At 40.6% G+C, this 103,186-nt stretch overlaps 6 protein-coding genes across 10 annotated transcripts; 2 read left to right on the forward strand and 4 right to left on the reverse strand.

The window, feature by feature from the left end:
- Window positions 1–742: 742 nt before the first annotated feature.
- On the reverse strand, window positions 743–40,260 carry sos2 (son of sevenless homolog 2 (Drosophila)). The gene is made up of 23 exons (XM_085342565.1): window positions 39,373–40,260; window positions 23,236–23,361; window positions 22,854–22,985; window positions 22,561–22,725; window positions 22,269–22,472; window positions 19,191–19,334; window positions 17,839–17,949; window positions 12,909–13,007; window positions 10,385–10,512; window positions 9,599–10,254; window positions 9,435–9,516; window positions 9,211–9,333; window positions 7,705–7,817; window positions 6,597–6,819; window positions 6,379–6,498; window positions 6,124–6,286; window positions 5,198–5,315; window positions 4,778–4,950; window positions 4,574–4,690; window positions 4,137–4,398; window positions 3,897–3,941; window positions 3,674–3,774; window positions 743–2,648 (listed from the first exon to the last, which is right to left on the reverse strand). Exons 1-23 carry the CDS (start codon window positions 39,454–39,456, stop codon window positions 2,142–2,144), a joined length of 3,996 nt encoding a protein of 1,331 aa, XP_085198691.1. The 5' UTR covers window positions 39,457–40,260; the 3' UTR covers window positions 743–2,141.
- A 1,460-nt stretch (window positions 40,261–41,720) lies between these two features.
- On the reverse strand, window positions 41,721–48,158 carry l2hgdh (L-2-hydroxyglutarate dehydrogenase). The gene is made up of 10 exons (XM_085343135.1): window positions 47,953–48,158; window positions 46,727–46,842; window positions 45,187–45,338; window positions 44,064–44,195; window positions 43,818–43,980; window positions 43,686–43,720; window positions 43,436–43,603; window positions 42,946–43,103; window positions 42,711–42,842; window positions 41,721–42,621 (listed from the first exon to the last, which is right to left on the reverse strand). The coding sequence occupies exons 1-10, from the start codon at window positions 48,030–48,032 to the stop codon at window positions 42,426–42,428; spliced, it is 1,332 nt and encodes a 443-aa protein (XP_085199261.1). The 5' UTR covers window positions 48,033–48,158; the 3' UTR covers window positions 41,721–42,425.
- Window positions 48,159–48,236: 78 nt separating this feature from the next.
- dmac2l (distal membrane arm assembly component 2 like) lies at window positions 48,237–52,889 on the forward strand. Its single transcript, XM_085343635.1, has 4 exons — window positions 48,237–48,502; window positions 50,255–50,463; window positions 52,059–52,230; window positions 52,351–52,889. Exons 1-4 carry the CDS (start codon window positions 48,408–48,410, stop codon window positions 52,463–52,465), a joined length of 591 nt encoding a protein of 196 aa, XP_085199761.1. The 5' UTR covers window positions 48,237–48,407; the 3' UTR covers window positions 52,466–52,889.
- A 165-nt stretch (window positions 52,890–53,054) lies between these two features.
- On the reverse strand, window positions 53,055–61,000 carry cdkl1 (cyclin dependent kinase like 1 (CDC2 related kinase)). The gene is made up of 10 exons (XM_085343634.1): window positions 60,966–61,000; window positions 59,205–59,395; window positions 58,159–58,280; window positions 56,333–56,405; window positions 55,906–55,996; window positions 55,245–55,445; window positions 55,038–55,120; window positions 54,838–54,894; window positions 54,581–54,742; window positions 53,055–53,403 (listed from the first exon to the last, which is right to left on the reverse strand). Exons 2-10 carry the CDS (start codon window positions 59,370–59,372, stop codon window positions 53,302–53,304), a joined length of 1,059 nt encoding a protein of 352 aa, XP_085199760.1. The 5' UTR covers window positions 59,373–59,395; window positions 60,966–61,000; the 3' UTR covers window positions 53,055–53,301.
- A 1,018-nt stretch (window positions 61,001–62,018) lies between these two features.
- map4k5 (mitogen-activated protein kinase kinase kinase kinase 5) lies at window positions 62,019–90,294 on the reverse strand. 3 transcript variants are annotated; one of them, XM_085343463.1, is made up of 34 exons: window positions 89,896–90,294; window positions 89,343–89,573; window positions 85,664–85,721; window positions 81,520–81,610; window positions 80,382–80,446; window positions 80,207–80,262; window positions 80,071–80,118; window positions 79,030–79,072; window positions 78,850–78,922; window positions 78,452–78,583; window positions 78,279–78,341; window positions 78,076–78,157; window positions 77,017–77,133; window positions 76,156–76,240; window positions 75,357–75,428; window positions 74,288–74,346; window positions 74,029–74,090; window positions 72,972–73,016; window positions 72,835–72,877; window positions 72,530–72,740; window positions 72,181–72,266; window positions 71,756–71,797; window positions 71,461–71,545; window positions 71,293–71,372; window positions 69,349–69,409; window positions 68,534–68,639; window positions 68,185–68,243; window positions 67,951–68,054; window positions 67,537–67,714; window positions 67,274–67,342; window positions 67,010–67,102; window positions 66,284–66,354; window positions 64,802–64,857; window positions 62,019–62,936 (listed from the first exon to the last, which is right to left on the reverse strand). In XM_085343463.1, exons 2-34 carry the CDS (start codon window positions 89,448–89,450, stop codon window positions 62,849–62,851), a joined length of 2,691 nt encoding a protein of 896 aa, XP_085199589.1. In that variant the 5' UTR covers window positions 89,451–89,573; window positions 89,896–90,294; the 3' UTR covers window positions 62,019–62,848. The 3 variants fall into 3 exon arrangements, with proteins under 3 accessions (XP_085199589.1, XP_085199591.1, XP_085199590.1); XM_085343465.1 differs by lacking the exon at window positions 75,357–75,428; XM_085343464.1 differs by lacking the exon at window positions 75,357–75,428 and having other exon boundaries at window positions 72,530–72,758.
- A 1,222-nt stretch (window positions 90,295–91,516) lies between these two features.
- atl1 (atlastin GTPase 1) lies at window positions 91,517–102,883 on the forward strand. 3 transcript variants are annotated; one of them, XM_085342533.1, is made up of 14 exons: window positions 91,517–91,556; window positions 93,099–93,349; window positions 93,740–93,874; window positions 94,334–94,438; window positions 95,028–95,078; window positions 96,263–96,319; window positions 96,437–96,529; window positions 96,697–96,835; window positions 97,372–97,499; window positions 97,626–97,682; window positions 98,929–99,000; window positions 99,081–99,512; window positions 101,213–101,227; window positions 102,770–102,883. In XM_085342533.1, exons 1-14 carry the CDS (start codon window positions 91,517–91,519, stop codon window positions 102,881–102,883), a joined length of 1,689 nt encoding a protein of 562 aa, XP_085198659.1. The 3 variants fall into 3 exon arrangements, with proteins under 3 accessions (XP_085198659.1, XP_085198660.1, XP_085198661.1); XM_085342534.1 differs by having other exon boundaries at window positions 91,517–91,550; XM_085342535.1 differs by lacking the exon at window positions 101,213–101,227 and having other exon boundaries at window positions 91,517–91,550.
- The last annotated feature ends 303 nt before the right edge of the window (window positions 102,884–103,186 follow it).

Here is a 103,186-nt window from a genome sequence, read left to right on the forward strand (position 1 = left end):
TTTTTAAGCAATTCTGCTCACGGCGGTCGAACATGTCAGACCCAGCATGGGGGATAAAAGCGAGGCGGTAGACGTGTGTTTGTTCTGCCCTGATCCACGTAGAAAGCAGGTTTAACAGTTGCATAGGACCACTGTGTTTACAAACATGACCTATAACAACTGTGGCTCTTCAACAGTACAGCCTAAAGTGCACAAAGTGTGTTTCTCAGGAGAAAAAACAAGGAAAAAAGGAAATAAAAATTCTAATTATTCACTATGCTCCAATACTTGCAGTTGAATTTACGTCTGCATGTATTCAACTGGAACTTTAAAACAATTCCAACCTCTGTTTAATGAATGTAACTATTAAAAAGTCTTGGAGGGAAAAAAAAAAAAGGCAATTAGTAGGATGTACAAAGTGAAGGTCGCGTTAAGTGCTTGGCATACTGAACTGTAATTTCATTGCTTTGAAACACCTAAGGGGCAGGGAAGAAATAATGGCTTTCCTTAGTTAATAAACTGGAGATTGTCTGTGAGTAAGTTAGTGACGTTGACCTGCGTCTGAGTTTTTTCTTTTTTATCCGACTGTGGCAGCAGTGGATTATTAGGCAATATATGACTGAACAGATGTGGATGAGCGTACAATACAACAGAAAAAACCCCTTGTCACTTTATACAAATTATTTAGTTAGTGTATACATGTTATATATACACACACAGTATCCACAAACATGTACAATTTCATAGTGTATAGCTTTGTTCTAAACATTACATAGGCAACTTTATTTTTATTTATTTTTTTTAGCATTTTAGACACCGTTTACTTATTTCCGTGAAGTAGAAAACAAAATAAAAGGCACATTTTGAGCATGATGCGAGGATTATTTCAGTCTTTCAAAGGGAAACAAAATGTTTCAAGCAAATTAAAGAAAAAAAAATAAAGAGAAAGAAGAAGAAGAAGCTGGGTTAAAAAGTTCCTTTTTCATGGATTGGTGGTTGTTTTTAGGTCTTTGGAGCAGCCACCGGCAGACCCAGCTTTGGTGGGAGGATGCGTGCTTCCAGTGCTAAGTTTTAATACCAAAGAAGAAGAGTTGGCCATGAGGGTGGCTTCTGGAGAGGAGCACAGTGTCAGACAGCAGCGCGCATCCTTAAGGGATTCGGTTAAGACATCGGCTTTTGAAGAGCAGGAGGACATGTCGGAGTCCTCGACTTCGACCTGGAGGTGCTGTTTGATATCGTGGCAGACTTCCCTCCGTCGTGCAGCGCAGACGGATGTTTTATTTATTTAGTAAGTCCAATCAAAACCTGCTGACTTTGCCCAAAACTGATGTGCAAATGGAGTGTTCTCAGCTCTCGTTTTCAAGACTGCGCTGAGAGAACTGGAGCCTGGGGTCAGAGGTCAACGCTGTTTGATTTATTTATTTTTAAAGGCAACGTTTTGTGGCTGTGGAGAGGCCCGTCTTCAAAAAGAAAGGAAAAAAGTTTGACTCATGTTCTTACAGTCACAGTGTTCAGCTGAGATACAAGGTGTGAGGGGGGAAGGGGATTCAGTGTCACCTCCTTGGTGTTTCTGCTAATGTCACATTTATTTAAAACAAAAACAAAAATCCCTTATCCCCCTGCATAAAAATAAGACTTTGGCAACTGTTTGCTTTCAGTTAGGAAAAACAAATCAATGAAAACATTTGCTGCTTACAGCCACTGTGAGTGAGCTACATCTGTGAGCTGCAAGACTCCAAATCACGTCAATGCCCAAAAGAAAACAAAAGCACGACAGTTGAAGCTACAAAATCCAAGGTCCCCACATTCTCCCCTCCTCTCCGCCATCCCGACTGGTGACGGAGATGTGGGGCTGTGGGGTAAGCGAAGTGTGTGAGACATGAGAACTTTTATCATCAGGAGCAGGAGGTAACGCTCCAAGCCGACAAACACTCCTTGGTGTTTAATAGCTGGCACGCCGGTGTGGGTTTCTCATTGGCACGGCGGGTTTTAACGATGGAGGTGGAGCTACCGATCCCCCTGAGAGGCACAGCGGGGGTTGGTGGAGTTTGTATGTTGAGCAGTGTTTTTCTTTCAGATCAGTAGCTTTGAGTCATCTGTGTTGTAGTTTGAAGGAGCAAGTTTGAAGTTTGCCTTTCGGTGGTGGTGAAGGAAAAGTTGGCTCAGTGGCTGCTGTCGGTGTTCTCCACCAGCGAGAGGCTTTGTACTGGCGCCTGTAGCAGCTCCCTTTTGTATGTCTTTGGTGGGAGTTTAGGGAGGTGTGGGCTGGAGTTGTAGCGAGGGGGGACAGGTGGAGCGGAGGTGGGAATAGAGAGAGGGCAGAGGCTATTCTGGCTGGCGCTGAGAGAGCAGCCCCGCCTGGCAATGCGAGGGGACGGTGTGCTGGGTGGCGTGTTTGGGGAACTGGGCGAGCTGCCGTAATCCCAGGTATATCGGCCCACGGGCGAAGGCTGGTTGACAGGGTAGTTGATGAAGATCTCCGGGGGTCGCTGGGGCACCGGGGGAGGCGTGTCTGGGATGGGGTCGCGGGGTGGTGGTGGAGGTGGAGGGCTGGGCAAGGGGCCATCGGTGGGAGGGCCGTTGTAGACTGGGGGTCGAGGCTGGTTCCTGTGCAGAGGAGGCGGCACCCGGGGAGGGATGGCAGGAGGGCTGTCGGACCTGGAGCTCAGCTGAGACATAAACACATAAGAGGTGTGTCAGACTTACTACACATGCTGCCCTGTTTATTGCACATCAGTGATTCCTAACACAGCGCTCTACATCCCCACAAGGGGGCTTCAGAGATATCAGAAAGCATTCATGCCATGTGAAGTTATTTTCTTACAAAGTTACTATGTGGAAAAAGCTGGTAAAAATCTGGATTTGTTTTTTCCAGCTCAGTTAATGTACAATGTAAGCATTACAGTCCTTTCCCTGAGGCCTCAGAGCCGGTTAGCATCCATCTGGTAACCACCAGCTGCAAGTGGTTGTGGAGTGAAGCTGATGATAGAGGGTGCTGGACCAAAAACCTTGGCATTGCCTAACTGATTGCCGTGCTTGCCCATGGTTTGAGTGGAAGATGCCGAGTTGTGCGCAAATACGCATCGTTTTACTCTCCAAACAGTCTCCTTCAAAGTAAAAGCTGTTCTGACACCAACACATTTTAAAAAGTGTAACTTTTACTCTCTTCCCAGCATCAACCACTTGATGGGTATTTTACCAGTGCAAACTACAGGTGACTGCAGCAGTCTGATTACAAACAAAAGCGACTGCAGTTAGGTTTTCAGTGTAGCAGCATATACCCCTTTGTGACGGATTTTACCGTCGAGTTGCCCCCGACGCATCCATCAGAGTGCGAGCGTGTGAATGTGAAGCCGAAAACAGTGCTAGGCTTTAAATATGTTGGTGATGAGTTTGGAGCAAGGAATGAGCTCAAATTGGGAAGGAAAAGCACTGCTAAAAATATTCACTCGTCTAGCTTTGCATACATATGAACAGTGACATTTTATTCTTAATCCACCCATTCACAAATGTTTGCAGAAGCATGCCTAGGTGCTCGATTTTATACACCCGTGACCATTAAAGTGATCTTAAATGCCAAAACAAACTCTTAAAATGACTCCAAGTCTTCGACTTTAAATCATCTTGACTTCAGAGAACTGAGGTAAGTCTTTGCAAAACTCATAATGATGCAGAAACGGCGCACTGCTCTTACTTTAGTGTCCGACATGGTGTCTTTCCTTCGAGGCGGCAGAGGTGGTGGCTTTAGCTCCTCTCCAAGGTGGTGGAGGCTACCACAAGACGCAGACTGTAACTCTGAGGAAAACGGAAAACACGGATTAAAACGGATGAAAAAGCTGACATGCTCGGCTACTTTTATATTGGCAGAATTGTGCAGAACTACAATCGGGAGCAATCAAAATAAACTTCACACTCACTTCCAGTAAACAGGAGAACTGGAGCAAATATGGAGTTGCTACTACCTGTGAAATTCAAACACAGAAGATTAAGGTCACATGTGGCAGAAGGAATTAGAAACATTTATTAACCTGAAACCTAAACTCTACTATCGGAGAATGTAGGGGCATAGTATATAATTTAACTTGGATCTGCAATACTTGGACTAGCTGCACGCTTTTCTTTGTAAACCATGGATCAAGCATCGGCCTCACACTCACCGCCGTAGGAGTTGCTGAGCTGGTCGTGCTCTGTGAAAACTGAGTTAAAGTCAGGAGTGGCCGACTGTGGGGGAGTGGGCGTGTTCGGAGAGGTGGGCACCGAAACCAGCGACTCCGAATCGTTCTCATTGATACTCCGGAAGGTGATCTTGTGTGGGGGGTCCCTCTCCAGGGGGACAGGGTGGCCCTTTAGGGTGCCAGAGGTAGATGTTCGCACGGGGCGGATACCCGGGGATTTCAGACTGTACACGGTCTTCCTGGGCTGCAATGAGAGAGGAGAATCAAGAGATAACACATTTCTCAGGATGGGATTGATCTTATATTGATTGAACTTACTGAGATCCAATTTAAATAATCCAACCTGCCCTTTCCAATCCGCAACTGAACTGGAACTTGTATAAGAGCAGTAAAAACTTCACTAAATTATAAATACTCACAAATCGAGGAGGCTGCCTGCAGTTCCGAGGCTCTATTTCCAGAGACTTTCTGAACAGGTAGTCAGTAAACTCCTTCTCGCTCAGGTTACCCATCGGGTTCAGGTTCTCGAAAAATTTCTGTGCAACACAATCATTAGTCAGAACTCAGGTACTGGGCACAGTTAAGACAAGCTCAAAGACAATTCTGGAAAGGCGAGTGCTCACCCTCATCTCGGGCTCCACTTTCAGACAGTAGGGCTGGTTCTGATACTGCTGGATCTCTCCTGTGATTTCCGCCACTTTCCTCCTCTTGCTGAAGTTGATCAGATCCTTCCCGTGGCGTTTCAGGAAGTCTGGGTTGCCTTCCTCCGTCTTCAGTATGTTGGTTAAATAGATACCTGAGGACCAAAAAACAAAAAATGTGAGTAGAGCTTGAAGTGTTTATTTGTTCAGTACTTTCTCACTTGTTAAGTCAATTTACTATTATAAAAACAACTCCCAGGACAAACAAGAGATTGAATTGTTTTCTGATAAATAATGGTGACTCACAGCACAGCCAGGATCCAGACACAACTACTTTAAGTCAACATTTTTTTTGTCCTGCCATCCTTCACTAGCACAGTCAGAAGACTGTAGAAGACTTACCAAAGAAAGGCACACAGGGTGGGTTTATCGACTTGAGTTTAGCCAAGTATTTCTTAAAATGGTCCTTGCTCAGTTCTGCTGCCTCTTCCAGGATCTTCCTTTTCCTCTCTGGTACTGCCTGCAAAGGTGAGGGAGAAGAGCTCAGACTGCAGTCTGATCACCACCTCAGCCTTACAGCGTAAATGCCAGTTTCAAAATCAACGCCAAACATTGCATGTAGACACACAAACACAGAAATGTGCAGAGGCCTTGAGCCCTCCCTCATTTTTGTTTTTCCTACTTTGCTATTAGAAAAAAAAAGGCAAAGGAATTTATTGAAACACATGCGAACACCTGGAAAGACTGTGTATAAAGGCAAACAGAGTTTTTAACAAGCTAGAACATCAATATTTCTTAGTCAAGTTCTCCTCCACTGTGTTTTAAAGGCTGGCTGCAGACACTGTTGTTACTTTCTTGACCTCTGATTTCAACCAAACAAGTCAAAGATGGATTCATCACTCCAACAGAGCTGCTGCTACTGATTCTCAGTCCAGTTCTGGTGTAATTTAGCATACAGCAGCAGCAGCAGATGCTTTTCTTCTCTCTTTCTCCACTTGTTCAGGTCCCTATACATTTTGTTTTTTTGGAAGTACACAGTACTGAGATGCCAAGATATGCCGAGTTATTGGCTGATATCTGTTTGGAAATCATTTTGTTGGAGCAAAACACTATTTTATCCTTGTCAAACTTTGTCATTTTTAGCATTTTTATGCTAAGTTGTCCACAATGTGCTGACATAGCACTGGTTCATCCCTTGAACGATTCCCCAGGCTTTCACTCATTTTCACTTAAGACCACTAGAAAAAGGAAAAGGTCTGGCTCCTCTGAAGCAAACGACTTCTGCTTTAATTTGTGTAGTCCTGTTTTTCTCCTCATATCTCACTCACCTCATAGGTGTGATCAAGTCTGTAGACTGCAACAGAGTTGATAGCACTGAGCACCTCCAGCACACCGTTGAAGTTATTGAGCTCCTGGAAAACCTGCAGAATCTCTATGACCCGTGTGAACACCGCCACCCTCTCTTCCAGGTTCATTGTCTCCACAATACACCTGAAACACGCAAACACATCCACGAAACATCGTTAGAGGAAACGGGACCTGAAAAATTAACGGTGAATTTTCTTATAAGCAAAGTGACTCACTTCTCAAACCACAGAGTAAGGTTGGTAGTGTGGCGAATCATGCGGAGCAAGTTTGGAGAGTGCTTCTCTTTGTCCTCTTTGGTCCAGACGCTGCCGACCAGCTCGGAGGGCCGAACAGCTCTGTGGAAGCAGAATTTTATTTCTCTATGTAAAGAAGCCGATTGCTACACGCATTTTCTGACTTCAACCTTCCACTTCTATGGCTATGAGTGACTGACCTGTACAGCTCAGACTCTATCAGTGTCAGCTGACGTGCAATCTCTATGGGGTGAAGGGTCATGAGGTCAAACAACTCCAGTTGGCCGCTTCTGCAGATGTGCCACTCGATGGAAGGAGGCGAGCTCTCAAATGTGATGCTGGGACTGACGCCGTTTGTCTGAGGCTGCATCTTTCTCCTGATGATCTTATTGATGGACTCCACCCACTTTCTCATGGACTTACCTGAAATAAATAAATAAATACATAAAAAAAAAAAATCATCCATTAACCACTGGTGTGTCACTGTACTCATGTTTCACAGGTAAAACTACACTAGAGACTACATCAAGAAGCCCAGTGAGGCTTTGCTCAGATCCAAACAGACAGTAGTTGGACAAATCATCAAATCAATCATCACAGTAGTGATGTGGTCTTTTTAAGGCAAACAAAAAGACTATATTTTAAGTCAGAAGACAGGAAAAGAAAGTCAGCAAAGGCAGCAATTTGCCTGATAATGATCCCGTACAGACAAATTATTTATAGCTGCAATATAGTGTCTGAACCCTTTCTTTTCCTGCACATGGATATAGGTTAATATTTTTATACACACACAAAAATAACTAAAAATGCAAGAGGTGACGAGATAATTTAACAGGGGGACATAATTTCAGAATATCATATTCAAAGTTAGATGTTACCAAAATATACCTCAACTTAGGACAAGAAGTTATGAACAGCAATTAGATTTTTTGAAACATTATTTTTGGGGGCATTTTTGCCTTCTTTGATTGGACAGTGAACATGTTTCAGACAGCAAAAAGGGTAGAGAGAGCAGGGGAAGAGCCATGGGTTGCAATCGAACCCAGGACACGATATCGAACCTTGTCGTATATGGTCGCCGTATGATTTTGACGTACCAATATATGGCACACGAGGATTTAGATAAAATAACATTGCTTGCTGTTTATTTGCAATTTACGCATCAGAGGTGGCTCAATAAACACCCTTTTGGACGTAGCTTTGATAGATAAACGCTGGAAATATTGCAAAGTTCAGCTGTAGGACGGCTTTTCCCATGTTGTATCAAATGTTTATTTATGGAAGCAGCCGTTTGTGTTTGTGACTGACCTCGCAGTTGAATTTTGGTGGTGAAGTATTCTTCTAGTCGACTTCTAAGCTCTGCGTCGTTCTCAAAGTCGTAGAAATGATGTTCAACCCACTGACGGAAAACATTGAGAACCCTGCGAGGTGAAAAAGGTAGTTGAGTTAATTTATTATTAGAGCTTCACAGGTTTATTAGGACAATATGCATACAGTTTGCAAAGTACATCTACAAGGGAAGATATTTCTACCGTTTGTTGACATTAACAATTATATTTGGTATGTCAAAGAAATACATAAGATTGCCAAGTAGTTCACAGAGACATGCCTTAAAAGGGAAAAGCAAACGTCGAAAGAGGGACACCTTCTGAAGTGCCAGTGTTAAAATACACAGTCTGACCACATTTAAGTGCTTACTGAACAACAGACCACACATACTTTTGTCCTGCATGTACACTCTAAAACATCCTGAAGGCTTTGTTTAAGACAGACACTTCAAAGATTTTAAACTCTTCCTCAGAATGTAATATAATAGCAGTACAGGACTTTACCTAGTTTATAAGGTCCACTCGTTTTGTCATCGTTTCTGTGACTAACATTCACAGAATTTACAGGAGCATGTTTGACACTAAGGAGCTCCCTCTTTTTTAAAAGGGGACTTACAAGATTAGGTCAGACTCTGCTGCTCCTTATAAGGATACACAGTCAAATACAAAAGTAATTCTGTGACATGGTGAGAACATTTTTGCCTTAACAGGGCGACAGACACAAGAAAGCACTTAAATAACAAGTAGAATAAGCTTTCTACAAATTTGAGTGATGTTTATCTAAAAATGCAGGTTGTCCAGCTGTGTATTAAACTCAAAGTTGTGTTTTGGAGCTTAGTAAAACACATAGCACTTGAATTTAAAATGACCCAAACATGAAGTTCATCTTACGATGTCCCTTGCCATTGCCAAACCTTGACTGCATTCACAAGATTTTCAAAACATTTGACTTCTGACCTTTGACCTTTACATCGAGGCCACTAACATTAAAAACCATCTGAGATTATTAGGAGATAGACCTAGGGTGTCAATTTGAAAGTCGTAGATGACTTCCTTCGTGTGTCATGGCATTCACAAGATTTTCAGAAAACTTGACCTTTGACCTCGTTCTTGAGGTTGAGGTCACTGAGCTTCAAACTCATCTGAGATTTTTAGTACATACCCTTATGGGGTCAATTTGAAGCTCATATGTTGCCTTGTTCTCAAGTTATCGCATTCACAAACTCAGGCGTCCACATCGCCTGCCCTCCCATGTGCCCGGCGGGGTGACGACAATACCAGATCAGCCTTTTACGGCCGAGGGGTTAAAAATAACAAAACAAACCAAAAACGCTACTTTTTGCCTTACATACAGTATTTCAGTGTTTAAAATGAGTATTGACTCAAGACTTTTGAACAGTATATTATTTCTTTCACTGTTAGTGTTCCCCGTCTTTCTACTTTCACTCAAATACACAATTAACTTGCACATGAGCAAATTCTTCACCTGAGTTGGACCGGCTGTACGTATTCCTTTCGGAACCTTTGGAGCTGGGCTACCATCGGATGATCATTGGTCATCAGTATCTGTCTGTCTTCATCTGTTGGTTCTGGATCAGGAATCGTAAGCCTGAGAAAAGAAATGATCAGGTGTACCCTGACGTCAGTTACAGTTGTGCAAAATCACGAATTATAGCAAAAGAATTACTGTAGTCACGGAAAAGACTGAACCTGTCTATCAGCAGGGTGAGAAACTCGTGTGGCTTGCAGAATGATCGGTATGTGGTAAGAAATGTGCGAACGAAATTGGGATCTAGAAAAAGATCAAACAGATGATAAACATAAAGGAAATTAAAATATTCATTGCCACTAGCGAAGCTTATGCAGCAGCTTACCAGCATACATATGGTATGTGAGCCTCTCTATGAGCTTGTCCACTGTGCCGGCTTTAATGATGGGGATTCCTGTTTTGCTCTGCACTTTGTCCTCAAACACTATATTCTCCTCAGAGTCCTGCACCGCAAAACGGTACACCTCTGGAGAGGGCAGTCTTAGAGGCTGTGCCTGCTCCTCTTGCTGCAGCTCAGTGTCCAACATGCGATCTAAAGTAGACCGGTATTGCAGAGTCACCAGCGCTGCCATCCACGCTTCCTTCTCCTCTGCTGTACGAGCACAGAATACGGCACGGGTATCATCTTTGGCTACCAGTTCAAAGGCGTTCCGCAGCTCTGGCGAGTCCTCGCGGTCCGTAATGCTGACCTTCCTCAGAACAAACTTCTCTTTCAGACGGAACTCCGCCCCGCTACCCGCTCCCGGGAGCCGTGAACTCTGATTGGCCTTACAGCTGATCATCAGGCCATCAAAAAGGAAGTTGTGTCTCTCGTGTTTAGCACCTGCACGTATAAGCGGGCCCTCCAAGATGAACTCGCTGCAGCACTGACCGATGTCTTTTCCCTCCCAGCCGTCGATGCTTTTCTGGATCTCGTTCATGCGTTTGATGGCTAGCTGTTTGCTACGAATCTGCCTGCTATACAGACGATACATTGGCTCACTGTGAGGGAGGAATAAAGTTTGGTCAGAAAACCCCAAAGCTCAGTGCACAAGTTTTTAAATGCTGAACCACTGAAATATAAGTAGACAAACATAAGTCTTTATTGCTTATTAATAGTAAGTAGACGTACCCAGGTTTACGTCGAGGCTGGTGTTTGGCATAAATTCGCTCCATGCTAGATTGAAGGTTAAGCAGAGCTGTAAGCGCCTGTTTCAGACATTCTCTGTCGTCTAGGTCTTCACTGCGCTCTTGAAGTTGCTGTAAAACGCATCAGAAATATTCACGATTACATAATATCAACGTCTTCCGCTTTAAAAAGACAAAGTGCAGGTGTAGCTGATAATGGCACCAAAGGCTTGTTCATATGATGTATGAATGGCTTACTGGGACACTTAATGGAGTTGATTACATTATTTTAAAGTCCTACAGAAAGCCTGTGTTAAATGCAATTAAAATAGTATTTGATGTGTTACATCTCATATTAATTGTTGGGCAATCTCAATCTAACGGCTGCGTTTTCCTGGAGCATCAGGCTCAGTTATTACATCACTCTGGCATGATGATGGTGCCACAGGACAGAGAGCTTTCTCTCGTGACACCATGTGAACATTGCTCAAAAGTTATGTACTGTGTTGGATGTGATAAGTGTGTCTTTTGTTGCCTTTTCCTTCCATAACGCCAACAGGTGGCGGCAAATGGCTACCCTGCCCTGAGCCTGGTTCTGCCAGAGGTTTCTCAATATGAAAAGGAGGTTTTTCCTTCCCACTGTCGCCAAGTGTTTGATCAGAGAGTCGTTTGATGGTTGCCGTTTTCTTTGTATTATTGTATGGTCCTTACAATAAAAGCACTGTGAGGCAGCTGTTGTTCTGATTTTGTGCCACTTAAATAAAACTGAACTGAAAAAAAAAAATTCATTTAAAGCAAAAAGGTCTGAATTTGTGGTTTGTGTCACACTTATTACCATTTCACTAGCACTCGAAGAGGGGCGGACGAGTGTTTGCAGGCAACTAGAGCTGATTGTGACCAACGCAACAAGGCTTTTGCCAGCTGGATGGGGAATACTATACTATGACTGGTAGTTGCCAAGAGATCAGCAGCCTCTAGGTTAATTTGAGTCTTTAGCAATCGATTTCCTAGTGACTGCCATTAACCTCCAGCAACCACTCTCCAAACTTTCAGGAAACTAATCTTTTTTCCCCATATGACCGAGGCTTTATTCACCAAACCCTACACTGTCGTCATGGTTGTCACGTGTCAAAAATGCAAACAAAACACCACTTAGAAACGTTAAAATTACTTCATATTATGCAGTATTCTATAGTTAATAAGCTGCAGGGGCGTATTATTTCCTATTTTATTTATTTGAGGTCTTAGGAAAGTTTGGACTTGGAGAAGGCTTTGTAATTTTGTCAAACTTATCCATCTTTTACCTAGCGCCTGTGTCCTTTTTAATGGCTCTAGCGCTTCAGAATATGCACTGGAGAGATATAACTGACAAGCAGACCGTATCATAGTATAAAAGGACTTTAAATAGATTCAGTTCCCTACAATAGTTTTGCAAGCCGATGATATGCTTCTCTTCATCTCAAAATTGGAAAAAAAAAATCTACTCCCATGTTGATGTCAAAATTAAGGATCTCTCCCTGGCTATAATATTCATTTTGATAAAGCAAGAGCAATGCCAGTTGGTTTTGATAGCAAAACTTCATATCCATCCATTTCCCCTTTCTCCTGGTCTGACTTGGGATTTTTATATCTAGGGATCGATATAAAGCCTAATGTTAGGTACCTCTTGAGACACAATTTGACCACAGTACAAAAAGAAATAAATAAAGACCTTGCAAGATGGATGAATCCGCCAATTTCATGGATGGGTAGAATAAGTCTAATAAAGATGAAGAGGCTTTACTATTATCTTAAAGGTGATGGAACTCCTTTTGCAAAATTGGGATGTAATCCCTTTGATTTAGTAGGAGACATGCAAAAATAAATCTCGCACAAAAACAAAAGACAAGCCAATTCTTCAAAATACAATGAAAAGCTGGCAAGATATAAACAACTGTATTTGAGGAAGAATTCGTTTACCTACATTACACTGCTTTCAACAATAGAGATTTTCTCCCTGCCATGAATTTGGTTGTATTTGGATCCTAGCACAGAAGAGGTATCAAAATAATAATAGCAGGCCTGTTTGATAAAAACTACATACATAAGCTGTGCGCCCAACTTCAAAATACCTTTGGCCTTCCTCAGAAAGACTTGTATATCTTCAAATTCATCACTATGTGTCACAGGATTCTCGCTTGCTTCCATAGAAAAAATTCAAGTTTACTTTAAAAAAAAAAAAAAAAAAAGGTTTTATTTTGGGTTTTTATAACATCCTGCAGAAATATGATAATCAATCAATATTGGGAATGGTCTCAGTCAATGGGTCAATGGATGATTTACAGAAAGCCTATGGTGAGGACGATTAAAAAAAAAAAAAAAAAAAAAAAGTAAACATGATAATATCATGTGGTCAGTGGTCACATATCTGTAAACCCCAACATCCATCAATTGTGTGCATCATTAACAATAAATCAGGGTTGTGATGGGCAGTCAATTTGGGAAAAAAAAAAAAAAAAAAAAAAAAAAAAGTAAACATTAGGACAAACCTGCAGTAGCTCAAAGTAGTGCATACAGTGGTACACTGGGACCATCATCAGCTGGGGAAGGATGTATTGCACAGCTTCTTTAAAGCCTTCTGTAACTGACTGCAGAAACAGAAAGAGAAAAATGAATAATAAGAACACTATGAACAGATTTGACCAACCAACATAACAGCAAATTTTCCACCTCAATACAAAAAGTCTTTTTCCCCTTAAACAGCATTTAACTCAGTAAATCTGTTTCAAAACAAAAACATTTTCCTATCCAGAAAAAAAAAAAAACCCACAACATTTAGAAATGTGATATGCATTTATTCATATGTAAGTCACAGAGACGTTATTTTAAAGTGAAACTGAAAGTTGAGTGTTTATATTGCAGTTAGCTAAACCACCAAATAAGTTGTTGCTGGATGTGTTTAGACCTGTCTAAAGCTCGCCTTTCGTGCCTCCAGGATAAGCCAGTGTACAAGTGTATGGTTGTATTCAACTCAAATGATAAATGAATGACAAAAATTGATCATAAAAAAAAAAAAGACTAAAATGTCGGCCCTGACTAAAAATATTGTACAAAACGTACAGTCGGTCAGCAAAGACAGATAAAATGGGTACATCCCAGTCTGTTAATGTAAAATCAGCCCAAATGAGAGGGTACAGGGGGACCAGGGGGAGCAAGAAGCAGTTGATCAAGTAAGGCAGAGGTAACCAGAAAGGGAGGGGTGTCACAGTATCCTTTTAAAGCTCCTGTTCCCCAGATAGCCGAATCAGAATCAATACGCTCGTACTCAGACTCCTCTGCAGCGACCACAGTCTCTGCATGCAGGGAAGAAGTCTGGGGGAAGGGGGATCGTGTGCATTAGAGAAAGGCATCAGCTGCCTGATGCACCCAGATGGACAGCAAGGAAACAATGATCCAAGTTTAGATCATGTTATTGATACGTCAGCATCCTGCAGATTCACAAAGTGTACACGTGCTTTTTGTCACCGTTTTGAGACTCAGTTTCGAGATATAACGCTTACAGGGAACCTAAGGAATCCGTGTATTTATATTCATGTTTGTCACCCAATTCATGAGCATGTAGTTGACTTATTTCTGTCCAGAGTGGGTGCAATCACACAAATATAAAATAGAGAGAAATGGACTTTATGATTTACTGACTATTTTGTAACTTCTTCTGTAAATCTGATGTCATCAGAAATCTGGAAAAGGTGCTTACATGCCACAGGATCCTGCTTTCCACTGAAGCAATGCAGCTATGCAGGTATCACAAACCCAGTGTGAAACAAGAATTTTCATACACAACAGAAACCTCACAGATAAATAATATGCTAGCCCTGATCTAGATGCTTTCAGCGAAGATTCGACAACTTGGTGAGACTATTGATCTTAAGAGTCTTTAAAGAAAACAAAACTGGATTTCCATTTCTAATCATAATTTAAACTTATCATACATCTCTAAAGGGATATGCATCATTTTTGCTTTTGGCCCCCGACCCTCCTCTTCACCAGGAGAAGAAAAAAAAAAAGTCCTGCAGTGTAGCTGGCTGTTCTATTTTTAAAAGGCGATGTAATTTACCCACAATAGCAGACGCTGCAGAGTGCAGGGGCTGAGTGCTCGACAGACGCATCTGTCTGACAGAGAGGAGGGGCAGAAAGTCAAGAAGGGTGGAAAAAGAAAGATGAAGCACATGCTTTGAGACAAAAGCTGAAGAGGAGAACCAATGTGGCCACTGCCACAGGTTTGACTGGAACATGTGCCATTTCATCCAGGTGTCCACATAACTGAGCGTGCTGGATAAAGAAGGTAGAAAGAAGATGAGATGAGTAACTGGTTGGTGGAGAAACACCATTACACCATCTCCCGTTAGGACAACTGATGATCAACATGTATACATGTACACGTGCGCACGCACACACATCTCCGATTGTGCACTCGAGCAAAGTGGATTTGCAAGATCTCTTTCCATCAGATGCCGTAAGAGCTGAATGTCTTAGCTGCTGGGTTAACGAAAAGGCACAGCCATGTATCATTTCCTTAAATTTTGCTTCCAAAGGGGTCTTTATGAATCGTTCTCCAGGATTTCTGAAGGTCTCTCAAAGTCTTTCTTTGGACATTGGCTGAATTTTCACCTGCGTTCAGTCCAGTTCTTGTACCTGACCTTTTTTTTTTTCTTTTTTTAAAAAAAAAGAGGATTTTTATTTTTGTTAAGCTGCTTAACACCGAGATATAATTCAAATAGCCCAAAAAAGGCTCAAGGGATAACTCATAACTCAAGGGATGAAAGAGTGTTGTGTATACACATAACAGAGAATTCTTTAAGTAATTTGTTACTAGGAGCCAATCACAAAAACACATCATTTGTTCCAGTTTCTAACAGTTTGACAAAAAAAAAAAAAAAAAAAAAAAGTATTTTTGCTCAAATAACAATGTGATTCCCAAAGAGCTATTAGCAGAAAACAGTGCTGTGGCAGTGTGCCATTATAAATTTTGAAGAAACTGGACAAGTAAGGTGAGAAGAGAAGTCGTCTCATGATGTCAACATCACCATCTACAGCAGATGAACACTACCTGAAAGTCATGTCCTTAAAAACAATTAATTAAAAAATAAAAAAGACCTGATAAAGAACCTGAGAGATTCATCTACTGTTCACTGAAGCCTCATCAGAAATGGTCTCAGAGGAAGGGTGGCTTCTACTGAGGCCACTGGATTGAAAATAAGTGGCAATATGATGGAATAACAAACACATGGAGGTGGGCAGGACAGAGAAACGTACCATCAGATTTTGCTACACCACACAATGCTTTCCAGAAAGTGTGATCTGTGTTTTTCAGCAATGCGAATGATCCCAAACACACCATCACTGCAACCCCAGAGCCTGGACAGCGTGGGATCATCTTGACAGCCAACATCCAAAGAAGGGCTTCTTCAAGAAGCCTGGAGAACCTATTTCAGAAGATTCCTTCTAATGGAGAAGCTGAAACTGAACCCCTTAGATTATGAATCTTAATTGCTATTTTCTGTTGACTGAACTGATTAATTGACTGATACGTTCTTACATATATAAATCGATATATACACTCAAGCAAAGACACTTTTTAGTTATGTGCTGCTGCTTTAGCTTGTGAAACAAAACAGTTCTTTGTTTAAAAAAAAAAAAAAGTCTTATCAATATGGTGCACAAATAAAGCTGTATTCATACAATACAGTTGTATTGTATGAACTCTCATACAATGAGTATATGGAAATAAACACTAGGTGTGAATAATCAGAAGACTGTGCCAGCACTCTAACTGTGGTTAGTCTAGCGGTTCACGAATAAACACAGTGAGGCCTCAAAATGAGGTACAGGCAAGGCTGCAGGGCACTCACTCAGCCAGACTTGGTTTCCTCACTGCCAACAAGATACAAATGAAGCCTAAAGGTAGATGATTCGTAACAAACAGAAATTTGACTAGAACAAAATTAGACACTTGTTTTGAAAAGCTTAAAAAAGAAGAACAGAAAACAGTCTCATTCTGCAAGTGGTGTTACAGTGACTCTGGAGCTCTGATGCTGCATCATGTGAGCACTCCACCTCACTGGGCTTTGGCCTGAGAAAACACCAGAAAATATTTAATCTTCAAAGGCTGCCAAACTGCACCCCACTGAGCATAATTCAATGCTATTCTTGTGAGGAATGTCCAAATAAAACAATGCAGCAGCAGCGAATAAACTGTACACAGGACGCTGGATATGTCATGACATGCACTCGGCGATATTAAGAGGAATTCCACCCGGCATGCAGGTTGACTTCAAAGCAGAACAGGAACAAATAATGAAACAATGTTTGCTGGGTATAAACTCAAAATGACCTACTTACACCTTCATATAAAAAAAAAAAAAAAAAAAAAAAAAAAAATACAGATTTTCCCTTTTTTATTTTACAGTATTTTTCAGTCTGTAAAGTTTATTTTTGGCACTGACAGAAAGAACTGATTCTCAGTTATAACAGCTGTAACCGTTAATTCTCGTACCTAGTGATAATACAAAGTCAAAGTAAATAAAACTCAAATGCACACAAGTTCCAAAAAGTTAGGACGTTTTGTAAATGGCAAATAAAAGAATGCAATGATTTGCAAATCTCATAAACCAACAGTAGAATATTAAAAAAAAATGTTTACACATGTTTACCACTGTGTAGCATCCCCTCTGCTTTTAACAACAGTCTGTAAACATCTGGGCACTGAGGAGAGCAGCTGCTTGACTTGTTGTCCCATTTCTGCCTGTAGAGGATTCCAGCACCTGGACTTATCTATGAAGCTATGCCATTACAGTAGCTCTAGCATGTGGCATTGCTGAAATATTAAAGGCCTTCCCTGAAAAAGATAATGTCTATACGGAAGCATACGTTGCTCTAAAACTTGTATATACTTTTTAGGGCTTATGCCCCCTTTCCAGATGTGCCAACTGCCGAATCCATCATCACTAATGCGCCCCACATGTTATCAGAGATGACACCTTTTGAACTGAGCCCTGATGTCAAGTCAGAAGCTCTTCTAATGCTTTAGTGAGGAAGAGACAGCATCCAAGTTTTCCCCCAAAAGAAACTTCAAAATTTAAAATTTTGAGGCACATTGTTCTGAAGTTGTTCCACGATTTGTCAATGCAGATTTATTTTTTAATACCCAATCGTTTTATTCACTTGTTACCAGTTGCAAAATGTAATTTTCTTTTCAGCACCGATTACATTTCCGTCCCTTTTTCACACCCGTCCCAGCTTTTGATTCATGTGGCTGCCATCAAATTCAAAATGAGCAAATATTTTCATGAAACAGTCCAATGGGCCCATCTTTTGAATTGTGGATGTGAGGTTGTATAAATCTGACAGTATGTTTTTAAACCAAACAAATGTAGAGACCCGAGCGTCACCTTTCCAAACTCTTATGAAATCTCTTACCTGGAAGTAGAGGCCAACTGTTGGTCGTGCCATCAAGCTGTTGAAATGTGAATGAAATTCCCCGCCGAGGATGTCTTGAGACAAAGTCTCGTAGGGATCGAAGGCCTGCTCCTGCACACACATGCAGAATAATACAAGTCTTAAGAAAAACATCACAGAAAGACGGTGTCATATCTGAGTCATCAGCGCCGTCTCCATCATAAGTTACACAAGTTACACAAAGTAGTTAATCAAGTAATGACTTACAGTAATAAGTGTTTTTACACAAACAGATGGGTTTCATTGGAATGTTCTTAGTTCTTAGAAAAGATCCTCAGTAATTAACCTTCTTTTCACCCATTTTGTTGTTTATTTGTGTGTGTTTCCGTTAACAGTCTCCTAAACTGCTGTCCTAATGTCCTCCTTAGAAATTCCTCATATCCTTTTGAATCCATTATTCTGATCAACAACTGCAAGATATACAAGCCCTAAAGTAACAGAGCAGCCCGAATGTTGATTCTACCTCCACCATATTTTACAATGGCTGGATGTTGTTTTTGTGTTAGTGTGCGGCGTCTTTTTTTTTTTTCTTTTTTCTTTTTCTTTTTTTCTTTAGTCATAACACTATGGGTACCAGAAGTGTTGTGGTAAACCAACTTTCAAGTTGCTTTTCTCAAGAACACAATTTAAAAGTTTCTTTCTCAAGAAACCGATTTGAAAGTTGCTTTCCTGAGAAAGCAGTTTTTGCTAGGAACCAAGCTTCGTTTTCTTTATTTATATGGAGAAATACCTTTATAACCACTGGCCAAAGTAGCTTTTCAAGACGTCGTTAGCACAGCTTTTCGCTCAGCTTTTCCCAATATGTGATCGAATAAAACATAAAAACTAATTTTGTCTTATTAGTTAGATTTGTTGGTCTATGATTCTGACTTGGATAATAATGACAATTTTTTGAGCAATCAAATGAAGAAACTTAATTTAATTACAAACTTTTTCTCTTTCTGCAGTAAATCCTAGATTGACTTGATTAGTTTGCTGTTAATTATCCGTCAGAGAAATAATCTCTCAAAAACTAAGAATTATTTTTGTTTCTATATTTTCCTAAAACAAGAATGATGCACTCATGCTGACATGCTGGTTTAGAATGAACGGATTTCCAACAAATCTAATAAATTCAAGCCATGCATTACATTTTTTTAACAACCACATGGCAACCCAACACAAAAACAAAGTACCAAAACTGTTTTTTGTACAGTTTATTGCATATTGTGTATTTCCCAACCATACTAGTAAAAGCTCAGACAATATTTGGCCCGCGCCAAATATTGTGAACTTGTGTGTTTTAAGATTTGAAAATCAGAGTGACTTCATACCTCCGCCAGATCTTCAAAGCAGCTGCCCACCAACGGATGAGGGCTGCCATCAGCAGTCATCTCAACAGCGTCCTCAATCAACCCGAGCAGCTTCACAGTCAACTCGTGGATGTCTAGGATGTTACTGAAAACCACCTCGACATCCTGCAACGACAGGACAACATGAGTGCCCGTTTCACTGTTGTGGTGTGAAACGAGTAGCTATGTTAAACTGCTGTGACTAAGGATTTTTATCCTCCAATGCTGAAACCACAAATAAGTGAAAGGTCTTTCTACGCTGGTACAAGGTACAGAAAGAGAGTCCACATGACGAGGTTATGCAGTTTGTTAACACATGGACATGAGGGGAAAAAGGATAGAGTTACAAGATTATATGCATGACATTAAGATCCACTGGATGTCACACTAGAGCACCTTTATCTCAGACCAAAACAAACAGGCCACACTTCCGCCCTCCTTCCTTTTGTCTCTCACTTAAAACTTAGATGAGTTGTTTACAAGAGAACACAAAAAAAAAAAAACCCAAAAAGCCACAGCCATCTAACCACGCCAGCCCTGAAAATACATGAACGATTGTGATGTAATGTAACCCTGCCGGCACTGCCTTTTCCAGTCAACTTCTCTTTATTTGGGGGGGGGGGGGGGGGGGGGGGGGGGGGGGAGCGCACACACACACACACACACACACACACACACACACACACACCTCTTTAAGGAGGCTAAATCAGTTGACCAGAGTGCAAAAACATAACACAGTCAGAAGTAGAAGCAGAAGCTGTCTCAACATAATTGCATGTTCTGCATTCCACTGGGCCTCACAAAGTTGAATCCTCCTCACCCAAATGATACCACAAATTACCCAACCCAAAATATGCAAAGCCACAGCGACCCATTAAACTCGACTTTCCACTCAGTTCTTCTCAAACTGTAAACAGTGTTTAATCCCTTCCCTTACCTATACATTTCCTCCTTTTTATTTTTAGGGAATTTAGAGCATTTAAAAAATAAAAATAAAAAAAAAAAAAAATAAAAAAAAAAAAAACTCACTGCTTACCCCCTGTCGCAGAGCGAGACAACATTTACATCATATCTGCGACTATGTGATGATGTTGCAGCAGCGTGCAAAGCAACCAATGTGGAAAAGTGTACAGCAAAGTATACTGGTGCTTTCATTGTCTGTGTAATTCACACCTCTGCCTATTCCTCAAAGCATTTATCTCAGTTGATTGGCTTGTGATCAAAAAGACCATGTCAAGTCAAACCACCCACCCTCAAGTAGCTTGTGCTGCTCTCCAGGCATGATATAATTCACCTATTCTGACTTTAGAGCTCATTTTAACCTGCAATATAGTGTAATTGTCCATAGGCAGGAGTATGTTTTTTTTCCTGTATGGGGCTTCTACTCCTCAATGAGCTGATCCCATGGAATAGTAGACATTTCCCTTTTCTGAGGGCAACATGTCCTGATCTCTCTGAATCTGGGCCTAGATCTGCTCCCCAGAGGCACTGTGTATGGAGATCTGCATCAGACTGTTCTTGAACAGTGGCTACGCTATCAGGGACGATCAAAGCGCACAAGGTTGAGTTCATATCTCTGAAGACATTGTTAACAGTCTAAGCCTGTCAGTACCCCCTTCAAACACTAAGTCTACCCCCGAACAATCCAGGGCTTCACTGAAGCCTGACCTGGCATTTGTGTCTGGAGTTGTTGGTTCATTTGTGCCTCTTGACAGCTGAAAAACATCTGAAAAACAAAAAGGTTCAACATGCAGTCTCCTGTTTTTGTTTTGCATGCTTTTTTGGACAGGAGCTTTGAGCAGTGTTTTCAAGTTGTGCAGCATCAAGCTGGTCCTCACCACTCACCTTTTGTTTAAACTGAACAGCTTTCCTTAAAGTGTATCCCAAGCAGTGCAAATCACTGTGTCCTCACTTGGATAAAGGGGCTACTTGCTAACTTGAGACTTTAAAATGAGACATTGAAAATGCCAAGAATGACCACTTTAGGTTACATGCATAACCTCCGTTCTCAGAGTAACATGCGTAAGCTCGCCTCAGCCCTTCTTGTTGGGGAAATATGATAAGTGCTTACCTTGAGTAATGACTGCATAGTAGTTCAAGCCACTTAAGGGTTGGTGGTTCAGTCTGACATGGTCACCAGCCATTCAGAATTGGCATACTGAGGCAAATTCCTCTGAGAAATGTGAAGGGAGGCACATCCCACAGTAAGACATCTCACTCATGTTACTCTGAGAACTGTGGTTACGCAAGTAACCTAAAGTTCCTTTGGTTAGCCTTCTGTAAGAAGGATATGAATTGCTATTTAATGGCTGTTTACTGAGTAAGAGGGAGGAGAGACAAATCCCTTTGGGGTTGTGTCAGGAAGGGTATCCAACATTAAAACTGCCAAATCAACCCACTGTGACGATCCCTTGTGAATAAGGGAGCAGCTGAAAGTAGGTTTACTATATATGAGTCAGAGAGCATGGGTCATGCTTTGTGTGATGAAGAGGAACTGTAACCTTTTAAGGCCAAACATAATGACATGTTTCTTGTATGATGCTGATACTGACTGCCGATTATAGGACAGTGCATTGAGAAATGACAATACTTTTTTTAGATTATGATGCTTTATTCATTTTGACATAAAGTCATACTGTAAGCAAAGCAGTATTGATAGTCAATACTAAGCCTTAGTAGAAGAGACAGCCCAAAAAACACAAAAGTAGAAAAGAAAAATGATGAAAGGTATAAAAAGTATTTCACACTGCTTCATGACGCTGAGTACAAGTTAGCCGATTACAGAGTTTTAGTTGTAATCTTTAGATGATCTTAAGTTGGATTAGACTGAAATAGCTTTGATGAAAACCTAACTGTTTTCCAAGCTGGCTTTGCCCACCGCTCATTTTGTAAGCATAAGACTTGATCGTGTTCACTGAACAGTTTACTTTGTATTATAAAACACTGGTCAGTGATTAGATCAATCATTATGTTTAAATAAGTCGTAACCTGATTCTTTTTTGTCAAACTGAGAAATAAGCAATACTGACATGTGTATTTCTTTTAATTCAAGTTCCTCACCTCGTTTGTGAAAACTTTGGAGTGAAGGAAGTGTCTGCGGAACACTTTGACAATGAGGTCCAGCTCTCTCAGGTACTGCCGCTCCTCTGCGATTTCAAGCCTCACCAGGTCATCATACGTGAGCTCCCCCGAGGACAAGGGCTCCTCTGCACACTGCGACATCAACCCAATATCCTCCTCTTGGTCAAACATGTCCATCAACACCTGGAAACAGGTAGCAGTGACAACCAGTCAGTGTCATTCAAAAGAAATTCTTCTCTCCTAATCATGTTTGACAACTTTAGCTTCTCACTTTGTCTGCACACATGGACACTTTGATGTCCTGCTGGGTGATTTCAAAGTGCCGAATGTTGCCAACATAGTTTCCTGCCAGTTTCAGTATATCTGCTGATATGTATTCAAGCACTGCCACAATGTATAGGGACACATGGTAGTCCACTTTGTAGCCCAAAACCTCCTGTTGAAAGAAAAAAGGAAAACCCACAATGAGACATTAACTATAACACAGCAGTTCAAAGGGTTGAAAAATAAAAGCGAGGACAGCGCTGAGGATGAACAGGACAGCGAGCTGTCAAGCATCCTTACCTTGAGCAGTGGATGTATTTTATCCACAGGAAGTAGTAAGGGGTGTCTTCTCCTGCGTTTCTCAATGGCTGACTGGGCATCTGCAATTGCCCACTTATCTATAGGGTGGGGGAAGGTTTTCTGGACGCGTTCCTGATTTAAGAGAAGAGGAAATGTTACTTTTCCTCATCAAGAATATGAGTACAAACATTAAGAAGGATGAACTTATATTAAAATAAAGTAAGTGTGTTTGAAATGCTTCTGTTGAATCATACGTTTCCTAAATGGAAAATGCCGGGACACCCAGTGGGAAAATTAGCTCACAATCTGTTTCATTGTTCTTCCTTACATCATTAATATCTACTTAGAAAATAAATACTACAAGAGATTGTAAAGGCCTTACGTCTACATCTTGCACAGTGCGAGGCTGGGCCACACACAGCATGTTGAGAAGCTGCAAGATCAGCTCCTCGATATACTGGAGGGCATCCTCCTTTGCTGTCAGGTTTGGGTGGACCTGCTTCTGTACCTGAAAGTTACAGAAAAACAAATAAGTGTCAGATATGGCAAAAATTTGTCAGTCACCATAATGTGGAGTGATATTATTTTTCATTCAGTAGGACAGAAAAAAAAGAAAAGAAAAAAACCCCCAACATGCTTCTGGCACTGTTGACATGACGTAAAGTGCAACTGTTTAATATATCAAAGTGATGTTAACATCTGGTATGATGCAGCTCAGCTGGCCTCACGCACAATTACATCAGCCTACAGTTACAATGACTGGCTGAATATAAACATTTTTTCTTTTTTTAACAAGGTGTTTATTCAGATTTTAGCCCACACACTAAATCTACTAGCTCAGTTTCATTCAACACTAACTTGAACATTACAACTCACTTGTACATTTAATTGGACAAAGCTTCTTCTTCTGATGTGAAACCACATAAGTTTTGTTTTCCTTCAGCTGAGTTAAACATGAAGCCCACAAATGACTAAGCTATGATTAGCCAGTGATGCTCACTGATACTCAGGCGTAAACACACTCATCATATGACTTTCTGCAGAAAATGAGACACAACTTTAGTATCAGGAAACATCTCACTTAAGTAACTGGCAACAAAAAGCATTTAATATACTGAAAAAGTTACCTAATGCAAGTTTTAATGAAACACTCTTTTTGCTGCTTCCAAGGGAGCTCAGACAAATGCATGTCTAAACTCATACTTACTATACTTAAAAACTATACTTTCTCTAAATTTAGTTTTGTACCTACATTTACGGGAAACTAGCCAACTCTGTCGACCCTATAAAACCACTGATGACTATGAGCTCATGCACAGCAGATGATAGAGTGACATCATAGCAGGAGAGGAGGTGTGTAGATGGCACCTGGCAAAAAACATTACAACTCTGAGGAATGTGATTGTGCCTGCAGTCCTCTACAGATCCATATAATTCTGCATTAGCCATTCCCAGAGAATAATCATAACTAAATATTTACAATGAAGTCTTAAATATTCAACTCCAGCTATTATGTATCTATACACTGAAAAACAAGTAAAAATGACTGCTTTTAAGGTTGGAAACAAATCTAAAAGACATACAAGCGATTAGGCTATGGCACACAAATCAACAAGTAAGATTCATAAGTTTCCTATAAAAAAATAAAATAAAATCAGGAATCAGCAATCGAACACACGAATACTTCTCCACAAAATTAACTGCAAGACAATAAGTCTTTTAAACAAGTATCATCTCAACTGAAAAGGATTTAAAGCTCTTTTCTGCAGATATATCAATTCACCCAGGTTTGCTCTGCAGCGGGACTCCTGAGGGTGCAACCAGCCTGACAGAAGGTGCGATTTTACATGCTGACAACAAAGAAGGTGTGGCTGCATCAGGTCTACTAATGGAAAGAGAGTAACACCACCGCCCCCAAAATACCCTCCAGCTACCCAAAAGTTGCCGTCATTTGGGCCGTGCCCTCTCACAGGAATGCTGTCAGTTGAGATACTATTATAGTATCCAAAGTAGTCTTGGAGGAGAAGGAGAAAAAAAAAAAAAGTTGTGGCAGAAAAAAAAAAAAGTTGTGGCAGAAAAAAAAAGAAAAGTTGTGGCAGAAAACACGAGCAGAGAGGTGGATAGAAAATGAACCTGGTTTCTTACAAAGCCTGTTCACATGATAGTGATGGAATTACCCTGGCATATAGTAAAAGTGATGAGTTATGATGACAAAACTTTGCCCCCGGATTAAGGAATGTGAGAGGACCGTTAAAAGGTAGATGCAGATCGCGCTTCATGCATTCCTCTTCTGTGACTTAACAGAGACTCAGCAAAAGCAGGATGTCCCCCGTCTCAAGTTTGACTTCATTTATTTGGGATAGAAAAATGATCAGAGAATAGAGGAGTACAGAAGTGTCTCTAGGGGATTATAAAAGACCCCTTTCTCAGCCCTCCTTTTAGTTTACATTCTGATTAACTGAATTCAGATGCTTTTCAAAACGAATGGAGCTGGAAAGTCTGAAGCTACAGCTTGGTCTCATTGACGTTTCTGTACATCATTTCTGTTTTGATGCACACTCACAAGACCTAACAGTTAAAAATATCCCACACATATAGGCTCTACTCGGGAAAAAAAATACATATCAAAGCAGAAGTACGTTATGAGATAGATCCTTTTTAACCACAAATAGGCATTTGACCAAATTCCACAGGACACCAGGAGCTGTGAGTCACCACACTGAAACTACGGGGGTTTCCCCTGACTCCATTCACAGAATAGTTGGCCCGTTTCAGAGAGGCCCACATCCAACAAGTGTCGGCTATCTCCAACAATGTCGGGACGGGAAACATTGTAAGAAAAAGACATGAAACTGAATGCTATTTGAATAAAAACATAATAATTCAAAGACAATGCACAGAACTGGAACAGAGCTTAAGACGTAATCAAATAAACTGCTGCATACACCCGCAGTACAATACAAAAAGGAGTTCAGTGTAAAATTCAGTAGGGTTACTAACTAATTTCAATTAACGGTCAATTTTCTACAAAACATAAGAAATAAAAATACATAAAAGTTCAGTGTGTTTGCGTTTCCTCTTTCACAACACAATAAATTTATTTTTCAATAGCTGCAGGTATGTCAGTTATTTTCTTACAATGTTGCTATATGCTAAATCTACACTGAAATGACACCAAGTGAATCTGTTTTCAACAAGGACATCTGACGAGAGGACTGACAGAGCGGTGGCATGTGCAGGTATGACTGTGGCTCAGTGTATTATTTACAGTACTGTTGCAACTTGATCCTAATGGGTAGTGGATGTAACAAGGTCTAATATAGTTGGCGGCGTACATCGAAGTAAACGCAAGCAAAGTGAAAGTAATCGAGTGGAAAAATGGCTGGGGAACTCCTGAATTTGAAATGCATTCAGCTCAACTCAGAGAATCTGCGACGCAGAGAAATTCTCAGGGTAGGAAAATCAACTGTTTAATCTGAGAAGCACCACAAAAGGTGTACACAAAACATGCTTCAGACTAGGGCTGTGCAATTATTCTAATTTTAATTTCAATGTCAGATTTGGCTTCCAGCAAATATTAAAGCAAGACGCTCGACATAAAGAGATTATTGTGGCGCATTCTGTTTTGCCTTTCAGCACATCTTTTTCCCCTTCTTCTGTCTTGGCCTATCCATAATAACCCTCTATAATTAAAGCTCAAGGAGCTATACCAAATAAAAATATGGCTTAAATCCTCTACAGTATTGGGGTAATTGTGTTAAAGTACTGCAGCTGTAATAATCTAGCAACCCTACTTTAGATGCAAAACTAAAAGATTAGTCAACATTATGAATTTTTATATATATACCCAATATTTCAAAGGCTGAAAAGCTAGTGCAAGCAATGCATTATCTTTTTAATAATACCTGTCATAATTTTTGTGCCATTTATCAAGCAAAAAATACCAAATATTCACCCTCACAGTATGAGTTGGGTGGTGGTGATGTTGCAGCTCATGGCCAACAAAGAAAAAGTTATCAACAATGTTTAGGTGGGTGGCAAATCACCCACATAAATGCCAGGAGTTCTTAGAAGAACATCATATTGCAAGGAAATCAACAGTTGCTCCCTTAAGGGGTCTGCCTCCATCTCAACCTATCCGTAGCCTCCTCGTCTGTCACACCAACCCCCAGCATGTCTTCCTTCACCACATCCATGAATCTTCTCTGTGGTCTTCCTCTCTTCTGCCTGTCAATGAGCTTCATCTTTTACATCCTTTGTCTTTCAATATTCTTCCTTTGGACACTACCAAGCTCCTTTGTCTCCAAAACACTCACCCTGAGCTATCTCTCTGATCAACTCATTTCTAATCTTGACCCTCCTGGTCACTCACAATAAAAAGCTTAACATCTTGAGCTCTGTCACTTTCAGCTCTGCCTCCTGTCTTTTTGTCAATTCCACCATCTGTAAGCCATCATAGGAAGTCTCAGTACCATCCTTTTCCCTCTTGATGCTAAAGTGCTACCAACTTTCAGTGGTCTTAATGTTTCTTTAAAATTTAAAGTAGGGTACAAGCTTACTAGATAGTTTCCAAATTAAAAATGATTTAATTGAGACCCAAAGGTGAGCCATGCTGTAGAAAAACATTCTTGGCCTTTCTGAGAGGAGTCTGGTTCATCATTAATAAAAATCAGTCAATAGAAACAGTTAATTAGATTGGTAGTTTACACCCAACTGCTACATGTAGGCAAAGACAATGAAATTAAAAGCACCTCGACCATATGTAAAGCTTCATGCACACACTCCTATGCCATGTTAAGGTGTTCAGTTTCATGGGTCAGCTCCATTAGGAGGGGAAAAGCTAGAGTACAGGAAGTCCCAGTGCTCACTCACTCTCACTTTCTCTCTTCCAACCCCCCCTTCTGCTCGCTCTCCACCCGCACAGAACAAAGCCTCCAGGGAGAGCAGCTCATAGCAGTAGGCTGAGAGATATTAATGTGCATGTACAAGGAGGCAGCAGCAGCAGCAGCAGGTTCATGCTACACACAGACTGGACAGGCTGGTCCAAAAGGAGAGGGATTCAGAGGCACACAAAACCCACTCAGTGTCTACATGCCTGCCAGGAATTTTAAACACAGACTGACTGGTTTGATGAGGAGAACTAGCACATAAGTTAGCGAAAATGTTGTCCAACAATCATTTGACAGGGTTTCCACCAGAAAAGTATTCAAACCTGGAGGCTGCAGTTGGGTGGGGTTGGTTCAATTTAATGTTACATAGGATTAATGCAAAGCTACTTTAACAGTAATCATTAATTGTGTGGCGACACAGAGAAACAAGAAAGCTGTGTATGTGAAGTTCTACCGAGGAGGGAGGAGCGATTATTGCCAGTATGTGCGTGAAATTATATTTAACTGTGTTTATATGCAGGAATAAATGATTTAGACTATTGGTGTCAAACATAAAGGACCAGGGGCCAAAATCTGCCCACGAAAGACTTTATTTCAGCCGACTGGACAGCTTTGGAAAATGTGAAAGAGGGCATAAATTTTGGACTTAAGTGTATTTTTACGAGTTTAACTGCTTTTCCTACTGATTAACACCTCCAACATTCCCATTCATATTACCCCATAGTAATAGATAAACAATTAAATTACAGAAACCTTCCTGTTTTTTTCACGCCATTTACTATAGGAATGTTTCAAAATTGTTCTGCAATCATTAAAAAAAAGAAAAAGAAAAAAAGAAAGACATTTTATGTGTATTAACAAAAACTTTGTTTTATAATTAAGATGCTTAGAAACAGATTTCCTTTATTTACTCCCTGAGAAAACTATGTGGTCAGTAGCTGACGTAACTGACTAAACAAAATTAAATAATACAATATATTTCAAAACTTTATTTTCTCTGCACACAATAGGGCTGTGCGATATGAACAAAATTTCATATCCCGATATAAGAATTCTATCGTCCCGATAACGATATAAATCACAAAAATGTAACATTTTCTGTAAATTCTGTGAATCTCGGGCAGCTCGTCTTGCGTGAAGTGTTTCCAGCTGTGCGTAGTGTACCTGGAGTCGAGTGTTTTAACCGATGCATGAAACTATACATATTTAGACATAAGTTGTAAAGGCCGCCATTTTCTTTGTGAGTATTTATTACACGCGTGCTGCGGGGAAAAGCCTGTTCTAACGTTTGAATCTAAGGTTTATTTTTAAGCACCTGGCGGCTCTTTTTTAATTCTCATCCGTAAATAATCTGCTCTTTCACGTGATTCAGTTTATTTTGAAAAGTCTCAACAGGATCTTGAGCTTTATTGTGAAAGGTTTATGTGAAATAGGGCTGCCACAAACGATTATTTTGATAGTCGACTAGTCACCGATTATTTTTGCGATTAGTCGACTAATCAGATCATCATCCATTGGACGTAAAACTACAGCTTATTGCACCAGCAGCATCTGCTCTTATATAACTATCATTAGCTTACAGCTTTAAGTGTTTAAGGTCTGTGCTAACTAAAAATAAAGACAAGATGATAGTTTATTAAATTTTAATGAAATTTGCAGATTGTTTCGGTGAAGTTTAATAAACTCCTTGCTATCTAAAATATAACAGGACACTGGAGTATATTCTGGAGCATCTCACACTTCTGATAATCAGTTGTCTGCTTGACGTTTATTCAGCTGTGTAAAAACTATAACTTTAATCTCAGACAAACTGATTTACTCAGGAACAAATAAAATACTAAAAAAAAAAAAGCCAAACAATAACATTTTAAGTTATCTAAGTGACTCATATATATTTAACCTGAGTAGCGAAAGACGGTGGTGGGTTTGAAAACGATTTGCGGGGAGTCCGGTGTTCTCACGGCGCTAGTGAGCCTAGCCCCCGGCTCGCTATCGAGCTAGTGGGTAACAGATGTCTCCGAAAACGTCGGAGCGCTTTTGAAAATATGTGGTGTCCTGATAAACTGAGCCGATATTTGAGGTTTACACAGCTACATTCTCGCCTGAAAATATGTTAAACGTTTATTTTGTGACCCAGAAAGAATAATAAGAGTAACATTAAAACTAACTAGCTGCCGCCATTGTTGGAAACTGCGCTGGGCCGCGCTATGAATTCTGGGACACAGCTGCTTCTTCTTCTTCTTCGGGGTTTAACGGTAGCTGACATCCTTGTACATGCAATGCTGCCATCTTCTGTTTCAGTCCGTTATGACACTCTTAAATCCTGCCACTTATTCCTGCGTCTTTTGTGATCTTACAAAGCTTCAAACGACGCGTCGACTATTAAATCAGTTGTCGACGATTTTGATAATCGACGTAATCGTGACTAGTCGACAAATCGTGGCAGCCCTAATGTGAAACATAAACAAGCGGACACGCGATGGTGTTACCGTCGTTGTTGCTAACCACAACGCATAAAAACAGGTGCTTGTCAGTCCATAGTGTGGTTATATTAAATATACCGGTAAGAGAAAGCGAGAAAGAAGAAATTAATATAGCCACTACAGTGACCATCAAAAGGATGAAAAAAATATTGCTGTAAACAGTTTATTTTGCGACACCACAAAACAAACTATAGCATAAAATGAAACGATAGACGTTTTTATATCGTCATGCGATATATATATCGTTATATCGAACAGCCATAGCAGACGATGTCCAAACATTAAGAGTGTGACAAATATTAAGGGTTTAAAGACTGGGTTTGACACTCCTGATTGAGATGTAATCAAAGGGAAAAAAAAACTGGTTGGATATTATCCATCCATCCACTTCCGCTTATCCTTTTCAGGGTCGCAGGAGGTACTGGAGCCTATCTCAGCTTCATGGTTGGATATTAGCTATTAAAAATTGTAATTGTTTTTTTTAAGCATTTTTATGCATTAAAACAGGAACAATATGCTAATGAGGTACATTATGCAATGGAATATTTGCAACGTTGGTCTCAAAAATAAATTTTTTGAAAAAAAATCCCCATTGCATGTCTACATGACTTGCAGTGTTCAGCCAGTCTTATAATAAACTCGGGAAAACCCTGTCTACAAAAAAACCTGGTAAAGCTTAAGTGAGGTCGACAAGGGCTTTGTTTAGTCCAAACCCAAGCCACTTATTTATTTTTGCATTACTAGATGCGATGATATGAGCAAGAAAAGATCACTCTTCTTTTCTTTTAAATGTAAACTATTTCTTTTTATACAGGAATTATATTGTACCAATGAGCTAATAAGAAACTCTATTATTGTTTCTTTCATTTAATAGATGCAATGACAACTGAATAACTAAAAGCATCAAATCATCAGCTGAATAATCCTGTTTCTGTTTCATCCACTTGTCTCCAATAATAGAAAATCTGTTCTGCACATCAGAGTGCAGTGGATGCAAAAGGCAAAAACAGATGCAGGTCAGTGGTACACAAAATCTGCTTGCATCAAGTTTCATCATCTTGGTTACAACTCAGTTGTAGTGTGATCAGGTGCTGTGTGTCTTCACAATAGGAGAACAGAAAGGTTGGAGGTAATAATAGAGGCAGGAGGGTGTTGATACAGGGTTAACATTTCTAATTCAATTGATTATTCTCCTAGCTGTGTATATATGCCCTGCATCAGGCTCAGGTTGCAGGTAATATGTGTGTGTGTGTGTGTGTGTGTGTGTGTGTGTGTGTGTGTAGAAGAGGTGGGAGTGGGGCTTGTTATTATACCCGAGCATGTGTCACTGTTTGTGATTCATGCCATGACATCATCTGCATTACAACCAGACTGTCTGGGGAACCATGAGGCAGAGATCAACTCTGAGACAACAGGCACACGCAAACACATTAAAAATACACAGACACAAAAGACGCACAGATCTGAGACATAAACAGATACAACTTCCACTACGATGCTAAAAAGCAAGCACATATATACACACGTCCCCTATCCCTGCTCACATTCAGATAATAAAAGACAATAGGTGGTGGACATGAGGCGAACTGCACGTGGCCATGACTTGACGCCAGGCTTGTGTGACCCAGTGACCCTGGCCGCCTGCCTGCATCCACCCATCCTGACTGAACCCTGTGTGAGGACAAGCTGATGTTCAAAGCCCTGATTTAATATTGTGGGAAGGGCGGGGAACCTCTGTTTTAACCAGCAACATCTTTTTCTGTGGTAGGCCTGAGCCTGGTGTACAGGAAACGCAACCTGTTACCAGAAACATCCTGCTGTCATCACATAGGCTCATCCTGGAGGTGCAGCAACTCACTCCTGCACATTGTGTCCTCCTCACATATGTTTACCATTTGCACTTTGACAGGATTACTGCAATCAACAGAAACAGCCAAGTTCACACAGACAGACATTCATATCCTGTCCAGTAACCATGACGACTACTAATCATTACTAAGTACTAGTGCTGTAACTAATCATGTGACCAAATGTTTTGGAGGTTTTTTAGAATTACCTGGAAATGCCTTTTAAAAACTTCTTAAAGTAACGCTGCCACAAAAATATTCAACTCAAGACAAAAAAAGACCACCAATTATTATAATTTCTAGCAAATAATAATAAGTAATATATGCAAATACAAATTTTGATAATCATGACCTTTTGCTGTTTAACTGCTGGGAGGTGAAAATTTCATTGAGACTGGCCCGCCAATTAAGGAGATGGGGTACATACAGACATACATTCACTACAGTGATTATAGTAAGATTATTATATGAATACTGCAGCTATTCTTTGGGCCTGGTTTATTTTCAACCTTTGTCCTTGCACATGACCAAGTATACATAGTTTCAAGTCCAGCCCAGGAACTTTGCGCAATTATATCACCCTCTTCTCTTTTCTCATCATTTTCTCTCCCTGTCTAGATTCAACCTGGTAATAAAGGCATGAAATATTTAATTGGCCAATCCCACGGCAGCAACTCGGGGCATTTAGGCATGTAGATTTGGACACAGCGACTCACTGAAGTTCAAACAGAGTGGTGAAGAAGGGTGACTGTAAGTGGCTCTCAATGTTGGTGCCAGACTGGCTGGTCTGACTATTTCACATACTTCTGCTCTGCCAGGATTTTCCCACACAACTATACTTCGGATTAAAATAAATAAATACATAAATATCGAGTGAGCTGCAGTAACCACACTGCTTTAAGCTGATAAGAACAAAACAGTAAAACTACAAATGCAGAAGAACATCTCTGAATGCACAACCTTGCAGTAAATGCACTGTAGATGACAACCAATATTGGATAACAAAAGATTAGAAAAAGATTGCCTGGTCTGATGAGGTAGGGTTACAATTTGGAGTGAACAACATAAAAATCATAGATCAACCTGAGCTCTTTGTTACTGCCTTGTATCAAAGAGCTCAGGTGGGAGGTGTAATGATGTGGGGGATTTCCTTTGCATATTTCGGGCCAAAAGTCATCAACAAAACACAGCCCATCTGAGTATTGTTGCTGATCATGTCCATCCTTTTATGACTACAGTGCGCCCAACTTCTACAGGCTGCTTCCAGCACAAAGCTCAAATCATCTCAATCTGTCTTCTGAACATGACAATGAGTTCACTGTACTCAAATGTCCTCAACACTCACCAGATCTCGATCCAATCCTTTGGGATGTAGTGAAACAGGAGATTCACATCATGGATGTGCAGCTGATGAATCTGCAGCAACTGTGTGATCCCATCACGTCAACATCGACAAAAAATCTCTTTGTACTTAGTTTTCATGGCATAGATTAAGCAAAGACTTCTCTAAAGAGCAAAAAGGGGGTCCAATCCAGAAATAGCAAGGTGTAACTAATAAAGTGGCTGTTAGGCATAGCATTTAGCAGTCATTTAAGGTCGCAGAGTCGGTTCTTTATGCAGCGTGGCACAGAGAAGCTGGAGTTGAGCTCTTATTATTTGGTATAAATGTTTATCCATTTTTTTTCCCGATAAGCACTTTTTACTTCAAGACAATAAATTATATGTTAACACGGACATTATTATTTACACGCTACTAAAATGTATATTTTTTCTGTAAATCTTTCTTTTTTCAACAGCGGGTTACTTTAATCTACATTTACAGAAATTTATCTCACCATATAAACAAAAAATAAATAAATAAATAAGATCTCATGTGATCGTGGGAAACACAGGAGGACTTTCTTTCAACCACCCGTTTACTGATTTCACAGAACCTGTGGTTACAGAAGATGAACACAAAACTGTGGGGGTTTTGTACTACTTCCTGGCTCTTTATCACTTTCAATTAAAACCATTTGATTTGAGCTGTCAATGTATAAAATGCAGCACTTAAATGGAAGACGCAGTTTTGATGACTGGCTGGAATCGAGCGCTGCAGTAGAGTCTCGCAATAAATCTCTGATGGTGAAATGACAAGAGCTCTGTCTAGTCTGAGTAAAAAAGGCAACAAAACCATGTGACTAAAATAAAACAACTCTCTCAGCTTGGGCCCCAAGTGAAGTCACCCTTTCAGAATTTAACCGACTGCTCATGCTGAGACTATTAAAAAAGGCAACACACACAAACATAAAGCAGGCTTGTAACCTGACCAATCACGGTTTAAAATGCTGGCCTGTGAACTCAACTGCACCAGGCTGCTCTAACTCAACAAGGCAATGGAATGAAACTGTACCCAGCAAACCTCTGGCCCATTTCTCAATGCCAATGAAACAGCAGACCTGGGGAATGCACAGTTATTATTAACACCAGCATGTCAGGGTGAGATAGAGATCGTGCATTGCACCAAGCATGAGCCATATAATCGCCAGCCAGGATATGTAGATGCAGCAATATGAATCAACAGGTTTAGGGTTCATGGCAATACATGACTTAAGTCTCAGTAATATATGCAAAAGCAATGAGAGCGATCTCGTAAGGATTTTTAATAAAATAGAAAGATCAATGGAAAACGAAAGGTTATTGGGGAGCACAGTAACAAGAGAGCTGCAACCGCTGCAAGCACCGTTTTATGGAAGCAACCCAATGCAAAACGAAACTTAATTCTATTCTCTAATCCTGTTAATCTTTTGGAAATATACAGATAAGGTTTTTAAAACCAGTTATTGTCCAACCTTAACCTGGAGACAAACACTGCACTTGTGTCATGGTGAAATATTCATTTATAATATAAAATGAGCATAAATGACAGACGAAAGCAGGATTTGAACTGTTGCATTTTATATGTGTATATACTTCAACTGCTTCACAGCAAAGCAACCAAGTACTTAATTCTTACAGACATGCAATTAAACTTACATCAAATTAAAGACTTCCTGAGAACTGTGCATTGCAACTAACAATTACTGTTTTTAGTTCATCATTTGATGCACAAATCTTCCAACATGATGTCTTCAAATCAGCTTTTCTACCCACCCTACAGCATAAAAACAACATTATATAAAAAAATAAAGAGAAAAGACAAGAATAGCACATCTTCACATTTGACAGTATTTCTGCATTTATTCTTTGCAAGTGATTCATTTTTTGTCAGAAAACTAACAGATTACACCATGCAAAAATTTAGCTGCAAAATTAATAGATTTTTAATCTCGCTCAAGATTTTGGCTACCCACGATCAAATAAACACGTTCCACTGATTTTGAAAATGCAAGCTCCACCAAATCAAACGCTCCCTAAAGCACTGCCTGGCGCCAATCACAGCTGTGATAAGACTACATTAAAAGACAGATGTCTAGAAAATTTCTGGCACAACAGAAGGCGAAAGGCTAGTCTCTAGAAGCACAGCAGCATTTGTTGTTTGGAAATAGAATTTAGAAAAGAAGAAAGAAGAAGAAAGTGTACTTTATTGGTCCCCGTGTGGAAAATCCCTCTCTGCATTTAACCCATTCACTCAGTGAAGCAGTGGGCAGCCACTGGGCGCCCGGGGAGCAGTGTGTAGGGACGGTACCTTGCTCAGGGGTACCTCAGGGTAGCTGTTCAGGGGAATCGAACCCCCGACCTTCCGATCATGGGGCCACCACTCTACCTACTGAGCTATCCCTGCCCATCACCCCCTAGGGCAAGTGATGTAAACAGAGAACAAATCACATGCAAAGAGTACTACAGAGATGTGTTCCCACCACAAAGAAACACAAATAATTTACTCAACCACCTGAAAAACACACCACAATCTGAAGTATAACGGCAACCAAGAAAAACAATGCAACGGTTGCTAACGTGCATCATCTATGAACTCACATATCCACAACGGTGAGTCTGTGCAGCGTGTCAGCATGTCCATCAAGATAAAAGTTGGACAAAAGATGCGTTATGACACACAGTTACTTTTCCAGAGTGCCAATACCAAAGAATTCAGGTAAATACGGAGGACTAGTTTTATGTTTAAAACTGGAAAAAGGGTTGTGTTAACAAAAACATTTTTGTCACTTAAATAATCGTGACAAATAACTCAATTCACCCATCAATTTTCTTCCACTTATCGAATGCAAGGTCGTGGGAGTGTTGGAGCCTATCGTAGGGCAAGAGGTGGGGTACACCTTGGGTAGGTCGCCAATGTGTGGCAGGTAGGGATGGGTATCGTTTAGGTTTTATCCGATACCGGTGCCAAATCGGTACTTTTGAAACGGTGCCGGTGCTCAAACGGTCCTCAAACCGGTGCTTAAAGACTGGAGAACACAAAATTGGTCCAAAAACCTCTCATGTTCAGCTGGTTTTTTGTAAAAAGATAACAATGTTAGCCTTTTCTGCAGCTATGGGGCATATATGGTATCACTCATGTGTAACTGTTTTCCACTTTTTCTTTGGTCATTTTAGCCATTTTGGCCAGGGTGAAGGGAGTATCTGCCATCAAACAAGAAGACAGCCGCATGTAGCTATGATGATGTTTGCTAGTTCACCTTACCTGCATTAATGTAATAACGTGGTTAGCCTACTAAACGTAAATTACACACGAACAACATGAAGCTACTCACGCAGAGAAGAACGGCTGCTGCCATCATCATCCGTCATCATTTCTGCTACACTGACAGGGCTAGGGGCCAGGACTCTCCTCTTCGTGTTTTTGGGGGATATTGCTAACTCCGGGTCCGATAACAGGCAACCCACGCACAGTAGATGTGCTCGGTGTGAGGTCTCGCAGCAAGCTATCATACGGCGCATTTCTGGGCTTTTAAAAAAAAAACGCTATGCGTCGCCAGGTGTTTCATCGGATTTGAGGTGTTACCTCCTTTGACAGTATCACAGTATCAGCTTAAAGCACTTGTTGCAGGCTGCTGAGTTTGCATATTTTGCTGTGAAGTACAGCCAGACTTTTGACCGCTTCGCCTTGGGCATATTTAATCTGTAGCTCTGCTCTAAAAGAACGCACGTACCTGGACCCGCCTACTATCCTCGGAAACGTAAAATTATTGGCTAGAAGTGTATCACAGCTCAGGAAAAAAAAGCACCGAAATGTGCGCTGCTTTTCGGTCTGGTTACTACCGTTTATGTCAGAACCGGTGCCATCATGGCACCGGACACCGGTACCCATCCCTAGTGGCAGGGCACGACAAATAATCTTGACAATAATTTTGGCCAAAATCATGCAGCTCTAGCCTTAATTCCAATAATGTGATGTCATGGTTATTTGTTAAGCCTCAGTAAATCCATCCATCTCATTTATGATCTACATATATCCAAAACCAACCACCACCTGGTGACACATCTCAGAACTAGCTCCCTGCTTGATAACAAACTTACGTCCCTGATCTGGCCTTTACAAGTTTTCTTTATTTATTTCATTCTAGAGGATGGAGTCATCCACCACAGCTCCTGGACAGCTGTTTAAAAAAAAAAAAAAACAAACAAAAAAAAAAAACAGCGAGTCACAGTCAGTCAAAACCATAACAAACTTCTCTTGCGTCAATCTCTGACAGGCTCTCCCTCTGGCAGTTGTGCAGCAAGTTGAGACAATGACACTGTGGCATCGCGACAGACCACCTGCTTTCTCAGTTTCACCTGATTCATCACACCATTTCTGCAATACTGATCACTGACAAGAACAGGGCAGCGTTATTTATAAGCATGATGTTGCTACACAGCTAAATCCACAGACAGTAACCTCTATAGCCACAGTGCTGCTAAAACTAAAACATGTCCCAACAAAAAGCACATTAAATACAGGTTCAAGGCTTTTCTGTCAGATACTGAAAGCACGTAAAAAACAAAACAAAAAACAAAAAAACTTTATAACACGACCAGTGATAAAGTTAAGCACAAAACCATCTTTCAACCTTGACAAATGGCTTGTTGTTGATATTTATTTTAAGAAAGGAATTATTTCAGTATTTCTATCAATGTTAAATTTCATTTTTCAGTGCGTCTGTTTTGTGTAAGGGGCTTAGTTTTAACTTGGAACCAAAGCACTCAAACACCAATAATGAATAGCAGGTTAGGTGAACCACAAGTCTCTAAAGGTCACCTAAATAAGCAATGCCATTTTCCATTCTGATGCAGCACAGTTTGCCTGTTTGGCCAGTGTATTTCTTATAGTGGAAGAAGAAGAAGAAGAATCTAGTTTCTATTTTGAACTGTAACACAGGCTTTCTTGGGACTCTCCAGCCACATCAGAACACTAAAATTCATGAGTAGGTCTTGACGGGACGCTGTAAGTTTATACACACAGCCAGTTCAAAAGGAAACGCAGCATGCAGATCATTGTGCACCTTCCAGTTTCTAAACAGTTTGGCCTTGTGTGTAACCTTACAGAAAAGCAAGGCAAACAGTCCCCAGTGAAACAGAAAGAGCAGTGACAAATGCGTTTTTCTCCATTAGGAGTTGGTACCAGACTTTCATGACTCTGCAAGTCTGAGCAGAAGGGGTGAGGGGATGTGGAGGGGCCACAAAACAGAAAATAAACCTAGGAGAAGCCAAGATGATGCAAGAAAAAGGAAAGAACAGGGCAGTCAAAAAGGAACTGATACAGATGTGTCCTGCTGACCAAGGAAATTAAAATGCAAATGCTTCCTATTCCGAAGAATTCATTTTAAGTTTATAAGAGTCTAAGCTGCATTGCTTGGGAAAAAAAGGCAGATAAGTGTGACCAAAAGCACCCGAAAACAGCTACAGAAGCTCTTTGCTCAGCAATGATGATCTTTTGATGAAATGAGGAACAAATAAAGAAGGCAACACGACACTCAACTCAAGCTTCATTGGTATTCACCCTGGATCATGCAAGTCGTTAGCACACCCTCGAAACGACGAAAAACTCGTTACAAAGGAACAACTTCTTCAAAATCACTGTGGGAAGTCATTATGAGGAACTTGGGTGACGAGCATATTGAATAGGCACAGCAGAGACATGTCAACAGGCGCGGGATATCTCCAGAGGTCTGCAAAACACTAAATGCCTCACAAATAAGTATAGTGTTAATATAAACACTTTGAAGTTTTTGCTTCTGAGCCGACTCAAGTCAAGAAGTGTTACCAAAACTTTTGTTCTGGTAAAGATGCACAGATGAAACCAGTGTTCAAATCGGTCACCCCAATACGGGTGTTTTGATTTATAATAGTGCATAGAGAAAGCTGGTGGTCACAGTCGTACCTTTCGTAGAGCTTGCACGAAGAGGCCTCTCCATTTGTGACTATTCTCGTCACTTGAAAAGTCGTATATCTGCTGGGGCTGCATTGCTGAAGCGGCTCCTGGTGTTGCCGTGATCCGGGCTGAACCGTCAGCATCGGCCCCGGGTAAATTGTCCTTATGGGTGGGTCAGTCCCGGCTTTACAACGGTGAAACAACACAAACTGGCTCACTTAATAAAAAGCAGAGTAACTAAAGCAGAGTATGAGTCCGAGGTCAAATCGTGCTAAACAGCGGAAAAAATATCTATTAAAAAAGATGGAAAAAAAGCACATGTAGCAATAAAGTTAAGTCGCTAGCTTTGTGGCTATGTGGCCAGCCTGCTGCTCCTGTAAACACCCAGCAGCTGCTAACTGCTAATAAGAATGCTGCTAAGTGTAACACTTGCTGCTTGGCGTTTGCTTAAAAACTTTAAAGCAGGCACATTGAGCTCAATGTTGAGGCAAGACGTTGGAGCCGAGGTTGCTGCCAGCTAACTACAGCTACAAGTTATGTTACGTTGTTTACAGCCAAAACACCTGCACGCTAGCGTTAGCTGGCCGGCTAACGATTGCTACAGGCTGCTGGGGCTGGCCTCCGCTGCGAGTACTATGTTGTGGCACACGACCCGTTCAGCTCCAAACAAGGCACACTTTCTCCTGCGCTGCTTGCTCCGAATTCAGTCATCTTCCCCGCAGCAGATAAGGCGCTAAATCCCGCGTACACCTCCAAAGCAGCGGCCGGTCCGAGGCATATTTGCGAGCAGAGCCGCTGAAGAGCAGCCGAGGTGTTTTTGGTTCGTGAAGTCGAAGATGTTCGTACCAACTCCGCTGCCTGCCTACAGCTTCTGCTCGCTGCGCCGTGCGTCCCTGCGTAATTTCACATTTTATTGGACTGAAAAAAACAAGGCTGGACTTTTGTCTACACACAGAGTAGACTCTTAGCAGCGAAGAGTAGCGACACACAGGGATAGACAGCAGGAAATACAATAAAACTTATTGACTTTCCCTTTGAAGTGTCGGCCACACTAAACACATTTCTAATTACGTTTTATATGACAAGGAGGCTGGATTAATGGGAAAAATGCGCTTAAATAAATATTATGAGTGAAAATATTTTTTTGAAAACTTATGTGCCCCATACATTGTCTTTGTTGCTGTGATTCAGCACATGAAAAAAAAATGATTGACTTCATTTTTAATAATTAAATATTTAATATGTATTTAATTTATTTTGGCTCTTCCAGTATGTTGCCTCCTTGTATCCAAACTTTATAATTCATTGACTTAGCCATGGCACAGAAGGGCTCCTAGCATCCTCCCCCTCAAACCTCTCCATGTCCTCCTCCACTACATCCATGAACTTCCTCCTGCTAGCTCCATCTTCAACATAATTTATCCAGTATATCCACTATCCCTCTCTTGTACGTGTTGCATCTTTAGAGCTATTTCTTGACATGAAGCCATACTGCTGCTTGGTGATCATCATCTCTGTCCTGGTATGGCTCATCAACTTTAGTCCTCTGTAGTTACAACAGTTTTACATATCTTCCTTGTTCTTCAAACAGTACAAGTACACTTCTCCGTTGCTCAGCCATCCAATCAGTCTCCGGGACTGTGTTAAACAGTGTGCTCTGGTTAATTGTGGTTCCCTAGGGTAATTAAATGTAAAATGGCAGGTAGAAACTTTCACTTCAGGCCCCTCTTTTGTGAAACCAGCTCCCAATTTGGAATAGGGAAGCTACTTTTAAGATTAGGTTTAAAACATCTCAGTATGTAATCATTAGTTATTATTAATCTATGGCATGTCTTTGTTCTGTCCTCTGACGCTCCCCCCCCAACCAGGGGCTGAGGCTAATTCTGCCAGCGGTTTCTTCCTTTTTAAAAGTGAGTTTTTCCCTCCCACTGTTGCCAAGTGGTTGCTGATAGGGGACAGTATTAACCTTGCAATATAAAGCACCTTGAGGCAAATGTTTTTGGGATTTGGTGCTATATAAATAAAATGTAACTGAATTGGTTAAAAAGTCCACAACTCTCTCCATACCACCACTTCATCCTCTTCAGTGCAGTGAAAAATCAGCTTTAAACACAGCAAGGTTGTGTTTAAATATTCGAAGTTGTGGTCAATTCCCATATTAGTCATTATATTTAAATATAAAAGAATGTAGCCTACATCTTTAAAAAAAAAAAAAAAAAAAAATCCTCCAAAAAAAACTAACCTAAAACAGAAACCACAAAAATGGCACATTTGTTTTCAAAAATATATATTTTAAAAATTACCTTAACATTCATTTGTCATAATCAATGTAATGACAGAGAGACAAACAGAACAGTTTTAGGAACATGTGCAGAGTTTGAAACAGATTCAAGAGAAATCACCAGCAGCTCCACAAAAAATATAAATTTGCCTTGATGAAAATATAAATAAGACAAAGACACTATTTAGTCATGATATAATTTAACAATCTTTGTTGCACAACTGTCAAATGGAGTAAGAAGAACCGATCTTTCTTGGTAAACCGTGTGGTACATGAAGACTTTCATAAGCCAACATCTAGATAAAAGCCTTCATGATGACACCGAAACTCTTCATTCATTTATAGCAGACTATACAGTCTTCAAACTCCTCTTTCATACAGGTTGAAAAATCACATTGAAAAATTAAAAAGAAATCGTTTGTACTGAAATGTAACCATTAGAGAGTCCTCGTTTAAATCTAAAGTGCACATTTACGCACAGTTGATGTACTTTGATATTATAATTTTAATGTTAGAAACTGATGATAATGCTATTGAAGTTACAAATGTAAAAAGCAGGTCATGGCAAACTTCATTTCTAGACAAATGTAGTGCACAAAATAAACTGTACTTTCATACGTGGTGGAGTAAACATACAACCCGAAGTAGCACCACGAAAATAAAAAAGTGTTAAAAACAAAACCGCAGCAGAGAAGTCACTTTATTCTGTTAAATTAAGGCCTGTCCTGTAATAAAGAAGTCATGACAGCTGGACTTTCTTTGGTTTTCTCTCCTCCCTCTGCTACAGCGTAAAGCGGTTCTCCACCTCATCTGCAATCATCTCAGCAATGGCGAGGGAGGAGGTGGCTGCCGGCGAAGGAGCGTTACGCACGTGGAGCACTCGACTGCCCACGTCTCCGACCCCGCCGTCAAACACAAAGTCATCCACGAGGTTTCCGTCGCGGTCGAGGGCCTGTGCTCGAACTCCCGTTGGACCCCTGGACAGGAAACAACCGGCGGTTACAGAAAACCGGTCCTAACATTTATCCTAATATTGTGTAACAAGCACCAAGAATGATTTCTCTACCTGATCACATCACTCAGGGAAAGTTCAGGGATGTACTTCTGCAGATTTTTAACCTGTGCACCAATGAAAAGTCCTCTATACATTTCTCCAACTCCGAATATAATGTTCCTCATTATTAGCTTCTGAAGGCCTCTGCAGGTAAACAAAACAAAATAAAACACAAATTGGCATCACACACTACGCAGCTGTTACACTGTGACTGAAATTGTCACATCTTCCAGGACAGATTTGCTACCTGAACAAGAGCGCATCAGCAAAGTCTTGAGCACTGAAGTCGTACACTTTGTAACCCTCCCTTTTAAAGGCGAGGACAGCGTTGGGGCCGAGCCAAATACTTCCATCCATCCTCGGGGTAAAATGAACTCCGAGGAACGGAAAACGAGGGTCAGGAACCTAATGAGAGATTTTACAGAATGTATTAGAAAACACAGACATGTTAAACCTACAACAGGTATTAAAACAACCCACAAATAATGTGGATGCAACCGTCAGAACTCTGCTTCAGAACTACTAAATTGGAATCGACAGGAAGTCATCTTTTTAAAATTCCCCTCAAAACATCTCCAGGCAGGAGGAAAAAGAAGTCCACATACTGTAACTCACTTATACTTTTTCACATATATCTGGGATGTTCTGCAATTGAGATTGCCAAAAAATGATTTAAACAAACAGAAAACACCTGCCTGTATATGTTTGTACCAGGAAAACATTTTCAGCAGACTTACAGGGTAAATATTTCCTTTGACCAGGTAATTCTTCTCAGGTTTCAAGACTAAATAATCTCCTCTGAACGGGACGATCCGTGGCTCCCGACTGCATCCAGATATCTGTGACAAACGGTCCGAGTACAGGCCCCCACAGGTCAGGACGTAACGGCACCGCAGCTCATTACCCTGTGAGAAAGTAATGATGCAAAAACTGTAAACAACAGAACACGATCTGACCGTGTGATACCTTTGTTTTAACATGTCTTACTTTGTTATCTCTGACTGCAAGTGGATATTTCATTCCTGCAAATGGAATTTAAATAGGGAGTTGTGTTAGCTATACAATTTTTATGACAAGTTATGACTGTGTCAACACTGATGTGCACAACCAGCTTGTTACCTTCTGTGCTTCCTGATGGGCTCTCCTTGATCATGGAAATGTCATTGACCTCATATTCAGTTACCACAGTGCCACCTGCCTCCTTGAAGTCAGTACCATAACTGAGAGCCACCATCCTCCAATCGACAATGCCAGTGTAGGGCGAATCCAAGGCCATTATCCCCTGAAAAGACGAAATATCAAATATTACTCTGCATTAACACGTTTTTGTCCAAGTAAATGAGATGATGTTTGTTTTCTTTTCACCCTGCAGTAAGGCTCTCTGTCCCGGATGCCCTTGCCATCGACAATGGTGAGGTCACGCACATTGTTCTTCATGCCGCGCTCATATAAAGCCTTCAGTCTGGGAATCTCTTCCTGCTCCACAGCAACGATGAGCTGCATGGTTTAAGACAGAAACACATACTGTATACTTCACTATTACCAACTGAAAAGTTTCAGAGTACCAACAATCGCTAAAAAAAACAAGCAGGCATCAAATCGTTGGTAACATACATGGTCCTCTTGTATTCTAAATAAATATAAGATTTTATTTTTTGCAATAAGAATTGGCGCTCAGTCCTTTTCTTTACTCTACGGGGCAATAAAAATTAACATCCAAGTCAAAGATCTTGATTTGGATTTAATCTTTAGGGGGAGACATCAAAGCTGTCTCCAAAACACTCCAAATATTTGATCCTTGCATTGGATTTCATTCAGCTACAGAGCTGACTTTAAGACCCGTGTCTGGGAATAAATATACATTTCAAAGATTTAAAAGCTAGTTCAAACTTCCATCCATCCTCCCATTCCACACTGCAAACTCCAGACAAAAAAAAAACTCCAGAAAATCAATTTGAAGTAGGAACCTACCAGGACCTGCTGAGGTCACAGGTTAACCACTGCCACCTAGTTCAATTTTAGTTGCTTTTAGTCGTTATGCTGCCTCCTGCTGGATTAAGCTCACCATGAAATTAGTTCCAACTGTGGGTACCGACTTTTCCCCCACTGCTTTTAATCAATATGCAGTTTTATTTTTTCTATAAATTTCCTGACCTTGTCACCCATTTTTGCTTTACATTTCACAGTGGCTCCATAGCGTGGTGCTTAATAAGCAAGAAAATATCTGTTTTCTATCACAGATATCTGTTCTCACTGAGAACATATAGAACCAAGAGTACAAAACAATTAGCCCCTGGTAAAAATGGGTAACATTAATTAAACTGTGTAAATATGGATGAAGCTGAAAGGGCAGTAGGCTACTGTTAAATACAGTTAAACTAGTAGTATATTTCCTTCCCAACACTGTTGATAAATGTCTGCTGTAATTTCAGTCACTCAAGGTGGTCACTGAACTCTAAATCTATCAGCTTAACATACAGAGACAAACCTTTCCGCATCTCTTGTAAGGAAGTCCTTTCTTCTCACAGTACTCATAGGCTAAAGTGGCTCCTCGCACACACAGGCGAGCCTTCAGTGATCCCGGTGTGTAGTAGATCCCACTGTGAATGACTCCACTGTTATGCCCACTCTGGTGTAAAGCTGGTAGGTATGGACAAATTGAAGAACAATAAGAGAGAAGGGAGTATTAAGTCCTACGGAGTGATGGGGGGAAAAAAAACTGACTCAAATAATTTTTTTGTTTCGTTTATTTATCTGTTTAAATGTTGATCATTTTAATATGCAAAAGTTTTAATTAACTTTATTTAACTTTCTGTTTGGTAAATATTAGGGTACACTTAGGAGATTAGCATAGCATAAAAGAGTGGAAAACAGTAGTTAATATTCAGGTGTGTTAATACAAAGCCACTATCTTCCCAGGAGTTGATGTCTCAACAAATTCTTTGGACTTTGGGCAAACAAGAACAAAGTGTGCATTATATTTGGCCACAGTGCACAGCGCCACATTTGGGGAAACTCAGCATAACAGCGCAAACAACTCAAGCACAGTGGTGGAGGGCTGATGGTCTGGGTTTGTTTTGCAGCCACAGGACCTGGGCACAATCATTGAGACAACCATGAGCTCCTCTGTATACCAAAGTATTCTAGAGTCAAACGTGAGGCCATCTATCTGATAGCAAATGAGTCACGTAGGATTAAAATGATCCAATGCACAGCATCAAATCTACAACAGAAAGGCTGAAAAAGAAAAGAATCAACATGCTGCAATGGCCCAGTCCAAGTCCAGACCTCAACCTCACTGAAATACTGTGGTGGGACCTTAAAGCGGGGATTCTGTTAGGGTCAACTTGGGTCCCAGAGTCATCAGACAGTTAGCTGAGGGTCTGCCCACCTGCCTTTTTACAATGCATCAAATACGCATGCGTCCAGACGGCAGACTTAAAAGAAGTATAACAGGAATGACAAATCAGGCGTGGGTTCTCCAACTGTTGACTTCTGTGTCCACAACAGTAGAATCAGGCTTAAGAGAATAGTGCACAAACAAATGCCTGCTATCATCGATGAACTGAAGCACTGTTTTAAATAAGAGTGCTAAGTTTTACCACAATGATGTGAGAGACTGAAGTCACACAGGAAATTATTAATTTAAGTCATCGCTACAAGCCATTATATCATGCATCTATATCTATATATATCTATATCATGCAAGTTTTTCACATGACTGCAAATGTACGGTAGTATAAATATCTTATATACTGATTGGGGTAAAGTGTTGTCATACATCCAAAATCCTGCAATAACTTCAGAAAATAGTGCCAGAGTATGTTTGCTGGTTTGTTACATTTTAACAATGTTTTGGCTCTGTTCTCCAGGACATTTGATTATTAATGAAACAGTAACTAAAGGGAAAGGGCTGTCAAGTTTAAGAGTGTCAGTGAGTGGGTCAAAAATGTAGAGATTTGTGGAGAACACAAATCTCTACATTAACATGTTGTTCCGTGTCTTTACATCCACAACACTCCACTCACAAAGCTCCTTTTCTTTCTCCAGGAGGACGAAACTGAGCGACGGGTGTCTCAGAATCAGCTCTCTGGCTGTGGCCAAGCCCACAATGCCAGCTCCCACCACAGCTATGTCATATGTGCTGAAAAAACAAAAAGCAAACAGACAGGACAAAATTTAAGGTGGCTATTAATAATCGACTAGCTGTACAGATTGAAAAGGTAGAAAACAAAGCAGAATATTTAGGTCAAAGTCCAGCCATGGATGAGAAAGAGACCTTTGACGCAGATCAGTCTGGAGACCTATGACACAGATGTTTGAGTTAAAGAGGTATTTGCAATTACAAATAGGATAGAAGAACCCTTCACCATATAGGCAAGCTAGAGCAAGCAAGGATCTGCAAGAACACAATGTTCACAAACATTTAAATCTTGTAACCAAGTGAGTACATTTTGCGGCACTTTTGCAACAGCCAGACAAAATGTCTTAAATGTCCCACAAAACATTAAAGCAATAAATGCAACCAGAGATTAAATCAGGGACTATCACCAAATTGGTTAGAAAGTGTCAATGTTCAGAGATGAAACCTTGCTCGAGGGTTTCTATCATAACTAGAACAGAGTGCCAGGACCTGTACAAATGCGCACAGGTGTAAGTAGTTAAACCTGCCAAACATTTCACCTGTCAACCCGAGGGTTATCTCTGAAGAAGCTGAATTTAAGTAGGAAGGTTTCCCTTGCTCTTAATAATAATTAACTGTAATTTCCTATATTGCAGGGCTTCCTTAAAGTAAACTGGAGAGGGAGCGGTAAGCTGTGTGCAGCCTCTGAAAATACGGCAACTCTAACAACCGTCCTCCCTGCTGGACACTTATTAAGAAATCAAGGGAGCTTCTGAAAGTTTAAAATGACTTAGTGAAATGTGAATGGAGCGCAGATGACTGGAAAGGCAGACAGATGTTTTGTGTGAGTAAACAACGTGGTGTGAGGACCTAGCTCATGCAGAGGGTACAGATGTTGTTGAATCTATATCTTGGGGAGTTGGGTGTCCTTGGCAGTGACTAGGACACCTGTGCTGGATTTCACTGACAGCTCAGTGAAAGTTGCATATTTGGGCAGGCTCGTCTGCACATTTTCCTACCTATCTGTACGCATTAAAGAAACTAGCACCCCACCACTACTTCTTCTCTCACATATAACTGAACAAGCTCACACTTATGCACAAGTCATTGTCTTTGTGGTGTCAGCCTCACCCGTGTAGCTGTCTGCTTTGAATATCCTTTAACAGTCCACCAGCAGCCTTAAAGGACGCCCCGCTCAGGATCCGGATCATTGTCACAGCGTTTAATAGCAGCTCAAATTAGCTTCTTCATTGTATAAAAGCCAGGAGCGACTTTCCTTAGCTCCTAGTGTTCGTGTTTCCTCCTCCTCTCGCTCCCGTACGTAGAGCCGCTAACGTTCCGCTCTGACGTAAGCGCGTCCAGCCAATTGGATACCGCGTTTTTTTTATTCGTGATACGTCGTTAAGGTTAAAGGTTAGAGCTATGATGGCTGCGCTCTGAATGTAAACAGTAGTGTTTGTCAGTTGTCCTTTGCTTGTGGGAGGACAGGTGAGAGACGGGATTGTTTATGTGTCGCAGTCCTGCGCTGTTTGTCGGTGAGAGCCAGCAGAGGAGATAACTCCCAGTGCGCAGTTTGGCTTTCAGATATGAGACTGTTGTCGCAGGCGGTGAAGTTTGCGGTGACTCACCCGGAGAGGAGCCGCAGACACTTCTGGGGCTGGCTCAATGCCGTTTTCAACAAGTGAGGCACCTTTTTATTAACTCACCTCCACCTTAACAATACATCACTATACGAAAGTCTTGAGCCATACTTTTCTTTTTCTGGACATTAGCTGCTCATTTTGAACCCAGTCCTTGTACCTGACTATATTCAGAGACTTAACCCTGACCTATGAGTCAGACAAACATAAAACAGGCATCTAACTCAAGGAATGAACCAGTTTTGTCAACACATAACAAAAAACTTGGCAAACACCCCTTTAAAACGTGTCTTTAGGCACTTTGCTACTAGCAGCCTGTAATTTGTTCCTGTTTCTGTAGCTGAATGTATGAAAAATGCTAAATATAATACAGTTTGATAGGCATAAAATAGGATTTTCACACCAACAAGATGATTCCCAAAGAGAGATTAGCTTAAAACTTCTTATATCTCAGCGTGGTGTGTCATTAAAATTGGAAACTGGACATGTTGAGTACAAAATAACAAGTGAAAAGCCACTACAGCTTCTACAGCAGACAAACCTATCTGAAAGTGATGTCCTTAAGAAATATAAAAGAAAAAGAATCCAGGTAAGACTTGACACAGGACCTGAGAGATGCACCTGGATCTTCTGTTGATCGATCTAGTTTTCACTGAGGCCTCATTGGAAATGGCCTCGGTTGAAGTATGGCTATAAAGAAGCCGTTCTTAAGAAAGAAAGAAAAAGCGTGATGTATGCTAAATCATACAAGAACCTGACCAAAAATCAGTGACAACAGGTCTGATGGAGTGATTCATCAATATGTACTGAAGGGGTCAGAAGAAGGAAACAATAGTGAGTATCAACAGCCATCTGTAATGCACGGTTGAGGCTTTGTCATGGTTTGGAGCTGTGTTTCAGACAACGGTGTTGGGATCTTGTCAAAATTGATGGAATTATGAACGCAGAAGAGCAAAAGTCAGTTTTTGATCCACCATGCAATACCATTTAGAAAGGATCTGACTGCCAATGGCTTCATCTTAAACACATCGTCCATCCAGTAAAAGCATAGCTGGGTAGAAATGGACACAATGGGTCAGCTACAGTATTATTTTTTTCCCTAAACAAAGAAAAGAAAGCCCACATTGAAACATATCCATTTATCTAAGATCATATAAACAAAGTCTAAACAAACACTTAAACAGAAAAGCTATTTCTAGGCCTGTATTTATAAATTAATTTTCACTTTTGTTTCATTTACAGAGATTTTTGCTTGTAACTGTTTAGTAAAGATGAGGAATTACAGTCCAGTGGCGCTTAAAATAATTTTTTTCATGTTAAATAAACTAGAATAGAATAGAATAGAATTCAACTTTATTGTCATTGCACATGCACAGGTACAGGGCAACGAAATGCAGTTTGCATCCATCCAGAAGTGCTTTAGTGATATAGATATATTACAATATATATTAGCAATAATATAGATATGTAAGTATATTACAGAAATGGGTCTATTATGTTATAATGTACACGGTATGAAGTATGTTGTGAATATTCTATAACTATAAGTATGTACAGGCTGTAGTGAGTACAAGCTATGTACAGGCTATGAACTGACAACATGTTTGTTTTTGTAAACCGTTGATGATTAGTTCAGGTTTTAACATTTGCCCTAGTGGGGAAGTTGTCAATAGGACTTTTGACTTTTGTCTCTTGACCCTTCTTCCCTTTCTGCACCAAACAAATGTGACCCGTCACATTTCATCACATATCAGCATGTGCAGTACTTTGACTGTTTGTTGATCTTCACTCAGGGTGGACTATGAAAGGATAAAAGCTGTGGGCCCAGACCGAGCAGCAGCAGAGTGGTTGCTGAGATGTGGTGCTAAAGTGCGCTTCCAGGGTTTTGATCGCTGGCATCTCGACTACAACGCATTGCCAACTGGGTCTCTGGGCAGATACAAGATCCAGGCGATTGACGCCACTGAATCCTGCATCATGTACAAAGGGTTTGACTACCTGGGTCAGTGTGGAGAACATCATGTTCTTGTTCTAGACTCATTGACGTCTTCACCTAATGATCGCGGATGTTGTCTCAGATATATTTAAGTGTACAGTCACACACCTGGTGAGGCTGTTGTCTTTTTAATTAACAGAAAAAATGTTCATGGGGAGGAAAACATTGATGAATTAATATTGTGTTTAATGGCTGATCTCATATCACAGAAGAAAGAAAAAAATCCATATTCTTAGATTCAGAGGGTTCGTCGTCTGCACTTAAATATCTTTTGGATGCCTTTTGGATAAGTACTTTGTTAACCTCAGATATACATGCAGTTGTAGTCAGAAGTTTACATCCATGGACGTGAATCTCACAATTATTTTGAGCTTTTAATGATTCCTTTGAACTGTGCAGATGTCATTAAAGATGTGCAGCATACACAAATGTACAAATTTGAATTTACTTCAAACTTTGGGTCAGAAGAATACATACAGGCTCAAATATATACATACAGCCTTACAGATTTAAGGTTAAGTTGAACAATTTGGAAGTAATCTTAAGATATTCCATCCACTTTCCAGCTTAATGTCCGTGTCGTCTGACCATTAAAGGTTTCTCCAGAAAGCATTTAGCTTGTCCATGTTAGGTGCTGCAATTCTTCAAAGTATTGATCAATCCAATGAGTGCTGGTAAACAAATCCTTGTTGTGGTCGATCATGATCACTAATGAGAAGTTAATAGGCCCTGTCAAGTTAAAAGACATTGTAGAACCTTCAGCGTACTTATTAAAAGATTTAGGGGAATGCGTATATATATAGTTTTGAGTGTATACATCTTCAGCCCTGTATGGATTAGAAAAAAATCAAAAGCAAATTCAAATCTATGCACCCAGTTTTTGTTTTTAAAGTGATTAAAATGTGTGCTGTGCAATCATTCCACCCTGGAAAAAGAACTGGTCAAAGAAATCATTAAAAAAAACAAAACAAATTTAACTTTAAAAATAAAGTTATATATGTCTCGTATATAATATAACAAATTAAAAGCAACATTGCAACAAAAATATGTTACAAAACTGACAGACTGTGAACTTTAATAAGGGACGCTTTGATCAACAAGGACAGAACTCAATATTCTGTACTTCCAGCTTCATAATGATCTTGTTGACCTAATGATGGCACTGGGGGAACAGAACATAAGTCATTAGGACTTATGTTCTGTTAACATCAGTAAATCCAGATGTTGACATATGTTAACATAGGTTATTTCCCTTTGAAATCGCTTTGGATTAACATAGTAAAGAGTGTGTTTAAATTAAAAATTAAAGCCAAGTTCAGAAAGTGTAAATTTTGCATTAGCTTCGACCTCGACGGTTGACCTGAAAGCGATTCCCTTCCGTGGTGTTAACAAGAAAGGCGAGGGGAAAGTGCATCTCTCTTAGACTAATTATCTAAAAGTGACGCAAGTGTCCGGGATATTTTACACCAAGCAGGCACGCACGCTTTCTCTGACCTTGCTGGCTGCTGAACTCCAGTATATATATATATTTAAAGGAGAGCATGCCTGAGTCCCTTTTCCTAAACGTGCTGATGCCATTTTTTTAACGTTGATTTTTCTAGATGGTTTGAAACATTTGGAAGAAGTCAAGTTCAATAAGTGTATCTACATTGAAGATGCCTGTCTGGAGAGGCTGACCTCCATAGAGAACCTGCAGGAGAGCTTGTACATGATGGAGGTGGTGTCGTGTGGAAATGTGACTGATAAGGGTATTATCGCCCTGCACAAACTCAGGTCAGTGTTTATTGTTTGCTCCAAAGGAAACAAATTTAAAGTACTGCTTGTTTTAATGGTGCTTTTTTAAAAAAAACAATCTTATAACGAATGAAGTAATTAGGCGATGCTTCCTCTCAGGAAACTGGAGTATCTGTTTCTCAGTGATCTTCCCGGAATCAAAGACAGACAGACAACAGTTGACAGGCTGCAAACTGCACTTCCACATCTGGAAATACAGCTGGACCTGGACTGATCGTGTGAATGGCACACAGCACAACATCCATTATTCTTAGGTTTTGAGGGTTTTTTGTCGCGAGAAGGTGTGGCGTAATCATTCACAGAGTTGTCATTTCGTCAGTCCAACAAAGAGTCAAATGAAATCGCTGGTGACACTAGTTCACTGTGATATTTATTCAAAGTAACTCCATATGTGTGTACATAGAGAAAGCAATTGAAAAGGTTTATTTTAAGAGTAATTTACATCTTCTTTTTAGATTATTTTGGCATTCATCATTAAATATCTGAGGACAAACAGATGGCTGAAAACATCCTTAGCACCAATATTCCAGAGACGTTGAGTACAGTGCGACTGCTGCTAATAAATGTTTGTGAAAGTGGGATAAAGGATGTTTAATGTCTGTATTTACTCCTAATGTCAATAAATAAGATTTTCTGAAACGCTCACGAGCAGTTTAACTTCATGTCCTGCATTATAACTTACTAAAATAACAAACAAGTTGCTCTTATAAAGCCCGTTATTATATAAAAATACATTTGGCAAACCAGGCAAGGCAGTACATTGGAGTTTTTCCTTCAGTCTACTGTGCAGCTACGAGCGGAGCAGCTCACTGCTTCTTGTCTCTATACAAAATCAGCCTGAAACGACGGCGACATACATAAACCAACATGACCTGCTGGGAGTAGTGCATAGACTGACATCAACGAGAGAGATACTAGAGACACCTCATGTGATACACCTCATAAAAAGTGGTTGGAGCTTCATTAAATGTGTTTAAAAAGTGCTACTGGAGTATGCGTCACGTTACTGAGCTCTTGGTGGTGGTTGGACTCGGATCAGGACCAGCGGGATTAGATGTTCGGTAGGTGATAGTTGAATTTGCGCAGGTTGTTGTAGTACCTCTTATTGTCCAGAGCTGGAAAGAAGCTGCTGCTGGTCAACTGTGGCAAATACTGTAGAGCACAAAAATCAGTAAAAACAAGTTTACAAGGGCATTTTTTTAAAGATCGATGAGTTTTACAACCTGAGGTTTGGACTCTGACTGGGTCTCTTTTTCAGAGAGTCTGTTGTGGATTTGCTGCCGTGATTATGATCATTGTCCTGTTGCATGACCGGTTTGACCAGTCGGACAGATGGCCTCGCATTTAATTCTAGAAAACCCCGGAAAACAATTCACGGTCGACTCTATAGCTGTAAGGTTCTTCGAGTGCAAAACAAACCCAGATCTTCACTCCTCCACCACCGTGCTCGACTGTTGGTGTGAGGTGTTTTACTGACACACTGTGTTTGGTTTTTACCAAATGTGGTGCTTATGGCCAAACAAAGTGGAACTTTGGTCTGATCTGTCCAAATGGTATTGTTCCAGAAATCTTGTCATCTGTTTAGTTGCAACGTTGGAAGCTGAAGCTGTGCTAACATGTCCTTTTTAGAGAGAAGAGGCTTTCCTTCCAAACAAGCCACACTTGTTCAGTCTTTTTCACATTCAACATGCTAACTGAGATGTAGCTCTTGTTTTGTTTTTTAGTTTCTCTGAGCATTGCATGATTTGACCTTAGGATGAATTTGCTGGGATGTCCACTTCTGGGAACATTTTGGTTTTGTGTTAACACACACCTGCATGCTACAGTCCTGCAAACTGCCAAAAACCTCTGCTTGTATGGAGTCGGTGACCCTCGTTGATGATCATTAGATAAGTGCACTTTATTAGCAACACTTGACTGCTACTTACCCTCTATGATGGAGAATTGGGGACAAATTAAGAACAAAAATATTGATCATTTTGAGAATAAAGTTGAATTGTGGCGATTGCAGATGTTCTTTCGGGACAAACTGTCATGTTATGTTTTGTAGTTCATCGATGTTGTATTTACCTAAATTTCAGACCTCGGGACCTGATTATCTTTTATTATATCCTGATATATAATAAGTAGTATAAGTGGTATAAGTAGTCATCTATTAATAACATATAAGAAGTAGTTTTTGATTTGTAACTTTTAAGTGCTCGTTTTAATAGTATGAGCCGATATAACCACTGACAATTCTGTATTCAAGTTAAAACACAACCAGTTTGGCACCAGTTATCCCAAATATGGTACGTCATCTTTATCATTGGAACAGAAGGCTGCTCACCCCGGGGGGAATGTGTCTGCGAGGTAAACGTGTCCTTTTGTTGCCGGAGCGGTCCTGCTGTCGAGATGTGCTCTCGTTTCTTTCTCTCAGGCTGTCGAAGTACGGATGCTGGAGGAGCTGCTCACAGGTCAGCCGCTCAGACGGGTCCATCCGCAGACAGCCCTGCACCATCACGTGTGGACAGAGCACCAGAATTTGTCAGTTTTGTAAAACAGCAGCAGGAAGAACTGCAAACATTAAAATAAAAACAACTTCACCTTCATCAGGCTCAGAGTTTGATGTGAGAGGTTTGGATACTTTTGCTCCAAAGATTCCTGCAGAAACCGAAGAGCAAAAGGACTTTTTGAAAAGACAGTCACAAGTTTAGATATTTCTTTTTGTTCATTTATTATTTCAGTGAAATGATCTTTATTCGGCCTTTTCTGACTGAAATAAAGGAAGCAAAACTCGTCGTCACCATCTGTTGTGGCTCTGGAATGGATACTCCACAGAAGAACTGGTTGTTGCTGAAGACCTGCTGGTGTCGAGGAATCAGATCTCCTGGAACATAATCACACAGCGAATAGCGAGTATAACGCATTATACCTCACCGATAAAATTAGGGAAAAAAATTGCTATTTTCTCCGAAAATGTAAAGGCATTTTACGCAGGAGGCTGATCTTACCGAGGGTCTTTATGATCAGGTACAGCTGGTCCATGTCCGACTTCCCGGGCCACAGAGGCGTCCCCGAGAGGAGCTCAGCAAACAGGCAACCGATTGCCCACACGTCCACCGGGGGGCCGTACTGAGTGTCTCCCACCAGCAGTTCAGGGGCGCGATACCAGCGGGTCGCAACGTAGTCGGTGTAGTAGTCACACGGACCAGCTGCCAAACACAGAAATGCACAAAATCCAACATCATTTCAACTATCAGTGAAAACACACATAGTTTCTGCAAAGACTCATTCAGTGAGTAATCCTGGAGCTGCAAACATCATTTAGCCGTTTTCCTGTAATTCAATAAAGCGAATGTTGTCAAAATTTAACCCAGAAAGAGACACTTTGCTCTTTTTCATTGTGTGACACTGAACTGAATATCTTAAGTTTGTTGTTGGGGATTTCTGTTGGTTTTCAGGGAATCATTTCTGAATGAGGGATTAAAACAAATATTAGTAACAAGCCTTGAACTCTTCTATGTGAATCTGAAGCACTGAAACTATCCAGCAAGTACTTAACCAAGTTTAGGGTAACATTCATTAAGTTGTAAATATGAATATGCACTTGTAATGGTAACAGTGACCACTAAGGGGCACTGTCAACACTGTTGCAGCTGCTGATGAACTTACTGAGTATCCTGGCAAAGCCAAAGTCGCAGAGTTTGATGACTTGATGCTTGGTGATGAGAATATTCTCCGGCTTGACGTCTCTGTGGATGCACTGCAGAGACAGTACAGTAGAGTTACACCACTCTATGAACTTAACCACATGCTTTCTGATGGGAGTAGAAAGAGATTGTAGACTTCAAGCCACATTGTTATACGGGGGCCGTTCTAGCGTTTGTTGTGTCTTGGTGATACATTAACTGCTGGTCAGCCACGGGAAAGGAATTCTTGTAAAAAAAAAAAAGAGCCATAAAGCAGAGTGTTTGTTGGGTGGTGGAGGAGGGAGGAGGGTAGTAAGGAATTGAAAAACAAAGCAGAGGGGAAGGTTTGACAACTGGGAAATACGCTACGTGAGGAGTCAGGTGGGAGAAGCGAGCGTGACGTCACTTACATTCTGTTTGTGGCAGAAGTTGACGGCCTGAAGCGTCTGCCAGGTTATACTTTTAACAAGATGCTCTGGGACGCTGTAGGACAAGGAGGAAATCAGTTAACTGATAGACAGAAACTTATTCGAGCTTGAAGGGTATTTGTTGATCTTGGAAAAGATTCTTAGAACAAAATGGGGTTTACTGGAAAATTTCCAAACACATGATGACATTGTCAGAGACTGAGCTTGGAGCTTCACGCTTGCCTGCCTTTCTTAATGTAAGGCCTTTTATTGGAGGGAACAAGCTTCCTGATACACTATCAACAAGCCCAAGTGATGCCAAAAAAACAGACATTAAGATTTCTGCCATGTTTACTAGATTTAGTATTTATATTGTTTATATTTTGTATCGTTATATTGTTTTGGGTCTGTGTGGTGGTGAACAAAAATATAAAACCCCTGGTTTGGTAAAAAAAAAAAGTCTGGGATCAGTAAAATCTGTAAGATGCATGCTCTGGGGGTCATCAATGTCTGTGCAAAACTTTCAGTGTGGTCCGTAAAGTCATTGATGAGGTGGGGTGTGAAGGTGGTAGACCAGGGGTGCCCAATCCCAGTCCATGCATCTCTACTCCAACACAGCGGAATCAAATGGTTTGATTACCTCTTCAGCATGCCATCAAGTTTGGCAAAGGCCTGATAACAAGCCATTCATTTGATTCAGGTGTGTCGGAACAAGGTGCATCCAAAAGCTGCAGGACAGTAGCTCTCAAGGACTGGGATTGGGCACCCCTGTGGTAGACTGACCAGCAAACAGAAATCCAAAGAGGCCAGTCATACAGTATATGGATAAAAGGCTACCTACACTTTATGCCTACGGGAGCTGCTGGGTCATGGAAACCCATGTCACGAAGCTCCCGGCACTCAGCTTTTGTGCTGATGTTAATGCCACAGAAGGTTTGGAGCTTTGCAGTTAGTGAATAAGAAGAATGTTAGCATCCTTCATGCATTCAGCGACACTCCTCTGTAACGTTGCGTGATCTGACACTTTGCAGCCGAGTTGCTGTGGATTCCAAGCACTTTGTGGAATCTTGGAATATCTACGAGGAAAGAAATTTCACAAACTGACTTGCTTTTTGTACCCGATGAAGGTCAGTAAGACCATAATGTTGTGATTTGATAAAATAATGGTTTGTGAGACAGTTTTGGGAGGAGCTTGGAATAGAAGTCGCGTAGCTCGTCACGGTTCATTTAGCAAAACACAAAAAAATACATTTGTTCTGTTTTCTGCTCTGTTTTGTTTCATTTCTAGTTTTCTTTTGCCGCTCTGTGGCTGAAGATGACAGTCAGTAATGGCCAGCCATTTCTTTCTTGAGGCACAATGTTCAACAACTGAGGCTTTGTTGGTCAAGGGGCCGCTATCTACCAGTGTTGCTGGGGAAATGGCTAATTCGAGCGATTTATAACAATCTCAGCCCCTTTCTATCTATTTTGTTGTCTCTTCTTTTGAACCCGTCTGTGGCCTGAAGGCTATAGGCCAGGACTAGAGGAGGGCGGGGGGACTGGAGAGCCAAAACACTCCCTATAAAATGTGGCTCCCTTCCAGCAAAGCATTCTGGGAGGGCATCACTGTAAGCATACCACAGAAAGCCAGTCAGTCTCCCAGGAGATGAGCGTTGTGCCCATCAGAGCTGGACAAAGCGGCATACATGTTATATAAATGAAGTTTGGAGATAGCCGAAAGCCAGGTGTTTGCAATGCTGTTCTTTAAACATGTGCAGTTACAAAGCAACTACCAAGTAAATGCATGCATCTCTTTCTTTCAGGGAGGTTTTGTGGGGAGACACACCCACCCTCTGGGATGGCGGTCCAGCTCGTTGAGGACGGTGTGATCGCAGTACTCGAAGACCAGGTGAAGCTTCCGTTTGCGTCGAAACACTTCGATCAGATTCACCAGGTTGGAGTGTTTCAGTTGCTGCACAGACAGAAAACAGAAATCCCAAACAAACATTACAAGCAGAATCTGCTGCACAGAGGAGTGGCTCATCAGTCTCTGTCTGTATCTCAAACACACTAAACTGTTAAGAGAGGGTAATAAACATGCTGTTGCCCCTGACAACCTGTCCTATTTACGAGCTCCTGATGTCCAGCAGGCCTCCAGCGCTCCCACCCACTGCATGACTAATTAAACCACCAACAAACGCATCGGTACATCTTTGATAAATATGTACATCGTTAACAAAACACATGACTTGACCACAACTGAGCCTAAGCTTCCAATTTACAGCCTAAGAAAGATATTCAACTCGTGCCAGAGGCTTTTTTAAAAGATAACTCAATGTTCACAGACATGTCACACTGCAACTGAAATACTGGAGTCAGCTCTGACCCTGCAGGGTTTTGCCTTCATTTGATTACAGCCCTCTAAACCTTTTCTCAAGTTTGCTGGTTTGAAAGCGAAGTGTTTCCCCTCTGTCGGCAGAATTAATTGCACCGTGTCCCTCCCGCTGGCTGCACAGGAGGAGGAATGCTTTACATTTCCTTGCATTAAAAACAAAATTTAAATCCTCTAAAGACTGAGTTAAAGTTTCAAAACAACAGTTTGGCTGAGAGTTATGATAAAAACTTGATTTGTAAAGTAAAAAAATGTGAATGTTTTACGCTTCCTGCTAATAATTTTATCCTGATGAGTTTTTTATTTGATAAATGTAACTTCGTAAGTCATATATTTCGTTCTTAGTCACATAATTTTATCTTGCAACTCTGCATTAAGAAGACCAGTTTTGTAAAGCAGACTTTAGCATTACATGCCTCTTTTATTCATTTATCATTTTGATGTTTTTCTCTCGCAACTTCTGTACTAATTTGCAAGCTTCTGTCAGACAGGCTGCGTCTTTACCTTGAGCATCCTGATCTCCCTCAGTGCAATTTTTTTAATGATGGGATTATCCTCTGACTCGACAAACTTCTTGATGGCGACGATCTGGCCCGTGTCTTTGTTTCTGCACTTGAAGACGACTCCGTACGAGCCCTCTCCAATCTTTCCAATCTTCTCGTACTTCTCCATACTGAGGAGGAAGCAGTGCTCCTCTGAAAGGAGACAAAACAAAAACTTTACAAGCAGCAGTGGCAGCCTGAAAACAGACAAAGAGGAAAAGAAAGGAAGAAGGGGGCTTTACTTGATAATCTACTGCTTTTATGAATGGTTTACACAAGCCAAGCTGCAAAAATTAGCTTTTTTAAAAACAAACAAACATGTTTTTGCAGCATTAAAAAGTATGAGCAACTTTTGACCCGTCAAAAGCATGCCTGCATGCAAGCTCGTTTTACAGGGATGAAAATGTTAGGGTAACTTCCTAAATGGCCCTGCACAAAGAGGGAACGTTACACCCATCTCCCAGCAGATTGCGTAACAAAAACATTTGCAATGCAAAGTATATTCGGTCATTTCCCTGAGGGGGACACAAAGATAAGACTAATAACATGGTGAGGAGAATATCAAAGTGCTGCACTGAAAAATTTGAATGCATTTCAAAGGGGGAAATACCACCTCTGATTAAAATATAACCTCTAAGTATAACGCCTGATATTTATGATTAAAAGCTGTTATTATGGTCCAGATATCTGAATGAAAGGTGACTCCTGAAGTAAGCAAACATAATTTAATATTTATGAGAAAAGAAGTACAGAAATGTCCACTTGGAATGGCCACACATTATTACATCACTTGCTGACTTCATGTATACACACAAATGACATCTTAATTATTATCTTTTTGTGTGCATTTACATCCTGAGCCACAAATCGGGAGATTATCTTTAATTTATTTGCACCTCAGTCCTTCTGTGCAGCTCCGTGCAACCTACACAAATACTCTGCAGTGGATGGATGTAGTAGTGAGGGGCCTTTAGTGAGAATCATCTGCTTCTGAATGGGAATAAAATGATGACAGATATGATCAACTTCAGAAGAAAAAGGATGGCCACACTAGCTATATCTATCCTGGGACAGTAAGTTGATGTGGTGGAGGAGTGCAAGCACCTGGGAGTCCCATCATCAGACAGCAGACTGAACTAGAAGACCAACACAGAGGCTGTATTCAAGAAGGGTGTGAACAGGGTCTATTTCCTGAGGAAGATGAAGATCCTATTTATCAGTCAGTTGTAGCAAGCACAGCTACAGCTGACTGAATAATCTCATCAAAAGAGGCTGGCTCTGTGATTGGCTGCAAACTGGAAGCACCTTTGAAGCTGTGGTGGAGAGCAAGTCCCTGAACAAACTTCTATTGATCATGGATAACATGGATATTTTGATAGAGGCATCTGTCAGATAACATGATTGTTATTATCAACTATTCATCATTACTTCAACTGCTATAACAAAATAATGTCCCAAATAATGGATAAATACAGCACTTCCCATTTCATCTCTTTACACCTGCCTTCTGTAGTGCCTGGACACTGTATAATTTATTAGAAACAAAAAAACCAAAATTGCTAAATTGATGCCTCGAGAAGGTGCAACTATTTTTTTTTTTTTTTTAAATACCCATGCTACTTTATTTTAACATGGAAATAAAGTGTTTCTGTAAAGCCTATGGACGAATAATCCTGACCATTAAAGTAGAATAACCCAAAATAAATCACATTTATAAACTTACTGTCCGTAAAATGCTCGCAGATGTTTCTTTAGGAGGAAATCCAAATTCAGGAGGACCCCTTTCTTCCTCCAAACAACATCAGCCTGCGAGGTAGACGATCACAGAACAACTACTCCTGCAGCTCCAGCGAGCTCCTGTTTTTAATCCGTAAAGGTGGTTAAATGAAACCTACATCCGGTCGCGCTTTTCAAAATAAAGTGACCCAACTGTAACTGCATTTTTTTTCTTCATTTTTAATGCTGTCACTTCTTTAACATTATCATCATTAATATCCCTTGACTGTGCTTCACTTGCACACCTGTTAAAAATTAAGTATGAAAAGCATTTTATCTTAAAACAAACTCAAATCTTTAACTCCTATTTTGATGAATCAGCTGCGTGTTTAATTTTGGAAGTAAGATCACATGACTTCCGGTGCTGCCCACTGAATAAGTCTCCCTGAACAACAACTTAACACTTCTGCTTTTTTCCACCCTTGTGTCCATAGGAACCACTGACTCCACCCCCCACCTCCAGAGGAAAAGGGAAAGCAGGACTCCTGTGGATTATCACACCTGAGAGAGTTACCTTTGTCAGGCTGTTTACCTACAAACGTCATTATCGTCATGCCTGACTCATTTCAGTCTAACAGGAGAGCTCAACCACTGACACATGGGAAACATTTTAGGGTTGTTTTCTCACACATCTGAGTCCATGTTTACCCGACCATCAAAAACCCTTAAACCACATCAGCCTGATATCATCCAGTACGTAACACTGAGCTGCAAATTTAGTCTGGTCTCACTGCGACCAACTAGCCCAGGGAGTCACATCAGACTGAAAGCAGAACGAAAAAAAGAGGAATAATGGAAACTAAAACTCACCATCACCTGCTCTCCCTAACAAGAGATTATCTCACGACACAAGAATAACCCACAGCTCGTTCTCATGTTAACAACAGCTTTTATTATAAAAACAGTACACATTAAGCAAAGGGAATGCAGAGATGTTAATAAAACCTAGCAGTCCCTCATTTTGTCTTTTTATTTTAAATAAAAATGTACAAAAGTGCTTACATGGTGCAAATAATGATAAGTAAAGGGTCTATAAAAGAGGGGGGGGTAAAGAAAAATAAAAACAAAAGCATGTACAGTATATCCAATTTCTAAAAAAAAAAAAAAAAAAAAAAATGCAGCAGAGCAGGAGATGCAACTATATTACAGAGCAGTAAAAATAACCGAAAGCTGCTTAGGTAGTTAATTTTAACACAGCAGACCGCTCCGTCACCGTGTATAAATCCAACATACCCTCTTACGGAAGATGAGGTTAATAAATATTGCTTAAATAACCCACAGCACTTGTGAGTTTCTGTTTCAACTGATCTATTATTCTCACTACAGAGCTTGTAAAATCTCCTCTCAAGCTTACTAAGGTTTGCCACTGGCAGTAATTATGAGTGACAGACAATAACACAACAAATCTCCCATGGTTTCCTAATACAATCACAATTCTTGTGAATTTTAATGGCACTTTTGTAATAATACCGCTAGATAATTTGTTTGTAACTCAGTCCACAGAACAGGAAAGTGAGGAAAACGCTAAGTAATGATGATTATTCAAGCTTTTTACTGCTTCTCCTCCTGCTCGTAACAGTCCTCGCATTGTTTGAGATGACGGAGGCTACAGTTAACGTCTTGCTGGTGAAAGGCTACGTATGAATCCGAACTGACCAGGCTCCTCTTTTACTGACCTGCAGATCCCGTGATCAGTAACAAAAGCTCCCAAAAACGCTTTTAAACCGGACAATTCTCGTAACAGAAACGCAGGTCTAAGAGTGTCATTTTCTCCCAAAAGTGAGGCCTCTTATCCACTTTTCAAAGACCTGGCGAGTCACTGGCTGAGGATCAGTAACTGTTCTCATGACCTGCTAAAATATAGAGGTTGCTCAGGGCCGTGGGGTTGTCGGTCGGTCGACTCTCTAAGACCACCACCCTGCAACAGAAACACAGGAACAGCAGTTTGTAAGAAAAACATAATATCCTGTTTCTTTACACAACAGTCATTTAATGCAAGGAAGCCATTTTTCCCCCACTCGCTTTGCTTTTACTGGAAATCCCTGCTGCTCTCTTGATTTTCCACTTCGATCACTTCCTCTCGTCTACACAGCTCTGACAACAACGTGTCTTCCCGGTAATTACTTTTCCAAAAACCCCTACAACACGATCCAGGTGTTTCAACTAAACCCTCATTCCCTCATCATCTAAAATCCTGGAAGATTCTTCTTATCACTCGTTGTTTTCCCCACACATAATCTGATCAAAAAGGTCTAAAGCCCTGATTTACATTTGTTGGGAATCTATATAAAGCCTACAACGTAACCTACATAAGTGGTTGACGTTGCTAGCATTTATGCTGGTGCATTACGTGTTCATTACCACGTGGTTGTGTCCTGGTGTTTTATATGTGGTGTCAGTCATGATAGAAATAAAATGCAGGGACTTTTTCATATTCATGTTTGTTCCTGGAGTTCTACATTCCTTGACTTCCTGATGTCGTTTCAGGAATTTGCTGACATTTGTGAGTCCTTACTTTAATGCTATGATTATTATTTCTCATATTAAGGGGGTGACTGTTATTCTGTCACTAATAAATCAAAAACTGTGGCGAAACAGCACAGGAGGAATTGATTGTGCTGATCAGGCAAATCACAATTACATTGACCTGAGATGGACATGAGATTATGCCGTAAGATTTCAGAAGGGTTATAGTGTAGCTAGACGTAGATTCCCCAGTGAAGCATTAATCTTATGTTACTGTATTGTTTTTTTAAATTGATAAAAATGGGTAAAATTGATGTTTTTAGTGATGAAAATTATGCATATTTTATGTGTAACACTCAAAGATCAGTTTGAAAAATGCAGAGAAACAACGAGAAGACAGCTGGTTGACTTCGTTCACCCACAGCTTTGATCAGATTATTGACAGTCTGATAAAAAAAAAAAAGAAAAGAAAAAAGGCTGAACTGCACTGAAACTGACATTAGCGACGTGTTGCATAATGTTCGTGGTTTCAGTGTGCAGAGTCATGCATGTTAAGTAATCAACAGTCAGATGACGGCCAGATCAGGACGGCAGTGGGTGCATCTTCAGATGCCATCGGCCTTGTGGCGGTGACAGCTGAGCGGAGAAGCTGCAGTCTATACTGCCCGTTCCATCAGATGAAATTACAGAGGCGCGGAGAGACACTCAAACCAGGCTGGCAGTGCCCAGGCGGCGGTGAATAAAACATGGCGGGCTGGGCAGCAGAGAGTGGCCTCGCTCTGGTGCCACAAGTCGGGGCGGCTCCATCAGGAGTCACCGCTCAACGAGAGGTGCTGCTGGGAGATCGTCCTCCAGTTTGAGCATGCTCTGTTTGACTGAGTCTAAAAATCACATCCTGCTTCATCTGCAGCTGAGAGCAGTCACCACAGAGAGCGCAATCGTAATTTACTACAGTGTTACCTAAAAGTAAATCAATAAGACGATTTGATGAGGGACAACCAAAGTAACACACTTGAAAGTAAATGTCTGAGTGCAGTGACAGATGAGAATTGTCTGCTCAAAACGTTATGGGTGAGGAGGTTGTTTGGTGGTTCTCAGGTAATGGAAAAACACACCTGAGGGATAACGGTCATAAACTAGCGGGACAGGTTTCATGGGAATTATGGGATGAATAAATAGCTATACCAAAAAATAATACCAAAAAACAAACAAAACAATTAATAATAGAACAGAGATGCTTAAAAGAGGAGGGAATGTAGGCTGTGGCTGTACTTCCTCTACTGATGACATATCTGAAGTGTAAGGATCTGTACCAACCTGTCAGATCCAAGGAGGCGGAAGACTCTGCTTGGATCAGAAATCTCCTGGGTTACCTTCAAAAGAAACACAAACACACACACACGCACACACATGCACACACGCGCACACACGCGCACACACGCGCACACACGCGCACACACGCGCGCACACGCACACACGCGCACACGCACACACGCACTCATGTGACAACTGGCTGTATATCAGAAGTACTGCTGGCAGTGAAGGTAAACTGTAGCGCAAGAATAACAAAATATAAAGCTTCTTAAACTGCATGGGGACATACACGAAAGGCTCTGTGGTGTTACATCACACCTCTCTCATTAACACACCTCTCTCATTTCACTATCAGCTATTAAAAGATCTGCAGAATTCCCAAATTACTCCATCTCCTGTGTTTAAATTTTGAATTCACAGACTTCCCCTTTTATAACAGACTATCTAATGTTTTTAACAAGCCCTCAGTGCCATCTCTGCTGTGTACCTATGAGCCTGGAGCTTACTGTTACCTCTACTCACAATATGTAGCCTGACACCATGCAGGGTAAAGGACAGGGGCCCCTTCAAAACACTCATATGCTGGCATGTCATGAAAACTTGTTGACAGATGTGAGACAGTGAGTGGCTGACACCTGCTAGGTGTAAGACCTTGGCCCTGGGAGAGATCTGATCTGTTTAAGTCTAAAAGAGAACAAGGTCTCGGGTGTTCACAGATGCACCCACCGAGGAAAGCACGGATCACCAGACCCGCCCCCCCCTCTGAATGCCTTCGCTTTTCACAGGAATCATAACAAGACAAAGGCTGAATTATTTAGCAGCTTCTCCCTGTTGTGTGACGGGTTTCGCTTATGATTGAGTATGAATTTTGCATGACTGCTGACATTTCGAAAATCCTTGCTATGGTCGATCTGTCAAGCTGGGCCGGGCACGGACTCAGGGCACAGACCTTCTGTTTCATTCGAGTGCTGCTGGACCATGTCTCACACAGCCAGCTTTCAAAAGGGCAGCCCCTAAGGCCATATCAATTTTCATTTAAGCAGAATGCTTCACCTCTCTGCGATCCCTTGAACTTTTATTGTACCGCTGAGCGCATCTCATGATCAGGTTAGCTTGGAATCCCTCTGTGGAAAGGTGGACAAATTCATTACCACGCTCTAACACAAAGACACGCTGTTTGCTCCACCTGAGGGCTAATCTCCTGGGATCACCTACAGCTTGCAGCCACACACATAAACAGACACTACGGGTCTTTGTTGACAGGAGAGAGAGGTGTTTGTTCATGTGTACAGCACACAAGCCTGTGTCAAGGATGTTAACACATACTGCATTCACAGTTTCCACCCTGGCACCTATTGAGGAACCATGAAAATGATGGTGAAATTTTAAATATCACGGTTCTTGTTAAGAGCACAAGAAAAAGAAAAAGAAAAAAAAGCAGGTTTTATTTTTCTCCCCAGGGTGATTAAAATGACTGTATTTTACCTCATTGGACTTGAAGCTCTTTCCTTGCATGCCATGTTTCCAAAAGGCCAGAACGCTGTCCTGAAGGCACACTGTTACAATACAGAGGAAACTGTGTGTTAGTGCACAAACAGGTCAAACATTACCCAAGACTAATCAATTTAATGCTATGATACATTTACACAGCCCTTTTTTACAACTTCAGTCTGCGCTTATAACTGGGGCGCTGCTTTACAGCTCACTCGGCTGGTTGGGTGACCTAAGTGCCGAGTGGGGTCCTGGCTTTGACTCTGGACCATTTCCTGTGTGTCACAAAAGGACCCCCTGATGATCCTCTAATCATCATCAGGGGGTCCTTTTGTCCCTCTGTGGGGGGTTACTCCCACTAGGTTTATATCTGGGACTCCCCACCATTTGACCTTAGAACTGAAGAAGCTTCTCAGATGAGAGGTGAAACGTCTTCAAGCAACTTAAAGAAGTCCAGACGCTTTTCTTTGCAAGCTCCTTTGACTACGATGACCTGGATGACTGAGAACCTTCACAGACATATGTGTCATTAATGGTTTCCTGTCTGTGCTCTACTGTCCCTGTCCAATGAAAATGTCCAAAAAATTATTATAAATCTGTTTCGCACTGGAGTTTATAAAACACTTCCTTTAAAATTAAGAAATGTAATCTTTTACTAACAAGAAACATTTTCCAGAACCAAAACTTCTTTTAAACACTGATGCCTTTCAGAAATCTCACCAACAGCTTCGATGCAGAAGTCAAAGCTGAGCTCAGAAGCCAGCTTCTTGTTGGATTTCAGTCTGCCCAGGAGATTAACGATCTTCACATTTTCTGGGGAGAGAAATATAATTATTGTTGTGCTGTATGTATATGTGTATTCTCCTCAGCGAGTGGGCCAATCTGAATGAAATCCGATCACGAATTTGAAAAAGTGCCGCAGGGATCTTGCTACTAGTAGTAATGCTGGTTGATACAGTTTGTGTACAGTGTACAGACACTTACGGTCCAAACACACCAACACTGTGTCTCTCTCCAGCTGGGTGACATGGATTGCGTCCACCTGCTGATTACCTGTGGGGAGAGAAGTGCTCAGTAACCGTCCTGCTCTCCAACTCTTTCTTCTATTACTTAGTTTATTTTGCAACACTACTGGATTTGCCATCAGTTCACTAATGCTACACACGCTTTTGTTTTTCTTCAATTTTTTTATCCAAGCATCTTGAATTCTTCCACAATTCTTAAAACAACGCACATGTTAGACTTACCTGGTCCAATTTCTGTGAACCATGATGAGCAGGAGTTGAGGTTGATAGTCTCAAAGCAGACCACCTGACTCGGCTCTGTGGCCTGGCTGATGGCAACACACACCAGAGGATACTCCTGCTCTGGAACCACCAGCATCTCAAACACCTTTAGCGGGCTGGGAAGAGGGAAGTCAAAGTGCTGCGCCAGGAAGAGAGAAGCAACATGTTATCTATGATCACCGGTGTTCCGCTGTTTAAAGTACAAGAGCATCAGTTTTATATAATTATGCTTATGGAGACACTTTCACAATGAGCTGTGGAGCAAAGGAGTAAAATCAAACATGCATGCAAGTTATGAAGCACAACCTTACTGGAAAAGCAGAGGCTTAATTAGAGATGTTCATGTTTCTGCTGTGAGAAAAATAACCAACTGACCTTGATGAGCATAAATCTCTGCATGGGCTCATACCACTGCAAAAGGACAATCCCAGACTGAAGCGCTCCACACAGGTACTTGTGGCCAGTATACGGGTTTCTCACTGTGGATCAGAACAAAAAGTCAGAAGAGCATACAAAACTAAAATGTTGTGGCAAAAAAAGGAGGCCATGATGCAACTTTTATACAGACACGGTTTAATATGCAGGGTTTAAAGGGGAAAAGCCACTCACCAATGCAGCACTTGTGACAGCCCTTTGTGTCAGGGATCTTAGTTGTCAAGGCAAATCTCCTGAGGAGAGAAAGAGTCAAGTTGTCGTGACCACAGTCTTAAAAGAGCTGATGACGTCTAGAATCAGGGAAGTTGGCCTGTGGTTCTCTTTTTCTCTGTACCGCTGCAGCAGTTTGTCACAAAGGTAAAAGAACAACAAAAAGACTGCACAGCATGGGCGTAGCAGCAACACTTTAAATGAGAAAACCAGTGGTGTGATCTTATCACAGTGTGTCAGGCGCCTGCTGAAAATGCGGTTAGATAATCTTATTTATGAGTTTCAGATACCAAACCAGGCCTTTCGAGCTTACTTGGGCAAAGGGAAGCGATGAGTCTGGAACTGAGCGGCCAGGCCCGGCTTCTTCATCTGCTCGAACAGCCCGATGAGATTGTGGGAGTACAGCTGGAAGGTTTTACCTGCACAGCGTGGGACACAGCGTATCCCATCATCAGTTTCATTACGGGCAATAATTTCTAAATATTTTTGACAAACTTGGATCTCCTGAAGCAGTTTTCACATGTAGAAAGGTTAGATGTGGACAGGGGTAAAAACAGAAGTGTGATGATGATGATGTGAGTCATGATTACCTTCTGATGAAGCCAGTTAATAGAATATCAAATCAAGCCAGGGGAGAGGAGGGTGGACAGTGTCCAAGGGAAGAGGAGAAGAGAACAGAGGTTAAGTAAACCAAGGTGCAAAACTGCTGAAGGTAAAACCGAAAGCAGACCTGACGCTTCATAATCCCATCTTCAACTCTTAAGATGAGAAAAGGAGAAGTCGTTGGGACATCCAATTGAAGACAGTTTGGTTTCAAATGATAGCTAGCACATCTGATTTCTATATGGAAGACACTGCTCTTTGCAAGCGTAGCCAAGGGTAATATAACTGCGTTTCTTCAGTAAAGGGACAGGCCGTAAAGCCAGATGTGCCCCTCTTGGGTCACTGCTACAAGTATAAAGCTATTAGAGAGGCTTTCTGGGGCTAAACAAAGTACACAGTTATTTTTGGGCACAGATATAGCGGATGTGTTGCCTCAGGGGAGCAGCCAGATAACACAGGACAAAGAAGCAGCAGGTTATGACTGTGGCTGTTAAAGCAGGAGGTTGTTATAAATCCATCACCTACCTGATAAAGACATCAGGTTGTTGTTGATAACGTACAGCCACGTGCATTTCCTTGGGAAGAGCTAAACAGAGATTCAAACACAATAATTCAATAACTAAACATTGGCTTGTAAAAGAACAGAGTCAACAGTCAAACTGTCCAATCAGAGCTCAGCAAGTTTTCTCCACACCTCAAAACACAAATAATTCATTATGATGTACCAAACTCTTTATTGTGTTTCGGTTGTTTTGCTCCACCAACTTTAGGATTATGATTAAAGATGAAAAGTGACGAGATCGGTTCTGTTTATCAGTCTGACTCTTTAGCAGATGTCTGACTGCTTTCTGTATACACAGGGTTTCAGTACAACAGCTCATTATGTCTCAACTTGACACTGAAGTAGAAAGAGAAATGAAAACTTAAAAAGGTCAAAATAAATTCTTAAAAAAAATAAAATAAAAAACACTACAATGCATGCACACACTTCTGATTATTTAAACAACTAAGATCAACTCACATTGCTTATTAGAATTGTGTAATGCACTCAAGTTCCGAAATAGCTGGTGTTCTTTGCACAAAGCCCAAACTGACTGAGATGTTGAAAGCTCGTTTCTTCCTCTCTGCCATGATTGTGTCAAAATTTGATAAAAGAACGTGATCAGCTTGGACGTATATCAATCAGAAGGAACTAATAATTTGTGACCAGTTTGTGCAGGCTACAACTGCCAGCCCATGAATAATTTATTTTAATTATGATCGATTTATCTCTAACAAAATATGTATCACAGACTTTGTAGGTAGCTGCAGTTAAACCACAGCTTAAAAAACCATTACTTAAACTGGGGGTCTTAGCTATTATAGACCAATCTCCAAACTTCTTATTTCTAAAATTCTTAGTAGTATTTATCAAACAATTAACTGATCATTTGCAGAGGAATGGTTTATTTGAAGAGTTTCAGCCAGAATGCAGAGTACATCAGAGTGCACTCCACAAACCGCACTAGCAAAGCTTACAAATGATCTCGTGGCCTCTGATAGTACACTCATCTCTGTGCGTCTGTGTTTTATATATTCAGCTATGAAGTCAGATTAAAATTAATTAGTTAAACTACAGGCATATAAACTGGTGTGTGAATGTGTGTGTGAATGGGTGGATGACTGGATGTGTAAAGCGCTTTGCGGTCCTTAGGGACTAGTAAAGCGCTATACAAATACAAGCCATTTCCCATTTCCCATAAAGGCTTGGATGAGCTACTATCAATCTTCCAAATTCTGAATTCAAATGAAAGTGAGGTTTGATCTGAATTCGGTGATTTTTGACCATGATATATCCTTCAATGTGCACATTAAACAACTATACAGGACTAATTCATGCATTCATTGTTTCTAGGCTGATCAGGTTGCTTTTACAGTTCCATAAAAAGCCCCTAGTTAATCTAAAATGCTGCAACAAGAGTACCAAAAGGGACTATAAAAATATATATTAGCTTCTGGTCTTTAGCTCCCTGTTGGATTGAAAATCTTTTTCCTCACATATAAAGTCTTGTGTAATCTGGCCCCATTGTAACTCGAAGACCTCATACTATCATATTATCTCAACAGAGCACTTTGCTCACAGACTGCAGGCTTCCTTGGGTTTCCTAGAATTTCTAAAAGTAAAATGGTTTCAGAGCCTCCCTCCTGTGGAACCAGTTTGGATTCAGGAGACTATTAAGATTAGATTGAAAACTTTCATTTTTGATAACGCTTTCAGCTATGGGTGGATTCTGAATTATCCCTTAGTTATGCTGCAGTAGAACACCCATGATAAATATAATATAAAGCAGCTTTTGTGTATTCCTGCCTGAAATCAATAAAACAGTTTTATCTGTGTGCGTCCCATAAAGACTCCCAAGCAATAGAATCAGGGTGGAGCTTCACAAAAAATTACAATTTCATTTTCAAGCAAGTTTCAGCTGCTGTTACCTGCTCCATTGTAGCTTCATGCAACTCATTAAGATTCAGAGTATAAATGCCATCTTCTGTCCCAAAGATTAGGTACTGATCTAGAAGAGGGATTAAAAAACAACAACATTGTGTTAGTAAAATAGCCGAAACCCTCTGTGTGTGGTATGCTCACTGCTCTTTGTGTACCTTTGGTGTCTGGATGGATCCATGACGTGGCACAGTTGATCTTCAATGGACAGCCATCAAACACTTTAGAGAAGCAGGCTCCCATCTGCAATGAAAAGCAGCACAGCTCAAAGCAGGCAGCCTCTTAAATGTCAGCCAGAGTTTAATGAGCTGAGCTGAACCACAAAGCAGAAAGCTCTGTGGACCCCAAATATCTACAGAATGTACAGTAGAAGCTCAGACGAGAGTTTAATAACAGTCTCAGTGAAAGCGGGACGGCGGGAACCGTGAAGGACAATACAAATGATTCACTCACCAGTACTTTAGGAGTGGGTGGCAGGCCGTTGATAGCTGGTTTCTAAGGAGGAGGGGAGGAAATGAAAACCATAAGATAATATAGATGCAAAAGACAGAACAATTATCCTAAACTTAGCTCCATAATTTTAAAACCAGCCTGAACAATAAGCAAAAGAACAAAATGCTTGTGTGAGTGTCCTGTCAAAGTCAATTAAATATGAAACATGAATGGATGCCAAGTTTCCCCCATTAACCAGCCACATTTGGATATAACAAAGGAAAAGCATCATATTTGAGGTTTCAGTTTGAGTTCAGTCAGCTAGCTGGAGGCACTGCATGTATCAAATGTATGCTGTATGTTGTAGTATCACATGACATTTTATCCTTAATCCAATGAGACTAAATGTAGCTATTATGTGTTACAATCAGAAACTATAAACTCACAGGGAATTCCTTTTTCTCCTTCCGGTTTTGCTCACTGGATGGTGGCTTGGGACTCCCTCCATTCACACTGCCATCTGAATCATTATCTGTAATGAAAAACCAGGCAGGTAAAATTACACTTACACAGTATTAATATCAGTTCACGCTGTCAAACAAGGAGGGTGTGAATCCAAAGATCAACCATGTTTACATCAGGCTCCCTTACCTTTAAGTTCAGATTTACTTGGAGCTTGCAAAAAAAATAAAACATTTCAGCGCTTATGAAGAAAAATGAAGAAGACAAAGTATGCAGACTCATACTGTGAATAAATCTGGATTTAGAAATAGACACAGATATGCTGAGACTCACCAGGATCCGAGGAGTGCGACAAAAGGCCGGGGCTACTGACGCTGGCTGACAGGAGGTCTGGAGATGAGTTCTCCACCTTGTTGCCCTGCTCAGGTGTGCTCTGTCTGCGAGCCACTTGGCTCGGTCCATTCTCCGAGTTAGGGAACCTCTTTACTGTCACAGACCTCTCATCGTTAAGGCCCATTTCCTCTGATGAGGTGCTTGAAGTTGGCTGAGAAGAAACATAACACTACAACACATTTAATCTTTACTTAAACCTAAAAAAAATTACAGCAAAAGTAGACATCTTTAAATTTAGGTGTTACCTTTGGAGGCAGAGGAGGAGGAACGCCTGGCTTGATGGTTGATCTGAAATTGAACCATTTTTAGCAGTAAGGTGTAAACCAGCAGAACAAAAGGTCATGCATTCATGATAAAATTTAAATCTGATGGCATAACTCACCGCTCCGTATCATCAAAGGCATCTTCAAGATGGGCGACGTGTCCCCTATAGGACAAACAGTAATGAGTAACGCGGAAAGTAAGACTCATTTGGGTTTAGGAGGAATGCAAATGTTTATATGAAGTCCTATCTTTGAATGAGAACAATGAGGGGAAGATTCTGTGTTACTACAGACTTTAGATCACATTTGAGGTGACCTAAACCTACTGGGGACAATGATATTATTATGACTATGACCACTACTATAAACTACCAGTTAAAAGTAGGTTTCAAAACAGCTTCAATGCAGTTGAGCCCAAAATGGTTAGGCTGACATTTCAGCACTTTTTCTCTTCACACAACAGTAGTACACACAGCTTAAATCTACAGTAATCGTCACACCACACATGGTGAATGAAGAGGAGGCAGAAAGGGAGGTGGGCGGACCACGCTGAAAAAATGGTTGTGGCGCAGCAAGGAGGGTGTGGATTGGATGGCGTAGCTTATTACAGCACATGCAGTGTTAGTGTTACCGTTGGAACAATTCATCCTCAACGCTTTTGAGAAGGCTCCTTCGAGGGACAAGACGAGAGCGACACCGACAGTCAAAAAGAGGACAGAGAGAAGGTGAAGGAGGAAAAAAAACCCAAAAAACAAACAAACAGTCAAAGCACATGGACATGTGAGAGGGAGCTTAAAGACCAAAGTGACATTTCAAAGTGCAAAAGGGGGGCAAGGGGAGTAGGGGAGTGAGCTCATGTACAGCCATAGGTTAGGTCCAGTGAGCAAGCATGTTAATATGAGACACAGTGAAGAAAATCTATATACACAGAGAATCAAGAATGAGTAGTTTCTTTAGGACTAACATGTTTTGACTGTCTCAAAGTAAAAAAACAAACAAAACAAACTCAGACGATGTGAAATCCAAACAACAACAAATCTTTAATTTGCCTTAAATTCATTTGTCTGGTTAAGCCTCATGAGGCGCATTTATCTAAGACAAACCAGGTAGAGACTGAACGAGAACAACTGGGGGTAAATGGGAGCAGTTCCCATGACAACAGTTTCCATGGATCACCTGGTTGTTATTCCTCCTTCTGCAAAAGGACTCCAGGGGGAGAAGTCATTATCTTTGACATCCTGTGGAAAAGCATACATTCACAGAAATAGATATTTACATAGCTGCAGTTTTGTTAATCATCTGATATCTTTTTACTCCACACACACGCACGCACGCACGCACACGCACACACACACACACACGCACACACACACTACAAACAGAAACTAAAATTAGTGTTAAACAGAAAATGATTTAAACAGAACATGATAATCACCGTTTCATAATGAGCCGCAGTTTCCTTCTGTACTGGTGCTTTAAACTGGAGCTTGTCAACTGTAAAAAACAGAGATGGTGTTTCTTTTCTTTTCTCCCTTTCTTTGCGCACATCTTTGACACTAGAGGGCATCAGCATCCAACACTTCAACACACACAAAGCACTGGAGTTATCAACATTGGGCATTAGTACCAGAAAACTTGGGAAAAAATTCCTTCCTAACCTAAAAACAGGTGTAAGAACAAACCCAAAGCAGATCATCTGCTTCCACAACAGTTAACCTGCCAAAACACTACAGAGATCCCTCACTGATTTACGATGTTACGACTTGAATGTTTGGTCTGTAGCTTCGAGACGAGTTGCTCACTAAAGACAGACACAGGTTAAACTTGACGCTGACCAGACCTGTTCCCTTTGGGGAAATATTAGTGTGAGGAAACATGAATTACAGATACATCACAGGACAGATTCTTCAGCAGTTTAGACTTCAGGTTGCGTTCTGTCAAACAGTTGATCCAATAAGGGTGTCTGGTTTGCTGTCCAGTATAAATACGACATGATTCGGCTGTAATTATGAAGGTGAAAGAAATCAGCCCACATAATCACCTTCGCATTAACAAAGACGCGTTGTATTAAAGAATTCAGACCACAGATCCCTCCCCACCTCCCCTTTCCCATGTTTTTCTTCTCAACATATCCAGATAGTGTGGAGGTTGGGAGGTAAGAAAAACAATAAAAAAGTTTAAAGAATTGAAGCCGAGTGATCAGGTGAGTCTTACGAGGCAAGCTTTGCTTTCTTGTCAGGGTAAGATTAGTCATTTAAATGCAATTTCAAGTCAGTCAGCCTAACAGGAACCAAGATGTCACAATATCCAAATTATTCAGCCTTACAAAAAAGCTGAAGTTACATTAGGTAGCCACTATATGCAGACAAAATCGTCTTATTAGTACCATTTAAATGTCAAACCGAGTGTTCCATTTCTACAACATTATCATATTTCTAATGAAATCTTAGGGGTGAGGGTTGGAATTAGACAAACACACACTGTCTCACTACTCTCACACTGACCTGCATCCACCCTGTGTCCCTCAGTGAAGCTAGGACTTGAGGGTGGCTCTCTTTGGTCTGTTCCATTGTTTGCTTCATGGTGGAGGGAAGGTCATATAACAGTGAGAAATTTAGATAAAAGAAACCAGACAAGAAGTACATCTGATACAAGCGATCACAGCACAGACGAGCACAAAACACAATGCAGCATGGTATAAATACCACACCTATCTCAACGCCAGGCAGCTGTTAGGTCATTCTAAAATGATGAAATGAAGAAATGGCCACAAACTACTGACACAACAGGCACAACACTGCATTCGGCTTTATCTATCACAACTAACGGCGACACAAAAAAAAACAAAAACAAAAAAAAACACAGCTTCCCTGAAGGGGCAGGGGGCAAGATGTAGAACTGTGACAACTGGACCCATCGCCAAATTCTTGAAAACAAATTCTGGCTAAAAACTTGAGATTTTTAGGAAAACTCAGAGACCCTTCAGACAAGCTATTTTGCAGGATTCCTTGAGCAACAGATGAGACAACACTTAACATGTAAAAATAGCACAAGCGACTTTACTTTCTCTTCCATGAATCCACAGACTTTTTTTTTAGACACGCCAAAACATGCTGTGGCCTGGAAAGGTGCCAGCCTCTGCTGCAGGATTTAAGGAATGACCCTTGGTGATGCCACCAGACCTAGATCGACCTAACCACTCACAACAGCTAACACGCAAACCAACGACAGGACAGAAGCACAGCGAGCGATTGCGGAGAGGGGCTGGCCTTAATGATCCATTTAGCTTTGATGTTCACTTACAGTCGATCTCTGAGCGCGTCCTCTCAGCTCTGGCATGCTTGTTGGTGGAGCGGATGGTGTGTCTGACTTCGCTGTTTCCCTGAAACTGATGGTGAAAGACAGAATTTTTATTGAGGGAGCAGCACTTCAGAAGACAGTAAAATGTTAGGAGCTTATATAATATTCAGTGTGTAATTATTAGTTATCGCATTATCTTTTTAGATTATCTACAAAATTTGAGTTACGGTTAGCCAAAGCTGAGCTGAGACCAGCTTTTCTGGAGCATGATCACATTATTATGCATCCCAGTGGCTGTTTGTTTGCAACAAGCTCTATTGCTTGCAGTCAATAGCCTTTAGAGTTTTTTCACTCATCGTGGCCAAGACAGTGCTACTGCTGTCAGTGGGAGAAAAGCACAATGGTCCTTTAAAAAGCGCTGGTACCACCTCTTTGGCTGCCACATAGATGTGATGTTGAATCCAGTCGGAATAATAATGTCATTGGAGAGAATCAGGAAGAGGGGGAAGGGAAGTTTTAGGGGAACATGAAAGACCTGAAAGAAGCTCGCTGGTTATAGTTCACCGCTGAAAACATGTCACACATTCTAATATTTACATTCACTGATAAGAATCTGTCGTGTAGCTCAAACAGCAAGTGATAGTTTAACGTACTTCTTTAAATCAGTTATTTGCAACAAGTTCAAACATGTTCAAACAAACATGTACCAAGAACTGCATTACAGGTTTAATATTTTCAGGGTATAAATAAAAGTTGTGTGTTTATATTTCTGATTACTAGCTTGTTGACTGGGTTGGCTTTGATTTTCTTAGACAATCTCCTAACAACACACATTTCTATATATGATTTGGAGTCAGTTATTACCTCAAGGTCATCCTCATCCATTTCTCCAAAATTCTGGTGGTTGTCCGGGTTGTTCATCTTATCAATAAGCTCTGTGGCAAGTCTCCTCGTCAAACCCGTCTGAGCCATAAACACATGCTGGGAGAAACACTAAAGAGTTAGAGATCTTTACCAGGATCATAACAGGAAAACAGCTGTTTGTGTTAGACACCTGACACTAATTTGACACATAAGAGTCATAAAGGTATAGAAGCAAAGAATTTAGATTCATGTGGGGGTGGATGAAAAGGAAAGCACACTCTCTGTCAGTTCAAAGATTTTTTACAAATCATGACCTTATCAGGTCTTAAATTTAGGGAAATACTACCCGAGTTGTTAAATAATGACATCATCTGAGGTTGTATTTACCTAATTTTAAGACATGCAAAGAACCCCATTTCTTTTATTATGTCCTGATGCATAAAACTTTTGTATTTAAAGAGGGTGTACTTTCTTTTCAGATTGCAGATTGTAGGTAGTGTTCTACCCCAAAAGCTTGTTACAGATCACCAACTCCTAGCTATAAGGATAAATCATCACATTCCAGGACTTCTGGGATGCAACTATCCTCAGAGATACATGCTGTACTAATGAGACGAGAATACACTGTGCTTGTATACCTAAAAATTAGAAACAGGTGCTAACTGAACTCTGGCTCCCATCCTAAAGAGCTGAAACTAAGATAAGCTTTAATAAATACGAAACACTGAAAACAGTTCAAGGCCAGAGTCTGACGGCAAGCCAAACACTGAGAACGTCAGCCAAACCACACAGAAGCTGAGGAGGCCAGCTGGGGTTCATAAGGCTCTGCTGAATTTGGACAGAATGACAACTTCTATTTGTTTGTCAGGTGTTTTAGATTTGCAAAGGAACATAGGCCAACAAGCAAAAGAAAAAAAGAAGACGAAGAAGACACTGCAAAAAACAACAGACTCTCCGAAAACATTCACATTTTTTAAACATCAGCGCTCATACTGCACTATATTTTTTTTATTTTGAACATTTCAACCACGCATGGAAAACCAGAGTAATATTTATTACCCCTAGAATTTTTTCTGCAGTGGGCCGCTTCTTTGGGCTCTTTGTTAAACACACTTTCACAAAGTTATGGAAGGCAGGAGACCTGTTGGATAAGATAAGTTTGTTTAAAACAACGATTATTCATATTATCTAAGAGCAAGGTATAAAGGTATAAATTATATCGCAATCCAACAATAGCATTGTGATTACTTTGGAACACTCACCATTTGCTCTTATCTTTTAGCTTCGGAGGCTGGAAGCTACTCTTCGACATCAAAAACAAGGCCCTACAGCAGATAAAGGAATGAGGATTTAATGACGCCAAGGAGGAAAATGTATTAATATATTATGTAAGGGAGCTCTAACTGACCATTTATGGGGAGGAAGTAAAACATACCTCATTGGATGCAAGTCAAACATCGGAGGCTGGAGCTCAGCCAACTCTATGGCTGTGATGCCAACAGCCCAGACGTCACACAGCTGGTTGTAGCCCCCGTTCTTCTCCACTGCAGCTACTTCAGGAGCCATCCTAAAGAAAGTGAGGACAGAGATTTAGCAGTGGCTCATTTGTTAGAATAAAAAGCAGAAGTCAGCTTTAGTGAAAGAGCAGAGGCCTGAATGTACCAGGGTCTACACATCTATAGCGTGTGACATTGAACTTTCATCTAGAAAATGGTGAAAAATATTCTAGGATGGAGCTGAAAAGGCTTAGAGTCTTTCACCAGCGCTCTTTAACCAAACTAACAAAAGCTGTCAAGGGCCTAGAGGCCTGTTTTACACAGATGACACACTCACCAATAAGGTGTTCCGATAAAGGACTTTCTTTTGGCAATGGTGGCTGTTATTTTGGCTGCAACTCCAAAGTCAGCTGTAAGAAGGATAACAGGGCTTTTCAGATTATGTAATGCACATACAGCTAAAGGCTGTTCAGGAGTTCAGGTTCTTATGAAATAAAGATGCTGAAGAGGAACTTACCCAACTTCACGTCTCCGTTGTCTGTCAGCAGTATGTTGGCACCCTGTAAAGAGTAAACATTTGATTTATGCTGAGAAAATCCATTTAAAAAACATACAACAAGAATTTATAAACATTAGAATGAAGCTTGATTCTCATGTAAAACAACGTTTCAAAAATGTACATTAGATTCAAACAGTTGTATCTATTATGGATCTCAATATGATCACTTCAGGCACACACTGTACTGCTGTGAGCACAGGAGCTCCGCCCACCTGCTCCTCAAACCTTCTGTTTGCGAGGGGGAGCCAATCAGAAAAAGTTGGCTTAAAGAGTGTTTCAGAGATTGAACTGAAGAGCTATATCAAAGCAGATAAGGATCATCTTATAATGTTAATGACGTAAAGTCGCTCAAGCAGAGTCTAAAAAGATAAATACAGGGCCAGAAATAACCACAATAACAGCTTTATATGTGTAAAGATTTCTCAGCAACACCCGGCATGTTACTATCCTGGCGTCTCGTAAACTTGGAGTAGTATCACAGCCTTTAATAGTTTCACTAATATTGTTTCTGCTGGCTGTGACTGACGGTGTCTCTGGTGGCATCCTGCGGTGAGAGTAGAGGAAACAGGAAGTGCTTGCTGCATAGAGCTGAAAAAGATAATAGATCCAGCCCTGACCTTTATGATAACACATGAGAGCGAAGTTCCAGGCTTTAGTGCATGCATCGAGCAAAGTTAACTTCAGCTCAAAAGTGCAAAAGTAGCATCAGTCACATGCTTCCGAGCAAGCACACCCAGTTATGCTTTTCCTGTGACTTTGGTTTTACACCTATGCTGCCATGTCCGACCTCTGCCCCATTTTGAGGGCCACCAATGCATTCATGCTGACATTAATAGTACTGAAACTGCTACTTGTGCTGCTGCTTTTTCTTGAGATGTTCTGAAATTTACTGCTTAAAGTATCATCAGACGGTCGGTGTTTGTATGTGATGTATTACAACAGCCACGATAAGGAGACAAAATTCACATTCAAAGAAAATGAAATAAAAACCAATTGTACCTTGATATCGCGGTGCATCTTCCCCTTAATGTGGAGATATCCCAAACCCTGTAAAGGAAGGCACAGCATTACGTAATGACCACATTTGAAACCACAAACTCTGTAACGTTTCCTCAAAATATTCCAAGTAAATTACCTGTAAGGTCTCTCTGCAGACGTATGCTATTTGAAGCTCTGACAGAGGTCCAGTCACTATTACACACATTCATTCAATGTTAGTAGGGCTGAAGACAGAGATGGCACAAGGTGCATAGCAATAAAACGTAGTTCATGTCTGCACCTTGCCATGTATGAATAAAACTAAAGCTCACCATGATAGATGTCCTGCAGAGATCCTCCCCCGCAGTACTCCATGCATATCCAAAGTTTCTCTCGACTAGAAAAAAAAAGCAGAATTAAGAACATTTTAACCACTTATGCAGTCACAAAATACACCAGAGCAAACAAACATTTTGAGAAGCTGCGAAGCTTGTTTTAGAAAAAATAAAATAAAATTGCTCCCTGATAAAAAACAACTAAGAATAAGAGGTGTAAGAGTTCTGAAACTGGAAATGAATCCTCCATAGAAAGTTTCTTCCTGTTTCACATGAAAGCTGAACATCTAAAAAGCCTTCAGGTAAAGCGTGTGCTGAAAATACAACAAGCGATCGCTGCTGTGGTGAGAAGTTTTCTCTCAGCTTTGTTGTTCACACGCTACACCCTAAAAAACATATAAAAACAGACCAAAAACAGTAACAAGGCCTTATAATTTAGAGAATGGTTGCAGTCCTAATAAAAACGACACGTGAACCAGTAGAGGGGTTGCTCACTGCCACCTTGTTTCACTCAACATTTAGGTGGTCATGGAAACCATTTCAGGTAACTAAAGGGGTCAACAGGAAACTTAAAATTTCCCCAGATAAACAGGGGTTCCTTTGATTAAATTAAGGTAGTTTTATAATAATTAATGCACAGTTCATTGCTCATTAACGCTTTACTGTATCCAGTTGAGCTCTGTGTGGCAACGCCACATAAGACATGCCTGCTGAGATAAGACATACAGCTCTCTGCACGAATAGCCAAATAAAATAGTTCAGAGGCTTTTATTCCATTTAAACCTGCTGGAAGTCTAAGGAAGATGTGGGCGGAACCGGGCCAACTTCCTCTGAAATACCAGCCACAAATCATGGACTCCATTAAAACAGAAGAATAGCATCCTGGCACCGAAGGGCCTAGTCAGCACCCGTCTGCCCAGTTGAAGAGTCTGAGTCATACTTTCACACACACAGGTTTACTAAGTAATTAAATACATCATGTGAGTTTCAGGCAGTGGCTTGTTAAATCCTTTTGACAGTTACATATGAATTCCTCAAATGTTATGCACTCGACTGGCTGTGAGAGTGAGGAAAAAAAGAAAACAAACTGTGAGGGTAAAATGACTACGCAGGAGCATTTTGTGCTGGCTCTTACCAGAGGTAGCTCCCAAAGTAGGCCACAATATTGTGGTGCTTGCATTCCTTCACCATGAAGATTTCCTGCTGTATGATGGAAAAGTCATCCCCTGGAAACAGAGAGAGAAATCACAGACACACGGACCAAAAAAAAGTGTTTATTTCATTTTCTGCCCTGCTTTGTTTTAAAATGAAAAATTACTGCAGTCTTAAAATAAAAACCATTTAGTTTAAAAGATCATGTAAAAACCCTCAGAGGTAGTATGTTTTTTGGGCACTAAAGTCTGTTGACACAAACGACCACACAAGCATCCAGCGTGTGACAATGCTTGCATCTTCCTTAAACTTTAGGCTTTAAAAAGGCAAAAAAACAACCCTAAATCTTCTCTTTGTTATCTTTTCAGTTCAGTAAACAAAAAGTCTTCCCATGTTTGCCAAGGTTTCACCATATTTTATCCCTGTGTAAATACAGCAGGATACAGAACACTCAATGACATGAGAGGTTTTAAAGTTTATGTGGTATAGGTCATTATCAAAGCAGCATTCCAGCTCAGCAAAGATCACCACCACATTTAACCAGTAGGAAGCAAAAAGACAAAAATATGTAAGCTCAGCTGTCCCAGTTGAGCATAGAAAGACAGCCCTGGAATACATTAACAGCTGGTTAAGATCAACTACACTCTGTGACTGTCATCACAGGCAATGCTTTAAGCTTAAGTTCATATATAAATGTCTTTGGTTCCGCGATCAATCATCCAGGTTAGGAAATGAAGAAGTACTCAAACTGATGAAGCTTTTCTCCCAGTGAAACGCTACGTGCAGATGAACAAAATCCACTTTCTTTGATTCACACATAAATATACTCTCTGCTTAAATAAATAGTAGGTTGCACATCATTGGTAGTGACAGGAAATTACTGAAAACAAACTTATTTCCTTTCCAGGCTGTGGTCAAACCTGTGAATTCTTGTAACTGAGGTGGTATGTGAACAGACCTCTTTTTTTGCTTCTGTTATACAATCAGAGTAAATTAAACTGAGCTGCATTACACAACAATACTGTGCTTCAGACACCAAACCAGGTGGTTTGGGGTCAGCTTTTCTGATACAGGGCTAGTTATACTCAGAAAGAAAGCATGATCAGCAGAAAAACTTCCTGAAGCACAGCGGCTCGTTATTGTGCACAAACACTTTGCAAGCAACTAGGCAACTTGCGTACAGCCAACCTGTTTTCAGTGTGTCTGGGACAGTTTAGGCTTTTTCACGTGCCTGGAATGCAAACACGAGTCAAACTATTTAAACAATACACGAGTCGTGTCTTAAAATAAACCAAACACTATCTATATGCCTTTGATTTTCCTACATATAACTCAGTATAGCAGAAAGCACACATTTCCGTGCGTCACATTATTTTAAGTGACACAGAAGGAGACTTTTTTCCCGAAAACTCATTCAGTCACCAAGGTGGCATGTCAGACATTCTGCTTACAGCTTTTACATAGCTGAAATGTCAAAGAAAAGTTTACCAGAAGGAAGACGTATTGCAAAAGTCGAATACACCTCCAACTGCTTTTTACACGCACGCTGGGATATTCCTGTTAATGTGCCTTTAAAAAGCTTTAATCAGATTCACAATTAAATCTACTTGGTAAAGTTTCTTTTTCCATTTACTCAACACACTGCCATAGTTTTTGCTTCTGTACTTTTTGTTACACATTCAACATGTGCAATGATGACGATTGAATTACTCGGTGCTCAATATGGTCAAGAGAAGCCTCAACAGGAGGAAGTGGAGCATTGGCGTAATTCTGCTTGACTCCCTCCACTCCATTTGTTAAATGTCCTATAGATAAGAGGCTATAATAAGAATATGAGTAATGCCTCACACTCACCGGACCTTGTGAAAGCAACTGCTTGACAGCTTTGACGCAAAGCTCCAATTTTTTTCATGGAATCCTACATGAAGCCTCACCTTGGCGAACAGGGTTATAACTATGTCATACCACATGTGTACAGGGAGAACTAGTGTGGATCACAAACAATCTTAAATATATCTGTTGACTGACAGCAAAGGGTTTGAAGAGCCACAAAAATTTGAGCAGGAGTAATTTTAGTGAGTGAGCTTAGTACAGAAAACAAAATACATAACAAGTCACCCCACAATCTTCTCTTCTTGGTGAGCAGAGGCCTAAGAGTTTAGCCACTTCCTCCCAGATCGAGCGCTTCCCCCTGCTCTGAATATACACTATGCCTCTCATCGTGTCAAGTTTCATTTCAGTATGTAGGACTTTTGTCGAAACCTGTTACCGATAATCTCAGAAATAAAGTCCTTTTTTAATTTAAAAACATATCTGACGGTAGAAGAAGATGGCTTTATTTTAACTGACTGCTAACTGGAACCATCCAAAGATGAGAAACAAGATTAGGAAACATTAAAAGTTACTGTTTATGTGTTGAAATTTAAAAAAAAGAAAGTAAAATAAAAAAAAAGGTAAGTCTGGTGACATAGTTCTGAGAATCTCTAGTGGAAACTGCTGGGAGGTTTTTGCAAACACACAGAACTTAAAAACTACAGAGTCACAAGACGACCAGACTAATGATGAAGTGATTATGAGTTTGTACCAAAAAAAGAAAAACAAAGAAATGTCCTTCTCCATTTGTCATTAATGGTCACACAGTGACAACCCACACCAATTTGGTTCAGTGGTTATTTTTCTTTTAATGCTGCAGTCAAAAGCCCCACAGTCTCACCGCCAGAAGGTTTTACCACTCCTAACTCTTTTTCTGTCCCGTATTTTCTTATGGGCGTCACTCCTGGTTAAACCTGTTTGATTGCACGGTCCACCCAAAGCTGTTTACCTCGAGCACAGAAAGGAGGGCCTCTTGCGAAAGATTAGGTAAAGAAAGGAGTCCTTCTTTGACCAAAGCTGGGTCAAAAAAAAGAAAAGAAAAGAAAGGAACTCTGAACACAGGTTTAGATCATCTTGATAATCTATTGAGTTAACCTGTAACAATTTTTGCTTTAAAGCCTTTGCAGTCCAACCTTCTCACTTCATCTGATATTTTCTGATCATTCCTATATAACCTGTCAAGTCTGCACAAGTCATATCGACCATTTTGCACAGTCCATCATAAAAACAAGAAACGTTCCTCCCTCGCCAAGTCTGTCTTTTGGCATGCAGCTCACTTTCCTAATTTTTTTTTTAACAGGTTAAGCGTGACAAGAAAGACGAGAAATGTTTCTTTGCATCTGTTTACGACCAGCCTGCCAATTAAAAAAAAAAAAACTATCTTGAGCAGTCAAAACATGTGATGCACGTTTTTATAAACTGCCTTTCGTTCAACTTAATCAACAAGAACCTTCATCAGAAAAAAAAATCAAACAAAGAAAATACGTTGCGGCTCAACTGCATTACATAACAAGATGGGACATGTTTTGGCCCTCAACCAGCTTCAGCTTTCTGAAATTTGTAGTTGAAATATTCAGCTTGTGGTCTCCATCAGACAAATTTAGCACCATTGATCTCAGTCATTGTCATAAGCCGAGGCCACCAAGTCAGGATAAATTCATACTTTTATGCTCTGTCCTGCAGGAATCCATACTACCGCACAATAATATATAGAATAATAATAATATATATCAAGTTCATGGATCAAACATTTAAACATTTGACAAGAAGAACAAATGTAAACACTGATTAGTGATCCTATGATTCTTCATTGACCCAGACATGTGATGAATGAAAGAAAAGCATAAACAGGAGTGAATGTCCTCCTTCGCTGTTAATCAGCTGAGCTCTGTCTGGTCGCTGGTGGTACAAAGCCCTCTCCGTAATCCCACTAATCTGGATCGTGCTAACTCTGTCACTAGGTCATTACCAGCATAAACCCCAAAGTGGAACCAGTCTTTCTGTTCCTTGTACACAAAACCACACATCATACTCCTGCTGGGAAATGAGATTTATTTTTCACTGTTTAGATATTTGCCTTTTCTTGATAAATATTATATAAAATCTTCAGTTTACGTAAGAAGTCCAGTTTTGTTGCAGTAAAAAAATTTTTTTTTACAGTTATTTGAGGGGAGTTTTTTTCTGTAAAATGCTAAAAAGCTGTGTGTTTTCTTTTCACTGCGATGAGATAATGAAATAAAGGTAACAGCTCTTACCTGGTTCCAACTTTATGACCTTCACAGCAGCAAGCTCTCCGGTTTGTATGTTTCGAGCCTGAAAAACACAATAACACAATTTTAACTGAGGCTTTAACTGTAGGTTGCTCACCGCCTGTTAACTGTATTGACTGAAACACTGACTATAGAGACCAAATAAACTTGAACACAAAAGTCAATAAAGAAAAGAAGTTGTGGCCAACCAGCATTATAAATTAGCCACCAGGGAAAGGCCGGACACCGTCTGTGACTTATGAATAAATGTCTGAATGTCTGCATATTTTAGTCATTCCTCAGTTAATTTTTTGTTTCTTCCCTGAATCACTTCATAATGCCGACAAGCATGTTTGTATTTCATAGATTTTACAAAGCATCCATCATGTGTAAAAGTCCTGTGCTACAGCAGGTTTCACTGAAGTCCAAATCCAGGTCAAGACGGGATGCTGCCTAATCCGAGAGAGTGAAATGTCTGGACGAGCGGCTAAATCAGCCATAAACCACAAAACCCAGCAGCCTGGGCATCTTTCAGTAGTGGAATGTGGTGGTGATTCACACATGTAAACAGCAACCCAAACAAAGCTTTAAACTGTTTAAAATGCAGCTGCGTGCACACAAACATAAAGACATTTAAGAAAACAGAACAATTTTTTCCTACTGTGCACATATTACGAGAGCATGTGACTGTTCTGCTTTAAACTCAAGTGTGTTTAGTATTTGTGTTGAACCTCTGTTTGTTACTTCCTGAAGCAGAGGTAACCAACCTAAGAAATAAGCCACTAAAGGGGGGAGTTTTCATTATAATACCCACATACAAGATGAAGCAGAGAATATGTAGCATGTGACACTGTTTCTCATTTCCATTAGGATTCTTTCCATCTCTCTCTCATGTCTCTGGTCTCATGTTTGCGCAAATTCAGGGTAATTACAGTGAGGCTGATTCCTTCAAACTGAACATATACATAGAACAAAGTGAGTAAACATCATAAGTGTGAAAGACCTGGCACTTTTCACAACTCAAAATACCTCCAGGTACCCCATTATTTTGGGAAAACAAAACTTTTCTAGCATTTTTTTTAAGTCAAATTTGATTGTTGAGCCTATAAGTGCAGTTTTAATGCCCTTGTGACAATCAAAATATAAGTAATTTAGATAAGGCTGTAAAATAGCTGGTCAAATAATGGATGTGTAACTAAGATGGCTGCTGAGTGGTGAGACTAGCTTCTAGAATGATTTTACTACAAGTGACTGACTATTTACAGTATCCCTTAGTTCCCTCTTTGTCCCTCAACACTTAACTTTGATGCAAATATTTTCAAAGCCATCGATACTCCATTCATCTACTGGCCTTCCAAGATTGGTTTTTCCCTTTCTAATTGTGTTATATGACAGGAAATTGACCAGAAAAAGATTCACAACCTGGGGAATTACTCTACAACTAAAGAAAACCAAAATAACCTCCACAGAGATGCCATGAAATTGTTAAACCAATATATTCACATGTAGTAAACATTCAAAGGTGAGGAATGCCATGCTGAGGACTTTTCCCAAATCTAAAGGCGCTTTCTCTGTCAAAGGGCAGAACACACCCATAGTGAAACGCATGTTTAGACAGGGGCCTGATCATATTTCAACTCACTGCAGCTCTGAGCCTGTGAGCTCCGGGAGAATACCAGGCGCAGCATACCACCGGTGGCCTGTCTGGGGGTGGAGGGTGGGCTGGCTCGCTGGCCAGGAAGGCTTTGTATGGAGGGAGGCCATGTGAGCCCGGCTGAACCATCACGTCTACATCAGATGGTTTGTCTGTTTGTGTGCGACAGATGGATAAACAAGAAAATTCTCCAGCAAAACGCACCTCGCCGCAGCCAGACAAACAGTGGGAAACATCTGGCAGTTAGTCGGCTATACCCAGCAAATTAATAACACGTACGCAAAACAGCATTGGCTTGAAACAAATACATCAACGCACTAATATAATCATTCGATTTTCTATGGGGATTCTCCAGATGTTTGAGATTCACAACAATCTGACAAAGAAAAGGAGCAAATCCTCATAAATGTGCAGCTGGAACAAGTAAAGCTTTGCCATTTTTCAAGAAGAACATGGTAACAAATCACCCGAACAGTCAATTACTCTCTCTCTACTCTTTCTTACTTTGGACCTCTGGTTTTAACTGCAATAAAAGACTGTAGACTCAAGACTATTTGCCCAGTTTTTCCACAAAAAAGGGAAAAACCCCAAAAAGAAAAACTTACGAAACTAGACTGTCTCACAAAAAGCTGCAAAATAAATACAGCGCATATGCAAGTGAGAAAAAGGAACCAAATAATCATATGTTATTGCTGACAGTCTTTCTATATCCATGTCCAAAAACTAAACACAAATTTGACAGCTGAACTCTTATTCTGAAAAGTTATGCATCACACAATGTACTGTAACTGACCACTTTATTAGGTACGTCCTTGTACTGTCCTGGAGCCACTTTCGCTTTCAGAACTGCTTTAAATCTTCACAGCACAGATTCAACAAGGTGGTCAAAACATTCCTTTGGCCCATATTAACAGATAGTATCACACAGTTGCTGCACATTTGTCACGTGCACATCCATGATGTGAATCTCCTGTTCCACCGCATTTCAAAGAACAATAGAATAGAATAGAAATATCCTTTATGGACCCTGACTGGGGGAAACTGTAGTCTTCCAGCAGCAAAGTGACAGGCAGATGGAAAATGCAAATAAAAAATAAGAAATAAGAGACTGTACACTAAGTAAGGGCAATTTACAACATAAGCTGGTGTAGCCCATCTGGTTCAAGGTTAGACATGTTATGCATTCAGAGATGCTCTTCTGCATACTTCTGTATAACGAGGTATGCTGAACGAGTGGTTATTTGAGTTACTCTTGCCCTTCTATTAGCCTAAAGCATTTTGGCCATTCTCTTCTGATATCTGGGATCAACAAGGCATTTTCCCCTGCTGCTCACTGGGCACTTTTTGTCTTTTTCAGATATTATCTGTAAAGCCAACCAATGATAGTGTGGTGGAAAATCCCAGTAGATAAAGAGTTTCAAAAATACTCAGACTATCCATCTGACACCAACAACCACATTCAAAGTCACTTAAATCACCTTTATTTCTTCCTCATTCTGATGTTCAAATTGAACTTCAGCAGGCCATCTTGACCATGTCCACATGCCTATCTGTTGAGTTACTCCCATGTGACTCTCTAATGACATATTCAGTTAGCAAGCAGCTAAACAGGTGTACCTATTGAAGTAAGTGGTGAATGTATTTCTGATGTATGTTGCATTGTCTCCACCAAAAGTGGTAGAGCAAACTAACAAGAAGATACAAGCAACGACCTGAGCACAACAGTCAAACTGGTTTAGCAACACTGCCTCCACAAGCAGGAAAATACAGGTAACAAACTGATCCAACCAATAAAATAAGATAACAAAGTAAAAAACAGTAAGCGCCACCATATGCAATGTTTGGCGCATGAATGGATGCACAACCTGGCTCTCACTCAAAAGCTCCTGTCAATGTGTTTGCCACATGTTATCATGGCTTACAAAGCAAACACCACTCTGGCTTAAATTACAGCGACAGCCTGATTAGTCATGATGTGGTGGGTTATGTTATCTCTAGCTCTAATGATAGACTGTGGGAACATCACTGTACCTTATACACGTCTCCATATGTGCCACTTCCAACCCTCTGAATGAGTTCAAAGTCATGCTGAGGGTTCCTCCTTTGGATTTCATTGCTTGGTCGGGTAAAGATATCCATGGTACCTTGACCCAGAGATGCCTTTACATTTATTTGGACTGACCAACGGTGGTGTCGATGATCTGATGCAACAATGGTTTTGAGTCAGTGTTACTCAGACTGCCCGTCCCTGTTGTCCATGTCCTGAAAGGTGGAAAGTTTTTTGGGGAAAAGTGCACAAAAGAAAAACAGCGAGTATTAATCTCTATTAATAACCCTGGACGAGCTTAGCTTTGACATCTGTCACGCAAGCACTAACTAATTTACCGCCAACTACTCCTCAAAAGTAATAAAGAGACAAGCATTTAAAAGCAGTGACTATTATAACGGTATTAACATGCAGGTTGTGGTCATTCCAGCAATTAGCCAGAGCCGGTGAGAGGCTTAGCATCCGGGCGGGTCAGCTAACGCTAGCTAACTGGCTAAAGTTAGCTTCTCGGCTGGCTTTAACTTCAACAGTGTATACCTTCAACAACACAAACACGGCGGGAGCATGTCTTGAACTCCGAATCGTTTTCAGGCTTTTAACTGTGCGATGGCGTCGAATAGTTATCCAAAAACAAACAAACAAAGGCGGTCCCCCTCTTTTGTTATCGAGGGAACAGTAGTAAACTTCACTCGCTTGCTGGTCCTGCTGCTGCTGCAGTTCACTCCTTCAGAGAAAAAGCGACAGGGTCGACTTCAAATCCCCGCAAGCCAGCGTTAAGTTTTGCCGTTGCCATGTCATTTCCCTCGGCTGACAGTTTTAGATTAGCCTCGGGCTCATGGGTAGAATACTAACGTTAGACTACATAAACAATAAACTGTTGGATTTACTGAAATAACACGCTCCCTTAAAAGCAACAGTGTGTTACTAATCTTTGTGGAGTCGCAGTTATTGGACGCTGCTGCATTCGAGTGCATCACGGAAAATAATCTAACCACAATCACGTATTTATTACATCGTTAATAATATAACAAAAGTATTCGATTTGTAATAAAGAAATAAAAATATAAAGGGCATTCAAAGCACATGAAATGTATCTAGACGTCTCATTTTTAAAATAGTACCTTTTCTTTATTATCTATTCGAACCAAATTTTGATTTATGGGCTCGTTTTTGATGTAGTTATGGTTTAGTATCTCAGCATATCTTTTCAAAAAAAGTTGGATGAATAAAATTTCTGTTGAGATGTAATTATGACCCCTTAAAGTTATCATTTGCAGGTATTACTGTATTTGAAAATGCTTTACAAGCATAATTTCATGCCACAAAATACAATCAGGAATAATAAAAATATTCTAAATAAGAGAATATCTTTATTTTTCAAAGGGTTGGTGGAAAAAGGTCTGAATTTTTTTGATGTATGATTATAGTAATATTTTAGGTTATTCTTTTTTTTTTTTTAATACAATTTAAGTGAAATAATTATCTGATATCAGTAGGTCTAAAACCAGATATCTGTAATTTCCTTTATTACCCAACATGAAAGTGGTTTATTTTAAGGCAATAATATTTATCCATGTGTTAGAATATGATATGGGTAATTGTTTTAAGGAGTTGATGTTTTCTTTTCATAAAGTTACAGTTCAGTTCAACGTATAGTAACAGTTCAATAAAGAGGGGAATTTGTATTTATTTATTTATTGAATGTAGTATTTTAACAACATACTGACTACTGCTTTACCCATTTGGAATTTACATTTTTACAAAAGCGCACATGAAGGGGGCATACCTTTCAACCTCTGTGTAATTACCGCCACCTGCCGGTAGAAGCTAAAATTTCAAGTGAAGGCAGCGACAAAGAAATGCGTTTCTGGTCGCACTTTCAAGCACATAATCGTTAATCATTCTTTTCTGTAGACATTGCAATATAAGCTGAACTGCAGCTGTCGTCCCATGCCTCAAGCTGCTGCTTTAGAACTGCGCCCCCTAGCGAGATACAGCATGGCTGCATCGCATTGAGAATAAAAGCTCCATCATCCTCCTGCGAGACGAGCATCGTTTTGGTGGAGCCAGGGCATTCTCCCAGCCCACGATATACACTCATGACTACCGACTAGGGTCGCTCAGTAACCCACAATCAAAGGGATATAAGGACAGTATTATGGCGAAACACCGTCCAGAAAGAGACAGCTGGGGTGAGTGTACGTACAGTATTTCATATTTCATTGCTTTTCTTGACGGCACAAACCGTTTTTTATCCTCCCTGCCGAGGAGGAGAGGGTGTAAGCCAGTAAGATGTTTATCTTAGACTCCATGATGAAAGGCTTGGTTTCGTTTTGACCGTATCATGACCAGTGTTTATTTATTTGAATGCAGCAATACATGACGCCATTTATCGTGAGAAATACGTGCTTTTGTGAGTCTCTGCAGGAATATTGTCTAATCAGGCATAAGCAAGCACAGACCTGTATTTCTAAGACATATTATATTTTTATTCAGTAATCAGCGCGTAGGGAAATGTCTGTTAGTGCTCTCTGGACCTCCCTAAGAGGCCTGAAAACCAGCTTCTGGTGTATTTTGTTTATCACAGTGAGCTTCTCGTGATTGTACGTGGTGCATCTGGCATACAATTATGTAATATTGCATCAGAAGATAGCCTCTCATCGTCCTCAGGACCACCATCTGCACCCTGACCGTTAATGCCATCATCACTGTTGGTGATTGTCACTGACATCACGCTATGCTCTGTGTTAACTATAAATTCAGGCCTGCAAGGGGAAGGAAGGGGCTGAATGACTGCATTAGGAGTGAGGGGGGAAAGGGTGAAATGCTGCTGTTTGTCATCAGAGAGTTTATCTGGGCTGACCCACTTTGAGCAGACCGCTTCTGACGTCTTTGGCTGTTTTAAGAGCAACAGCAGCAGCAGAGGAACACGATCAGGTTAACCAGGCAGGCTCATGATGCCAGGCCTGGTTGAAGAGGCCATTGCAAGAGATGTGAATCCACCCCGATAGTCCCCTTCAAGCCTGAGACGAAACCTTGGATGATTCCTTGCTGAATTATTCACCGTGCATTCTTGGCACCCTTTATTAATCATTTAACACATCCTTAAAATTTTGTCTGCTACTCCTTAATCTGTCACTGCTGCTTTTTTAAAGAGTTGTATCCATGCTTTGATTTGCATTGAAAGCTCAAAATTAACACCACAGCTGCAGTGACTGGAATTAGTGGTGTGTGTTTGGACTTTGTTTCGTCTTCAGTAAACACACATTACAGTGTGGGGAATTTGGGAGCTCGGAAAGCCTCCAATCATTGCAGGAAGCCCATTTAGCCCTTACACTGTACATGAGACAGCAGAGACTGGAAAGACACTGAGTCATTGCATGGAAAAAACCTCTGAATGCACATGATCTCATTCGATAAAAAGAGTGTGGCCTGATTCATTAGGAATATTATTAACAAGCTTGCAGGCCATGCTATTGATCTGGAGCTGAAACAGGAAGGAGTAATGGACTCAACTTTCCTGTTTCCTCACTTAATGGACTGCTAAGTGCGCTTATCATCACTGTGAAGACGTTCTCGCTGTTCAGTAACTCACACAACAACATTTTAGTTGGTGTTTCATTGACACAATAAATTCTTTAAATAAAACATTTTGCCTCCATCTCTGTGTTTGACTGTAATGTTAATGCTGTTTTCTTGCTTCAGGTTTTATGATTTCCCACGACTGTCTTCTCTTCCAGGGTCCCTCAGTGATAAAAATGTCTATGATTGGAGCTCAGAGGAGGAGGAGCCAGACGGACGAGCTCGGCCCATCCAAGTGCTGCTGGTCAAAGATGACCACACCTTTGAGCTGGATGAGGCGGCGCTGAGTCGCATCCTGCTGTCTGAGGAGGTCAGAGATCGTGAGGTGGTGGCCATCTCCGTGGCCGGGGCTTTCCGGAAGGGCAAGTCTTTCCTCATGGACTTTATGCTGCGTTACATGTACAACCATGTAAGTCTCTGCAAAAGCATTACTCCAGTCTGCGTGGTATAGATCATACAGTCTGTGTGCGTGAATCGGCTCAGTCGTGCTGGTGGAAAAGTTCCCGATTTAGCTTGTGAGTTGATGTAGCACATAAAAAAATTGAAATATAGCAAAGGAACTGGCAAAAAAAGAAGAATATTTATGATATTATATTACTACATGCATGCACCAACCTGCTTATGTACAGTAATCTTGGAATAAAATGGCTATGCATTTCTTTATCTTCCTTTATCCTATTTATACCTTCTTTTTTCCAAGCAGCAGATCAAATTAAAAAAAAAAAAAAAAGAGCAATATTTCAAAGCCACTGAGGGTAAAATGACCTGTTAGCCTAACATGTGATCTGTTGGTGCTCAGGCGTCTGAAAACTGGCTCGGCAATCCAGAAGAACCTCTGACCGGCTTCTCCTGGAGGGGCGGCTCAGAGAGGGAGACCACTGGGATCCAGATCTGGAGCGAGGTCTTTCTGGTGGACAAACCAGACGGAAGAAAGGTGAGACTGTATTTCATCCCACGACTTGACAAGTAGGCTAAAGTGCAATTGAGCGCTTAATTAAATATCACACATATACTTGTTTAACCTCTTTACAGTGACACCTTTATATTCTCAATGAGCCTGGCAACAGGTCGTCTTAAAGCTTCTCACCTTCACAGTCGTAGCTGCAGCTTTGGTTGGATAACTTGAAAGGAGTCTTTTGTGGTTTAGGACATTTTTTATACCTGCATCAGCCAAATGTTTCTAACATTTTGCATCAAAGGTTGGTCGTTCTTTTTAGTTTCATTCAAAACGAGCTGCTGAACATGAATGGTTGCTTTAGGCACTTTCTGTTCTCTGGAGTGTAAACACTCCACACGCTGTATTAAAACTCACTTTCCTCAGTACAGCACATCCACGGCGAACATATTGACTCCTGCAGCAAAGGTGAATGCGTTCATCTGTCTCCTCACACAGGTTGCTGTGCTGCTAATGGACACGCAAGGCACATTTGACAGCCAGTCGACGCTGAGGGATTCAGCCACTGTGTTCGCCTTGAGCACCATGATAAGCTCCATGCAGGTGCAGTGACCTTCAGTCATCTGATCCAGCTTAGCTTTAGAAAAGACTAAGTATTTGTAAAAATGCATGCATGTACTTTGAAGTTTGTTTGGGATGGACTATCTTAGTGATGATTTTTTTTTTAAATAAAACTGTCATGAAATTCTTTAGAGATGTTAATGACCCTAGAAGTTTTCCTATAGCGCCACCACAAGACTGACGTCTAGTTTTGGGTGATAAGTCTCCAAAACTAGTTCTTTTCTTTCTACTCAAGCACACCTGCCAACTGCATCATTGTTCAGCAGAAATGGCCCATCTGTCCCTACCCTGTTTCCTCTTTCGGCGGAGGTCTAATGTTAATTAGCTGCATGCTTGTTTTGGAAATAAAATAGTTCCTCTGTTTGTAACAAGCTCAGATTTATAACAAAGGTTTCCATGCTAGCACACCAAACTAAGACACAGGTGTTACATATTATGCCTGCTAGTCCCGTTTGTTCCTCAATGCCTAATGGACTATTTGGTCAATAATTTAACCTGGACAAATTTACCACATTCTTCAAGTTGTACATGTTTAAAGAAAATAACCCTCTAACTCAATGGCCTCTCTCAGGTTTACAACATCTCACAGAATGTGCAAGAGGACGACCTTCAGCACTTGCAGGTAAAATTGCCTTTCAGTTATTACAGGGAAATACAGTACTGCACTAAAGTCCTCAGCTACCCCCCTCCTTTCGTTTCACCAGACCTTCTTATATATTTTAAAGTGGTCTTGATCAATAGTTCTCCAGGCTTTCTGACAGTCTTTTAAAGTTTCTTTTTCTTTTTGGACTTTGGCTGCTTTTTACTCATTTTCAGTCTAGTTGTTGTGTCTGACCGTTTTCACAGGAATGTTTTTTTGTTTTGCTCGATAAACCACTTAACACTGACCTATGAATCATTTAAGCATAAAAAGAGCAAATAGCTCAAAGTATGAGCATGTCATATCTCAGCATGGTGTGCTGTATGTCCTTAAAAATTTGAGGAAACTGAACAAGCGGAGGACAAAAAAAGAAATGAAAGGTCTAAAATAAACCATCTACAGCACGTGAACAGTATCTGAAAGTCGTGAACTTAAGAAACCAGAAAAAAAGAACCCAGCAAAGATCTGACACTGGACTATACAGATGCATCTGACCCTTCAGTTGGTACATCTACTGTTTACTAAAGCCTTATCAGAAATGGTCTCAGTGGAAGGGAGGCTGCTGAAGCCATTTATAAGGAAGGGAAACCAAGTGAAAGGACTGGTGTAGGCCAGATTACACAAGAACTGGACTGAAAATCAGTGGCAGCAGGTCTTAATTTTGAACATGACTTCTTCTTTTGGCTTGTCCCTTTAGGTTTGCCACATCTTCCTCCATCTCTTCCTATGTCTACCATACTCTTCTTTCAGATTATTTTTTAACAATGAAAAGGATCAAACACAAACACACTGTCAATGCAGCAAAAGCATACCTCGAAAGAAAAAAATACAATGAAACACTGCAAGTTGTAGATTGGTTTCCCCACCTCAATATTATTGAAGCAGTGTGGGATTATCTTGAAACAAGACATAATAAAAGGTGGCCACAATCCAAAGAGGAGCTTTGTTTATGCCTTATAAACTGTTTTCATATATGGTTTCACATGTTTCAATAACTGGAGCTATTTCCATTTTTTCCTAGCAAAATATAAATAAATTGGGTGTGGTTCAAGACTTTTGCACAGTACTACAACTCCTTCGACTTGTTTATATATTAATATCAGAATTATCATCCTCACACATTAGTTCTTCAAATTACTTGTTACAATATTGTTACTTTATTTCAGCTTTTCACTGAGTATGGAAGACTAGCTATGGAGGAGACTTTCCTGAAACCATTCCAGGTATTTTCTATTTAAAGGAAATATATTTAGTATTTCTATTAACACATTTTTATGTCTCAAAATTATTTGAGTGTGTGAGCCCACTTTATAACACAAGAATTATAATTTCCTTTCTAGTCCATGATTTTCCTGGTTCGAGACTGGAGTTTTCCATATGAGTTTCCCTATGGACAGGAAGGCGGCATGAAGTTCCTCGAGAAGAGACTTAAGGTCAGACATCACAGATGTTACTGAGATAGAAGGTCACACCACTTTCAGTCCTGTCACATCAGTTTCCTGTGCAGCCTTTGCAGTGATGTGGTTGCTTACGGCTGCTGAGACTAGCTTAACCAAAGCACATCTTAAACTTGGTGGTTGTCTTCGTGTTTGCGGTCCAGATCTCAGAGAACCAGCATGAAGAGCTGCAGAATGTGCGGAAACACATCCACTCCTGCTTCACCAACATCTCCTGCTTCCTGATGCCTCACCCTGGCCTCAAAGTGGCCACCAACCCACACTTTGATGGGAGAATCAAAGGTACATTTTCTTCATTGCTCACTTACACCATATGCACCTTTCATTCAGGTATAGTATTGTTTGTGAAAGGCTTGGGAAAAACTTCGCAGCCAAATTTCTTGGAACTTGGTGAGGAGGTGACGCTCGGGCAAAAGAAGACCCCATAAAATTTGAAATACTGCATCAGCATTGGACATTAACCTTGGCGGAGGATGCACTCTGCAAATGTACTTCTAGTTTTGAACACCTAATATTGTTTAGTTCCCTCACTTCAATCATGACATGGAACCTCTCGGTCTGTCCTGCGATATCTGCGATCAGGATATTAGGTCTTAAAAGATGCTGGTGGGGCCTCTATAGATCAGACATGTTTAGATATATCTTGAAAATGCTCAGATTGAGATATGAGGGCTCTGGAGGTTTTTCTAATGCTCGTCGAGGCCTTGCTGGGCAGGTTTTTTTGGGGTCTTGCATTTTGTCCCAAAGAAGGCTTCTGCTGTCAGTGAGTGACTTTGCCATGCTGTACACACTCACCAGTCGTTGTCCTCTCTGTCTAGAGATTGATGGTGAGTTTATAAACAACCTGACGGTCTTGGTCCCCTGGCTCCTCAGTCCTCGCAACATCGATGTGAAGGAGATCAACGGCAGCAAAATCACGTGCAGAGGCCTGCTGGAGTATTTCAAGGTTAGAACAAAGCATCGTGGTGATGTGCACAACAACCAGACTCTGTCCTTTCTTTATTTAAAGTGCCATATTTCCGCATATGACTGATCAAATGTAACAAATTAACTTTTTCATTTGTATTTGTAGGCTTACATCAAAATTTACCAAGGCGAGGAGCTGCCACATCCAAAGTCAATGCTACAGGTATATTTTTAATGATTATTTTGCTAACATACAATAAAGCTTTGCACTCAAGATACACCTATGGTCAGAGGTTTACATACACTCATCTGGACATTATTTTAATGGTAATTTGGAGATTATAATGGTTTCTTTGAACTGTTTTTTTTTTCAGGATAGGATGATTGGATGGCATATATCCTTAATGACTTTAAATAACAAAAACCAAGTGCACAATTTTAAATTTAATTACTGTAATTTTTGGATTTTCTCTACTCCACAGAGAGTCAAAAGTATACATGCATGTTGAAATATATATTTACAGTTACTTTAGTCTTGTAATTGATCTCGCAGTATTTTAAACTGTGACAGCGAGGTCTGTTAACTTTTCATCAATGATCATGATTGACAGCAACTGGTAGTTTGTCTTTGCCGCATAAAAAGAATTTGTTTGACAGCAATCATTGGATTGATCAATACTCAGAACAATGGGAAACTCCAAGGAACTCAATGAAGATCCAAGAAGTAGAAATGTAGAGTTAGATAAGTTAGGAAGATCTCTTGGAGCCATTTCTAAACAACTGCAGGTTCCAAGATAATCAGTTCAAACAAATGTGTCACCACTTTGCTAAGGTCTGGAAGAAAACCCAAACTTGCCCCTACATGAGAGGAACTTCATTAGGATTTTCAGGAACAACGCAGGAACCACCGAGGCTCAAGCCTTCAAACTTAAGAACACTGTACAAGCTGTTCAACATGGTGGTGCTAGCATCATGCTCTGTTTTGCTGCTAGTGGTACTGGTACATTGCACAAAGTGGATGGAATAAAGGAGGAGGATTATCTCCAAATTCTTCAACTTTGTCTCAGATCAACAGCTAGAGGAAACTTATGAGACAATGTTCCTAAACACACATCAAAAGTTATGAAATGGCCTTCCCAAAGCCCCAACCTCAACCTTAGTGAAAATTTGTTGACTATGCTTAAAAGCCAGGGCTGTGGTCAAATATCCAGCCATAATTATGCCAGAAGGTTGTTGATGGCTACTAAAAATACTACAAAATATGAGCTTAGATGTATGTATATATTTGAGCCTGAATCTAATAATAATATAAGAAGAGTTCAAAGAAATCCTTAAAAGCCCCAAATAACCATGAAAATCAATGATGAGTGGACGTAAACCTCTGATCACTGCTGTAAGCTTATCCATACTGTTAATTTCTGGTTGCTGACATTGATCCTTACATGATATTTCCATTTGCTTCCCCTCAGGCCACAGCTGAGGCAAATAATTTAGCAGCTGTTGCAGCTGCAAAAGATCTGTACAACAAGAAAATGGAGGAGGTAGGTGAAAACAGATTTGTAAGTGAATGTCCAGTAGCTACCAAGTGACTTCACCGACTCACTGCTGTCACTTCTCACAGGTCTGTGGAGGTGATCGGCCTTTCCTCGCCCCCAGTGAGCTGCAAGCCCGACACAGCGCCATCAGAGAGGAGGCGCTGCAGGTGTTTAAGGGTGTGAAGAAGATGGGAGGTGAAGAGTTCAGCCGGCGCTACCTGCAGCAGCTGGAGGGAGAGATCGACGAGGTGTTCGTCCAGTACATCAAGCACAATGACTCCAAGAACATTTTCCACGCAGCCCGCACGCCGGCCACACTGTTCGTGGTCATCTTTGTCATGTACGTAGCCGCGGGTATCACAGGCTTTGTGGGCGTGGACATCATTGCCAGCTTGTGCAACATGATCCTCGGCCTGGCACTGATCACTCTGTGCACCTGGGCTTACATCCGATACTCTGGGGAATATCGAGAACTCGGTGCCGTCATTGACCAGGTTGCTGGTGCGCTGTGGGACCAGGTAAATAAAAAGAATAACCTGTCTAACTTATCAGTAGTTAGATGGTAATGGTGGCTGCTTAGACTTTGCACAACTTATAAAAGTAAGAAAAAAGGAGAACGATTTGTTTGGTATTGAAAAGATGTCAGGTGAGTGAAAATCATCACATGCATTCAGGTTTTGAGCACTTATACTGTTATCAGGTCTGGTATCTCTTGCGGTTTGATTAGTTTAGGGACGATTGTAGGTTCAAACTTTTACGGGGGCTCGACTCCCAAACAGAATGTCCTTACAGTGTCCTGTAATGTTAATGGAATATGATGTTTCCAGATGTAATCAACCCTTTTCACATTTGCAAACCTCAATTCAACTGGATAAACATCACAATGTTACCCTCAAAAGCAAACTGTCTAAGAATATTTCAGAGTGAATAATCAAAGATTTTAATATATATTCCACCTGTCTTAGGGTGGAGCCTTTAGTTATCAAACCCGAGACAAGACTCTGTCATTAAAGAATTTAATGAACCATTTGTGGCAAAGCAGATAAGATGAAAAACATGCACAAAATTATTTCAGTCTCTTAATCAGATTGAGGCAATCCACCAAATCATCAAGCACTGACAGTAGCATTATTGTACAAACCCTCCCTTTATGCAGATGCAGCCGAGAGCAGCATGTACCCCACTTTTACGAGTAGAGAATAGATTTGTAGTATTATAAGAGCAAGTGGGACAACACACTGCTTAATTATGTGAAATCTTCATCAATGAATGTGGGAAAGCAGAAGCTACAGCTTTATTGGGTGAATTTAAATGTCACAGTAAATAAAAGACATAAATGGATCCATAGCAGTTTATAGCAATATTCAAACTGAATACAGGCTGCTGCTGGACATCTGGATCTGAAGCTGTACTGTAAACAAACACTAAAGAGCAATTTCATCCAAATAAGCATAGAAATTTTTAACAAACTAAAATAATAATGCATATCAGCTCCTTTCCTGTGAACTGCAGTATATCAGCAGACTAGGGGATCAGAAGGTTAAAATAAGCTAATAATCTCTAGTGATTTAATGTTTTTGACCCTATTTAGAGAACAAATAAAAATAAGCAGACACTTTAAAGGTCATGCCATATCCCCACTTTATCAGAACACTTTGAACTTTTGCTGTATTTTAGTTAAAGTGTGTTTTGAATCAACTTCACTGATGTGTGTCATTAAATTACCTCATGGTTTAGAAGGGAAACGTTCACATCTTTAGCCTTTAACAGCAGCACAAAAGATATGAGATTTGCTATTAGCAATAAAACACATGGTTGTGTGCTAGCTGCTCTAGCTGTTACAAAGGATGAAGACTGAGGAAAAACATATGAAACCAGAGTCACTGGTAAAAATAATTAATAATTATTAATCATTACCTTTTCTTTTATCTGTTCACATTTACTTTATTTTAATATGAAAATATGGCTTTCTTGCTTTAAAATTAGCCATTAAAGACAAATACAGTACACAGTATCCATCCACATCTGTTAGAAATGAAAGAGTGTCTTTAAACCACTAGGGGGCAAAAACCTCCTTTATTAGTGGCGGCAACAAATCCCTACAAGCCTAAGAGCAACAATTGTGCACTGTTAACGAAGAATCTGTATGTGCTGTTTGTGTTACATGTTCACTACATGTGCTCACACTGTATGTTTGTTTCTTTTAACGCCTCTGCAGGGGAGCACAAACGAGGTAAGAGGAGCAAATCAATTGGAAGTATTAACAAGAACACATTGCTACTGGTGCATTTCTATGAGATTGTTGTCATCAAACTCAAGTTCTGCTCAAATTATCTGAGCTACAGTTAAATTTCCTCTTGTGCAGCCTTATGTTCCCTGAATGAAGACACCTCAATTCACACCTTAAGGCTGCTTTATGAATTAAAAATTCTCTGTCTTAATTTTTAATGACTTTATTTGACTGTTATGATGAATAGTATGAACGCCTGATTTTTCTGTTACAGTAAACCATCTCAGTTTAGCAGATATCACGGCCTCTGCTCTCCTCTCCACTCTAAGAGATTTGATACTGTTGATGAACAGGTTGCTTTCAGCTTTGATGGTTGAAATCATATTGGGCTCTTCTATACATAGTTTAAACAGTTGCTGAAGATATTTTCAAATTAAGATTTCAGATGATTTCCCTCTTGGATCAAAATTTGCATTGTTATATTACTCTATGAATAATAGTTATTATTAGGCCGATCAGCACTTTGATGAAAGGCCTATTTTTATGGTAATAGGGCAGTTTTTAATGCCGTTGGCCCGATGCAAACAAAGCTTTTTCCAAACAGACTGCTTCCCTTCCTGGTCTAAATTTCTGAAACAAAATGTGCCCAGGACTGAAAAAGCCGAGACTCATAAATCCATGGCATTTGACTTTAAAGCAGATTATATTACATATCTTTAACCTTCTATAGCCTTTTTAGTTGTGAATGATTGTGAATGACGTGTTAATCAAATTCAAATTGAGTTTGTTTTCATATTTTGTGCAGAAAATATACTCGGATTGTCCTGAAAAATGACCTAAAGTTTAAATTTTATATGTAAACAGTGGGCTGTGTATAGACATCAACTGAGTGCTCCCTGATTTCCCATTTTAAGCTTATTAAATCAGGCTTAAATCAAGCTGGTTTACAACAGCTCTCAGGGAGCTTACTTTCTCCTTCCATTTTTTGTTGTCAGAATCAGCAGATGTAACATTTATGAAGCAGCTGATTTAGTGTTTCAAATCAAATATGAATGAAGAAAACTGATAAAAGTAGCCACTGGAAGCCTGCTGTGCATGTTTCAGCAGTGTGGAAATAAAGAGAGCAAACAGAGTGAATAAGTTATATAAGAATAACTTGTTTTCAGGTCTACAAAGGTACAAAGGAAGTCAAAAAAACATCAGTATTGAAATGCTTCTAATCCATATGACTAGATTAAAGAAGAAACCCAAATCCCAGCTCCCGGTTTCTGTTTCTAAAAGTATACAGATGCAGTGATAAACCACTTGATATGCACTGATCATTGTACAAAATATGTGTGCATAGCTTTAGCTTTACCAGCTTATATTAGAAATATAAGCTTTACCAGCTTTCTAATACTATAAGCATGTTCATGCATGATGGGTAAATGAATGAATGGACTTTGTTGTCGTGATCTTGTGTATGTGTGAAAATGTAACTCTGGTGTTTCCTGCAAAAGTAATCCATAAGATAAATAACTAACCAGCTCCATGTTCTCTCCATAGGCTCTCTACAAGCTGTATAATGTAGCAGCCAATCATAGGCACCTGTATCACCACGCCTTCCCCGGGCATCAGGTGGAGGAGGTGGCTGAGGAGCAGGACAAGAAGAGGGACTGATTAGTTCAAAGACAGAACATGTCAGAGATTTCCTCGTGATGGACCGAGGGAGGAAGCGGAGGAGGAGGAAGGCAGATGAATGCCCTCATCCATCAGGCACTCTTTAACTCTGGTACTGGCTGCTGCAGCAAGCCACTACTGGTCGTTCACTTCTTTAACCCTTATAACGGACTGTTTAATGTTCATGCATATGCCGAGAGCATCTCCTCAGTGGGTGGCTGCTTCTAAGCATTGGATGCAATGTGTCATGGTCTTTCACCTTTAGTTCGTGAAGCAAACACACCTGTACAAATACCGCGGGCA

The sequence above is a fragment of the Diplotaxodon limnothrissa genome, linkage group LG19, assembly GCF_057381915.1.
Source record: "Diplotaxodon limnothrissa isolate DT_005_m linkage group LG19, D_limnothrissa_male_GT1.1, whole genome shotgun sequence".
Lineage (NCBI taxonomy): Eukaryota > Metazoa > Chordata > Actinopteri > Cichliformes > Cichlidae > Diplotaxodon > Diplotaxodon limnothrissa.

Bases quoted from the DNA above. Each gene is read 5' to 3' on its own strand.
- atl1 (XM_085342533.1), top strand. From the start codon at position 91,517: ATGGCGAAACACCGTCCAGAAAGAGACAGCTGGGGTGAGT. The intron at 93,875-94,333 runs GTGAGACTGTAT...CTCCTCACACAG, and splicing joins ACAAACCAGACGGAAGAAAG to GTTGCTGTGCTGCTAATGGA. The intron at 95,079-96,262 runs GTAAAATTGCCT...ACTTTATTTCAG, and splicing joins ACGACCTTCAGCACTTGCAG to CTTTTCACTGAGTATGGAAG.
- cdkl1 (XM_085343634.1), bottom strand. From the start codon at position 59,372: ATGGAGAAGTACGAGAAGATTGGAAAGATTGGAGAGGGCTCGTACGGA. The intron at 54,743-54,837 runs GTGAAGTTGTTT...GTGATGGTGCAG, and splicing joins AAACTCTGAGCCTGATGAAG to GGCTGTCTGCGGATGGACCC. The intron at 53,404-54,580 runs GTGAGCAGCCTT...TGTGCTCTACAG, and splicing joins GCAGACACATTCCCCCCGGG to TATTTGCCACAGTTGACCAG.
- map4k5 (XM_085343463.1), bottom strand. From the start codon at position 89,450: ATGGATATCTTTACCCGACCAAGCAATGAAATCCAAAGGAGGAACCCT. The intron at 73,017-74,028 runs GTGATCCATGGA...TTTGTCCTATAG, and splicing joins GAAGGAGGAATAACAACCAG to GGGACACGTCGCCCATCTTG. The intron at 68,055-68,184 runs GTGAGTGGCTTT...TCTGATCCACAG, and splicing joins CTGTCACAAGTGCTGCATTG to TGAGAAACCCGTATACTGGC.
- dmac2l (XM_085343635.1), top strand. From the start codon at position 48,408: ATGAGACTGTTGTCGCAGGCGGTGAAGTTTGCGGTGACTCACCCGGAG. The intron at 48,503-50,254 runs GTGAGGCACCTT...ATCTTCACTCAG, and splicing joins CTCAATGCCGTTTTCAACAA to GGTGGACTATGAAAGGATAA. The intron at 50,464-52,058 runs GTCAGTGTGGAG...TGATTTTTCTAG, and splicing joins CAAAGGGTTTGACTACCTGG to ATGGTTTGAAACATTTGGAA.
- sos2 (XM_085342565.1), bottom strand. From the start codon at position 39,456: ATGCAGCCCCAGCAGATATACGACTTTTCAAGTGACGAGAATAGTCAC. The intron at 6,820-7,704 runs GTCAGTCACAAA...TATTTATTTCAG, and splicing joins CACCAAAATTCAACTGCGAG to GTAAGTCCATGAGAAAGTGG. The intron at 5,316-6,123 runs GTGAGTGAGATA...TCACCTTTGCAG, and splicing joins GACTTGATCACACCTATGAG to GCAGTACCAGAGAGGAAAAG.
- l2hgdh (XM_085343135.1), bottom strand. From the start codon at position 48,032: ATGATCCGGATCCTGAGCGGGGCGTCCTTTAAGGCTGCTGGTGGACTG. The intron at 45,339-46,726 runs GTGAGTGGAGTG...CATACCTACCAG, and splicing joins GGAGAAAGAAAAGGAGCTTT to CTTTACACCAGAGTGGGCAT. The intron at 42,622-42,710 runs GTAGAGAAATCA...TTTCCTGTCCAG, and splicing joins TCCCTGAGTGATGTGATCAG to GGGTCCAACGGGAGTTCGAG.